This window comes from Salmo trutta, chromosome 35 (genome assembly GCF_901001165.1).
Source record: "Salmo trutta chromosome 35, fSalTru1.1, whole genome shotgun sequence".
NCBI lineage: Eukaryota > Metazoa > Chordata > Actinopteri > Salmoniformes > Salmonidae > Salmo > Salmo trutta.
In genome coordinates this window covers 18430204-18571606 of record NC_042991.1, presented here as the reverse complement: position 1 = coordinate 18571606, position 141403 = coordinate 18430204, and the positions used below count along the sequence as shown (strand labels likewise).

At 42.9% G+C, this 141403-nt stretch overlaps 10 protein-coding genes and 2 long non-coding RNA genes across 21 annotated transcripts in view; 6 read left to right on the top strand and 6 right to left on the bottom strand.

The window, feature by feature from the left end:
- adat2 (adenosine deaminase tRNA specific 2) overlaps positions 1 to 2339 on the bottom strand; it is a 6619-nt gene extending 4280 nt beyond the window's left edge. For all 4 annotated transcript variants that reach the window (XM_029733676.1, XM_029733677.1, XM_029733678.1 and 1 more), the window contains exons 1-3: positions 2106 to 2339; positions 1526 to 1630; positions 980 to 1130 (exon numbers count right to left, since the gene is read on the bottom strand). In XM_029733676.1, the coding sequence (XP_029589536.1) occupies positions 980 to 1130; positions 1526 to 1630; positions 2106 to 2204 (355 nt within the window). In that variant the 5' untranslated portion in view covers positions 2205 to 2339. The remainder of the gene's footprint in view (positions 1 to 979; positions 1131 to 1525; positions 1631 to 2105) is intronic.
- A 40-nt stretch (positions 2340 to 2379) lies between these two features.
- pex3 (peroxisomal biogenesis factor 3) lies at positions 2380 to 6803 on the top strand. The gene is made up of 12 exons (XM_029733672.1): positions 2380 to 2616; positions 2899 to 3030; positions 3207 to 3288; positions 3387 to 3430; positions 3545 to 3666; positions 3893 to 3959; positions 4092 to 4146; positions 4283 to 4433; positions 5326 to 5396; positions 5488 to 5619; positions 5777 to 5873; positions 5969 to 6803. Exons 1-12 carry the CDS (start codon positions 2544 to 2546, stop codon positions 6050 to 6052), a joined length of 1110 nt encoding a protein of 369 aa, XP_029589532.1. The 5' UTR covers positions 2380 to 2543; the 3' UTR covers positions 6053 to 6803.
- Positions 6804 to 17088: 10285 nt separating this feature from the next.
- Positions 17089 to 17844, top strand: LOC115174783 (uncharacterized). Its single transcript, XR_003871838.1, has 2 exons — positions 17089 to 17499; positions 17608 to 17844. It is a non-coding gene; the product is annotated as an uncharacterized LOC115174783 (long non-coding RNA).
- A 13625-nt stretch (positions 17845 to 31469) lies between these two features.
- On the top strand, positions 31470 to 35186 carry atf3 (activating transcription factor 3). Its single transcript, XM_029733670.1, has 4 exons — positions 31470 to 31589; positions 32166 to 32417; positions 32717 to 32824; positions 33251 to 35186. The coding sequence occupies exons 2-4, from the start codon at positions 32175 to 32177 to the stop codon at positions 33497 to 33499; spliced, it is 600 nt and encodes a 199-aa protein (XP_029589530.1). The 5' UTR covers positions 31470 to 31589; positions 32166 to 32174; the 3' UTR covers positions 33500 to 35186.
- Positions 35187 to 42406: 7220 nt separating this feature from the next.
- Positions 42407 to 47011, bottom strand: batf3 (basic leucine zipper transcription factor, ATF-like 3). Its single transcript, XM_029733669.1, has 3 exons — positions 46611 to 47011; positions 45661 to 45780; positions 42407 to 43593 (listed from the first exon to the last, which is right to left on the bottom strand). The coding sequence occupies exons 1-3, from the start codon at positions 46683 to 46685 to the stop codon at positions 43405 to 43407; spliced, it is 384 nt and encodes a 127-aa protein (XP_029589529.1). The 5' UTR covers positions 46686 to 47011; the 3' UTR covers positions 42407 to 43404.
- Positions 47012 to 48391: 1380 nt separating this feature from the next.
- nsl1 (NSL1 component of MIS12 kinetochore complex) lies at positions 48392 to 52311 on the bottom strand. The gene is made up of 6 exons (XM_029733663.1): positions 52113 to 52311; positions 50258 to 50330; positions 49575 to 49705; positions 49325 to 49379; positions 49118 to 49185; positions 48392 to 48990 (listed from the first exon to the last, which is right to left on the bottom strand). The coding sequence occupies exons 1-6, from the start codon at positions 52278 to 52280 to the stop codon at positions 48748 to 48750; spliced, it is 738 nt and encodes a 245-aa protein (XP_029589523.1). The 5' UTR covers positions 52281 to 52311; the 3' UTR covers positions 48392 to 48747.
- Positions 52312 to 52351: 40 nt separating this feature from the next.
- On the top strand, positions 52352 to 56056 carry tatdn3 (TatD DNase domain containing 3). Of its 5 annotated transcripts, none has more exons than XM_029733667.1 (10): positions 52352 to 52503; positions 52778 to 52810; positions 52939 to 53012; positions 53310 to 53394; positions 53588 to 53650; positions 54680 to 54789; positions 55021 to 55076; positions 55180 to 55292; positions 55660 to 55740; positions 55830 to 56056. In XM_029733667.1, the coding sequence occupies exons 1-10, from the start codon at positions 52438 to 52440 to the stop codon at positions 55965 to 55967; spliced, it is 819 nt and encodes a 272-aa protein (XP_029589527.1). In that variant the 5' UTR covers positions 52352 to 52437; the 3' UTR covers positions 55968 to 56056. The 5 variants fall into 5 exon arrangements, with proteins under 5 accessions (XP_029589527.1, XP_029589525.1, XP_029589528.1 ...); XM_029733665.1 differs by having other exon boundaries at positions 52912 to 53012; XM_029733668.1 differs by lacking the exon at positions 52352 to 52503 and having other exon boundaries at positions 52560 to 52810; positions 52912 to 53012; positions 55213 to 55292; positions 55830 to 56054.
- A 4-nt stretch (positions 56057 to 56060) lies between these two features.
- Positions 56061 to 56935, bottom strand: LOC115174780 (uncharacterized). The gene is made up of 2 exons (XR_003871837.1): positions 56611 to 56935; positions 56061 to 56173 (listed from the first exon to the last, which is right to left on the bottom strand). It is a non-coding gene; the product is annotated as an uncharacterized LOC115174780 (long non-coding RNA).
- A 6-nt stretch (positions 56936 to 56941) lies between these two features.
- flvcr1 (FLVCR choline and heme transporter 1) lies at positions 56942 to 81780 on the top strand. Its single transcript, XM_029733661.1, has 10 exons — positions 56942 to 58495; positions 58685 to 58829; positions 68089 to 68229; positions 68819 to 68886; positions 69912 to 70015; positions 70721 to 70831; positions 76073 to 76178; positions 78777 to 78888; positions 79073 to 79140; positions 79816 to 81780. Exons 1-10 carry the CDS (start codon positions 57824 to 57826, stop codon positions 79900 to 79902), a joined length of 1614 nt encoding a protein of 537 aa, XP_029589521.1. The 5' UTR covers positions 56942 to 57823; the 3' UTR covers positions 79903 to 81780.
- A 758-nt stretch (positions 81781 to 82538) lies between these two features.
- Positions 82539 to 114176, top strand: vash2 (vasohibin 2). The gene is made up of 7 exons (XM_029733662.1): positions 82539 to 83507; positions 89232 to 89320; positions 94561 to 94617; positions 95148 to 95222; positions 99917 to 100298; positions 103257 to 103375; positions 113737 to 114176. The coding sequence occupies exons 1-7, from the start codon at positions 83193 to 83195 to the stop codon at positions 113804 to 113806; spliced, it is 1107 nt and encodes a 368-aa protein (XP_029589522.1). The 5' UTR covers positions 82539 to 83192; the 3' UTR covers positions 113807 to 114176.
- Positions 114177 to 121825: 7649 nt separating this feature from the next.
- Positions 121826 to 128383, bottom strand: angel2 (angel homolog 2 (Drosophila)). 3 transcript variants are annotated; one of them, XM_029733658.1, is made up of 9 exons: positions 128189 to 128383; positions 126896 to 127383; positions 126508 to 126737; positions 126183 to 126252; positions 125368 to 125789; positions 124929 to 125037; positions 124743 to 124812; positions 124009 to 124166; positions 121826 to 123519 (listed from the first exon to the last, which is right to left on the bottom strand). In XM_029733658.1, exons 2-9 carry the CDS (start codon positions 127374 to 127376, stop codon positions 123371 to 123373), a joined length of 1689 nt encoding a protein of 562 aa, XP_029589518.1. In that variant the 5' UTR covers positions 127377 to 127383; positions 128189 to 128383; the 3' UTR covers positions 121826 to 123370. The 3 variants fall into 3 exon arrangements, with proteins under 3 accessions (XP_029589518.1, XP_029589517.1, XP_029589519.1); XM_029733657.1 differs by lacking the exon at positions 128189 to 128383 and adding an exon at positions 127625 to 127785; XM_029733659.1 differs by lacking the exon at positions 128189 to 128383 and adding an exon at positions 127625 to 127785 and having other exon boundaries at positions 123427 to 123839.
- A 1150-nt stretch (positions 128384 to 129533) lies between these two features.
- galnt14 (UDP-N-acetyl-alpha-D-galactosamine:polypeptide N-acetylgalactosaminyltransferase 14 (GalNAc-T14)) overlaps positions 129534 to 141403 on the bottom strand; it is a 115941-nt gene continuing 104071 nt past the window's right edge. The window contains exons 14-15 of the mRNA XM_029733656.1: positions 132454 to 132573; positions 129534 to 129998 (exon numbers count right to left, since the gene is read on the bottom strand). Of these exons, the coding sequence (XP_029589516.1) occupies positions 129840 to 129998; positions 132454 to 132573 (279 nt within the window). The 3' untranslated portion in view covers positions 129534 to 129839. The remainder of the gene's footprint in view (positions 129999 to 132453; positions 132574 to 141403) is intronic.

The window sequence follows — 141403 nt, the reverse complement described above, 5'->3', positions numbered from 1 at the left end:
GAGGCATCAGGCAAAACAAACTCGCTCTTAGAAACGTCCTACAGAGTAGGGTGTCCACCCCCTCTTCCAAGAGTGGGTGAAAACGCACTTTGGTGATGAAATTTCACTTCCTTATGTTATTGAATACATTTTACCAAGACATGATTGTAAATGTTCTGAATCGTTCAGTGGGGTCTTTCTCCAACATATCATTAACATGATATCTTAAAAGTAAGATTTCGTAAGCTAATTAACCTAATACATCCAATAATAAGCACCGAGCTCTGTTGACATAGCGGAGCAGGTTTCTCGTAACAATTTGAGGATTTTACATTTGTTGTCTTCAAAGTTGTTTCAGCGGGTCGCAAAAAGCTAAATTAGCTTGACACGAGCTGAATTAAATGTGAAAGACTGAAAATAAAAAGCTTGGTATATGCTCAGTGTTCCGTTGACATTTCACATACGCTTGTTTTTGTGAGAAATCTTCTGAAAAGAACAGGAATTTCGAATGAATATGAAAACCGTGTATAAAATATGAAAATACGACATGCCATGTCTCAAACTCAAACCATTTTACATCTATATTAATCTATGCCCTGCGGATTCGAGAAGAAAGATGACGATTTCAACAGGAAAGTCAGTCTGTCAGATAGCCAGTAACCTTCATTCTTGCACAGAATCCAGCCTAGCTGTTTTTTCAGATTTTTTACCACTTTTTTTCCTCTGGCCTCCATTGATTTAGTCACCCCCATCTTACAAGGGTCAAAACTACAATCATTTTTGAACGGATTATGATAAGAAACATGAGGTTTGGACCATTGGTTTTCTTGGAGGATTATCTACACAACATATTATTTTACCCATTGGTCAAAATATCAATTTTTGATTGGCCATCCTATACAGAGTCATTTGAGGTAAACCCTCACAACGAACCTACACAAAAGCTACAGTAAACTAGGTAAACCCAAGTGGAGACTGGTTGATGAGGTCATAAGGATACTGGTCAGGCGAAGAGCTCCTGCACACATGATGCATGGCTCCACAGTCACGTAAAGCACAGTCCTCTCACACACTGTCCTGGGGTCCAGGCCTCTATGACAACACCACTCCAGCACCTGGTCCAGAGCCACCATCTCAGCATGGCGAGTGGCCTGGAACACACAGAGACAGATACACATTAACAGGCATGGTGTTGGAAGGATAGGAGAAAGAGAACGATTCCAGTGGTTCTCAAACCTCTCCTCTGGGATCCCCAGCCCTTCCATGTGCTAGCTCTGGAATAGATCAAACACTTCTGATTCAGCTTGTCAACTAATCCTCAAGCCCATGACTAGGTGAACCAGGTGAACTAGTAAAGGGCTTCAACAAAATTGTGAAACGTCTGGGAATCCAATAGGAGAGGCTTGAGAACCACTAGATTAGGGTACCGGTATGGCTTTGGTAAATGCCTTTGTTTGGACACGTGCAAGGCAATAATCACAGCAAATAACCATTGAGGAGATGTGTTTGCCTATGATAGCTCAGCTGAAATGATTACGTTACTCACATTTTTTGTTTCATTCACTTCATTTCTCCCCTTTCCAAGAATCTCATTGTTGTAGACCATGAGACATCCAACAGGCACCTCACCATTCTCCAAAGCTTCTTTTGCCTGTAAAGAGGTGGAGATTATTATTAGTACACCAACCATTTAAAATAGTGTGTTGTAATTTACTGGTGGGATTGACCTGTCCTGCCTCGCCAAAATGCGCCGTTAGTGGTCGCTGTTCCGTTCCTTTTCTTTTGCGTCTTCATAGTGAAAACGCAAAAGAAAAGTAACAGATTTTTTGGGGCGTTCTCTAAAAGTTATTGAAAACCATAAAGAACTAAACACCGACCACCAACGGCGCATTGTAGCTATAGGTCCTGCACCTATGCTAGGGTTTCCCAAACTCGGCCCTCGGGACCCCAATGAGTGCACGTTTTGTTTTTTGCCCTAACACTACAAAGCTGATTCAAATAGTCAACTAATCATCAAGCTTTAATCAATTGAATTAGCGGTGTAGCGTTAGGGCAATAAACAGAACCTGCACCCCATGGGATCTCGAATACCTACTTTGGGAAACGCTGCCCTATGCCAAACCAACCATGTCAAAGGCATTAGCCATCCACATCTGTATGTCTTCGGCACATGGCTGAAAGTTCTCTCTAGAAACGACATCATTCCCCCCATGCTCTGTCCCCATGTTGAATGTACAGTCTGAGAAACTAGATCAATTAGATTACACCAACTAGCTACTCCAATTACAGAGAGCTCATGCGACAGAGTTATAAAATCCCCACGGTCTGCCTGGAACAAATAAGCGCGCGTTGAAGGGGAAGATAATATTAGACGGACCACGCAGGCATTTCTTTTTGCAGATGATCGCAGAAACACCGATCAATCGATGTTGCTTTGCTCAGCGTGCTGCTTCCCACCTCGGTGTTTGACATGTAGCTAGCCTTTAAATTCGTGTCATGTGCGACTGTGGAAAATAACACGGTTTGGGTGCTTTGTTTCTTCTGTTTTATAAATCGTCTCGAAAATGTTTTCGTCCACGTGGAATTTTCTGAAACGCCACAAAAGGAAATTTATTTTCGCTGGAGCTTTTGTCGGAGGTAACGTTAGCTAGCTACGCTATCAAGATAACGTTAAGCTAGTTAGCCAACTGCTAACGTTAACATTAGCTATAAAAGTTGGCAAGCAAGCCATAATGTTTACCTGTGTGGGTCTGGACTTTATCAGAAATATTTAATGTAAACTTTGAAGATTATGCATATATGAATCTAAGTTACGTAAATGGATAGAAAATGAATGTCCTGAAAGATAATCATGTTAGGTAAATCTAGTTAATAGCTAATCTCATTCTAGCTACCATGACCTTATTTCACCTGTTCCAGGTGTGTACTTTCTTGGTAAATATGCTCAAAAGAAAATCCGAGAGATACAGGAGCGAGAGGCATCAGAGTACATCGCTCAAGCCCGACGTCAGTTCCACTTCGAGAGTAACCAGAGAACGTGCAACATGACAGGTACAGTACTGCTGTCTACCTGATCGGCACATCATCTTCAGCCTACTAACAGTCCCAGAAATCTTCTGCAACACTCATTATGTCAAGTGATTACGTTACTGCTGTATTGATTCATATTCCTATTTGTGCAGTTTGACACCCTGTTAATGCTTTTTTTAAATTATTATTTTTGTTAGTGTTGTCAATGCTCCCTACATTAAGAGAAGCCATTTTACATCATCTAAACTCTGAGAGCCTCACTACACTGCTGAAGAGCAAGTAAGTCTCTCATGACCTCTGTCAGGGAATTGCTTAAGCTATAGTTAAGCAAAATGATTAGTTTAAGGTATTAATGACATCGGCTGTTTCTCTTCTAGACCAGCAAATAAACTTGACATATGGGAGGACCTGAAGATTATCAGTAAGTTATTATTCCTTAACAGCAATTACGTTGTGAATCAATAACTCAAGTGATTTGATCACTTGATATACAGGTATGTCATGGAATCACTCCTCTTTTTCCTATTTCCCCCAGGTTTCACCCGAAGTGTTGTGGCTGTGTACAGTACATGTATGTTGGTTGTTTTACTCCGTGTCCAGCTCAATATCATTGGTGGCTACCTATACTTGGACAACTCTGTCAGCAAGAGTGGAATGGTAAGCCTTTAAGCTTCAATCTCTTGTACCCTATGGGGTAGTTTTAATTCCCACACACACATTTAGCCCAGTACTGGACTAAAAAGCTAACTAAATGGAGAATCTCTATTTAAAATGTTTTTTTTTTGGTTCAGGAATTAGCTTCATCTGTGTCCATAAAACCACCCCTAAATGTTAGATGTGGGGGGGTCTATAAATGCAATTTTTGTGTTCTGTGCTCCACCAGATGCCCTTGGCCCCTCCAGACGTGCAACAACAGTACCTCTCCAGCATCCAGCACCTTCTTGGGGATGGTAAGAGACAATTACTCTTTTTTCTGAAATAGCTAGGCCTTTAGTATAACAAGCCCTCTGTTGATTAGCCCAAATGAGTTCCACAGGCTGTAAAGCATCCTTGCATTTTACGAATTCTCTCTGACTCCCAAGGGTTGAGTGAGATGATAACAGAGGTTAAGAAAGCTGTGCAGAACACATTGGGCGGGTGAGTCACAGTGCCAGCCACATGCACGCATTGCACAGCAGCACCTCAAACCACATTAGGAGGATTAAGTCATATGTGATGCTTTTGCCTGTCTGTCAGTGACCGTGTGTCTGTCTCCCCCACCGTGTCTCCCCAGGGTGTCCCTGAAGCAGAGTCTGTCCCTTCAGGAGCTGGAGCAGCACCTTAACCAGATCAGGGCCCAGGTGGAGGAGGGGGACGGGGGCTCCACACACAGACCTCTCTCCTGGTACATGATGCCTGACGAGGAGAACACTCTGGCTGCACAGGTGACAGCCCTCACCTGCCCCCTTTTTTTTTTGTACTGTTCCGACCAGCAGACCAGAACTAAACCAGCAAAAACAGTGTAGGGCACAAGATGCAACTGACATTTTGCGGGTGAGGCGAGAGGGGATGGGGGGCATCTTGTTATGACATGCCTTATCTGAATTAGGCCCACTGAATTATACCTATGGAAAAAGAGTGGCTTCTATGGAGGAACTTTGAATGTCTTTAAACTTCTGAGTTGGTTTAATGTTGGATCAGAGCAAATGTTAGCTAGTGTGGAACAAGCTAAAAACAAGTATTGCCTCTATTTTGTAGTTAATACATCCAATGTGAAGCTATAGTATCCTTAACTTGGAAAAAGTTAATCCATTATTTTAAACATGTCTCCCTAATGCCTGAATCATGCTTTTTATTGGTATGAATCTTGTCCTGGAGGCAGTACTAAGCGAGTTCCACTAGATGGGCCAGCTGTAGGCTACAGTAACCTATGCTTCAGAGGGGAGGGGTAGGTAGCCTACACGCACACCAACTGGCAAAGATTTCCAGCTGGCAGGCAGACACTGGAATATACGTTTCTGAGCTACAGAGGGAGGGCTTTGCATATGCAATTTCTTAAGATTTGTGTGGGACTGGAAAAAAATGGCTGGAATGTTATTAACCGGTTCCCATGCTTTTAAAATAACAGTTCGGTTCCGGAACAGTATAGATGACTTCCGGTTCTGTTCCTAAATCATTTTTTTGTTTCTGTTCCCTGAACCGGTTCCAACCCTTGCTGGATTGTCAACCCTGGTCAGATTAATGGTCATGAACTGATACACATACAACTTGATGGATTTTTTTGTTTAGTTTATTTGGGTTTAAACTGGGGTTTCCATTTATTTAATTGTTTGACAGGCCTGTGGTCTGACTGAGAATGATATCACTACGATAAAGCTGCTCAATGAGACCAGAGATATGCTTGAAAGGTAAGATGGAGGCCTAACACTCATTGACCCTTATTTAGAGAGGTTTATCTTGCGCGTGGGTGTGCTGAACTGTGTCCTCTCTGTCCTCCAGCCCGGACTTCGGCACTGTACTCAACACCTGCCTGAACAGGGGCTTCAACCGTTTCCTTGACAACATGGCAGAGTTTTTCCGGCCCCCACCCGGAGCACAAGGGGACTCCACCCCCATCACTACACCTGATAGGTCTGGGTTTTTTTGTGGATGAATTTAGTTGGCAGCAATTTATGGGAGGTCACTTGTCATCGTAAATCACTTTCTGAATTCCACAAATGAAAAAACAACCTTTTTGTATAAAATTGATCTACCTATCAATTAATGCCCCCTCCACAATCTCTTCCAGTCTCTCGCATGTAAGTCTCCCAGTTGCCAAAATCATCCCCATTGTGAATGGACAGATCCACTCGATCTGCAGTGAAATACCAAGTCACTTTGTACAGGTAAGAGCTCATTTGCCTTTGGGAAGGATTTCCATTTTTGAATCCCAGCAAGTTTTAAGTCTTGACTCTAAGGATGACACCTTTCCTCTTTGCAGGATCTCCTGATGATAGACCAAGTGAAGGAGTTTGCTGCCAATGTGTATGAGACATTCAGTACATCCCATGAACTGCAGAAATAAGGGAGTTGACATATTCCTGGTAGACCTGGCCCGCTCTTCCTGCTCTGTATCTTTGCATGACGCTGCCTGCTGTGGGCATCACGAATGGAGGAAGAAATGCTCTTATTCTCTGTACCAAGTCAGAATACTTGAGGACTGTTCCATTGTGGAATGTAATGCCATGAACTGCTGCCTACTCTAGCTGTAGACCTCAAGGTGAGATACCCACTGCATCTTGGGAAGTTGAGTTTTTGGCTCACGGTTTATAAAGTCAGCCAGCCAGACTCCTCTGAATCAAAGTAACTTTCCTGTGTCATGAAAAATAAATAAAATCCTGAAAGCCTTGTCCCACTTTACGTAGACGTTGTTTCGATACATTAACCATAACAAGTTGAACTACTGTCGCTTTGAGTTTGAACTATTTTCTCCTTTCTATTACTGTGGTTGAAGAGTCAACCCTTACCTTCCATTTTGACCTTTCATCTACAAATATCAACAGTGCTGTGTCATCTAGGCTGCAAGTTCTCATTACACCTCATTCTAATTCCTGTTTAACAATGTTCAGTATTGTTTAATACATAATTCTGCACTTTCTATGTTGTCTCTTTGTTTGAAATGTAATCTTTAAGGTTTATTTTCTTAAATCATGGGAATTTCAGAGGTGAGAATCAAGGCCTATGTATTATATATTTTGTAACAACATTCTTAATGACAACAGAAAATGTTGTAGTGTTGACATTGAAAATTATAAAGTAACACATGATTTAATATATTCAGTATTTGATTTGTGTTTCTTATTATATAGAAATGTAGGATGCTGTTTTACTGACTGCTGCTTCTGTATCATACTGTAGTGTTGATTAAGAAGTTCCTTTGCGCAGCAGCAGAGGGCAGCACAGAACTAAGGACTAACATTGACTCCCTCATGACCTCAATACAACCGCTGCCAATAAACGCAGGTTGGCATTTATTCGGATGACTCATGAAGGCTGCTCTGCAGGGTAGCACTAGCTGGCACAGCTAGAAATTAATCAAATCTGATTTTAACACTAACCTTGTGCCTAACAAATTAAAACCAAAAATCTTTTTTTTTTAAACTAAATATATATATTTTTTTATGATATATAGACAATTTTGACTTAGCAGCTGGCCCATCTAGTGGAATTCACTTAGTACTGCCTCCAGGACAAGATTCATATCAATAAATGTCAACCTGCTCAATAAAAACGTGGTATGGAACAAGTACAGCTCTATTAAATGTTATTAGGAAATACATTAGATTACATTCCTTGTTAATTTCACAGTATTTATTTTACAAATGGATCTGCCACCATAATTTAAGAAGTTAAACATAAAGAAAATGACCTATAACATGCATTTTGTGTAGTTGGCATGTTTTTGCAGCATCATTTATTATGAGTTCTAGAAAATACTGATGGCAAACAAAACCTCCTAAACCTTTGTTTTCAAAGATTACATCGTTCATATGATATGAGTGTGTGACTAAACATGACATCATCTAGTTATTGACCTTTGTGATAAACACATTGATTCACATTTCAATTTCATTTTAAGCTTCTCTCCTTTTCTATACTGGTTTATATTTTTTCACTTGACTACACATTTTATTATGTTATGGGGTAGAAAAGATATGATTAGATGTAAAGTGTTTGAATATAAAATAAATAAAATGACAATTTCAGGTGAAACATAAACAAATACATATATTTTTGTGACAACCAGCACTACAACCAGGAATACGACTTTCCCAAAGCGGATCCTTTGTCTGCACCTCCCAGGGAATTTGAACTGAGTGAGGCTTCGGATGCGCGCACACCACCCACCGCTTCCGAGTATATTACTCGCTAATGTCCAGTCCCTAGTTAACAAAGTCGACGAAATCAGGGAAAGTTGCTTTCCAAAGAGAGATTGTAACATACTCTGTTTCATGGAAACATGGCTAGCTGGGGACATGTCGGAGACCGTACAGCCAACGGGATTTTCAGTGCATCGCACCGACAGGAATAAACATCTCTCCTGTAAGAAGGGCAGTGGTATATGTTATACATACGAGAACTCAAGTCCTTTTGTTCACCTGACCTAGAATTTGTCACAATCAAATGCCGACCGTATTATCTCCCAAGAGAACTCTCCTGGGTTATCGTCACAGCCGTGTATATCCCCCTGCAAACGGATACCAAGACGGCCATCAAGGAACTCACTGGACTTTATGCAAACTGGAAACCATATATCCTGAGGCTACATTTATCGTAGCTGGGGATTTAACAAAGCTAATTTGTGAGCAAGGCTACCTAAATTCTATCAGCATATCGATTGCAGTACACGAGCGAGTAACACGCTCGACCATTGCTACTCTAACTTCCGCGATGCATACAAGGCCCTCCCCCGCCCTCCTTTTGGTAAATCTGACCATAACTCCATCTTGTTGCTCCCCTCCTATAGGCAGAAACTAAAACAGGAAGCGCCCGTGCTTAGGTCTATCCAATGCTGGTCTGACCAATCAGATCCCACGCTTCAGGATTGCTTCGATCACGTGGACTGGGATATGTTCCGGGTAGCCTCAGACAATAACATTGATGTATACGCTGACTCGGTGAGCGAGTTTAGAAGGAAGTGTATAGGAGATGTTGTACCCACTGTGACTATTAAAACCTTCCCTAACCTGAAACTGTGGATTGATGTCAGAATTTGCGCAAAACTGAAAGCACGTACCACCACATTTAATCATGGCAAGGCGACTGGAAACATGGCCGAATACAAACAGTGTAGTTATTCTCCGTAAAGCAATTAAACAAGCAGTGTCAGTATAGAGACAAAGTGGAATCGCAATTCAATGGCCCAAACACGAGACCTTTGTGGCAGGGTCTACAGACAATTACGGATTACTAAAAGAAAACCAGCCCTGTAGCGGACATGGACGTCTTGCTTCCAGACAAATTAAACAACTTATTTGCTCGCTTTGATGACAATACAGTGCCACTGACGCGGCTCGCTCCCAAAGACTGCAGGCTCTCCTTCTCCGTGGCCGGCGTGAGTAAAACATTTAAACGTGTTAACCCTCGCAAGGCTGCCGGCCCAGACGGCATCCCTAGCTGCGTCCTCAGAGCATGCGCAGACCAGCTGTCTGGTGTGTTTACGGACATATTCAATCAATCCTTATCCTAGTCTGCTGTCCCCATATGCTTCAAGATGGCCACCATTGTTCCTGTTCCCAAGAAAGCAAAGGTAACTGAACTAAATGACTACTGCCCCGTAGCACTCATTTCTGTCATCATGAAGTGCTTTGAGACACTAGTCAAGGATCATATGCCCTCCACCCTACCTGTCACCCTAGACCCACTCCAATTTGCTTACCGCCCCAATAGGTCCACAGACGATGCAATCGCCATCACACTGCACACTGCTCTATCCCATCTGGACAAGAGGAATACCTATGTAAGAATGCTGTTCATTGACTACAGCTCAGCATTCAACACCATAGTACCCTCCAAACTCATTATTAAGCTTGAGACCCTGGGTCTCGACCCCGCCCTGTGCAACTGGGTCCTGGGCTTTCTGACGGGCCGCCCCCTGGTGGTGAAGGTAGGAAACAACATCTCCCCTCCACTGATCCTCAACACTGGGGCCCCACAAGGGTGGGTTCTCAGCCCCCTCCTGTACTCCCTGTTCACCCACGACTGTGTGGCCATGCTCGCCTCCAGCTCATCCTCAAGTTTGCAGATGACACTACAGTGGTAGGCGTGATTACCAACAACAACGAGACAGCCTCCTGGTGTCAGGAAAATAACCTCTCACTCAATGTCAGCAAAACAAAAGAGATGATCGTGGACTTCAGGAAACAGCAAAGGGTGCCCGCCTATTCACATCGACGGGACAGCAGTGGAGAAGGTGGAAAGTTTTAAGTTCCTCGGTGTACATATCACCGACAAACTGAAATGGTCCACGCACACAGACACTGTGGTGAAGAAGGCACAACAGCACCTCTTCAACCTCAGCAGGCTGAAAATGTTTCGCTTGTCACCGAAAACCCTCACTAACTTTTACAGGTGCACAATTGAAAGCATCCTGTCAGGCTGTATCACCGCCTGGTACGGCAACTGCACCGCCCACAACCACAGGGCCCTCCAAAGGGTGGTGCGGTCTGCACAACGCATCACCGGGGGCAAACTACCTGCCCTCCAGGGCACCCACAACACCTGACGTCACAGAAAGGCAAAAAAGATCATCAAGGACAATAACCACCCAAGCCACTGCCTGTTCACCCCACTTCCATCCAGAATGTGAGGTCAGTACAGGTGCATCAAAGCTTGGACAGAGTGACTGAAAAACAGCTTCCATCTCAAGGCCATCAGATTGTTAAACAGCCACCACTAGCACAGAGAGGCGGCTGCCTACCTACAGACTTGATATCATTGGCCACTTTAATAAATGGAACACTAGTCAATTTAATAATGCCACTTTAAGAATGTTTACACATCTCACATTACTCATTTCACATGTAAACTCAGCAAAAAAAGAAACGTCCTCTCACTGTCAACTGCGTTTATTTTCAGCAAACTTAACATGTGTAAATATTTGTGTGAACATAAGATTCAATAACTGAGATATAAACTGAACAAGTTCCACAGACATGTGACTAACAGAAATGGAATAATGTGTCCCTGAATAAAGGCGGGGGCAAAATCAAATGTAACGGTCAGTATCTGTTGTGGCCACCAGCTGCATTAAGTACTGCAGTGCATCTCCTCCTCATGGACTGCACCAGATTTGTCAGTTCTTGCTGTGAGATGTTAACCCACTCTTCCACCAAGACACCTGCAAGTTCCCATACATTTCTAGGGGGAATGGCCCTAGCCCTCACCCTCCGATCCAACAGGTCCCAGACGTGCTCAATGGGATTGAGATCCGGGCTCTTCGCTGGCCATGGCAGAACACTGACATTCCTGTCTTGCAGGAAATCATGCACAGAACGAGCAGTATGGCTGGTGGCATTGTCATGCTAGAGGGTCATGTCAGGATGAGCCTGCAGGAAGGGTACCACATGAGGGAGGAGGATGTCTTCCCTGTAACGCACAGCGTTGAGATTGCCTGCAATGACAACAAGCTCAGTCCGATGATGCTGTGACACACTGCCCCAGACCATGACGGACCCTCCACCTCCAAATCGATCCCTCTCCAGAGTACAGGCCTCGGTGTAACGCTCATTCCTCCGACAATAAATGCGAATCCGACCATCACCCCTGATGAGACAAAACCGCGACTCGACCTGTAGGTGATGTTCAGATGTACCGATCCTGTGCAGGTGTTGTTACACGTGGTCTGCCACTGCGAGGACAATCAGCTGTCCGTCCTGTCTCCCTGTAGCGCTGTCTTAGGCGTCTCACAGTACGGACATTGCAATTTATTGCCCTGGCCACATCTGCAGTCCTCATGCATCCTTGCAGCATGTCTAAGGCACTTTCACGCAGATGAGCAGGGACCCTGGGCATCTTTTTTTGGTGTTTTTCAGAGTCCGTAGAAAGGCCTCTTTTGTGTCCTAAGTTTTCATAATTGTCAAATCAAATCGAAATCAAATTTATTTATATAGCCCTTCGTATATCAGCTGATATCTCAAAGTGCTGTACAGAAACCCAGCCTAAAACCCCAAACAGCAAGCAATGCAGGTGTAGAAGCACGGTGGCTAGGAAAAACTCCCTAGAAAGGCCAAAACCTAGGAAGAAACCTAGAGAGGAACCCCTCATAGCCAGTCCTCTTCTGGCTGTGCCGGGTGGAGATTGTTCAAATGTTCATAAATGACCAGCATGGTCAAATAATAATAATCATAGTAGTCAGTAACACAAGAGTAAGTGTCAGTTGGCTTTTTCATAGCCGATCTTTGAGAGTATCTCTGGGACAGGTAGCACGTCCGGTGAACAGGTCAGGGTTCCAGCAGGTCTGGGACAGGTAGAACGTCCGTTGAACAGATCAGGGTTCCATAGCCGCAGGCAGAACAGTTGGAACTGGAGCAGCAGCACGGCCAGGTGGACTGGGGACAGCAAGGAGTCATCATGCCAGGTAGTCCTGAGGCATGGTCCTAGGGCTCAGGTCCTCCGAAAGAGAGAAAGAAAGATAGAAAGAGAGAAAGAGAGAAAGAGAGAATTAGAGAGAGCATATTTAAATTCACACAGGACACCGGAAAAGACAAGAGAAATACTCCAGATGTGACAGACTGACACTAGCCCCCCGACACATAAACTACTGCAGCATAAATACTGGAGGCTGAGACAGGAGGGGTCAGGAGAAACTGTGGCCCCATCCGATGAAACAGGGCCAAACAGGTAGGATATTACCCCACCCACTTTGCCAAAATGTATTTCCTACCGTCTGTAAGCTGTTAGTATCTTAACAACCGTTCCACAGGTGCATGTTCATTAATTGTTTATGGTTCATTGAACAAGCATGGGAAACCCTTTACAATGAAGATCTGTGAAGTTATTTGTATTTTTACAAATTATCTTTGAAAGACAGGGTCCTGAAAAAGGGACATTCCTTTTTTTGCTGAGTGTATATACTGTATACTGTATCCTTAACCGCTGTCACTGCTAATCCATATATTTTATACTTATATATTCTTATCCCATTCCTTTACTAGATTGTGTGTATTAGGTTTTGTTGTGTAATTTGTTAGATATTAGGTTTTGTTGTGGAATTGTTAGATATTACCTGTTAGATACTGCTGCACTGTTGGATCTAGAAGCATAAGCATTTCGCTACACTCGCAATAACATCTGCTAACCATGTGTATGTGACCAATACAATTTGATTTGGTTTGAAAGCATTTTCATCACAAACCCAGTGTGTGTCAAGTGATTTAGAAGACCACTTCTAGACTGTGGTTTTACATTGTACTATTATATCCTTGACACAGCCAGTGGTTTATGAAACTCAGACATGAAAGAGAAGGAATTCCTAAAGAACAAAAGAGTGTAAGATTGTGACTGATCTGGTGGTGCTATTATGGCACTCCTCTAATGGCCCTTGTCAAGGTTCCCAGAGTTTCATAACAAAGCCTTCCAGTCAGGGAACTGGCGCAAGGCTAAATAAAGGACAGATTGTGTACTCACGTCCATGATGAATATGGGTTAAGTGATACTAAAAGTGATGGAAATCTTTTTTGTGTGACACGGGTTGAAACCGGTCCAGTCATGCTGACGAAAGCAGTTTTAGGCCCTAAAATAGAGGGACAGTGTAAACATACATAATGGATGCTTTGTTACATAAAGCAATTGTGATGAGTAACTGTGAGGGTGTTTTCCACAAAGCATTTTCACAAACAGCTTACCTCCAATCACATGACTTGTTGAGTGTGCACTCTGTTGTGTGCATCCAGCAAACAGGAAATTCCCCTATCACATGACTGTCGCCTGGAAGGCTGAGGGCATGAAGGTAAACGAAACCTTATTTGAAATCCTAAATCCTGGAACATTATGGGAGATACTTTTCAAATCAAATCAAATGTTATTGGTCACAAACACGTGTTATTGCGTGTGTAGCGAAATGCTTGTGCTTCTAATTCCGACAGTGCAGCAATATCTAATGTAATCTAACAATTCCACAACAACTACCTAATACACACAAATCTAAGGAAAGAAATGGAATGAGAATATGCACATGTCAATATATGGATGAGATTTGAAATAATACAACAACAAAAAAATCCCTAAGGACCAGAAGCAAGGCAGCCCTCTCTGTCGGCGCCATCTTTCGGTAAACATTTCAGGCATTTTCCCTGCCCTTTCCTCATCTGAGAGTGACTACAGTAGGCTGGTTTGTACACTCCTCTCTGTATTTATTTGGAAAGTGAAGCAAAAATGTGTACATTTGTCTCTATACTCCAGGATTTTTGATTTGAGATCAAATGTTTCATACTGTATGAGGTGACAGTAGTGTCACCTTATGTTTTACCATTTAGAAATGAAATCTTGTCCCCCATTTGAAAGTGATTTTTTTTCAAAAGTATTTGGACAAATTCACTTATAGTGTATTAAAGTAGTCAAACGTTTAGTATTTGGTAGCGGACTAAACTCCATGGTGGAGGAAGTTGATGATGAACTTCAACAACGGCGTGGAGCCGAGACCAGGCTTTGTGGAATCTAGCTCTGACTACATCGATTCGCCCAAGGTCAATACTTTAAAAAAATATATAATATGAAATGCCCACATTGTACCTCTGTAGTTGCGTGCCTTTCTTTGTTTGCTAAAATCCATATATTTTCAATAAATGTTAATCAAATAACACCACCAAATGTTTCTTGGTTGAGATTCAGTTGGCACATGCGCTGAGTTGCCATCTTACAGCAATGAGCAAACAGTCAGTGGTTGTATTTGATTAATGTTTATTGAAAAAATATGAATTTTATCAAACAAATAAAGGCACACAGATACAGAGGACAAACATAGGTACAAGGTAGGAGTTTCATCATTTAAATAATTTTAAGTGTAGGAGATAGAGTGGATTTAAAAAGTCTACACACACCTGTTAAAATGCCAGGTTTTTGTGATGTAAATAATGAGACAAAGATAAATCATGTCAGAACTTTTTCCACCTTTAATGTGACCTATAACGTGAACAATTCAATTGAAAAACAAACTGAAATCTTTGAGGGGAAAAAATAAAAAATAAAAAACTCACAATAACCTGGTTGCATAAGTGTGCACACCCTTAAAACTAATACTTTGTTGAAGCACCTTTTGATTTTATTACAGCATTCAGTATTTTTGGGTAGGAGTCTATTAGCATGGCACATCTTGATGTGGCAATATTTGCCCACTCTTCTTTGCAAAAGCGCTCCAAATCTGTCAGATTGCGAGGACATCTCCTGTGCACAGCCCTGTTCAGATCACCCCAGAGATGTTCAATTGGATTCAGGTCTGGGCTCTGGCTGGGCCATTCCAAAACGTTAATCTTCTTCTGATGAAGCCATACTTTCGTGGATTTGGATGTGTGCTTTGGGTCGTTGTCGTGCTGAAAGGTGAACTTCCTCTTCATCTTCATCTTTCTAACGGATGCCTGAAGGTTTTGTGCCAAAATTGCCTGGTATTTGGAACTGTTCATAATTCCCTCCACCCAGGCCCCGGTTCCAGCTGAAGAAAAACAGCCCCAAAGCATGATGCTGCCACCACCATGCTTCACTGTGGGTATGGTGTTTTTTGGGTGATGTGCAGTGTTGTTTTTGCGCCAAACATACCTTTTGGAATTATGGCCAAAAAGTTCAACCTTGGTTTCATCAGACCATAACACATTTTCCCACGTGCTTTTGGGGGACTTGATGTTTGTTTTTACAAACTTCAGCCGGGCTTGGATGTTTTTCATTGTAAGAAAAGACTTCCGTCTTGCCACCCTACCCCATAGCCCATTCATATGAAGAATACGGGAGATTGTTGTCACATGTAGCACACAGCCAGTACAGCCAGTACTTGCAGTTCCTTTAATGTTGCTGTAGGCCTCTTGGAAGCCTCCCTGACCAGTTTTCTCCTCGTCTTTTCATAAATTTTGGAGGAACGTCCAGTTCTTGGTAATGTCTCTGTGGTGCCATATTTTCTCCACTTGATGATGACTGTCTTCACTGTGTTCCATGGTATATGTAATGCTTTGGAAATTCTTTTGTACCCTTCTCCTGACTGATATCTTTCAACAATGAGATCCCTCTGATGCTTTGGAAGCTCTCTGCGGACCATGGCTTTTGCTCTGAGATGCAACTAAGAAAATGTTAGGAAAATCCTACTAGAACAGCTGAACTTTATTTGTGATTAATCAGAGTCACTTTAAATGATGGCAGGTGTGTAATGACTTCTATTTAACATGAGTTTGAATGTGATTGGTTAATTCTGAACACAGCCACATCCCCAGTTATAAGAGGGTGTGCACACTTATGCAACCAGGTTATTTATTGTAAGGTTTTTATTTTTCGTTTTTCCCCCTCAAAGATTTCAGTTTGTTTTTCAATTGAATTGTTCACATTATAGGTCACATTAACAGTAGAAAAAGTTCTGACATGATTTATCTTTGTCTCATTCTTTTACATCACAAAAACCTGGCATTTTAACAGGTGTGTGTAGACTTTTTATATCCACTGTAGATAGTGGCACAGCGGTCTAAGGCACTGCATCTCAGTGCAAGAGGCGTCACTACAGTTTCTGGTTTGAATCCAGGCTGTATAACATCCGGCCGTGATTGGGAATCCCATAGGGTGGCACACAATTGGCCCAGCGCTGTCCGGGTTTGGCCGGGGTAGGCCGTCATTGTAAATAAGAATTTGTTCTTAACTGACTTGCCTGGTTAAATAAAAAAATGTAATATAGAAATAAATAGATTCCACAAAGCCTGGTCTCGGCTCCACGCTGTTGGCGAAGTTCCTCATTAAACTTCCTCATTAAACTTCCTTCACCGTGGAGTTTAGTCCGCTAAGTATTTGGTCCCATATTCCTAGAACGCAATGACTACATCAAGCTTGTGACTCTACAAACTTGTTAGATGAATTTGCAGTTCGTTTTGGTTGTTTTTCGGCTTATGTTTTGACCAATAGGAACTGAATGGTGAATATTGTATTGTGTTATTTTGGAGTAAATTTTATTGTAAATAAGAATAAAATATGTTTCTGAATGCTACCATGATTAGGGATAATCATGAATGAATTGTGAATAATGATGAGTGATAAAGTTACAGAGGAACAATGATCATATCCATCATCATTTTTCACGATTCCTTCATGATTATTGATAATTATGGTAGCATCCACATTCATGTAGAAGTGTTCAGAAACATCTTCTATTTTTATTTACAATTAAATTGTCTCCAAAATGACACAATACATTATTCACCATTCAGTTCCTATTGGCAAAACATAATCCGAAACTCATCCAAAACAAACTGCAAATGCATCCAACAAGTTTGATGTAGTCATTTCGTGCTAGGAATATGGGACCAAATACAAAACTTTTGACTACTGTAATGAAATAAGTGAATTTGTCCAAATACTTCTTCAAATAGGGGGACTAGATACATAAAGTGCTTTCATTTCTAAACAGTAAAACAGATATGTATGAAAATAACCTAAAATTTAAGGTGACATTCTGTACTATCACCTCATATGAAACCAGTAGAGAGCCTCACTGTCCAAATAATTACAGAGGGAAGTGTATATCTAACAAAAAGAAACCATATTAGTTTAGTGAATTTATTGCAATTGTCACATCTGCTCCTGCTACACCCCCTAGTGGACATCCGTTGTCTCCTTGACATGCAGCCATTCCCCCAGTTCTCTCCCTCTTCTTCTCTCTCTGTGTGTGTGATTGTGTGGTTGGAGACAGGTGTGCTGGATTCAGAGCAGTTCCCCACCAGCTGCAACCTGTTCCATAATCAAGACCTCTACAAATACTCAGTCCTGCCACTTCCACTCTGCCAGATTGTAATCGCTGTTCAGTCAATCATGCTTCTAACTATTTGTTGTTATTTAAGATCCTGTATCCTGATGTGCCTATTTCCTTGCCTGATGTTGTTTCTCCTCTCACTGCAGTTTTGCCGCTCTGACTCTTGTTCCTGTCTCCTGTTCCACATCTCACCACCCTGCTACCCTGTTCTGGATTCAACTCATCATCACTCCCTTGGATTCCCCTCCAGACCTGTTTACCCTGTCCCAACCCAGCTCACTCCAACCGCAGCCTCCACATCTGGTTTCTTACAACTCATCCAAGCTTCCCTGGATCTGCACTTCATCTCTCCCTGTGTTACAATAAATATATTGGTTCATTCATCCCTGTTTCCTGGTCTGAGTCTGCTCTTGGGTTCCCCTGTGCTGCTCCGCTTAACAGCAATAGCATGTTATGACAGAGCATATTCTAGAAAGAGCGAGGTCATTATGTTCCTGTCTTCAGACTACTTTCAAGCCTATTTGGTTCTGCAAATTAATACATTCTGGTATTGGGTAGTAGATATATTGAAATGAAATATGTGTAGTACATTTGTGAAAATGTGAATGTTTTGTAACACAGTGTTTTATCATTAGTGGACTACTATTGAATATCTGTTCTACTTAACTTAATCCCTCAAGCTTAAATGTCTGCTTCTTCAGCAATTAAGGGTGAGTCATCACAACTGGCAGTGAATCACCAGAACCTTCCCTGTCAAAAGGCTTAGCTCACCTCTATTCCCCCTCACAGGTTATCAAACCCATAACAATAACAACCTTTACTATTGTTTCACAAGCCTCTCCTGAGACTGTGGTTTCAAGTGAAATAGACTATTTATTCTATCCCATATGCATACAGAAGTTGTTCCCAACTTCAACTGTAGGCTACCATAGTTTTATAAATAATTCTGAGAAGTATTTCAAATGAAATTGTATTGGATGCGTAAACATCATTTGGAGATGTTAACGCAGGTGCAGCGAAATGCTTATGTTTCTAGCTCCAACAGTGCAGTAATACCTAACAACACAAAACAATACACACAAATCCAAGAAATAAAAAGAAAGGAATTAAGAAATATCTGAATGAATATCAGAAGAAATATGGTGTGTATAGACATTATGGACAGTATATGAATAGAAAAGGTGTGTACAGCAGTAGTTATATAGGATAAGCCATGACTAGAATACAGTATATACATATGAAGTTGGTAAAACAGTATGTAAACATGATTAAAGTGATCAGTGTTCAATGATTATGTATGTGCATAGGGCAGCAGTCTTTAAGGCGCAGGGTAGAGTACCGGGTGGTAGACGGCTAGTAACAGTGACTAAGTTCAGGGCAGGGTACTGGGCAGAGGCCGGCTAGTAGTGAGTGGTGACTATTTAACAGTCTGATGCCTTTCAGTCTCTCAGTCCCAGCTTTGATGCACCTGTACTGTTTCCGCCTTCGAGATGGTTTCAGGGTGAACAGGCTGTGGCTCGGATGGCTCAGGTCCTTGATGATCTTGGCCTTCCTGTGACACTGGGTGCTGTAGATGTCCTGGAGGGCTGGCAGTGTGCCCCCGTGATGCATTGGGCTGACCGCACCAACCTTTGGAGAGCCCTGTGGTTGCGGACGGTGCAACTGCCATACCAGGCAGTGATACAGCCCGACAGGATGCTCTCAATGGTGCATCTGTAGAAGTTTGTGAGGGCCAAACTAATTTCTTCAGCCTCCTGTGGTTGAAGAGGTCCTGTTGCGCCTTCTACCCCACACTGTGTGGATGGTCCATTTCAGGTTGTCAATGATTTGCACGCCGAGCAACTTGAAGCTTTTCACCCTCTCCACTGTGGCTCCGTCAATGTGGATGGGGACGTGCTCTCTCTTCTGTCTCCTGAAGTCGATGATCAGGTCCTTCATTTTTTGGACGTTGAGGGAGAAGTTATATTCCTGGCACGACTCCGCCAGGGCCTTCACCTCCTCCCTGTAGGCTGTCTCATCGTTATTGGTAATCAAGCCTACCACTGTTGTGTCATCTGCAAACTTGATGATTGAGTTGGAGACGTGTGTGGCCATGCAGTCATGGGTGAACATGGAGTACAAGAGGGGGCTGAGGCTGCACCCTTGTGGGGCCCCCGTATTGAGGATCAGCGTAGGGGATGTGTTGTTGCCTACCTTCACCACCTGGGGTCGGCCCGTCAGGAAGTCCAGAACCCAATTTCACAGGGGGTTGTCCAGACCCAGGGCCCTGAGCTTAGTGGTGAGCTCGGACGGTGATGAAGGCTGAGCTGTAGTCGATGACCAGCATACTTACATTGGTATTCCTCTTCTCCAGATGGGATAGGGCAGTGTGCAGTGCGATGGCGAATGTGTCATCCGTGGATCTGTTGGAGCGGTATGCAAATTGTATGGGGTCTAGGGTATCGGGTAAGGTGGAGGTGATATGATCCTTATCCAGCCATGATGACAGAAATTAGTACTATGGGGCGATGTTCATTTACTTCAGTGACCTTCGCTTTCTTGGGTACAGGAACAATGGACAGCAGACTGGGATAGGAAGAGATAGGAGGGGAAGAGCAGAATAGAGGCGTGATCTGATTTGCCGAAGGGGAGAGCCTTGTAGCCCTCCCAGAAGGGGAGTAGCAATGGTCAAGAGTTCTCGATGAGCGTGTAGTGAAGGAGATGTGTTGATAAACTTCAGTAGCGTTTTCCTCCAATTTGCTTTATTAAATTCCCCAGCTACAATAAATGCGGCCTCAGGATATGCGGTTTCCAGTTTGCACACAGTCCACTGTAGTTCCTTGAAAGCCGTTGAGGTGTCGGCTTGAAGGGGGAATATACACGGCCATGATGATGACCGTGTAATGCGTCTGTGTGTAGCTGGTGTAGAAGAGTCAGGCGCAGGACAGCAGATATGAGTAAAGTCGCAAATCTTACTCAAATAATAATACAATACACGTCAATAATTCCAAGGCCACAAATACAGACCGCAATACAATAAACAATCACTCACAAACAAACATGGGGGAACAGAGGGTTAAATAATGAACAAGTAATTGGGGGATTGAAACCAGGTGTGTAAGACAAAGACAAAACAAATGGAAAATGAAAAGTGGATCGGCGATGGCTAGAAGGCTGGTGCCGGTCGCCCTAAGCGGGGGATGGAACTGATAGGCCCCAATCCGGCCGTCCGCAGGTAGCCAGCCAGCAGGTTGTCCAGCCGGATGGACAGGTCCACCAGCTGGTCCAATGTGTGTGTGGTGTCTCGGCAGGCCAACTCCCGACGGACGTCCTCGCGCAGACTGCACCAGTAGTGATCGATCAGGCCCCTGTCGTTCCATCCCGCGCTGGCGGCCAGGGTCCTGAAGTCCAAAGCGAAATCCTGCGTGCTCCTCGTCCCCTGCCTCAGGTGGAACAGATGTTCACCCGCCGCTCGACCCTCAGGCGGGTGGTTGAACACTGCCCGAAAGCGGCGGGTGAACTCTGCGTAATGGCCCACTCCAGGGCTTTGCCTGAGAGGCAGTAGACGAGGGCTGACACGCTCTCATGTCCCGAAGGAGCTGGGTGGATGGTCGCCAGCTAGAATTCCAGCTGGAGTAGGAACACCTGGCATCCGGCAGCCGTCCCATCATACTCCCTCGGGAGCGCGAGCCGAATCCCGCTGGGACCGGGTGAAGGAGGGTTGGACAGGGGGGTCTGCTGTAGTGGGGCTGGTGGCGGCGCTGGAAAACCTCCTCCTCTCTCCCAACGATCCATCGTCTGCAGCACGCGATCCATGGCGGTACCCAGACGTTGCAACATGGTCGCGTGCTGCTGGACGCACTCCTCTACTACCACAGGGAGAGCATCTGTTCCTGCTGACTCCATTCTCAGGTGAGTGATTCTGTAATGCGTCTGTGTGTAGCTGGTGAAGAAGAGTCAGGCGCAGGACAGCAGATATGAGTAAAGTCGCAAATTTTACTCAAATAATAATACAATACACGTCAATTATTCCAAGGCCACAAATACGGACCACAATACAATAAACAATCACTCACAAACAAACATGGGGGAACAAGTAATTGGGGGATTGAAACCAGGTGTGTAAGACAAAGACAAAATAAATGGAAAATGAAAAGTGGATCGGCGATGGCTAGAAGGCCGGTGACGTCAACCGCCGAACGCCGCCCGAACAAGTAGAGGGACCGACTTCGGCGGAAGTCGTGACAGACCGAAGATAATTCTCTCAAACAAATCTCTCTCTCAAACTAATCCAAAAGCAATTTCAAACGAATCTAAAAGCAATGTAATCAAAAAGGTGACATCATCCATTTAGCCAGCCATGTGCTAGGCTTGTTTACCAGCGTGTATCTTTGACAGGTGTACAGAGGGTTGGTTGTATTTGTGCTACTATGTGTTAACGTAGCAGCCTGTTCAGGGCAGAGACAGTCAATTTGCTCAGGCCCTGTGTGTGTGTGTGTGTGTGTGTGTGTGTGTGTGTGTGTGTGTGTGTGTGTGTGTGTGTGTGTGCATTATTGATTTCTTAAGCCAGTCCCTGGAGTAATCTCTGTCTTGAGTCCTGATTGGTCCCTGGCCAGTGTTCTCATTAACTATTCACAAAGCACTGCGATGATGCACACTCCAGTCACACCACGGATTTGGGAGATGATGTCACTTCACCTGAGCAATCCCATTGGCTAAAGACCCTCCACTGGCAGGCTCGAGCAGTGAGCACGGAGTATCAATTTTATCCCTGCTTCAAAACAATGAGGTTACAAAAAAATCACATGGCTTTCCTGGTATGACATCGCCCCTGCAAGTTGTAAAGAGTATGAGTTACTGTAACAATGAATTGGAAATGGTATAGATACTGTAAACAGTACACTTTATGCTTGCCAGTAAACAAGTGATACACTAAGTGTGTTCTTTAGTTTCCAGAACAAATAACACTGGTATAATCAGGTTACTTATACTGACAATAATGTCATTTTAGTGGTTTCATAAAGGATTGACCTGTAGGATAGTAGAGGCCACATAATGATGACAACACAAACATCTGACTCCACAACGGTATGTGAGAGCTTGTCTTACAACCACATTGTATATTTCTTGATGGGAATGAGTGAGACACTCTTGGCCATCCCAAAAGTTGCAATTTCATGTAGATCTGTGATCTTGGATAGTAAAGGGAATAAGACATGTAGAAACTGCTGAAAGTCATTCACATTTTGCTTCAGGAAGTCATGTATGGTGGCGCTGTGATCCGTTTTCCTTCCTCAAAAACAAAGGAAATATTTGACTTGCCTTAGGTCAAGTCTTGACAACCTGGATCAGTGTGATTGCTGAAACTTGCTCATGGTACAACACAGTTTGATTTCAAGTACTATGATGTCATACTTTACATCAGTGATTCCCAACCAGGGGTATTACGACCCCTGGAGGTACTTGGCCTATTCACAGGGAGTACTTGAGAAGACTCATGAGACCATAAGTCTAATGGTAAAATGCACATGAGGGTGTACTTCAGTGGTACAGTAACTGAAAAAGGTTAGTAACCACTACTGTACATCATTTCAAACATCGCTTCAGGATATCTAAGGGAAACAGGACTTGTGATGTTATACACATACAGTGTACAATACACACATACACACATTGACATGTGTATATCCAATATTCTAAGGTCATCAGGATATTCAATATAGCTCTAAGGTCATGTCATCAGATGTGAAATCTGGAATCATCATTTCACTTCTCAAAGCAATAACTTCAACAACTTGTTTTAGCTGCCATGTTCTCACCCCTGACTGTGCAACTTAACCACTGCTTTCAGGTAAACACCATACAGTACTGGGACTGTGTGTGATATATGTGTCGCCATGTTCATGTAACCAGTTTACACATGAGACTGAAATAATACAATGCAGGGAGCCTAGCTACAAAAGGAAATGAGGTCAGGCCCTGTGACGGGCTTGGGAATCCTGGCCGCGGCTTCCCCTCTGCTGCCTGTCCTGCCTGTCTGCATGCCTGGGATAAACGTCTACTGGGTGGGAGTGCATTGCTATGGCTGCAGCCGGGTAAACACAAACAAGGCTGGGATCTGGGCTGCGTTCAAGAGTGAGAGCTGTGGAGGAGGTAGTACTGATTTAACTGGGGATTGCTTTATAAATAACTATGACTTCTGCTGTCCATGCACAATGCCAATGTACAGTGTTAAGGAAGCTACAAACTTTTATTTAAAATCTGCCATGTCAGTCGACGTCCCTACGTAGTGAGCTCAAATGCAACATCACAGAGTTTCACTGAGCATATTTGCATATAGACACATTTTTGTCCTCCCCTTTGCCTTCCATTGCTGACAGGATCCTTATAGCCGCAATAGTGGTTGAGATAAATGACAGCACATGTTAGTTCCTGATTTGAGTGACCTTTGTAACACAGAGCGAAGTTACTGCTACCCATTGGTTAATACTTCAATAATTTTTTTCATCCATCCCAAACCACTAATTACTATAATTTACAGTGTTAAATAACACTAATATGTGAAGAAATGTTTCATTTTGTCATTATAATAAGGTTGGTAGCAACGTGAAAATCGTTGCAGCTCAAGTCGACTACATAACCCACGAGCTACACACAATAATACCAAAGTCAATACCAAAGTCAATATCAGCATGTGAAGTAGCTAGTTAGCTGTAAAATTGCCTAAACAAACTGCACTATCCATTTAGGAGTCTACAATCTCACCATGTTCAACCTGCCAATCACAAAGTTGAGTCTGACATTGGCAACGGCCGTGTAATAATGAATGTTATAGGGCCTATTCAGTGGTTGTTTTAATACTATTATGTAATAGATACGTTATTATTGTCATTTATATTAATGAGTAATATTATTAATTACTATTATAATATTACTCATTAATTGATCTTGATGTTGTTGATTGTTAGTCTATCTCTTCTGCAAATGCTAGCAAAACATGTTCCAAAAAAATAATGGCTAAACGCATCAGCGCATTCTGGCTAGTGGCTGCGGTTGATGGTGGAGGGATATAAATTAGACATCCCCGCAAAACGAAACCCTACGATTTGTGGTAAATGTATCTATTTCGACAATAATGCTGACCACCAAAACCTTAATATTAGGCTACATCATTTTTGGGATGGAGCGTTTCTCGATGCAGGTGGATTGCATACGGTTAGCAGTTTCACGCTATGATTAATGTATTGCGATTTACTGGAATGTAATGGTGATTCACTTAGTTCGAAAGTGCAAATGATATAGCCTGCCTCTGTCGCGTGATCTTTGTTGAGAGCTTGTTCCCTATCTTGATTCGTTTTTCACATTCCAGCTCGTTGCCTGATAATGGTAAAGGGAGGATGACTCGACCACTTCCCGGAAAGGATTACGTAGTCTTCTCCATGTGAGAATCAACACGTAGGGAGGTTTCTCAAGTAGGGAGAAACCATTAGCTGTTATGTAGGGCATATCACTACGGAATATCAACAATGATGTCTATGGTTGCTGTCAAGTGATGAAATACTAATTAAATTGATGTCAGTAGAAATAAATAGTGAAAGTATTTGCTCCTATAATGAAACAAAATAAAGGGCAGAACATGTAGAATATACTGTAGGTTAGCCCAAATAACCTACATATTGCTCCTTTTGCCTATTGAATAAATAAACAGCATAGAATATAGTATATCATAGAATAGAATAAATACAAATTGATCAATATCATGCCCAGCTATAATATAGAATGGATATTTTATCTTGAAAAACAACTTCCATCAACTGACGTATGTGAGAAAAAAATGGCCTAAACTTTCAAAAACTGTAATGTAAATTGTGGTTGGACAAAATAGCATATATATGATAGGTATAGTGCAATGTATATGGATAACAAACATCAACATTTAGTTGAAGTAAACCAGGACACAAGTGTTTGGTAAATGATTTTGCTTTGTCATGATGGATGAACATTCATAGTTGCACAACATGAGTTAATGTTTACCCTCCTTCCATCACCCGATAAAGAAATGTAGGGAATCAGAAACATCCCAGAGAGATGCCTGTGTGTTTCAATGTGTAATGAAACTTTGTGACCCACCAGTACTGTTTGTTTTTTCACACAGTCTTCAATGTAAGGGTCAGTCACAATTCAGAACAAGAAGAAGCAAAAGTGAAAGTGTGACAAAAGGACAAAACATCCTGCCTCTTCCAGAAACTTCTAAATTGATTATTATGAGGACATAATGTAAGCAAGTAAATGCCTATTCATATACCTTGAGGAACAAAGCCTTAATTCAACACTGTCTATTGTCATTTACAGTTGAGAGACAGTCATTCAATTATATAGCAAGTGGGGTCAGTATGTGACGGTGTCACAGCCCCTAAATCTTTTTGAAGGTCCGACCTGGACATTTGAAATACTTGTCTGCCTACGTATGGGAGGTGTAAATTCTGTGACGTGATTATATCTTGGGAGACCAGGCTGTCTATGCATTGGGTAGTGTTGTATGTTTGGAAAACTGCTTAGGGTCTTTGGCTTAGCGTAACTGTTTATACGCCCTGCACTTTCTGAGAGGTTATAAAACATATATCAAATGCGAGCAAATAACCATGACATCGAATGACACAAAGGTCCCAATGATCTCATCACCAGATAAAATAAGTCAAATCAAGTTTAGTATGGAGAAGTACCCATTTAAAGCGTGGCCTCAGCGTACCTTTTGGAGTTGGTTAAAACATACTGTACATGCTGCTTTTCTTTTCTCTTTCTACCCAACTGTGAGTCATTTAATAGAATGAGGGACTGTGTTCTTTAATACTTTTATATCCTGTGTGCCAGCCTTTTTATGTCTCTCAATCTCTCACGGACAGACTACATAAACAATTACACGAGACTTTAGTTCTGTGTTAACCGAGATTATGTCTCACATGAGGTCTCCTTTTTTGAGGGCACCTTTAGTGCTTTGAAAAAGTTGACTACTTTGGTATACACCCTTACATTTATGGTTTACGTAGGCTACACTTAACATTAAAAAACCCACATGAAGTAGATCTCCAGGTTTGGGGAAGCGGTCTAGTTGATTATTAACTTGTACAAGCCAGGTATGCACCTTGGAGTCACTGTTATATGACAGTCTGATGTCTATAAAGCTTCCGATATGGAAAGTCAACATGTGTTTCCAATACTATGGCATAGCTCCTTGGTAACTGTGTGTGTACAGAGAAAAATGAAACCCATGTAAACCAAGAGAAGGGGTGGCAATGACGTCGAATGGTGGAAGGGTTGGCGATAGGATAGGACGTTTCCAGAACTCAAAGGTAATAGCTGGGATCAGACAAGGGAGGGCACAGAGGGGAGACTGGCTGACCTGACTATTACCAGAAAGCTGCACTTCACATCAACTAGAGGAATGCAGTTCTCGCTTACTTCACACTCCCAACCACCATTCTCCCAGAGGCCAGCCCAGCTTGAACAAAGGCAAAACTATAGTGAAACGCTGTCAAGTGAGCCACTACGAGCTATGAATAATTATCAATATTTCAAAAGCTATTACATATTTCAAAACATAATTTTGAAAATGTCTTTATCCATCCAGTTCATGACATAAAAATAAAAATAAAACCAAAAATTCCCCCTCTATAAATGTGAAGTTTATGTCTTAGGCCAATATACTGGAAGTAAAATGTTTTACTAGCCTAAAAAAACTCAAACAGATCTGTACCGACAACTGAAATATTTTCTAACTGAGAAATGAAAGCAGTGATCCCTATAGAAGTTCACAGTCTCAGTAGCATGGTTTGAGTTTCTTATCAGTTTAACCTTGTTGTGGAATCAAACAAAGATACCACAGAGTAATGACGAATAATGTTCCTGTTATCGTGTCCTCCATATATCACTTTTATATCACTTTTTCCATAAGAGCAAAATGTACATTCCTTGAGACTATAGCTAAGTAATATGACAGTAGATTTTGTACAATGGGGTAGATGCCTCATACAACCCATCTTGATCTTGAGAGCTTACACATATAATCTTGCGAGATCAGGATGGTTTGTATGAGGCTGGTCGATGTAGCATTATAGATATAAACTGGCCCTGACCTGTCCACCTGGCCACCCATATCAATCAAGATTTGTTATTAACTTAACATGTGATTCATATCAAATATGAGCTCTACACTTATGATATTTCAATAATATAAGTAATTGTGGTAAAAGTAATAGATAATATGTAAATACAACACAAAACACAAAAAGATCAAATTATTTACAGTACCTTGGATTGTGAATCCTCATTTTATATATATAACTGTAGTTCAATGTACCTTCACTTTATTTCAGAAACAAAAGGCTAATTAATTGAAGCTCCCTGATAAACTAGACTTTATATTATGATTATTATTATTATTCCTATTGCTAGTATCCTAGACATACAGCAACAGTCAAAAGTTTGGACACACCTACTCATTCAAGGGTTTTTCTTTATTTTGACTATTTTCTACATTGTAGAATAATAGTGAAGACATACAAAACTATGAAATAACACATACGGAATCATATAGTAACCAAAAAGGTGTTAAAAAATCAAAATATATTTTAGATTCTTCAAAGTAGCCACCCATTACCTTGATGACAGCTTTGTACACTGTTGGCATTCTCTCAACCAGCTTCACCTGGAATGCTTTTCCAACAGTCTTGAAGGAGTTCCCACATATGCTGAGTTGGCTGCTTTTACTTCACTCTGCGGTCCAACTCATCCCAAAACATCTCAATTGGGTTGAGGTCGGGTGATTGTGGAGGTTGGGGGATTGTGGAGGCCAGGTCATCTGATGCAGCACTCCATCACTCTCCTTCTTGATCCAATAGCCCTTACACAGATTGGAGGTGTGTTGGGTCATTGTCCTGTTGAAAAAAAAATGATAGTCTCACTAGGCGCAAACCAGATAGGATTGCAGTTCGCTGCAGAATGCTGTGGTAGCCATGCTGGTTAAATGTGCCTTGAATTCTAAATTAATCAGCAACATTGTCACCAGCAAAGCACCCCCACACCATCACACCTCCATCACACCATGCTTCACGGTAGGAACCACATATGCAGAGATCATCCGTTCACCTACTCTGCATCTCACAAAGACAGGACGGTTGGAACCAAAAATCTCAAATTTGGTCTCATCAGACCAAAGGACAGATTTCCTTTCTAATGTCTATTGCTCGTGTTTCTTGGCCCAAGCAAGTCTTATTCTTATTGGTGTCCTTTAGTAGTGGTGTCTTTGCAGTAATTAGACCATGAAGGCCTGATTCACACAGTCTCCTCTGAACAGTTGATGTTGACGTATCTGTTACTTCAACTCTGTGAAGCATTTATTTGGGCAGCAATTTCTGAGGCTGGTAACTCTAATTAACTTATCCTCTGCAGCAGAGGTAACTCTGGGTCTTCCTTTCCTGTGGCGTTCCTCATGAGAGCCAGTTTCATCATAGCGCTAGATGGTTTTTGTGACTGCACTTGAAGACTCTTGAAATTTCCCAGGTTGACTGACCTTCATGTATTAAAGTAATGATGGACTGTCGTTTCTCTTTGCTTATTTGAGCTTTTCTTGCCATAATATGGACTTGGTCGTTTACCAAATACGGCTATCTTCTGTATACCACCCCTACCTTGTCACAACAAAACCAATTGGCTCAAATGCATTAAGAAGGAAAGAAATTCCACAAATTAACTTTTAACAAGGCACACCTGTTAATTGAAATGCATTCCAGGTGACTACCTCATGAAGCTTGTTGAGAGAATGCCAAGAGTGTGTAAAGCTGTCATCAAGGCAAAGGGTGGCTACTTTGAAGAATCTCAATATATAATACATTTTGATTTGTTTAACACTTTTTTTGGTGTCACATATTGCAAACAATGTATTTTTTTTATACCATCGAGTTAATAAAGCCGCATACAAACATGATCTCTTTTTTGTTTTCTTGAGTAAGGCAGCTCAAAAATGCAGGTGTCTCAGGCTAGCTTAGTGCTTTCTGTGGTGGTGGGGCAAGCCAGCAGAAAATACGGAGTGTTGCACCGTGATTGGCTCAATGTTTTGTCACTCATGGGGACACTATGTCACCGCTAAGTCTAAGGGTAGACTTTGAACAATCTAGCCCCTTGGGGGCTGCCATAGAGTTACATTAGAAGTGCCCATCCAAGAAGGCTCAAGGTCATTGGCCACAGATAAAATGACGTCAAATCACGTTATATCTACAGTAGCTTTGATTGGACTGATCATGTCAACATCATACTTTCTAAATCTTAGCTAGCATTCATCATCATGAATCAAGTCGACAATCTACTGGCAAATCCTTTTTAATCCTTGTCATGTGAAGAGAAATAATGAAGAGAAATTATAGATAAAACGTATCGGTGCTCATCGGCCATTGGACATAAACATTACACAACAAGTTGGAAATCGCAAATTCAACAATGAGTGGTTTGGAAGGAATCGGTGACAGTGGCTGTGTGGTCCCAAATCTGGGATTAAGGGACTCATTTCCAAGTTTAAAATGACTTGACTTCAATGAGCTCCACATGGGAAATACGTTTTGAAGAGTCATCCAACTCAGAATTGTAAGTCGGGAACTCGGGCCTCATTGTAGAGCTACGACCTGAAGATCAATGACGTCATCATGATTTCGACCTTGTTTTTTCAGAGTTCTCAGTTGTCTTGAAAGCACCATAAATCCAGAGAATGCCAGACTTTGATGACATAATTTGCCCACGAAGGACCGTCGGGCCACCTTCCTGTTCAAGTGAGCACAGCACAACAAGGTGAGTCCAAAAATGTATCGTCTGCTGCTGCATAAATTATGTAATATGCCAGGAAGATATGTATACTGTAGCTAAGAAAGTAATACTAAGTGTATTTTGTGTAGTAAGCTGTTAGTAGCCCATGTGCCTCACCCTAATAATTTGGTCTATTTACCCCTCTTCATTTTGTCTACTGTTCTGACTGGTAGACTATAACCTGTTTTAGAGAAATGTAACCATCACATTTTGTAAGCGCTTTCATTGTCTGCTTATATACCCTCTTTATTTATCCTACGGTTCTGACTTGGTGAACAAGGAGAACACTGTAATAACGGCCAATGTTCTGATTTCTGTTGCAGTACATTTCAAAAGTGCTAATCAAATAGTTATATTGACTACGTCCGTCCTAGTTCGCTCATTAATGTTTTAATCGAAATTACGGATTGCCTCTTATCCACTTGTCGTCCCCTTATGCCATAGTTTGTACATCTCAACTGTCATTAGAAACCACATATGTTTAAACAAATCAGCCATATCAGCTATGTTTTTTTGAAAGGCAGTAAATGAGGCTGAATGAACTGTTTCACTGCCAGACAAGGCTCTGCTGATAGCCAGGTGTAGCAGTGGTAAGATGTTGGGACTGCTGTTGGGACAGCTTTATGTAGGCCCTAACAGTTTGTGGGCACCGTTTGTCACCGTTATAGTGCAATTCATGTATTGTTGAGTGTTGTGTTGTGTTGTGGCTTTGCTGGCTTGCATCCCACTGCCCCCCCCCCCCCCCCTGTTTTCTGTAATGTAGAAAAATGTAAAAATAAAGAAAAACTCTGGAATGAGTAGGTGTGTACAAACTTTTGACTGGTACTGTACCTTTGCACTGAACGCTGGTTATGATATGACTGATATGATAAGAGGTAGATGGGCAAGCCCCTCTGCTACATTCAACATCCCTTTGCTTTTTTTGACACTAGACAATAAAATGTATAGACTATACAAAAAACGCTCCGGATCATTTAACTATTACGTCTTTATTTGCTGTGAAATGTTACAACAAATTCCTTGTGAGTAAAGGGGGCTGAGCTTGCCCTGTTATGGTGCGCTACACCGGGTTGCTGGGTTGCATCATTGCAAATAAGCGCTATAAATAGGATTACGTCACCACGACCCGCCCACCTATTAGTAAATGCCGAGCAAGAGGACTCACTATAAAAGAGGGTGATGCAACGAACGCTTCATCGACAACTGTAGCTTTCTTAACAGACAGAAGAGCCTCACAACCAGGAGCAGAATAAAGGCCTTTCAACTAACATAATTTCTTCACTGAAAACATAATCAGGTGGGTCAATTTTTTTTTTTTTTGTAAAAACTTTATACGGGTGTGATATAGGATAAGCGCTTTCAGGAAAACCGACTCTGTGCCACGACAGAGGTTTAGCATAGTGCCAGCCGGACTGACATCCATTCATAACGAAAACGGGCTTACATTTTGAAATCTTACTCGTATCTTTGTTTATGTGAATCAAAGTATAGTTTATTTCTCATTGTCTAATGTGTTGTATTGAAATGATCTGTGGCAACTGGTTGATATGTTGTAACACATCCACTGTCCCTAAATTAACACGCACTTCAAAGAGAAAGAATGTTAGGACTGCATAGCTTGTTACATTGTTTAAAAGGGCGATATATTGTTGTAATGTTGGTATGTCAGGCAAAAATGTAGCGTGCAACGGCTGTGTCTGGTGGAATAAGTGACATTCTAGTTATCATACCAAAATAGTCTAATGGTATACATTAACCATCAGACTGCTGCTCATATCTGACGTTTTTTATTCAGCCCAGTGAGTGTCCAAGTTTAATGTTTTGTTTCGCTCTTAGTCAGCTTAATGTGACACAGCATCACTTTTTGTTTCAGTTTTTCATAATGATGCTTCAGCATCCGGGATTCAGCCTGTCCGACATCAGCGCGTCAGCCTTGGTACCCTGCCTGTCCCCGCCCGGAACACTCACGCTCGAGGACTTCACCAACTTCACTCCCCTGGTAAAGGAGGAGTTGCGACACGCTATCCAGAACAAGCGGCTGTCCAACGGACTGAGCACCGATATGAGCGACTGTGTGAGCTCAAGTTCAGACAGAACGTCTGAAGCTCCAAGTGTCAAGAGGGAGGTAGGGATGTCAACATTAGTCGCCTACTGTGATATCTGCTCCCCCCATAATACCAATAGTAATTCATACATAACATAGGGGAAAGTTCATTTTTTGGTATATGCCTATGTTTTAAGTATTCTCTGAATTGGGTGAGAATAAATTTGTATCTATACAGATGAGATCACTGTGATTACAGGTTTACCAACACATTGTATAGCCTACCAGACATTATTAAATGATCAGCCATATCATTCATTTGTCAGGAAGGTTGCTACCATTATTCAAGGTTGTTCATTTTCCTGATGTGTCATTAACAGGAAATCCCAGAGGAAAGTGACAGGAGGAAAAGAAGACGAGAAAGAAACAAAGTAGCTGCTGCCAAATGTAGGAATAAGAAGAAGGAGAAAACTGACTGCCTTCAAAAGGTATGTTCAGTGTGTTTTTACAGGGATGTACTACAGTATTATGATGGGGAGAGATGATTCATATGAATCAGAGGCTGCCAGACTGTGCCAAGTGGTATTTTGTGATTTATTAAGTGGACATACAGTATTATATCATATATGTAATTATTCAAAATATTTTTCTAATTAATGTGCCATAAGGATGATTTCTATTTAACCTCCATTTATTTTGTATGACTCTTAATTGAAGATAAGAGGCTCCTATTTAATACATAAATAGATAAAGGTTCTACAGAAATGTCTGCCTCAAAACAGCAAACTAACACTCCAGTATTTACATACAAACTAAAATGCACTAAACCTAATTGAGTATTTAAAAAAAGGAACCAACAAGGGAGCTGTCAGTAACAGGATTGAACCAAACCACTATTCCCTTCTCCCCTCCAGGAGTCTGAGATACTAGAGTCAGTGAACTCTGAGCTGAAGGCCCAGATTGAGGAACTGAAAAGCCAGAAGCAGCAGCTGGTCTACATGCTGAACCTCCACCGACCCACCTGCATCGTACGGGCCCAGAACGGCCAGACCCCCGAGGATGAGAGGAACCTGTTCATCCAGCAGATCAAGGAGGGTACCCTGCAGATGGAACAGCTGGACCACCACCACAGCTCAGTGCCAACCACCTGTGGCCATCACTGATCCACACACTCCTGGGGGAAGTAGGGTACTACTCACTCACTCACTCAGTCAGACAGATGCTCACTGTCCTCTGGCAACTGTACTGTACCTGCGTCAAGTGAAGGCTCTGTCGGACCGGCATAGCAAAGGAGCTTTGCGCGTCCCACTCCTAAACTGGACTTGACAGCACAAGGACGGACACCCCGTGTGCTACCTAGGGTAGGCTTGTGGTGTTCCGGCAAGTCGGGCGAATGTCAAAGCACTAAAACATAGAAATACATCCAATGTGTTTATTGTTTCCTTAAGTCTTTTACATTGTTATTTGAGGCTGATGACTCATTCTCAGTTTTTTTGTACCAAAGTATTACGTCAATGTGGTAAAGGCACAGGATTTCACTGGTCAGTTGAGAGATGCTTGTTGAGGAAAAATCCAATTAAAGTGGAGAGATAGTAATGGCTGTGTACCGTGTGTGACATTAATAGCTGTGTTATTACTGTCATAAGAGAAGAAGTTAATCATTGTGTGAAGTGTTTTCTGTTGTGTTTATTGAATATATTCTGTAGTAGCTGTGTCTATAGCTCACTTTCTTCCCCCTTGACTTGCCTAACAAAAACCTCCAAAGCTGCTACTACTAACTCAGGATATACAGGTATAGTTCATATCATAGGAACCCTCATGTTATAGGACAGTAAAGGGAGTGCATGCAATGTGGATTCATTCAGACAGCATTTCAACTAACTTACTGACAATGGCACTGTTAGCCCTGGACTTCCCTAAATGAAAATCAGTCATTACATCGCTGTAAACTGGTGTATTCGGAATAGGCCCTGATTACATAATGATCTGTAGTATTTTCTCTTAAGTGTTGAAGATATGGTTGTGTGATTCGTATTAGAATGTCTTCACCTAGATAAAAGTGAGTAGTTACTGTATACCATATATGTAAACCAAATAACACCTATTGTCTTCTATGTATTATTGAAGCTTATAAAATAGACCCACTAGGTATCAGTAGCTAGATATCTAAGTGGAATTATTTATCACTCTGCTTGTCTGAGGTTTTCACTTTAAAGTCATGGAAGATTACATGAATTGCCTCAGTGTTCGTCTGCAATTACTAAGTCCTTAAGCCCACTGCCAAACCAACCCCCCCTCCCATCAGTCCACTGGTTGTGCTGTGACATCATCACAGGACAGTTGCGCAACCCATTGCTCAAACAACACATTTTTGCGATCAATAGTAGCTTTTGTCTGTATATTCTGTAATGTCTCAAAATTATCCATGTGTGGTTTATGGTAAGGGACTGTTTATTTTTGTTGGTTTGTGAGTAAACGGTTGAGATGAATACAGTGAAAGAGATTCAGGTGTCCATGTGTTTTGTTTTTATGTAGTTCAGTGTTTCGTGTTCAAACAGGCATGCTAGTCATGGATGGGGTCACTACTGAGATCATTAATTTGATGGATAACACGCCTGTTTTATATACTTCAATACCTTTCTTGCTTTTCTATTCCACCATCCATTTCTTTGTTTCACTTGAACATTGTTAACTAAAAAGTATTATTAAGTGTGTTTGAGTGGATATACAAGATCAAATTGTATCCAGTCAGATAAAACTACACGCTGAAACAAATTAAGTACTCATTTTAAGTACTCTGTTGATTTTACTTTTTGATACTTTATTAATAAAGGTATTTATATACTTCAATTGATTTGGTTTGGGATTGTTTCTGGGGAACGACTCACCACATTTTAAAACAATATTTTTAGCAAGGGATTCAATGGCATTGGAATATTGACACTGCATAGTTGTGATACAAAACAAATATTCATAAACCTGTTTAGCATCTCAGCACATTTGTGCAGTTGGTGTTCGTCTGAGAACAAGCCAGGACATGTCTGCCTCTTTGGAAAACTCATATCTAGGACAGGCAGGGGAGAGACTGGAAGAGTGTGTTTTCATCCTGTGCCAGGCCAGCTCAACATGAGTCAGTGGGTGTTATCTGACGAGATGGGCTGTGAAATACCATTTCACTCAGAACACCAGTACCCCCACCCCACTGTTGTCCACATTCCATAAAAAGTAACATCCCATTTTTCTGATGGTGGTTTTTGATAACTACACAACTGAGTTACTCAAGACTCCTAGCAGCCAGAATGCAACCAGAATCAACATGATTTTTGGGTTATTGCCTGACCAATATTAAAGGTCCAGTGCAGTCAAAACGAGATTCCCCTATATTTTATAGACACTGAGTGTACAAAACATTAGGAACACCTGCTCTTTCCATGACAATGTAGACTTGCCAGTTGAATCCAGGTGAAAGCTATGATCCCTTGTTCAATCCACTTCAATCAGTGTAGATGAAGGGGGGAGACAGGATAAAGGATTTTTAAGCCTTGAGACAATTGAGACATGAAGTGTGTACGTGTGCTATTCAGAGGGTGAATAGGCAAGAAAAAAGATGGAAGTGTCTTTGAACAGGGTATGGTAGTAGTTACCAAGAACTGGGGAACGCTTTCGACACCTAGAGTCCATGCATCGACGAATTGTGTCTGTTTTGAGGGAAAAAGGGGGTACAACTCAATATTAGGAAGGTGTTCCTAATGTTTTGTACACTCAGTGTATATGTCCACAGCATGAGGTTGGAATAATACTGTGAAATTGTGAAAAATATGAAAATGCCCTCTTAGTGTAAGATCTGTTTGAAAACTCTGCCTGAAATTTCAGTCTATTTTGGTGGGATGGAGTTTTGGCCTGCCTGGTGATGAATCAAATCAAATCAAATGTTATTTGTCACATGCGTCGAATACAGCAGGTGAAGACCTTACCGTGAAATGCTTACTTACAAGCCTTTAATCAACAATGCAGTTCAAGAAATAGAGTTAATAATATATTTACTAAAAAAAAAATATATATACATTTCAAACAATGTTTCAAACAATTAATAGACCAATAAGAAAGAGTTCCAAACCTCTGCCAATAACAGCTAGTTTTCAGTTTTCCCCTTCCCTCTCAGACCACCGGTTTTATATACTTAAATGGTTCTAGAGAATTTCATTTAAGTGCTTCTCTAGAACATGATTGGGAAATATGGATGTAGATGATTACTCTGACACATTAACCTGAACAGGTGTAACACACACAGAGAGAATAAACATTCCACCATCTAAACATTGGATCCCAATCAAACATTGAGAATTCTAAATTATTAACATTATTAAAGGCACTGGATCATTGTTTAACACCAGAGGTCAAATTTGGGTCAAAGTAAAGTTGTGAGGTGAAAAGTCTGCTGTAATGTTCTCAGATGGGTTGCACAGTACGGGATTTTTTCATTCTCTCTCTCAGAGGCTGAGGTATGTTATTATAGGCCTTCTGTATCTCATCATGATAACTGTTCCTTCAGCCTTGCAGCACTCAACTCAGTCTCATGCCACAGATAATAAAACATGATAAAACATTTCAAACAAGTGTCATTCGCAATGCTTCTCAGAGAGTTGCGCTACACAATTAAGTACAGGAATGATTCAACCCTCACAGAAATGTGTCACACCATGGTCATTCGTGCAATGATAGGGAGCACTATTTGACATCCTGAGATGTGTTTTCCAAGCTTCTGAAATGGGCATGGCATTTGAATACCTCCCCAAATACATTTTAAATGTCTTATGTAGTACAGTACAACCACTTATTACAAGCATCCAGACATGAACTGATAGATGCTGTAAATCAAATCTATATCATAAATCCGCCTGTCCAGATATCCATACTCCTCTGAGCTGTCAGTGACAGTTTGTTGGCAAACTGCCCTCTCTCTGTCGGGGTCAGATGAGGGTCCTATAGGCGGAGGTTGATACGGTGTCCTGAAGCTCTGAGTGACACAAGATAAGCCACCACGCTGTGCTCATACAGGAAATTTGATGCAATAAAGTCATATGAGAACTGCATGCAATCAACAGCAGTTTAAGGTCTGTTGTGAAATGGTGGTTTCAATGCTGCAGAGTTGTGTTATTGTGTTTTAATTAGCCCTATAGCTTAATTCCAACCACTGTTGATACTTTTGATAATGACATACTTGGTTTTATATGGATGGGGTAGAAATGAAGGGATAAATCCTAAATTGCATATAAGTACAATTTTCACTTACAGTATGCGTGACTAACTGAAAATTAGTTTTATTAGGATTTGCCCCGAAGCCAGGGTTTATAGGAAGGTTGAGGAGTTGTGTTGGCGTGTGTGTCAGTGGTGTGACTGATTCACATCTTTTGAAATTCATTAGAAATGTGGAATTCATTAGAACTTTGTCACATAAATGGTGGATATGTCATCAGGCACTCCATCCACCAGAGCTCTACAACTACCAATGGGGATTAGAAAACATTCCTTGACAACAACAAAAAACTTCTCATGTTGACTGGTACAGGGAATGATGTACAGGTAACTGCCCAAATAATGGAAACACTTGTGTAAATGAGGGATACAAAGTATATTGAAAGCAGTGCTTCCACAGAGGTGTGGTTCCTGAGTTAATTAAGCAAATAACATCCCATCATGCTTATGTACACAAATGCTGGGCAGGACATTATTTTGGCTACCATGGCTATGACCCCCATAGCATGACAATGCCCCCATTCACAGGGCACGAGTGGTCCCTGACTTGTTTGATGTGCATTAAAATTATGTATACCATATCCCAGGGCCATCTCAGTCACCAGATCTCAACCCAATTGAACACTTATGGGAGATTCTGGAGTGGTGCCTGAAACAGTGTTTTCAACAAAACACCAAATGATGGAATTTCTCGTGTAAGAATGGTGTCGCATCCCTCCAATAGAGTTACAGACACTTGTAGAATCTATGCCAAGATGCATTGAAGCTGTTCTGGCTCGTGGTGGCCCAACGCTCTATTAAGAAACTATATGTCAGTGTTTCCTTTATTTTTGCAGTTACCTGTATATGTACATAGTATATTATGCAGAAACATAAAACATGTTTCAGTTCCTCTAGAAATGCATGCCCATACAAGTAAGTATTCCGGGAAGCTTTGGGGCATGTACCTATACAATATGTTCACAGGAACAACAATGGATAGGAAATTCATCATACTGTAAAAGTACATCCAGCCACTGGAGAGCAGTAAAGAGTCTAGTTTTGACACACAATGTCAATCATTTTAACATCAGTCAGACTATATGCTCTAGCTTTATGCTGTTAACATTACTCTTTTTTCATCCTAGGTGTAGTGCATCCATACCTGCCAATGAACTAGAAGGAAGTGAAGGATGGGAAATGTCAGTTAGGCTATCCATTGAGTTATAAGTCAAGCAGCTACAGTGTCTAAAACTCTTGAAAATGAAGTAATGTTAATCTGAATGTGTAAATTACATGCCCACATGCTCTATATATGTAATGTAAACCATAACAATGTATTTATACTATGATCCTCCCATTCTATGGAATGCCCACCGCCCTTATATGTCATGTCTGCTAAAAAAAATGTTGGTCCTTCAATGATAGATGCAAACAGGTAAGGTTAACTTTGATTCTACACAAATAAAGACCAGCAAAATCTAACTTATCACATGGAATGTGCACAGGCTCCATAATGGGAAAAAAAAGGCATATGGTTCTCGAACACTTAAAGAGATTGTCAGCAGATTTGGTTTTCTTGCAAGTTTTTAAAAGGAGAAATGTAATATTTAAAGAGGAGCTGGGTTGGAGAGGCATATGCTGCCACATACTGTAGTAACAACAGAGATGTAGGCATCCTGATAAATAACAATACACCATTTCCCCTTATATCCCACCACATGGAACAAGAAGGCGGTTTTCTAATGTTGAAGTGTACCTTACATGGTGAAAAAAACACATTGATTTAATTGTATATCCCACCAGGGGCAAATCTGGTGCTTTTAGATAGAATTCAAGCTATAGTAGATCAAATCCAGACAGGAACTATTATTTTAGCAGGTGACCTAAATCATACATGCGATAAGATTGACAAAGCCAGTAATAAAAAAGGCACATTTAGGGAGCCTCTAAAGAGTAAGAGCATTTTTATCTCTACAAGTCATTTATAGGACACCTGGAGATTACTATTCCGAACAACAAAATACTATTCCTTTCTCAATGTAACAAAAGCTATTTAAGAATTGACTACATTTTTATTTCCACAAATGCACTGAACAATTTACTATGTTAAAAAATGATTTCTCTGGGATCATGCTTAATTACACCAATAGAAAATACACTTAGCAACAGAATTTGAAGAACAAACAGAGCGCATCTTCTGGAACCAAAATTCCCCTTAGGGGAATGATAATCACATACTCGGCAAAAGTTAAATCTGATTTAGAAAGAAAAATGAAAGAAAAATAAATCAATTCAGTCCTAGTTCCGTGTATCAATGTCACGGTTGTCGTAAGGTTGAGACCAAGACGCAGCGGGAAAATGTACACTCATCTTCTTTTATTTATGTGAAGAAGGAAAAAAACACCAAAAACGTATACAAAACGAACTTGACAGTCTTGTCAGGCGCACACACAGCTAAACAAAAACAATCTCCCACAAAATACTAAAACAAACACATACCTATTTATAGGACCCTCAATCAGAGGCAACGAGAAAACACCTGCCTCCAATTGAGAGTCCAACCCCCAATAAACTAAGCATAGAAATACAAATGACTAGACTGAACATAGAAATACATTAACATAGAACAGTGCCCATAACCCGGAATAATAAATCAAAGACCCAACAACTAACACAATCCAGCCCGAACCACATAAAACAAATACCCCCTGCCACGTCCTGACCAAACTACAATAACAAATAACCCCTTTTACTGGTCAGGACGTGACAATCAAACTGTTTTTTCAGTTATAATAAAACCAGTAAATCTGGAGAGTCCCCTGCTGATTATAGACCCATAAGTTTAATAAATTGTGACAATAAAATATTAGCAAAGCTTATAAGCAATAGAACGGCTAAAGTCTTACCAGACTTGATACATATCAATCAAACAGGGTTGATAAAAAAATATACGCAAACAAATACAATAATGTTTTTCAGTCTAATACAATACACAAAAAAAGATATACAGTGCATTCAGAAAACATTCAGACCCCTTGACTTTTTCCACATTTTGTTACGTTACAGCCTTATTCTAAAATGTACTAAATTGGGGGGGGGGGTTGCTCCTTAATCCACACACAATACCCCATAATGAGAAAGCAAAAACAGTTTTAGACATTTTTGCAAATGTATACATTACCAGTCAAAAGTTTGGACACACCTACTCATTCAAGGGTTTTTCTTGATGTTTTACTATTTTCTACATTGTAGAATAATAGCGAAGACATCAAAACTATGAAATAGCACATGTAATAAAAAGTGTTAAACAAATCAAAATATATTTTATATTTCAGATTCTTCAAAGTAGCCACCCTTTGCCTTGATGACAGCTTTGCATACTCTTGGCATACAAGCTTGACGTGGAATGCTTATCCTGATCACTTGTTGGCTGCTTTTACTTCACTTTGCAGTCCAACTCATCCCAAACCATCTCAATAAGCTTGAGGTCGGGTGATTGTGGAGGCCAGGTCATCTGATGCAGCACTCCATCACTCTCCTTCTTTGTCAAATAGCCCTTACACAGCATGGAGGTGTGTTGGGTCATTGTCCTGTTGAAAAACAAATGATAGTCCCACTAACTGCAAACCAGATGAGATGGCATATCGCTGGAGAATGCTGTGGTAGCCATGCTGGTTAAGTGTGCCTTGAATTTAAAAAAAAATCACAAACAGTGTCACAGCAAAGCACCCCCACACCATCACACCTCCTCCTCCATGCTTCACGGTGGGAACAACAAATGCGGAGATCATCCGTTCACCTACTCCGCATCTCACAAAGACATGGCGGTTGGAACCAAAATTCTCACATTTGGACTCATCAGACCAAAGGACAGATTTCCTCCGGTCTAATGTCCATTGCTCGTGTTTCTTGGCCCAAGTAACTCTCTTCTTATTATTGGTGTCCTTTAGTAGTGGTTTCGTTGCAGCAATTCGACCATGAAGGCCTGATTCACGCAGTTTCCTCTGAACAGTTGATGTTGAGATGTGTCTGTTACTTGAACTCTGTGAAGCATTTATTTGGGCTGCAATCTGAGGTGCAGTTCATTGACGATTTCTGAGGCTGGTAGCTCTAATTAACTTATCCTCTGCAGCAGATGTAACTATGGGTCTTCCTTTCCTGTGGCGGTCCTCATGAGAGCGCTTGATGGCTTTTGCGACTGCGCTTGAAATGTTCTTGAAATATTTCAGATTGACTGACCTTCATGTCTTAAAGTGATGATGGACTGTCATTTCTCTTTGCTTATTTGAGCTGTTCTTGCCATAATATGGATTTAGTGTTTTACCAAATAGGGATATCTTCTGTATACCACCCTTGTCACAACACAACTGATTGGCTCAAACGCATTAAGAAGGAAAACGATTTATCATTGATACCTGTTACAATTTATCATTGAAATATTGAAATAGCATGGGCGACTGAGAAAAACAAATTGGTACAATTGAAGGCCACGTGGCAATAATGCAGGCACTAGGGATAGGGGTGTGAGCATGCGGGTCTGGGCAGATGAGATGTAGTCATTGTTTGTGGGAGTCTGTACAGTAAGTTGTTGTTCGTATGTGTATGTTTGTATCTGGTGTGGGGAAAACATTATTTTTTTAAAGAAAAATAAAATATGAATGTGTATACTAATATAATAATGATATACCTCATTATGCCCTAAAATCTCCTGGACTGAACTGAAAGTAGTATCCTCTGTGCTGTGTGGTGGAAGTCCAAGTAGTCTGTGCTCATTTGAAAGTGAGAAGAGAAAGTTCGAAGAGAAAATAACTAAGAAGAAGTGCATACCAGTATGAAGAAGCGATCCACACAAAAGGCTTTATTATAATCACCACAATCCCCCTCAAATGCAGTATGCAGAAGTCTATAAATCCTTTGGTATGAAATAAACTGTCTGTGTGGCTGAAGAGTCTTTCACATTTCTCAGTGGTCAGCCTGCATTTAGTAGAAGAAGCCTTGCCAATTACTACTGTGAATGTATCCATCCATTCATAATAACATTTTAGAGAAGCCTGCAGTCATGTCATCAAGATAGACCATACATGTTGTAGATCATTGATGGTGACAAGAATTCCCAAAATGTTACCCCTTTTATTGAGTTAGTGAATGATAATGGCATGCTTCAAACGTATTTCATTTTTTTAAGTTATGAGAAGAAGACCTAATGAGGTTAGTATTTACCCACATTATAGGGAAGAGAGGGTACACTCTATAACAATGTTATAACATGAGCTAACAAACAATAATAATAATACTGTACATATGATAGTTGGATTAAGTGATTTGATTCTTTCATTTGATAAATTAAGCGTTGAATTGCATGAATCCATTGGTAATAGCCAGTGTATTAAATGTTTTAGATTAGGAACTAAGAAACCAGAAACCAAAAACATTTTAATGGTTTCTTTTTTCTGGTAAAGTATAAGTAAGTTCCCACATGGTCAAGCCCAGGTACTGGTAAACCAGTTTGGTTAACCAAAACACACGTGATAAGAGGTGTGGTAACCACATTTATCAGAAGCAAAGGGAAATGGTCTCATGGGAAAGGGATATGCAATTTATGTTCAATGTATTATACGAAACATTTAAACAGGAAAAGCAATTTGAACATCTGAAACAAAGCTCATTACCTAAGCCTATAATTATTAAATTACAACTTAATTCAAACTGTACAAAAACAATTGACGCCGAGAATAAAAAGGACAGATGAGGACATATAATCTGACCTGTTAACTCTGTTCACAAGTCTCCCAAGTTGGTTTGTCTCTGTGGTCCGTGCATGGTATGTTGGCTATCTGGGCAGACAGGAGGGGACATCCCTGGGTCCCAACGTCCCTGACCCCAGGTTGGCAACACAGTGCATGATGGGACAGAGAGGCTCATGGGCCTTGAGGGCCTCCATTAGACGCCTCTGCTCCTCAGACAGAAACTGCACATCCTTCTTCAGCTGTCTGTTCTTCTGCTCCAGACACTCATATGCCTGTATAGGACAAACTGGGCTCAGATACTTTATAGTCTTACTTTCAGAGTAGAGTAAAATATTAACCTACTTCAGGGATGGGCAACTGCCCACCCCCCATTTCTTACATATGGCAAAATATGTAGAATTGCAGGAAATTTGCTTTAAAACAGCTAATTTTCCTCTCCACTCCATGGCAAAATGAGTAGAATTGCATGAAATTACACTGAACAAAATATAAAGGTAACATGTAAAATGATGGTCCCATGTTTCATGAGCTGAAATATAAGATCCCAGATTTTTTGCATACGCACAAAAAGCGAATTTATCAAAAATTTTGTGCACACATTTTTTTTTTACATCCCTGTTAGTGAGCATTTCTCCTTTGCCAAGATAATCCATCCAACTAACAGCTGTAGCATATCAAGAAGCTGATAGGTGCACCTTGTGCTGGGGACAATAAAAGTCCACCCTAAAATGTGCAGTTTTGTCACACAACACAATGCAACAGGTGTCTCAAGTTTCGTGGGAATTGGCATGCTGACTGCAGCATTGTCCACCAGAGCTGTTGCCAGAGAACTGAATGTTAATTTCTCTACCATAAGCCGCCTCAATTGTCGTTTTAGAGAATTTGACAGTACATCCAACCGGCCTCACAACCGCAGACCACGTGTAACCACGCCAGCCCAGGACCTCCACTTCCGGCTTCTTCACCTGTGGGATCTTCTGAGACCAGCCACCTGGACAGCTGATGAAACTGTGGGTTTGTACAACTGAAGAATTTCTGCACAAACTGTTAGAAACCTTCTTACAGAAGCTCATCTGCATGCTCGTAATCCTCACCAGGGTCTTGACCTGAATGCAGTTCGACTTCGTAACTGACTTCAGTGGGCAAATACTCACCTTCGATGGCCACTGGCATGTTGGAGAAGTGTGCTCTTCACGGATGAATCCCGGTTTCAACTGTACCGGGCAGATGGCAGACAGCTGATGTTGTGAACAATATCCCATGGTGGCGGTGGGGTTATGTTATGGGCAGGCATAACTACGGATAATGTAGCTTATGGCAATTTGGGATGACAATTTGAATGCACGGAGATACCATGACAAGACCCATTGTCATTTGAAACTTGAAACTTGTCATTTGAAACTTGAAAAGATCCTGAGGCCCATTGTCGTGCTATTCATCCGCCGCCATCATCTCATGTTTCGGCATGATAATGCACAGCCCCATGTCGCAAGGATCTGTACACAATTCCTGGAAACTGTCCAAAGTTCTTCCATAGCCTGCATACTCACCAGACATGTCACCCATTGAGCATGTTTGGAATGCTCTGGATCAACGTGTACAACAGTCTGTTCCTGTTCCCGCCAATATTCAGCAACTTTGCACAGCCATTGAATAGGAGTGGGACAAAATTCCACAGGTCACAATCAACAGCCTATGCGAAGAAGATGTGTTGCATTGCATGAGGCAAATGGTGGTCACACCAGATACTGACTGGCTTTCTGATCCACGCCCCTACCTTTTTTTAAGTTATCTGTGACCAACAGATGTATTCCCAGTCATGTGAAATCCATAGATTAGGGCCTAATGAATTTACTGATTTCCTTATGTGAACTGTAACTCGGTAGAAATTGTTGCGTTTATATTTTTGTTCAGTATAGTTCTAAAATTGCTAAATCACCTCTCCGCCCCATGACAAAATGTATAGAATTGCAGCAATCTTGGTTGAAAACGGCAACATTTTCTCTACATCAAAATGTGTAGAATTGCACATAATAAACTCTAAACTTAAAAAATGTATCTCTACTGTCAAGGGGGGAGGGGCACTAAATTGATTTGCTTGTAATTCGGTGTGTGGGTGGGTACACAGACCCGCGAGCCACTGCGGCCCCTCATGATGAGTTCAGATTTTTTGTGGCCCCCACCCCCTTCAAAGTTGCCAAACCCCGATCTACTTGATCAAGAGAATGAGTGTGACATTGATAGCTGTGTCATTACCATCATATAACAGAAAATGTTAGACTATGCCAAAATAGGAGTTGTGTGATGATGAGGAGTCTGTTGTGCATGCACTGACCCACCTCATGCAGCTCATCCGCTCTTTGTGTCTGTTTTTTTCGGCTGTTCTTCGCTGCCACCCTGTTCTTTTCCCTTCTTTTTAGTCTCTTGTCTTCATCACCATCATCACCAGAGCTCTGCAGCTGAGGTACAGTTGGTCTGTATTATGTTTGTCACTATTAGAATATCACATACAAGCTGTTGCTCTTTAGCTTTGACTGATCTTTGTGTGGTCACTCAACACAATGTTGCTGGTGTAGATTATATTTTATCATACAAAATATTCAACAAAATAAAAATACGAGTTAAAATTAATGAGTGGTAACCAAATAGGCCTAATACCAGTTGTGGAATAAATACCAAATTGTCATACTTGAGTAAAAGTAAAGATACCTTAATAGAAAATGACTCAAGTAAAAGTGAAAGTCACCCAGTAAAATACTACTTGAGTAAAAGTATAAAAGTATTTGGTTTTAAATATACTTAGGTATCAAAAGTAAATGTAATTGATAAAATATACTACTAAGTAAAAGTATAAATAATTTCAAATTCCTTATATTAAGCAAACCAGATTGTATTGTTATTTATGGACAGCCAGGGGCACACTCCAACACTCTGGCATCATTTACAAATGTAGCACGTGTGTTTAGTGAGTCGGCCAGATTAGCAGCAGTAGGGATGACCAGGGATGTTTTCTTGATAAGTGAGTGAATTGGGACATTTTCCTGTCCTGCTAAGCATTCAAAATGTAACAAGTACTTCTGGGTGTCGGGAAAATGTATGGAATAAAAAGTACATCATTTTTCTTCAGGAATGTAGTGAAGTAAATGTTGTCAAAAATATAAATAGTAAAGTAAATATACCCATAAAAACTATTTAAGTAGTACTTTAAAGTATGGTTACTTAAGTACTTTACACCACTGCCTAATATATTATTAAAGTAACGTTTCTATTTACGCTATTTAACACTTACCTCACATCTTTCAAGTAATAACATGTTTTGATTCTTGCTGTGTAGAAAGCTGCCAGAAATATCGCTGTCAGACATCGCAGATGCGATAACAATTCATTGATAGATTACTTAAATACAAAACGTCAAAACAAGTCCTCCTCGAAAGTTTTATTTCAGATAGCAAGATCCAAGGTATGTACAAGTGAGACCGGGCGTAAGCGAGACAAACAGTTTCACTTGTTCAAACTGCACTTGCCGCTTCTTTTCAATATTTATTTTAAGTCACGTGCTAAAAGGCGTCAGATGCCCTCGAGTGTTCAATCATCAGCAAGGGAATAAAGTGCGCTCTAAAAAGCTGATTTGGGACAAGAGGAAAGTATCCTATAAGTTTACTGTACCTGTATGATACTACTTGCTGAATTGTTGCAAATACATGTAGGCTTGTTATATATAATATTTTCTTGTGTCATACATTTAATTTACATTTTAGACCAGATAGTCCATCAACAGACCATCATTACTTTAAAACCTGAAGGTCAGTCAATACTGAACATTTCAATAACTTTGAAAGTTTCTTCAAGTGCAGTTGCAAAACCCATCAAGCTCTATGATGAAATTGGCTCTCATGAGGACCGCCACAGGAAAGGAAGACCCAGAGTTACCTCTGCTGCAGAGGATAAGTTCATTAGAGTTAACTGCACCTCAGATTGCAGCCCAAATAAATGCTTCACAGAGTTCAAGTAATACATCTCAACATCAACTGTTCAGAGACTGCACAAATCAGGCCTTCATGGTTGAATTTCTGCAAAGAAACCACTACTAAAGTACACCAATAAGAAGAAGACTTGCTTGGGCCAAGAAACACGAGCAATGGACATTCGACTGGTGGAAATCTGTCCTTTGGTCTGATGAATCCAAATTCAAGATTTTTGGTTCCAACCGCCGTGTCTTTGAGACGCAGAGTAGGTGAACGGATGATCTCTGCATGTGTGGTTCCCACTGTGAAGCAAGGAGGTGGTGTGATGGTGCTTTGCTGGTGACACTGTGATTTATTTAGAATTCAAGGCACACTTAATTAGTTAGTGGGACTATCATTTGTTTTTCAACAGGACCATGACCCAACACACCCTAAGGCTGTGTAAGGGCTAAGATGACCTGGCCTCCAAAATCACCCGACCTCAACCCAATTGAGATGGTTTGAGATGAGTTGGACCGCAGAGTGAAGGAAAAGCAGCCAACAAGTGCTCAGCATATGTGGTAACTTCTTCAAGACTGTTGGAAAAGCATTCCAGGTGAAGCTGGTTGAGAGAATGCCAAGAGTGTACAAAGCTGTCATCAAGGCAAAGGGCGGCTACTTTTGAAGAATCTGAAATATAAAATATATTTTGATTTGTTTAACACTTTTGTGGTTACTACATGATTCCATGTGTTATTTCATAGTTTTGGTGTCTTCACTATTATTCTACAATGTATTTTTTACATTTACATTTTAGAATGAGTAGGTGTCCAAACTTTTGACAGGTACTGTATATTTCCACACTGAGGTTAGAATAGTACTGTGAAAATGATGCCCTTTTAGTGTGAGAGCTGTTTGTTTTGGTGGAATGGAGTTTTGGCCTGTCTGATGACATCACCGAGCAGTAAATTGGTTAATAGAACAATAAGATAGTTCCAAACCTCTCTGCCAATTACTCAGACCACTACCAGACAGTCCTAACATTTTAATTGAAAACAATCACACTAAGGTACTTCATTGTTACCCAGTAATTATTTGATATCGAGATAAAAAAAAAAAAAACAGCTGCATTGGACCTTTAAACCTGGCTGTTACAGCTTGTTTAAATAGCCTTTATTCACATAAGCCTACAACTTGTGCGTTCTCAACTGTGACAAATGCCAAACGGCAAAGGAAAAAAAAGAATACCCAAGCAAAAATATATATTTTTCCTTCTAAAGACATTTAAATATACAGTATAAAAACAATGTACACTACTACTGGGTGCATTTCCCATTATCCATCATGTGAGGGCAGTATTGTATCACAGACTGCTGCAAACATAGTCCTTATCACTGTGGGGAGTACTACAGTATTGCATTCTTCCAATCACAAATAAGAGTACATGTTCCATGATCATGAAGCATTTATGTGGCATGCATTTCACTCAGGTTTGTCATTGCTGTTACAAATGGCTGGCCTCTTTAGACCAGGAGCATAGTTGATTCTGAGCTCTGTTTGCTCCATGGCTCTCTTGATGGGTGGTCTGGTCCTACTAGCTGTCTTTTCCTCTCCCTTGGGCCTGCTGCCCAACACCTCCCCGAACACCTCCATGGACTCAGCTGTGGGACACATTTTCAGTACCTGTCCCAGGCCCTCGGCCCTCTGCTGCACTACCTGGAGAGACTGGACAGCAGAGAAACATCAGTCACTCAAGACCGTGGTCATATATTAAACATACACTTGTGTTACATAGAAAAGGGTGTAGTGAGTGGGAAATAATAGGAGAAAGCTACATAGACTGTCCTGTTACCTTCATTACTGCGCTGGCTTGCTTAAACATACGAGGTGCAGCATCCAATAAGGTGGTCATGATGGTTTCTGAACAGAGAAAGTTCACTGACTATCAATCAAAATCATGGGAACATAACATTTCATGTTCCAGTGTCATACAGACATTTCCAGTACACTATTCTGTAAGCGTTTGAGTTGATTAGATCTGATTGGGCTAAATGCTTGCCTTGTACTGGGTCCTTTCCCATTTCTTGTGGCTTCACTACTTCTTCATACATTCCCTAAAAATAGAGTATACTTTCATTTTGTGAACACATTGTACATGCTATATTTTCAAATGTATGACATTTCAAACTGCAGTATTAAGTATGAGAGTGACAATCATGGATATGCAAAAGAAATGCTTCCATTTTCAATGGGACCACTCAAATCAGACATAAAACATAAATTCAGACGTAATAAAACGTGAAACCAACCATGAGTTTACGCTCTGCCTTTAGTGACCGTACGACATAGGGGAGGATCTCTTTAGGACCTTTACGTCGTTTCCGAGACGTCTCCACAATGTTCTCATCCAGCAGGTCGTCAAGTGCACTGCATTCATCTTCTAAGAAGTGATATTATACGGTTGTAAAGCTATTTTAAAAAAGTATTTCTGAATGACATTTTTTTTAATAGCATTGATATGGGAATTAAACATCTACCTACTGTACCAATAATTGTCATTAGACTGAGCAACAAACTCGTCCAGTTCAATCTTTAGCTGATATCAACTCACCGATGACACCAAGTTCCTCCTCTCTCACTGAATAATCTTTACATTGATGTCCTATTGTGCCTTGAGCTGCTTAATAAGAATCAAAACGATCTGTGCTCACATTTACAGCAGGCTACATTTCTAATACTTTAATGTCACATGCAGCTAGCAAGAATAGATGGTTTCCAGAAACAGCCAAATTATGGAGTTACGGGTGCATTTAACAGATATTCTGGTTTACTACAAAACATGTTCACTATCTTCAAAACAACTGATCAAAGGGGATAATAACAAAGTCATTGCAGTGTGGTTGATAGTACACAGATAGGTCTTCTTTTCAGCTGAAAGGCAATAGATGTATTTATTTATTTTTAATAGGAGACAGTTAGGAGATATGCTCACCCTCTTCATCAGGAGCCTCCTCCCACGTCTGATTATTGATCAACACGTTTTCTTGAACAGCAGTCTCGAAGTTCTAAAAATCAAGAGATCAAGTTAAATTGAGACTCCGCCATATAACGTTGCCACGAGCAGCAGGATGAACTGCAGATATTGCAGAATAATGCAATGCATGTTTTTTTATTTAACATTTAACTAGGCAAGTCATTCACACCAATGATGTATATAAACCTGGTTGCTGATGCTATGTATTGACCATTGAGAGGCTTTGAAGTAACCAGTCGGCCATATTGGCAGTCCCCAGTAGTCCTCCATAGGAATTAATTTAATTCTACAGTATTTCAATTAAATGTTTCATGGACAAAAAAAATATTCATCTAAAAATATAAAAAATATTTTTTTACATTGGGCACAGTAACATTATAGTCATCTCAACAACAACAAAAAAATATTTAAAACTGGGTGGTTTGAGCCCTGAATTCTGATTGGCTGAAGGCCATGGTATATCAGACCTTATACCACAGGTATAACAAAACATTTAGTTTTACTGCCCTAATTACATTGGTAACCAGTTTATAACAGCAATAAGGCTCCTCAGGGGTTTGTGATATATGGCCAATATGCCACGGCTAATGGCTGTTCTTAGGCACGACGCAACGAGGGCCTTACTGCTTAAGTTAAAGTTAAGGAAAAGTTATTTTTCTTCATTTTTAAAAATGTTTAGCTCACATAATATCATTTAAAAGTATGCATTAAGGTGGTTGTAATATAATAAATGTGGCAAAAATGAATGTAGACATGAATAAACGCATATCTATAGATTCCAATTATTTTTTTTACAATGGTGGGGGAGTGCCAAGATGAAGTCACTTGGCTTAAACACAGCGCCCCCTATCAGTCATCTAGTATATAAACAGATTCACACAGCATGTACTGTATGCATGTGCACAAGTGTTCTTCCTCGCTCTCTAAAAGAGAATTTAGGTTTGATCTGAAAATGAGGTCGGAGGCAATTGCGGCGCCTCCAGGGGCACGCAGAGGCCAAATTCAGCTCTGTACTGCATCACCGTGCGCAGCCCAAATTTTGGAACAATGCCGAGGACTCCATACAGCTCCGCATTGACAGGATTGATTGATAGTAGGTGGGAGCGGGAGGTCCAGTATAAACACAAACTCACTTCCTTGACAACAGCTCTGCGCTGCTGCTCCATGAAGCGCAAGAAGTATGAATGCCCTGACTTCTGCAGAGGCCTTATCACCCTAAAAGACTCTGCATTGTCAACCCACATTCTGAAGTTGCCATACGGCATGTACTGCGATGCAGCCTCTGCAGACATCAGGGCTTTCATACTTATTGCGCTTCATGGAGCAGCAGCGCAGAGCTGTTGTCAAGGAAGTGAGTTTGTGTTTATATTGGACCTCCCGCCCCCCAATTACGTCAATGCCGAGCTATATGGAGCCCACTGCATTGTTGCAAAATTTGAGAGGCGCACGGTAATGCGGTAGGGAGCTTGAGTTGGCCTCTGCATGCTCCGCAATTGCGTCACCACCGCCATACAATGCCTTTTCCCCTTACATTTTCGGATCAAGCATAAATTTGCTTTAAATGCTGCACGGCCAATGCAGATGTCTGATTGACCATGTAGCGACTTTAAATGTTAGTTGTGGATATCGGTCTGATATTGCGGTTTCTTCATGTACCGCCGACTCAACATTTAACTTATCTAACTATAGTAACTTAGCTAACGAAAGTATCACATCGCAAGTTGTATTTTGATTTGTCTCCGCAAGCTAGTAGTTATATATCTTACATATCTAACGTTAGCCAGACAGAAACGTAAACAATCGATCGACTCACCGCCAGCAACTCTTCCTGTAACAGTTGCTTGGCTTCCTCGGATAGCTGAGGTTGGCCATTCAATACCTTCCTCAGTAGTTCTTTGTATTTCTTAATTTGTTCGACCACATTTTTTTTCGACGTAAACTTCACCCTATATTCTTCCTCTTTATTCAAGCAGATCTCCATCTTTTGCGCCAAATGTTTGAAATGATTCTGCAATGACCGGAACCGGAAATTAAATGTGTGGTTCTTGTAATAAAAGCGCGTAAGGAAACAAAACGGTGTAAAAAACCGTTCCACCTCACATAATTCACTTTGAACTTCAACCCTATTTTTTTGGTCTATGGCTACAATGGATGGTGGCTTTGTTGATTGCCATTGCCACATCACAGCCTATGAATTTGCCGAGGTATGTGTACACAAATGAGTGGGTATGTAGCAAAAGTTCTGTGGTATGTAGGCTAATGTAACAGAAGCGTTAGGTTAGTATTCAACTGTTATGCAAGCGTGGGTACTTATGTGTGCTGCCCACCAGAAGGCAGTCTCGCAACTAGGAAGCGTGAAAAATAGTCGCATCGAGTCCACAGCAATACTTGCAGACAGCTGACTATGCTATGACCAATACATTATTCAAGGATGAATGTTCGAAAGTGACAGTACAAAAGTGTGTGTGTATTCTGCAGGATTTAGAGGATGTGATCAAGAGGACCAGAGAGGTTAGTTATAGCCATTATATAATATATGTAAAATATTTAATAATATAAAGTTAATATGAATAAAATCTTGAATACTGTATTTATTAACAGTTGTATTGTAGTCTACATCAGATGTTGTGCCATTTCAGGCTGGAGTCAAAACACTTATTTCTGTCACTGAAGAGCTCAGTGAGTTTGAAAGAGTTATCCAGCTGTTTAAAAGGTCAGTATCATACACAACATATGTTATTTGCAGAACATAATAGCCCATATTTAGAAATGTCATAGTTTTATAATAGCACATTCTGTGCCTTGTGATATCCTGCTCCAAATGCATACATTATAACACAAAATAATAGTTCAACTCATTATCAAAATGTTCCATTGGCTTCCAGCAGCTTTTGACTGTGAGTTTTTTTTCTCTCCAAGAGACATTTATCTGTTCTTGTAGTACATTGAGACACTGTGAAACTGTTTTATGAATGTTGTCTTTGAGTTACTCTTACTGTTGCTCTTTCAGCTACCCAGATCTAGTTGCACCATGTTTTGGAATCCACCCAGTCCAAGGCTGTGGGTCCCATGACCAGCACAGCGTGAAGATTCAGGTACAAACATTCACACACAGTTAGCAGATCAACACACACTCAATTAATAGACATCAAACACATGTCAGACAGTCAGCCTTATGTTAGATATTATGGTTATAAACAAAATGTAACTCTATAACATCATGTTGATGGTGTCTCAGGATGAGAGGAACAAGCATGCTGACTTTCCTCAAAACATCTCGTATTACAGGACTTGGAGCCTGCCTTGCCCTTGTTCCAGAAGTACAGAGATGACATTGTTGCAGTTGGAGAGGTATGTACTGTACTGTAGGCCTACTCATAGAATTCTATGGAATAGCCAGTTATCACATCTATAGTCCTATGCAGCAGGTCTGTCTCGCCCTGCATCATGCTTAATCTTACGTAAACCCACGTGTCATATCCTGGTGTAAAAACTGTAAGATGATATGACTTCTGTAAAGCAAAAGGATTAGGCTTATTAAGCCTGAGTTCCGACTTGCTAAACTGAAAGTGCACGCTGCAACAATAACTTCTTAAATCACTAACAATTCACCCTGCCGGCTAATACCCCTAATGATCTATATCCTTCGCAAGAGCTTTGGAAGGAATGCATGTCTGGCAGAAATCATTCTTTCACAAAGTTAATTTGGTGGAGCCCAGAGAGGCAGGTATTAGGACAAAGTCAACCATGTCTCCCAGTCAGTAACAGCACAGAGTAAGCTAGTGGGGACAGGGCGCTCTAGCTGGACATTCCCAGCATGTGTTTTTGTTTGGGACTGACTGTTGGCCTGGACTGGGAAAGCTTTGACTAACCGCCCACTGTTCAACTGGTTTACATTAAGCTGCCCAGTGCCCATTTCAGATTTGTGCTGAGGGGCAATTCCATGGTAATGGAATTACGCTGAGACTCAGATTTTTTTTCACCAAACCGAAACCATTGATTTCAAATTTTCACAAACCATAAAACTCCATACACACAATGACTACTTTTAATCATTTCCACTGAACCTTTTAATAAAAAAAATATACAGAAATAACTGTGCACATACAATGTTTTGTAACAGAATCAAACTGAGGGAGATTTTACCGTAATTCTGTTACCAAACTTTGTATCTGCACAATTTTTCCAGTAATTTATTTATGTACTGTCTAAATTGTTCAAAGTAGTAATTGTGCATAGAGTTACATGGTTTGTTAAAGATTGAAATCAATGGTTTTTGTTTGGCATACATTCAGTCAATAGAATGAATCGATGCAATGATAATGTTTTTCTATTGCCCCTCATCCTTTAAACAGTCTCTTTTTCTTCTTTTGATTCCAGATTGGTCTTGACTTCACACCTTGGTATGCCCCCACTTCTCAGGAGAGAGAGGAACAGCTGACTGTTTTCACCAAGCAATTACAAATATCCAAGGATCTGGATTTGCCAGTGTGAGTTTATCGTGGATAGCCTTGGTCCATAGTACTGTGTGTGCTAGGAGACACATTACATTCATGTAATCAGACTGCGAGCAACTGCAACAAGCCATGTCCTTAGCAGGGACAAGAACAGGCTTTGCATGGAATGTCTCACTATAACTGGATATTAAGGAGTATTATTATTTGTCACTACTATATTTCTCCTGATAGTTTCTTGTTGTGTGCATTTCCTCTTTGACGCAGGAACATCCATTCCCGATCAGCTGCAAAGGTCACCATAGCTACTCTGAAAGAACAGGGTGGGTGTCTTAAAATCAGGATTACATAAGAGGACAGCCTCATTGCTGAAGTGACTAATTTTGCATTTTTAGGAGGCCTTAACTATTTTGGCTATCCTATCAGGTATCACTTGTGCTTTGCTGCACAACTTTGCAGGGAAACCATCAGTGGCCATGGAAGGAGTGCAGGCAGGGTACTTCTTCTCCTTCCCTCCAGCTGTCTGTAGGAATGACCAGGTGAGCGATACAGTTGTTCATTAACCTGGAGTCATTCAGTAATCTCTCAGTATATTTTCTGTAGGTATTGTGGAGTCACCAACAGTACTGTATGTCCTCATTGTTATAGGAATCCCTTATCTTTTCTATAGAAATACCTTGTCTTTTCTAACACCTTGATCTTTGAACAAGCTCGTCTCAAGTTCAAGTTTTAAAGACTGATTTAAAGATTAGTGTAAGGCTTCTTTTACTGGGCCAGAAATGCTCACTATGCATTTCGGCAAAACAGCTCTGAAACGGCCATATGGCGTGATAAAACCAGGCATGATTTTTGGTGGTTGCTGTTGAGTCCCCTCATAATGACTTTGTTATTACTGTGTTATAACAGAAAGCCAAGCTGATCAAACAGATTCCGTTAGAACACATCTGTCTGGAGACAGACTCTCCTGCCTTGGGACCAGAAAAACATGTGGGTCATCATTTGGAATGCATCATTGTGTAAAGCAGCAACCTGATAGTTTTGTATAATTGTTCTTATTCTATGTCTCCCCTCTGCAGGTAAGGAATGAACCCAAGAACATATCACTGGTCTGTGAGTACATTGCTCATGTCAAAGGAATCACACCTCAAATGGTAATTCATGCCACTACAGATAATGCCCTCAGATTGTTCCCAAAAATTAAGAGACTTGAGTGACACATTTTGTAATTAAATTAATGTTGTGTTATCTCATGCTGTGTCTCTGAAAATGAAATGGAATTGTGAAATAAAATGCTCAATCAACAGGTGTTTTTGCATTGTGATGGACACTTCTATATATAATTTAAGTGCCATTTATTTCAGAAATATTCCCCTTGGTGCTGAAGGGTTCCTCTGCTTCATTTATACCAGGTGGGCCTTGTCTGAAAAAAAAGAAAAGAAAATACAATATATGTATCCATAGCTTGTATTATTAACCATTAGGGGCGACATAGTTTCAATTTGAGGAACATTTTTAAAGACCTCAAGTTCATGGATGGGGCGGCAGGGTAGCCTAGTGGTTAGAGCATTGGACTAGTAACCGAAAGGTTGCAAGATCGAATCCCCGAGTTGACAAGATAACAATCTTCCGTTCTGACCCTGAACAGACCCACTGTTCCTAGGCCGTGATTGAAGATAAGAATTTGTTTTTAACTGACTTGCCTAGTTAAATAAAGGTTTTAAAAAACACGGACAGAAGAAAACATGTAATGAAATCCTGTTTCTATTTGGTCAGGTTCACATCAGCAGACACTAACATCGCTGTCTATGGACACACACACACTCAGCAGTCATTGGCTATGACGTTAGCAATGCTTACGGCTTTCTTCGAAGTGTTTTCGCTCCGGGTATTTGGTGACATGTCCTGCAGCTGTCCAAGCAGACCGTTGCCCCGGAGTCACTGCCTGGAGCGACTTGAAGTCGCAGGTGTTTTGCAAATGACAGTCAAAATGTCTCTTCTCTGCTCTTTCCCAAAACTTGCTGTCAATCTCTACTCGACACCACGTTTCTCGTAGCATGTTTAATTCGAACAGGGCACCCTCTTTATATTTTGACATGTTTGATAGGCTTTACAACATCACAATAGCAAGTAGCAGCCAAATGACTTGGGGCGTAATAAGCGCATTGTTGTGTTTAGCCGCGCCGCGGTTTCCATGGATCTGGAAACCTGAGAATTTCGCGCAACAATGCAAACTATGACAACGTGGAAGTGTGGTGATGTAGGCCTACGTGTGCCAGTGCCTCTTGAAACGTATTTAATCGTGGTAAATCTGAGGACGAATTGAAGACCCGCATTTTCAAAAACATAATGAATAAAAGTGTAAATTCACCTCCCATCTACAAATTGAAGGTCTACAATTAGCAGAGAAAATTGATTTGTTAGGCCTATGTCATTGAGGTGGATTATTTTTTATTACACATTTTATGCATAGATGGTCTCAATCGTTTGTTTTCCAGTGCGAGTATCCTACTGTACAGTATATGCTAGGCAGGTCTATTAGGTTAACCTAAGATTAGGATTAGGGAGAGATAATGAGGAGACCATGTGTCACTAATGAACACATACACCTTTGAACAACCTCAATTCTATTAAGGAAATTATCCAGTTTATTTGAAGGCATATAGAGGCCGGTGAGCACTTCTTCCATTCACATGTCCATGACTGGTTGGGGATAGTAACCGCCATAACCCTCCAAATCAGGTATTTTGATTGGTCGGAGTCATCATCCGAAGGCCTCTATATTTGAGTTGTCTGATGTAAATGCGCCCTGCCTTACAGTACTCTCCACTCCCATGCACTGAACAAAAGCGACACGGACATAACTAGGCTACAGCAGGACCATGCGAAAGAAGGCGCTTATGAGAGCGAATACAGATAGATAGACTACAATATTTTAAAATTACTTTTTCATAAAACGGTGTATAGTTGTTTTATCTACTAACTGAATGTTGGATCTGCCCTATTTTGCGTAAACGTGCTTCCTGTATTTAGGATATAGGGCTATAGAGATAGGCGACGTTGGCGCAGCATCATGGTGGCTGGCGAGTTGGTACAGGAGCATCTGCGACGTGACAACGCACCTGACGAAATAGACATCTCATGCAAGAGCTCGGTGCGTAACGGGGCAGTCCCAATAGGGGATCAGTACACCGATCTAACGAATGGATCGGCACATCTGACAGAACTGGACTCGAAGGCGTTGGAACAAGAGATCCCTCCAGATGAGAAGCAGGCTATGCTTCCTGGAGAGGAAAAATGTATCGAAACGAAACTCTATTGGAGAAGATTCGCCGTTTTAGCTGTGTTCAGCTTTTACTCCCTCGTCAACGCATTTCAATGGATCCAGTACAGCATCATCACCAACATTTTTACCCACTTCTACAATGTATCCAGCGACAAGATCGACTGGCTGTCAATTGTATACATGGTCGCGTATGTGCCTTTGATCTTCCCAGCAACATGGTTACTGGATAAAAAAGGACTGAAACTGACAGCCCTTATGGGCGCAGGTTTGAACTGCGTCGGTGCGTGGGTGAAATGCGCCAGCGTCCGGCCAGATCTGTTCAGTGTGACAATGACCGGACAGATAATATGTTCCATAGCCCAAGTCTTCATCCTCGGGCTGCCCTCTAAGATTGCATCAGTGTGGTTTGGCCCGAAGGAGGTGTCTACCGCATGTGCCACTGCCGTGCTGGGTAACCAGGTGCGTGTGTATTGAGTCATGATATGGGTGGCACCTATTGAATCCTTTAGCCTAATCATATTGTAAACTGTAGGCCTGCATGCTCATGATGTACATGTTTATGCTGCTGTATAAAAATAACCATAACTATTTATTTCTGTATTTTGATGGAATATGTGACATTGATGTATTTGTCTGATCCCTTTCTAGCTGGGCACTGCCATTGGCTTCCTGCTTCCACCTGTCTTGGTCCCCAACACTGTGGAAGACATAAAGCTGATGGGACACAACATCAGCGTTATGTTTTATTGGACGGCTGCAGTCTCCACTGCTCTCTTCATCTTGACTGTAATTGGTAAGTTGACACAATCCTCATCATGCCATCTGGAATGGTGTTGTGCAGAAATGCATCCGATTGATAGCACATAATTTAGTCCAGGGCTCTCCAACCCTGTTCCTGGAGAGCTACCATCCTGTGGGTTTTCATCCCAAACCTAATCTAGCACAACTGATTCTAATAATTAGTTGGTTGATAAGCTAGTTACAGCTGGGGTTGGAGCCAAAACCTACAGGAGGGTAGCTCTCCAGGAACAGGGTTGGAGAGCCCTGATTTAGTCACTGTAGTAACTAACTCCATAGGTCCAGACGACTGCATTTACAATGCCTTCAGAAAGTATTCATACCCCTTGACTTATTCCACGTTTTGTTGTGTTACAGCTTGAATTCAAAATGGATTTAATATTTTTTTTTGCTCACCCATCTACACACTATACCCCATAATGACAAAGTGAAAACATGTTTTTAAAATTTGTGCTAATTTATTCAAAATTAAATACAGAAGTATCGAATTTACATAAGTATTCACACCCCGGCCTACCGAGTGGCGCAGTGGTCTAAGGCACTGCATCGCAGTGCTAGCTGTGCCACTAGAGATTCTGGGTTCGAGTCCAGGCTCTGTCGCCGCCGGCCGCGACCGGGAGACCCATGGGGTAGCGCACAATTGGCCCAGCGTCGTCCGGGTTAGGGGAGGGTTTGGCCGGCAGGGATGTCCTTGTCCCATCGTGCACTAGCGACTCCTGTGGTGGGCCGGGCACAGTGCATGCTGACACGGTCGCCAGGTGTACAGTGTTTCCTCCGACACATTGGTGCGGCTGGCTTCTGGGTTAAGTGGGCATTGTGTCAAGAAGCAGAACGGCTTGGTTGGGTTGTGTTTTGGAGGATGCACGGCTCTCGACCTTCGCCTCTATGTACAGGAGTTGCAGCAATGAGAGCCTATCAGATTTCCTGTTATCAACTGTGGTGGTTCATTTCTTTACTATCAAATGAGGAGAGACAAACTTATCACACAAGTCAGAGTTATACTTAAACAAAATCTTTAATAGTGAGAGCTTTGCAATAGCAATGGCTGGTCGACGAATCACCATCTCTGATGATTCGTTGAAAAGCGACGAGACAAAAGTACAAAGGTCTTTTATAGCCAAGATCCATCCCCTAGTCGACATAACAAACCACAGATGTTTTGAACGGGTCACAAGGTGAGACTTTTTTAAATGAGAAAGGAGTATCCCGTAGCCAGATAGAATTCGTTATAAATTATCGTTCATCTTGGTCCTTAAGACGAGGTTCCAATCTCGCTCCTGGTACTTCATAGCACAAAAACACCAACTTATCCAATGGCATAAATCAATTGTCAACTCCAGATACTCCCATCTCAAGTAAAAACCCTTCTTGACCCCACTCCTGGACAAGCTCACTGAGGGTAGTGAGCCTCTAGGTCATACACTAACCCAGGTTAAGTGCAACATCAGAGATGACATACAATGGTTCCAGACACTACCACACACATCCCCCAATGCCAAAGGAGGGAGTGACTGGTGCACAGACATTGTGGAGACAAGTAATTGGTTCCCCATTAATCACGCCATCCCTTCACATGGTTTAAGAATAGGTAGACACATTCACATATGAAGACAATGTTTATGAAGACAATGTTCCCTCCTGTCCTCTTCCCTTTCTGATATACTGCATAGCACCAGGGACATGTGAAAGATAAGCCTGACCTCTCCCCTCTCTGGGCCCCAGGTGACTGAGCCCCAGCTGAGCGAAGAAGTGCAACTCCCAACACCAGAGTCCGAAGGGATACATTCTAATAACAAGTATATCACATAAGTATATTATGCAGATAAGACATCTTAATTATCTATGTTACACAACTAATTCTGATTCTTCCACTACACAACCTATTGCTCGATCTCCTGGACGACATTACTAGTCTTTTCCCTGCCTGTACTGTTGCCTTTTTGGACCCCCTGTGTATGACCTTCTGCCTGCCCCTGGACCCAGCCACCTGCCTCCTCCTGTGGTCCTTCACAATAAACACCTGCTGCGCCCTGCGCTTGATACCAGCTCTCTGTTTCCCATCATGTTCATTACAGAATACCTCACCAAAAACGACAGATGGATTCAGCGGAGCTGCAGCTACATCTAGCCCGACAGGAGGAACAAATCAAATGAACTCTGCGACCTCCTTCGCCAGTCCATTCCTGCTTCGCCGATATCAGGTGCCACAGCCTCCTCTCGTTCATCTCCCCCTCCATATCTATGCCTAATAAATACGACGGCTCCCCAGGGAAATGTCAAGGATTCCTCATGCAATGTAACCGCTACATAGACCATCACGCCGCTGACTTCACCTCTGACAAAGACAGGGTGGACTTCGTCATCTCCCTACTCACAGGCACAGCTCTGGATTGGGTCACAGCCCTGTGGGCCGCTCAAAGTTCTGATCTGTCCTCTGAATCACGTTTCCACGCCCTCTTCAAGGAGGTGTTCGACCATTCAGTTTCAGGTCGTCACACCGGGGACCTGTTATGTGAGCTGCAACAGGGCCGTCGCTTCACCACTGAGTATGCCTTGAGTTCCGCACCATGGCTGCCGTCAGTGGATGGAGTGAACCAGCTCTCCTTACAGTCTACCGGAGGGGTCTTAATCGGAAGTGACAGACCGAACTGGCCTGCAAGGAGATTTAACAGACCTAAACCAATACATCCATATGCATTGGCAACCTACTGGTGGACTGCAGACCTATACAGTTGCCCATGGCCTGTGAGTCTTCCACGCCCTTCTCTCGCCCACCACGGTCCAAAAGCCCCGAACCATGCAACTCGGCCGCGCCCCTCTCACGCCTGCCAAGAGACATCGGAGGTTACGTGAACCTGTGCCTCGATTGTGGAGAGAGTAACCCCCTACTCAATAGCTGTCTGATTCGCCCCCCACGAAGGGATGACCACAACCCCTCCACTTCTGCCCAGGTAAGCATCTCTACGTTTTTGAATATTACCAAAAGGCAGTTTGGTATCCTGGCTCTTCTTTCTGCTAATGGGGTCACTGTAACGGCTGTCGTCTGAAGAAGTGGACCAAGGCGCAGCAGGTTTGTGAATACTCATCTTTTTATTACCAAAACAAAAGGAGTAGAGCATCCACAGGAACAACACAAAAGGGTGACACCAGTGACAGTTCTGCAGGCTATAAAAGCAGTGCAAAAAACAACCACCCACAACCCCACAAGGCAAAGTAGGCACCTTATGTGTGACTCCCAATCAACCACAACCCTCTACAGCTGTGCTTGATTGGAAGTCACACGGCCAAAATCAATGAAACAATAACAAACACACACTCCCTTCTGCCACGTCCTGACCCAACTACCCCCTCTACTGGTCAGGACGTGACAGTACCCCCCCCTCAAGGTGCAGACGCCGGGATGCACCTAAAAAAAAGGAAAACAAGAAAATCCCCAACAAAATTTAACACCTAAACAATAAGGGAGGGAAGGGAGGGTGGCTGCCGTCACCGACGGCACTGTGCTACACCCTCCCTCCCCAACCCACCTATCCTGGAGGTGGTTCAGGTGCAGGACGTGGACCTCGCTCCACCTTCGGCGTCGCCCACTTTGTTGGCGCCGATAGCTGCGCCGGGCAGACGGGCCACTCGGGCTGACCCTGGCAGACGGACCACTCTGGCTGGGTCGGAAGACATGCGGGCCACTTGGCCTGGACCGGAAGGCATGCGGGCCACTCGGGCTGGGCCGGAAGGCATGCGGGCCACTCGGGCTGGGCCGGAAGGCAGGAGGGCCACTCGGGCTGGGCCGGAAGGCAGGAGGGCCACTCGGGCTGGGCCGGAAGGCAGGAGGGCCACTCGGGCTGGGCCGGAAGGCAGGAGGGCCACTCGGGCTGGGCCGGAAGGCAGGAGGGCCACTCGGGCTGGGCCGGAAGGCAGGAGGGCCACTCGGGCTGGGCCGGAGGGCAGGAGGGCCACTCGGGCTGGGCAGGAGGGCCACTCGGGCTGGGCCGGAGGGCAGGAGGGCCACTCGGGCTGGGCCGGAAGGCAGGAGGGCCACTCGGGCTGGGCCGGAAGGCAGGAGGGCCACTCGGGCTGGGCAGGAGGGCAGGAGGGCCACTCGGGCTGGGCCGGAAGGCAGGAGGGCCACTCGGGCTGGGCCGGAAGGCAGGAGGGCCACTCGGGCTGGGCCGGAGGGCAGGAGGGCCACTCGGGCTGGACCGGAGGGCAGGAGGGCCACTCGGGCTGGACCGGAGGGCAGGAGGGCCACTCGGGCTGGGCCGGAGGGCAGGAGGGCCACTCGGGCTGGACCGGAGGGCAGGAGGGCCACTCGGGCTGGACCGGAGGGCAGGAGGGCCACTCGGGCTGGACCGGAGGGCAGGAGGGCCACTCGGGCTGGACCGGAGGGCAGGAGGACCACTCGGGCTGGACCGGAGGGCAGGAGGACCACTCGGGCTGGACCGGACAGGCCGGGCACCCTGGCAGATCAGGGCAGGCGGGCACCTCTGGCAGAACAGGGCAGTCTGGCCACTCTGGCAGAACAGGGCAGTCTGGCAGAACAGGGCAGTCTGGCCACTCTGGCAGAACAGGGCAGTCTGGCAGAACAGGGCAGTCTGGCCACTCTGGCAGAACAGGGCAGTCTGGCCACTCTGGCAGAACAGGGCAGTCTGGCCACTCTGGCAGAACAGGGCAGTCTGGCCACTCTGGCAGTACAGGGCAGTCTGGCCACTCTGGCAGTACAGGGCAGTCTGGCCACTCCGGCAGTTCAGCGCAGTCTGGCCACTCCGGTAGTTCAGCGCAGTCTGGCCACTCCGGCAGTTCAGCGCAGTCTGACCACTCCGGCGACTGTTGACTGGCGGGCAGCTCCGACGACTGTTGACTGGCGGGCAGCTCCGACGACTGTTGACTGGCGGGCAGCTCCGACGACTGTTGACTGGCGGGCAGCTCCGACGACTGTTGACTGGCGGGCAGCTCTGACGACTGTTGACTGGCGGGCAGCTCTGACGACTGTTGACTGGCGGGCAGCTCTGGTGATGGTTGACTGGCGGGCAGCTCTGACTGTTGACTGGCGGGCAGCTCTGGTGACTGTTGACTGGCGAGGCTGGGCCGACGCACCAGACTCCTGATGCGTGGGGCTGGTACCGGGCGGACTGGGCTGTGCGTCCGTATCGGCGAGATGGTGCGTACCTCCACCTCATACGCACCTCCCTGTAGTCACGGGTAGCTGGCTTACGGCTCTTCCCTGGCCTGGCCAAACTACCCGTGTGCCCCCCCCAAAAAAAATCTTGGGGCTGCCTCTCGGGTTCCCTTAGCTCCCTTAACTTGTCCTCCCAGAATTGTCTCTCGTCTTGCCAGGTCCATTCCTCCTTTTTTCTCTCCTGTGGCTTCCTCCTCTTCTGCTGCTTGGTCCTGGTTTGGTGGGTGGTTCTGTAACGGCTGTCGTCTGAAGAAGTGGACCAAGGCGCAGCAGGTATGTGAATACTCATCTTTTTATTACCAAAACAAAAGGAGTAGAGCATCCACAGGAACAACACAAAAGGGTGACACCAGTGACAGTTCTGCAGGCTATAAAAGCAGTGCAAAAAACAACCACCCACAACCCCACAAGGCAAAGTAGGCACCTTATGTGTGACTCCCAATCAACCACAACCCTCTACAGCTGTGCTTGATTGGAAGTCACACGGCCAAAATCAATGAAACAATAACAAACACACACTCCCTTATGCCACGTCCTGACCCAACTACCCCCTCTACTGGTCAGGACGTGACAGTCACTCAGTTTGTGGAGGGACTAGTGGACTCGGGGGGAACAGGCAATTTCATTGACGAACAATTGGCACAACAGTTAAGAGTCAAACTAATCCGTGTTAATCCTCCCTTTAGGATTAATGCGCTGGACGGACAACCTCTCAGCACTGGTCTTGTGACTCGGATGACCGAAAGTATCACCCTTCCGATTGGCCTCCTTCACTCTGAGGTCATTCAGTTAATGGTGTTGTCTTCGCCTAAGGAACCCCTCATCCTTGGTCACCCCTGGCTAAGCCTTCACGACCCTGCCTTCTCCTGGTGGCAAGGGGAACTGCTGTCATGGTCTCCCGCCTGTTTTAAGAACTGCTTCAGTCTACCCTGTCGAGCCACCTCTATAGAAGGACCGGAGTCTGCCATTCCAACCCACATCCCACCTGTATATGCCCAGTTCCTGAGTGTCTTCAGCAAGAAAAAGGCGCCCATTCTGCCCCCTCATCGCCCGATCGACCTCCTTCCTGGGACTTCGCCCCCTAGGGTCTGATCTACCCCTTGTCCATCCCAGAGAAAGAGGCTATGGTAACCTTCCTAGGGTTCGTGTTGACACCAGGAGGGGTCAACATGGATGAAGGCAAAGTCACGGCCGTGCTTAACTGGCCCAAAACTACCACCGTAAAGAAACTACAACGTGTCCTAGGATTCTCCAACGACTACCGCCGGTTCATCCAAAACTGCAGCAGCACAGCCGCTCCTCTCTCAGCTCTCACCAGTCAAAAACCAGTACCCTCCAATGGACCGACACCACCCTTACTGCATTTGAGACCTTGAAACGCCTCTTCACCTCAGCACCCATCCTTAGGTAGCCAGATCCTACCCTTCCTTTTGTTCTGGAGGTTGATGCATCCGAGGTCGGCGTAGGAGCGGTGCTCTCTCAGCGGGTAGGGACACCTCCCAAATTACACCCATGTGGCTTCTTTTCCAAGAAACTGTCACCCACTGAGATGAACTATGATGTGGGGAACCAAGAGCTCCTAGCCATTAAGCTGGCTATTGAAGAGTGGCGCCACTGGTTAGAGGGAGCTCATCACCCATTCCTTGTCCTTACCGACCACCGTAAATTGGAGTACTTAAGAAGTGCTAAGAGGCTCAAACCCAGACACGCTCGCTGGGCACTCTTCTTCACCCGATTCAACTTCACCTTCTGCCCGGCAAGAAAAATGTGAAGGCTGATTCCTTATCCGTCTATTTGACTCCCCTTCCTCTAACCCAGCTCCCGCACCCATCCTGCTTCCGTCTTGTGTCGTGGGATGCATACAGTAGGAAAGCCAATCAGCCGTCCAAGAGGCCCTACGCCACGACCCAGCACCTCCCGACACCCCTGCAGGCAAGACTTACTTTCTGGCATCCGTCAGACCCCAACTAATGTAGTGGTGCCATACATCGCTGAGTTCTGGCCATCCCGGGATCACCCGGACCACGGAGCTACTAACACGCAAGTTCTGGTGTTCATCCCTAACAGCAGACTTCCGAGGTTACGTTCTTTCTTGTCCCGTCTGTGCATGGGCAAAGAGCCCTTGCCAAATACCTACCAGTAAGCTCGAGCCTTTACCTGCACCACACAGACCATGGTCCCACATTGCCATGGATTTCCTCATGAATCTTCCAGACTCTTCGGGCTTCACAACTATTTTAGTTGTAGTGGACCGGTTCTCCAAGATGTGCCAACTCATCCCCCTTCCACATCTACCTAATGCCATGGAAATGGCCGAGTGCATGTTCCACAGGTGTTTCGTCTGTATGGGATCCCGGAAGATATTGTGTCAGATCGGGGACCCCAGTTCATCTCTAGGGTGTGGCGAGCTTTCTGCAACCGACTAGGGGTCTCCATCAGCCTATCCTCCGGATACCATCCCCAAACCAACGGGCAGACGGAACGCCTGAATCAGGAAATGGGGAAGTACCTTCGCCAACACTGCACCCACCAACCACACGAGTGGAGTCGCTATCTTGCCTGGCCCGAATACGCACAGAACTCCCTGGTGCATTCCTCACTCCTTTTCAGTGTGTCATCGGATACCAACCCCCCATGTTCCCATGGGAGACGGAGCCCGTAACTGTGCCTGCCATCGATGAGTGGTTTCGACGGAGTGAGCAGGTTTGGGAGACCGCACATTGGCACCTCCGTCAAGCTTCCTTCTCCCAGAAACGGTTCATTGACCGGCATTGCCGACCTACTCCACTCTTCCACCCTGGGCAACGTGTGTGGCTCACTTTCCAGCTCACTTTCCAGCCCACCTTCCAGCTCACACTCTCAAACACATAGATCCCCTGAACGCAGCTCACTCTCCAGATCCCAATCACCTGAATTCTGATCAACTGTTCACACACCTGTATGTCATTATCACACACTATTTAGTTCAGTTCTTTGCACCCCATCATTGTGAGGTATTGTTTGTTTTGTGACACGCTTCTATTCGGAGCTCCGTTTGTCCCGTAATTTACTCCTCCCGTGTATAATAGCTTTTGCCTGCCTCACTAACGATGCCTTTTGCCTATTCCCTGCCTGTACTTTAGCCTATCGGATTTCCTGTTATCAACCTATTGCTCGATCTCCCGGACGACGTTACTAGCCTTTTCCCTGCCTGTACTGTTGCCTTTTTGGACCCCCTGTGTATGACCTGCCTGCCCCTGGACCCAGCCACCTGCCTCCTCCTGTGGTCCTTTTATGAATTTTGTAAAATGTTCTACATACAAAATTACACTTTCACATTATGGGGTATTGTGTGTAGATCAGTGACACAAAAATATAATTGTAATCAATTTAAATTCAGGCTGTAACACAACAAAATGTGGAAAAATTCAAGGGGTGTGAATACTTTCCGAAGGCAGTGTAGAATTTCTATAGGCTACGCATTCCATACAACCATGCAAATATACCACAGTAAATCCAACCCAGTATCACAGATTATTGTGAAATAGACACAAATTACTTATTGGACATTTTTGACAGGCACAATAAAATGTGTAATTTTTTGTGTGCAGCAGAACATTTTGTATACAGTGAATTTCAATCACAGATAAAGACAGTAGGTTACTTAAGACAGAAACGATAGGAAGGAGGTTGGTCATTGAGGATGGGTGGGCATATAATGCGAACGTCTAGCAACCCCTAGCCGAGCTATAATGTTAGCCGTCTAGCTAACGTTAGCCACCTAGCTAGCCTAGCTAAAGTTAGCCACAACAAATTGGAATTCGTTTAATGTACACGAATGCATTATGAAGAAAGAAATACACACAAAATGCATTGTGAAGAAAATTGTGTAATACACACAAAGTGTGCCTGTCACGAATTTCGAGTAAGTAATTTGTGTTTATTTCACATTAAGCTGTGATCGTGTTTTGCAAAATCAGGAATGAGTCATTGCAGTCATAAGCTACTGAGTGCATTTGAAGCAAGAAACAAACACTTGGCCATTATATTGTAAAGCTGTAAATACAGCGTGTTAGTGTTGACTATGTCTCTTCTCTCCTAGTCATGAAAGACAGACCCTCACTGCCTCCCAGCCAAGCTCAGGCTGTCCTGCCTGACTGTGCTCCTGAGGACTACTCCTACAGACAGTCCATCATAAACCTGTTCAAGAACAAACCTTTCATCCTACTGCTCATCAGTTATGGTGAGACACCAAACTTATCATAACCGTACCTTATTTTGCTCCTTATGTTGTTACTACACTTACTATAACCATGTTATTACCACTGTAACACAAAGCTACCTTAAAGTTATGGTGAGACACCTGACTAATTGCCAGGTCTGTGCTTTAGCAAACTCATCTGTTGGGTTTGTTGTCATGCCAAATGTGTTTTTACATGACAAATAAAGTTAGAGGAGTTGGCCGAAGCACATACAGATCTGGGGCCAGGCCAGTTATCCTGAGTGTGGACCAAAGTCTCTTGTTATTGCATTCTGTTCATTCACTGATTGTTTGCTGGGGATATTTGTTCTATTATGAGATCCATCTGTCTTTAACCCCATACAAGGCAGATGAGATCTGTCCTTTAACCCCATGCACCCAAGGCAGACTGACTGCCCAGTGCTCAGTCCAGTTATGTATGTTTCTTGGATTTGACCTCTAGAGAGTTTATTTTGTTGGTGTTCAGTTATTTTCATGGTTTTGTGTGTACTACATAGATTCTTGGAATTGATATCACTATGGCGGGATGAAACATTGAAATAAATCTATTTTGTTTCCCATTTTCTTTTAGGTATCATGACTGGTTCTTTCTACTCTGTGTCAACACTCCTCAATCAGATGATTATGGCTTGTTACGAGGTAAGTGGAGTACAAAAGATGTGTATTCCAATGACTGAAAATGAAGATTATTTGATAAGTTGATTTACTACATGCATAGCTAGATCAAACACAAGCTCTTGGACAGGACAGTAGTAAATACTTTAGGGAAAAGGCTTTCTCTGTAAACAGATGGAGTTAAATGAGAGCAGAAACCATGAAAGGGCACGAATCCATTGTCTCCCGCTTTGAAGTTCATTATCCGCTTTTTACGCATGCCTGCTACCCATGGAGGAGAGAGTCAATCAGGGTTGGCTAAAAGACTGAAAGACAAGCAACTTTCTGTGAACTCTAGTAGCAGCCTTCTCTCACTTTAACATGTCAGATGACATAAACATCACTTTCCCACCAGACTTTCCATAAATCCCTGAACTGTACCCCCTAAACGGATACACCATGTACAGTACCAGTCAAAAGGTTGGACAAACCTACTCATTCTAGGGTTTTTCTTTCTTTTTACTATTTTCTACATTGTAGAATAATATTGGAGACATAAAAACTATGAAATAACACATATGGAATCAAAAAAGGGTTAAACATATCTAAATATATTTTATATTTGAGATTCTTCAAAGTAGCCACCCTTTGCCTTGATGACATCTTTGCACACTCTTGGCATTCTCTCAACCAGTTTCATGAGGTAGTCACCTGGAATGCATTTCAATTAACAGGTGTGCCGTGTTAAAAGTACATTTGTGGAATTTCTTTCCTTCTTAATGCGTTTGAGCCAATCAGTTTTGTTGTGACAAGGTAGGGGTGGTAGTCCCACTAACACATATGTGTTATTTCATAGTTTTAATGTCCTCACTATTATTCTGCAAAGTAGAAAATAGTAAAAAATAAAGGTCATACATGCATCCAGACCATATTGTGTCTGGAGTCCTCATGAGCCTCAAGTTTTAACTAAATGCTCTTAGCCATGGGTCTTCATGTGAATATGATAGTGTGGCACATGTCCCTAGAAAAGCCTGCTTTACCCTACACTAACATTAACCTCATCACCCCAGAACCAGGAACTGAATGCAGGCAGGATTGGTCTCACCCTTGTGGTGGCTGGAATGGTGGGTTCCATCATCTGTGGACTGTGGCTGGATCACACCAAAACCTACAAGTAGGTACTGTCCTCAAGCACAACTACCAATGACATGAATCACTACATTATTTGTTGACACAGTCATGAAACTATGTTGCACATGATGCAATCTGGAGCTGCGGAAGGCAGTTACAGTGTATGTCTATTTAAATTGGTATAGTTATTTCTGGAAACTTTTTTGCAGACAGATTCTGCTGTTACTAGAAAGGGAAGTTCTGTAAATACACACATTTTGAAGTTTATGAGTTTTAACTCACCCTTTAGATATGCAGTCTACGGTACATTCCAAGAATTAAGTCCTGCCAGTTCAGACCCTAATAATGCAGGTTTGTAGTAAATTGCTCTTAATGCATTTAGGGACATTTCTCACATGGCAAAGCATGCTCATTTGCTCTGAAAGTCACCCTGTGCTCAACAGATTATCCTCTGGAGAAGCTGTGCTATGTGTTCTGATATGTTACTCATACTGGTGATGGGTTTTGTATGAAATCAATGGTTAGAATCAGTGACATTTACAGGAAGCTATAACGTAATTAATAATAAAGTAAACATATATAGGCTATGTAATTCCCTGAGACATAGAGAATGATGAAGGTGGGAGTGACATTGTACATTTTCCCTGCCCATGGTACCTCCCTATTGCCTCTTTAATTGTGAAACTCTCGGTATTGAATGTATCCACTTGTATTTACATAAATGTTCTGTCCTGTGATTGTTCTTCAGAATGACCACTTTGATTGTCTACATCCTGTCCTTCATTGGTATGCTGGTCTTCACCTTCACTCTGGACCTCAACAGTATCTACCTGGTGTTCTTCACTGCCGGCGTGCTGGGGTAAGGCTGGAGATAACCCCTCTCTTGGAACTAGATAAAAAAAGACTGTCTAGCATCATCATTGAGAGACGCTTCTCATTTGTGTAACTGACATCTTTGTAACCGGAAAGGATCCTGTAGCCACAAAGGAAATGGTTTCCTATCAGATTGTAAAGAATTTATTGAAATGATAATTAAGAAGTAAAATAGTTATGATAGCCCATGTTGCACATTGTGTCTACATGACAAGGTAGTGAACCATAGGGTGTCATTCAGGACATTTCAAATGCAAGCCTCTTATTTTACTTTCCATGCCATGGTCTAATGACCTTTTGGACATCAGCTTCTCGTTCTCTTGTATGCTCTGAAGGTAAACAGTCACTCATGCAATGTCTCTATTATTTATGTATTGTTCAGGGGCGGACTGGAACCAGAAATCTGCCCTGGCATTTCTAACACACCGGCCCATTTTATTCCTTGACGCCCCCATTATTAGCCAGATAATGATAATTTTCTGCAAAAAAAACTAAACTGGACAGGCCCACTGGGCTAAAAATGGACCAGCCCATCTGGCATTTTTCCGAAATACCATATGGCCAGTCCGGCCCTGGTTATGTTCAACAATTATCAACGTCAAGGGCATCAAGATAAAGCAGTGTGTTTTCCCTGTGGGCAGGCATGGTTCACTGATATGATATTGTTATTCAAATCAAATCAAATGTATTTATATAGCCCTTCTTACATCAGCTGATATCTCAAAGTGCTGTACAGAAACCCAGCCTAAACCCCAAACAGCAAGCAATGCAGGTGTAGAAGCACGTGGCTAGGAAAAACTCCCTAGAAAGGCCAAAACCTAGGAAGAAACCTAGAGAGGAACCAGGCTATGAGGGGTGGCCAGTCCTCTTCTGGCTGTGCCGTGTGGAGATTATAACAGAACATGGCCAAGATGTTCAAATGTTCATAAATGACCAGCATGGTCAAATAATAATAATCACATTAGTTGTCGAGGGTGCAACAAGTCAGCACCTCAAGAGTAAATGTCAGTTGGCTTTTCATAGCCGATCATTGAGAGTATCTCTACCGCTCCTGCTGTCTCTAGAGAGTTGAAAACAGCAGGTCTGGGACAGGTAGTACGTCCGGTGAACAGGTCAGGGTTCCATAGCCGAAGGCAGAACAGTTGAAACTGGAGCAGCAGCACGGCCAGGTGGACTGGGGACAGCAAGGAGTCATCATGCCAGGTAGTCCTGAGGCATGGTCCTAGGGCTCAGGTCCTCCGAGAGAGAGAAAGAGAAAAAGAGAGAATTAGAGAGAGCATACTTGAATTCACACAGGACACCGGATAAGACAGGAGAAATACTCCAGATATAACAGACTGACCCTAGACTGACCCTAGCCCTACATAAACTACTACAGCATAAATACTGGAGGCTGAGGCAGGAGGGGTCAGGAGACACTGTGGCCCCATCCGATGATACCCCCGGACAGGGCCAAACAGGCAGGATATAACCCCACCCACTTTTCCAAAACACAGCCCCCACACCACTGGAGGGATATCTTCAAGCACCAACTTACCATCCTGAGACAAGGCCGAGTATAGCCCACAAAGATCTCCGCCACGGCACAACCCAAGGGGGGGGGGGCACCAACCCAGACAGGAAGACCACGTCAGTGACTCAACCCACTCAAGTGACGCACCCCTCCTAGGGACGGGATGGAAGAACACCAATAAGCCAGTGACTCAGCCCCTGTAATAGGGTTAGAGACAGAGAATCCCAGTGGAGAGAGGGGAACCAGCCAGGCAGAGACAGCAAGGGCGGTTCGTTGCTCCAGAGCCTTTCCGTTCACCTTCACACTCCTGGGCCAGACTACACTCAATCATAGGACCTACTGAAGAGATGAGTCTTCAGTAAAGACTTAAAGGTTGAGACTGAGTCTGCGTCTCTCACATGGGTAGGCAGACCATTCCATAAAAATTGAGCTCTATAGGAGAAAGCCCTGCCTCCAGCTGTTTGCTTAGAAATTCTAGGGACAATTAGGAGGCCTGCGTCTTGTGACCATAGCGTACGTGTAGGTATGTACGGCAGGACCAAATCGGAAAGATAGGTAGGAGCAAGCCCATGTAATGCTTTGTAGGTTAGCAGTAAAACCTTGAAATCAGCCCTTGCCTTAACAGGAAGCCAGTGTAGGGAGGCTAGCACTGGAGTAATATGATACATTTTTTTGGTTCTTGTCAGGATTCTAGCAGCCGTATTTAGCACTAACTGAAGTTTATTTAGTGCTTTATCCGGGTAGCCGGAAAGTAGAGCATTGCAGTAGTCCAACCTAGAAGTAACAAAAGCATGGATTAATTTTTCTGCATCATTTTTGGACAGAAAGTTTCTGATTTTTGCAATGTTACGTAGATGGAAAAAAGCTGTCCTTGAAACAGTCTTGATATGTTCTTCAAGAGAGATCAGGGTCCAGAGTAACGCCGAGGTCCTTCACAGTTTTATTTGAGACGACTGTACAACCATCAAGATTAATTGTCAGATTCAACAGAAGATATCTTTGTTTCTTGGGACCTAGAACAAGCATCTCTGTTTTGTCAGAGTTTAAAAGTAGAAAGTTTGCAGCCATCCACTTCCTTATGTCTGAAACACAGGCTTCTAGCGAGGGTAATTTTGGAGCTTCCGCATAGCAGTGAAATTTAACATTATGTTTTCGAATGTCATCCCCAAGAGGTAATATATATAGTGAAAACAATAGTGGTCCTTAAACGGAACCTTGAGGAACACCAAAATGTACAGTTGATTTGAAAGAGGACAAACCATTCACAGAGACAAACTGATATCTTTCTGACAGATAAGATCTAAACCAGGCCAGAACTTGTCCGTGTAGACCAATTTGGGTTTCCAATCTCTCCAAAAGAATGTGGTGATCGATGGTATCAAAAGCAGCACTAAGATCTAGGAGCACGAGGACAGATGCAGAGCCTCGGTCTGACGCCATTAAAAGGTAATTTGCCACCTTCACAAGTGCAGTCTCAGTGCTATGATGGGGTCTAAAACCAGACTGAAGTGTTTCGTATACATTGTTTGTCTTCAGGAAGGCAGTGAGTTGCTGCGCAACAGCTTTTTCAAAAATGTTTGAGAGGAATGGAAGATTCGATATAGGCCGATAGTTTTTTAGATTTTCTGGGTCAAGATTTGGCTTTTTCAAGAGAGGCTTTATTACTGCCACTTTTAGTGAGTTTGGTACACATCCGGTGGATAGAGAGCCATTTATTATGTTCAACATAGGAGGGCCAAGCACAGGAAGCAGCTCTTTCAGTAGTTTAGTTGGAATAGTGTCCAGTATGCAGCTTGAAGATTTAGAGGCCATAATTATTTTCATCATTGTGTCAAGAGATATAGTACTAAAACACTTTAGTGTCTCCCTTGATCCTAGGTCCTGGCAGAGTTGTGCAGACTCAGGACAAAGGAACTTTGGAGGAATACGCAGATTTAAAGAGGAGTCCGTAATTTGCTTTCTAATGATCATGATCTTTTCCTCAAAGAAGTTCATGAATTTATTACTGCTGAAGTGAAAGCCATCCTCTCTTGGGGAATGCTGCTTTTTAGTTAGCTTTGCGAGAGTATCAAAAAGAAATTTCGGATTGTTCTTATTTTCCTCAATTAAGTTGGAAAAATAGGATGATCGAGCAGCAGTGAGGGCTCTTCGATACTGCACGGTACTGTCTTTCCAAGCTAGTCGGAAGACTTAGAGTTTGGTGTGGCGCCATTTCCGTTCCAATTTTCTGGAAGCTTGCTTCAGAGCTCATGTATTTTCTGTATACCAGGGAGCTAGTTTCTTATGACAAATGTTTTTCGTTTTTAGGGGTGCAACTGCATCTAGGGTATTGCGCAAAGTTAAATTGAGTTTCTCAGTTAGGTGGTTAACTGATTTTTGTCCTCTGATGTCCTTGGGTTTGCAGAGGGAGTATGGAAGGGCATCAAGGAATCTTTGGGTTGTCTGAGAATTTATAGCACGACTTTTGATGCTCCTTGGTTGGGGTCTGAGCAGGTTATTTGTTGCGATTGCAAACGTAATAAAATGGTGGTCTTATAGTCCAGGATTATGAGGAAAAACACTAAGATCCACAACATTTATTCCACGGGACAAAACTAGGTCCAGAGTATGACTGTGGCAGTGAGTAGGTCCAGAGACATGTTGGACAAAACCCACTGAGTCAATGATGGCTCCGAAAGCCTTTTGGAGTGGGCCTGTGGACTTTTCCATGTGAATATTGAAGTCACCAAAAATGTGAATATTATCTGCTATGACTACAATGTCCGATAGGAATTCAGGGAACTCAGTGAGGAACGCTGTATATGGCCAGTAGGCCTGTAAACAGTAGCTATAAAAGGTGATTGAGTAGGCTGCATAGATTTCATGACTAGAAGCTCAAAAGACGAAAACGTCGGTGGTTTTTCTTTTTGTAAATTGAAATTTGCTATCGTAAATGTTAGCAACACCTCCGCAACACGGGGGATATGGTCACTAGTGTAACCAGGAGGTGAGGCCTCATTTAACACAGTAAATTCATCAGACTTAAGCCATGTTTCAGTCAGGCCAATCACATCAAGATTATGATCAGTGATTAGTTCATTGACTATAACTGCCTTTGAAGTGAGGGATCTAACATTAAGTAGCTCTATTTTGAGATGTGAGGTATCACGATCTCTTTCAATAATGGCAGGAATGGAGGAGGTCTTTATTCTAGTGAGATTGCTAAGGCGAACACCGCCATGTTTAGTTTTGCCCAACCTAGGTCGAGGCACAGACACGGTCTCAATGGGGATAGCTGAGCTGACTACACTGACTGTGCTAGTGGCAGACTCCACTAAGCTGGCAGGCTGGCTAACAGCCTGCTGCCTGGCCTGCACCCTAATTTAATTGTGGAGCTAGGGGAGTTAGAGCCCTGTCTATGTTCGTAGATAAGATGAGATCACCCCTCCAGCTAGGATGGAGTCCGTCACTCCTCAACAGGCCAGGCTTGGTCCTGTTGTGGGTGAGTCCCAGAAAGAGGGCCAATTATCTACAAATTCTATCTTTTGGGAGGGGCAGAAAACAGTTTTCAACCAGCGATTGAGTTGTGAGACTCTGCTGTAGAGCTCATCACTCCCCCTAACTGGGAGGGGGCCAGAGACAATTACTCGATGCCGACACATCTTTCTAGCTGATTTACACGCTGAAGCTATGTTGCGCTTGGTGACCTCTGACTGTTTCATCCTAACATCGTAGGTTCTTCATGACTGGTTACCTGCCACTTGGCTTTGAATTTGGGGTTGAAATTACGTATCCTGAATCGGAAGGGACATCTTCTGGTCTTCTTAATGCATTTGCACAGGTAATCATCAGACACATGATCATCTAAACAATCATGAATATTTTTTTTATTGTTTGTGGAACCATGCTCGACTGCCTCCAGTGATATTTTCAAGCAAATACTTTTGGGTATTCCCGTGCACCACAGCATGTGTCCTCCCCTCAACAGTGTATTATGTAATATTTGCCTACCCACACAAAGTCTGCATAGTACATTTGCTTTCTATTCTAGCTCTTCATAAAATTATTTAGCTTCTTTGCCAAGTGGGCGTCTGAGAAGTTTTTTGTTTGGTGATCTGTTTTGTTAGTCACTATAAACTTGTATACACTTGTCACACTCGTCGTAAAGATGGGACCAAGGCGCAGCGGGAATGTGTAAGCTCATCTTCTTGTTTATTGAGAAGAAAACGAAACAAAACACTTAATCAAAACAACAACGACGAAAAAACAGTCCTGTGAGACATACAGCTACACATGGAACAACTACCCACAAAAACCCATGAAAAAACACCCCTACTAAATAGGACCTTCAATTAGAGGCAACGAGAAACAGCTGCCTCCAATTGAAGGTCAAACCAATAAACTAAGCATAGAAATAGATCAAATAGACACAGGCATAGAAATAGACTAACATAGAACATTGCCCAACAAACCCCGAAACACATTAAACAAACACCCCCTGCCACGTCCTGACCAAACTACAATAACAAATAACCTCTTTATTGGTCAGGACGTGACAGTACCCCCCCGCCCCAAAGGTGCAGACCCCGGATGCACCTCAAACAAAAAAACGCAAAAATAAACACAAAAATAAACCCCAAAACAAAAATAATCCCAAACTAAAGGGAGGGAAGGGAGGGTGGCCACCGTCACTGACGGTTCTTGTGCTACACCCCCCCTCCCCCATCCTCCTACTATGGAGGTGGCTCAGGCTCTGGCCTTAGTCCTCAACCTAACCTGTCCACCCCCGCTGAAGGCTCAGGGCTAAGGCGCGTCGCTGGAGACCTCGGGCTGATGCGTGTTGATGGAGACCTCGGGCTGATGCGCGTCGCTGGGGACCTCGGCTGATGCGCGTCGCTGGAGACCTCGGACTGGAGGGCGACTCTGGGAGCTCCGGACTGGAGGGCGACTCTGGGAGCACCGGACTGGAGGGCGACTCTGGCTGCGCCGGTTCCGGACTGTAGGGCGGCTCTGGCTACGCCAGTTCCGGACTGCAGGGCGGCTCTGGCTGCGCCGGTTCCGGACTGTAGGGCGGCTCTGGCTGCGCCGGTTCCGGACTGTAGGGCGGCTCTGGCTGCGCCGGTTCCGGACTGTGGGGCGGCTCTGCAGGCTCCGGACTGTGGGCCGTCTCTGCAGGTTCCAGACTGTGGGCCGTCTCTGCAGGTTCCAGACTGTAGGGCCGTCTCTGCCGGTTCCGGACTGTAGGGCCGTCTCTGCCGCTTCCGGACTGTAGGGCGACTGTGGCTGCGCCGGTTCCGGACTGTAGGGCGACTGTGGCTGCTCCGGTTCTGGACTGTAGGGCGACTCTGGCTGCGCCGGTTTCGGACTGTAGGGCGACTCTGGCTGTGCCGGTTCCGGACTGTGGGCCGACTCTGCAGGCTCCGGACTGTGGGCCGACTCTGCAGGCTCCGGACTGTGGGCCGTCTCTGTAGGCTCCGGACTGTGGGCCGTCTCTGTAGGCTCCGGACTGTGGGCCGTCTCTGCAGGCTCCGGACTGTGGGCCGTCTCTGCAGGCTCCGGACTGTGGGCCGTCTCTGCCGGCTCCGGACTGTGGGCCGTCTCTGCCGGCTCCGGACTGTGGGCCATCTTTGCAGGCTCCGGACTGTGGGCCGTCTCTGCAGGCTCCGGACTGTGGGCCGTCTTTGCAGGCTCCGGACTGTAGGACATCGCCGGAAGCACAGGACGGGGATCTGTCGCCGGAAGCTCTAGACGGGGCACTATTGCCGGAAGCTCTAGACGGGGAACTGTCGCCGGAAGCTCTGGACGGGGAACTGTCGTCGGAAGCTCTGGACGGGGAACTGTCGTCGGAAGCTCTAGACGGGGAACTGTCGTCGGAAGCTCTAGACATGGAACAACTACACACAAAACCCATGAAAAAATACCCCTACTAAATAGGACCTTCAATTAGAGGCAACGAGAAACAGCTGCCTCCAATTGAAGGTCAAACCAATTAACTAAGCATAGAAATAGATAAACTAGACACAGATATAGAAAAAGTCTAACATAGAACATTGCCCAACAAACCCCGAAACACATTAAACAAACACCCCCTGACCAAACTACAATAACAAATAACCTCTTTACTGGTCAGGAAGTGACAACACTCTTGGAAAAAAAGGTGCTATCTAGAACCAATAATGGTTCTTCGGCTGTCCACATAGAAAAACCCTTTTAAGAACCCCTTTTGGTTCCAGGTAGAACTCTTTTGGGTTTCATGTAGAACCTTTTCCACAGAAGGTTCTACATGTAACCCAAAATAGTTGTACTTTGGACCAAAAATGGTTCTCCTATGGGGACAGCTGAAGAAGCCTTTTGGAACTATTTTTTCTAAGAGTGTACCCTTGAGAGACTACAGGTGTATAGTGTGTTTCTCACCTCCTATGTCTCCTTCCTCGCTCAGATCTTTGGGATTATTTTCACGTTGATCCAGGGAAGACTAACAACAGACTACAACCCCCTGGCTGGGAACCTGTTCCTCTGTGTCTGGATCTTCCTGGGCATCTTTCTCACAGGTTGTTTGGCTCTCTGATCTGTTCTATGGAGTGTGGGTGTCTTCCATATGATCCACCTTCTGCTATGAAAACTGATACAGGCTGATAAAATACAATGCAATACTATGTAGGCTACACCACAACGTTGTATGTTTATATATTTTTTGATGAGGCTCTCTTAATTGCTTTCACTTCTTTATTTCAGCCTTAATAAAATCAGAACTGAAAAGAAACAATGTCAATATGGGCATGGACCACAGAAATCTTCAAGCAGTAAGTCACATTCTCTCCATTTACCTCAGAGAGAGATTTTCTATTTTCCTTTTCTTTCTCCTAAAAGGTCACCCTCCTCTTAATCACTTTTCCTTGAATGACGCAGATGTCAGGTCACTCGTCTGTTTGTTCTTTCACATTGACAGCCATTGTGAAAGCTGTCTCATATCTCATGAGATCCCCAACATCAAGGGCCGGGCAAACCTCAAAAGACAGAAAAGTCCTGCAGTGTCTCAGCCACTGACCACTTTGCTGGGCTCATCTAATGTGATTTTTTATCATGTCGAGAGCTGCGTGCTGGGCAAAGCAAATTAATCTTTTAATACATTTGTTTTCCATGGATTATTTGGAATAGTCTTCAGGCAGTCACTAGACAAAATATGTATAGTAGTAGTCATGTTGCATATTTATTGAAAAGATGTATAGTTTTATAGTTCCCAGGAGCATTGCTGACGTCAGTATAGGGCATCTGAAAACTTGTGCTGTAGGATGTTGTTATGGGATACTAGAATACCATTTGGCACTGTGATTATGTACCCCACTATGTTGGTTTAATATACAGTGATTGGCTTATAACATTGTTACAACTAGTTACTTGAGTGATGAGAAGACTTTGTCTCATGAAAGGAGAATAGAATACTTTAATTAAAGATATATTTCTCTCTGCTGTCTTAGGTCCCTACCGAGTGCCCTTCAGACAAGCCAACCAATGGCGTCAAGATGGAAACTTCAGTCAGCTTTTCCCATGAGACCTCACTTTAATCCAAAAAGGACAGGGGGGGTCAGGTCGCTCAACACTACTGAACATTTCAGAGGCCTACAACGCATTCAACAACATTTCCTGAGGTTACTTGAAATCTCATTTTCTTTGGATTGTATACTGTAATGTGTTATAATGTTTGTACTGTAGTGGTTTTAGCCAAGCCATGATTTGTTTTATACATAGGTAAACTCTAAGCACCTAAATACACCTTTTAACTTCCAATAGTCCTCTCCTTCTTTTGCTTGATGAACCACTTCTGTCTCTTATTTAAGGCCTTACACAAATCAAAAGGGAAATATAATGTAGGATCTCTGACCTGCCTTAGCCTGTGAGGAAGAACATTGTTGTCATTATGGTGATGTTATTATTGTGATGCTGCATTATTTTAATTGCATGACAATGCAGTTTAACAGTGTCAGTTTTGTTCTCTACGACATGTCAGCCATTCATACAAATATGGACCAAATATGACACACTAAGATGCACAATGCATATGACAAAGGTGCAACATGCACAATCTACATTTCAGTGTATTACTTACGTGCATGCTTTTGAAAGTGATAAAATGTTAAAATGTTGACAACTTTGTTGAATACATGGCACAGATAACCGTTCTGCCGAGATAGGTAGCTAATGGTATAGCAGCGCCACCCAGAGGAATTTTGTGGAAATACTAAGAAAGCTGTGTGGATGATGAAGCACAAACAGGAGTGATAATGACTGCAGCGTTACAATTAAAATAGCTCCAAACCTTCACAGTGGATTATATAGCTCAAACTGTGGCTATAAGGACTATGCACCGTTGGTAGCCTAGTGGTTAGAGCGTTGGGACGGTAACCTCCCGGTCGAATCCCCGAACTGTCAAGGTAAAAATCTGTCGTTCTGCTCCTGAGCAAGGCAGTTTATCCCCGGGTGCCGAAAACGTGGATTTTGATCAAGGCAGCCCCCCGCACCTCTTTGATTCATAGGGTTGGGTTAAAAGCAGAAGATACATTTCAGTTGAATACATTCAGTTGGACAACTGACTAGGTATTTCCCAGCACATCTCTAAACCGCTATATTTTGGCTCTTGTATTTCCTTTGTTTTAACGGGAATAAGTAATATCATCCCATCAATAATCATAAGATCCAGGCGTTTCTGTTATCTCAAAAAACAATTTAATGTTTTTAAATGGTTGCTTCCTGCAGGATATGTCCAAATTTGTGCTTATAATTATTAATATTTGCGTATCAAAGCTAATGTTATTATTTAGCTTCTTATGTCCGTAGAAAAAAACATTTATTTGGTTGACAGATGTATTCCTCTCTTTTCTAGCGTTTAATGTAGTTCTGAATAATGATGAAGTAACATTTCTATATGGACATTCATAACATTTCCTTGCTTTTTTCTAAATTTGATAGTTCACTTATACCAATGTAGTTATTTGTTTCAATTATTTATTCATCTTTATGTCAATGTATTGCATTTACCAAGACCATTGAATTGAATCATTTTTCCCAACTGAAAATGAGTACATCCGGACCTTGAACTTTACTTACAGTATGTTCAATACAACATATGGCTTTGACACACCACTGTCTAAAGTCTCGACAGCCTGATTTTTAATTTCGCAAAGTAATCCACAGTATAGTCAATGCCAACACTGTTACAATGCAGCTGCTATAGAATGTGTCTGCTGCACAATCCCTTCAAGGTGCCCCAGAGTGTACTGTAAAAATGTGGTTTTAGTTTTGCCTCTGTAGTTTGTCTTTGGGCTTTTGTCGGTGGTAAGGAGTCGCATGTATACTTGCTTATCTGCAGATAATGCACTGTGGCAATCAAAACATAAAACACAGAGTGTAAACAATACAATAAAATGTTATTTTCAGCTCAGCAACTATAGTCAGTGGATGTTGTAATTCTGTATATGTTTTATTAATTGTAGTCATGAGGTGTCACAGAATACTTTTAGCTAATGACCTAGATATTGTAACAACAGTGCCCTCATGTGGTGACCAATGCATTTTCATAAGCATATAGTGTATTCTAATAATGGTTTTGTGACAGTATCCCAAGTGATTGAAATGCTAGTATTTAGGTTTGCCCAATACTGGAAATCGTGAAGAGAAAGTTAGACCAATAAAAGTTGGAATATGCGTTTGGCGAACATTGTCCAGAAGAGGGCATATTTGGCAAACTAACCTGTTACTGGAGTGCTTATTCTCATATTTCTAAACGAGTAACCTTGATATGCCACTAGGGCAATTTGATAATAAATACATGAAATGTATTTGTCCTCTGCATTAATAATTTGGCCCTCGATAATCTTGGACAATATGTAAACATATACATTGCTTGCTAAAACAAGCCAATATAAATTTCGAAATAGCCACTGACCATTTCACGTCAGACACCACTTGTTAAATTGAATCGGGTGAAGTTGTTACATTGCTCACTGTTATAATAACAGTATAATTTTAAAAATATTGACCAAAACAATACCGGGCGTTGAGAAAAAAAATCCCATTTGTTGCAAATTTCACTTGTTGACGCCCTCATCCGCAATCACCACCAATCACAGCAAGGGACTCGTTCCTTATTTGTTATGGCTATTTAAATCCGCTTCTCTTTCTTGGTACAGCCAATGAAATCATTCAGAACACGGCTGGCTGCCGGGGTTACGATAGGCAGAATAACATAGTGAAATCATTCATCCCAAAATATGAACCATGTGATGGAGGATTAAATGACCAAAGAGGAGTTTTCATCATGAGGACGAAGCTTTCGAATAGACAGCCTACTCGATATTGGGGAAATATGTAGTAGACTACGAACAGAACGGAATGCATAGCAGAGGTCAGCTGTGGGAGTCAGTCGCCCCCGCAGTTTTCTGAGCAAAGGATGAAGTTACAGAGGAGGAAGCCAAACGGTGAATAGTCCACTACGGGCAACTAGCAAACTACATTGTTATGAATGGTCCACACACAATGCGGTATTTTAGTCGGCAATGCTTTGGGGTTTGATTTCTTGCTAGCCTATATCTTTCAGACTTTTTAATGGCTAAAGATTATGCATAGCTAAATATATGAAATGCATATTTTTTTCTGGTGCATTTCTACCTATAAAGCTTGACACGTGCCCCCCAAAATAATTTCGTTAATATGTGATTTCAGTATCCTTTATATGGATGTACAGGAGTGGATATTGGTACAGCAACATGTTTGTTATAGCAAACCTGGGTTATTGACAAAGGCTAAGCAAATCATCACGGGCTGCCATCTGCCAGGACCCCCACTTTTGAATTGAACAATGACTGGACCCAACGCCACTAGCACTAGTTCATCTGCCGCTAAAATGGGGAGGCACCGATCCAAAAGCACCAGTGGCAGTACGTACTGCATCTCGAGCCCGGGTGCTGAATCTGCCACCCTTAGCACCCCCAACAACGCTGGACGTTCATCGGGAGAGGAAGAGGAGAAAGATGGGGGGGTGCTATTTTACGTGAACAGAACTGGTTTTCCCATTGACGGTGTCACTTGGGAGAGGATGTGGACTCACGTGGCCAAAGTACACCCTGATGGACAAGACATTAGCAAGATAAGGAATGCTGCATACCTTCCTAAAGTAAGTATAGCCTTAAAGCCAGACAAATAAGCAGTTATATTGACATAAAATCCTGGGAAATGACCATGTTATAACCAACAGACATATGCTTCATATTGCAATTCAACAGACATAATTAGAAATTCGATCTATGCAAAGAATCCATCAACAACTGTTCACAGGACAATAGCAGGATGAGTTAAAGAGTTCCTCCTGAAAGTCTTCTCTTTCCTAATTATCCTGATGAGGAATGAAGAATGAATTTAAGGCATGCAGACTATTTCAGCCTGCCCCTGGCCTCCAATAGGACACTACATTGTCTCTGAGTAATTTCATCAGAGGCCAGATATAACTGGGACCGAAATGTCACCAAGCGGGGTCCAGTGTTGAGAACCTTTCTCTTGCTGTCATTGGTGGGAGTGGGACTGGGCTGAGAAAGGAGACTCTGGAGCATCACTAATTGGTACACTGGAAATTAGTACATGTGATGGCAAAGCCCAAGTTCATAGCACACTGTAGGCAATATAAATAGCAGAGCATATGACAATGCACACAGGAATCTTTGTATTTGCCCCAGACTGTGTCCTTTCTTGATGCTGCCTCTGTACTAGTTATTGGAATTATGAGCAGAGGCTGCTTTAGTGTTGTATAGTATCACCAAGGGACAGTGACACTTTCTTTTATGTTCAGGGTGTCTTATCAACTACCTTTTGGCAGTCCACAATAGCAGTCTTTAGCCGAGAAACCTGTAGGCCTGCTCAGTGCTGTGGGATGTCACTCATGTCATATCATACCGATGTCCATCACACTGCCTTAATTGGGGCGGCAGGTAGCCTAGTGGTTAGAATGTTGGGCCAGTAACTGAAAGGTTGCTGGATTGAATCTCCGAGCTGACAAGGTAAAAATCTGTTGTTCTGCCCCTGAACAAGGCAGTTAACCCACTGTCCCTCGGTAGGCTGTCATTGTAAATAGGAATGTGTTCTTAACTGATTTACCTGGTTAAATAAAATAAAATAAAACACTATCTGTAGACTACACCTAAGTGAATAGGAGATTGTAGTTGCATTGCTACGCCATACTACGCTGAACAAAAATATTAACGCAACAATTTCTAAGATTTTACTGAGTTACAATTCACATAAGGAATTTAGTCAATTCAAATAAACATATTAGGCCCTAATCTATGGATTTCACATGACTGGGAATACAGATATACATCTGTTGGTCACAGATACCTTAAAAAAAGGTTGGGGCGTGGATCAGAAAACCAGTCAGTATCTGGTGTGACCACCATTTGCTTCATGCAGCGCGACACATATCCTTCGCATAGAGTTGATCAAACTGTTGATTGTGGCCTGTGGAATGTTGTCCCTCTCCTCTTCAATGGCTGTGTGAAGTTACTGGATATTGGTGGGAACTGGAACATGCTGTCATACACGTCGATCCAGAGCGTCCCAAACATGCTCAATGGGTGGCATGTCTGGTGAGTATGCAGGCCATGGAAGAACTGGGACATTTTCAGTTTCCAGAAATTGTGTACAGATCCTTGCACCATGGGGCTGTGCATTATCATGCTGAAACACGAGGTACTGGCGGTAGATGAATGACACGACAATGGGCGTCTGGATCTTGTGCATTCAAATTGCCATCGATAAAATGCAATTGTGTTCGTTGGCTGTAGCTTATGCCTACCCATACCATAACCCCACCGCCCCCATGGGGCACTCTGTTCACAACGTTGACATCAGCAAACCATCTCACTCACACAACACCATTCATGTTGTCTGCCATCTGCCCGGAAAAAGTTGAAACCGTGATTCATCCGTGAAGAGCACACTTCTCCAGCGTGCCAGTGGCCACCAAAGGTGAGCATTTTCCCACTGAAGTCGGTTACGATGCCAAACTGCCAGTCAAGACCCTGGCGAGGACAATGAGCTGCCCTGAGACGGTTTCTGACCGTTTGTGCAGAAATTCTTCAGTTGTGCAAACCCACAGTTTCATCAGCTGTCCGGGTGGCTGGTCTCAGACCATCCCACAGGTGAAGAAGCCAGATGTGGAGGTCCTGGGCTGGCGTGGTTACACATGGTCTGCGGTTGTGAGGTTGGACGTACTGTCAAATGTATCTTCTATTTCATCTCATGAAACATGGGACCAACACGTTACATGTTGCGTTTATATTTTTGTTCAGTATATTAGTCTGTAACCCAAAACTGTTTTGAGAAACACAAATGGCCTGAAAAGTGTGAAAGGAGAGTGGAGTCATTAATATCCCAGAAGTAACAGTGACCACCAGTCTGTGATCTCCAGGTGCAGGTGTTGGGCTAGCTAACTCATTAAGGAGATTAGGCAGTTACAGCAAGGCAGCTCAGGGACAATCTCCAATCCAGGGCCAGCGTCTGGGTGACTGTGTGGAGGAATGAGCATTGCAGTGCTGTCTGTGGAGCTCACGCGTATTCATATAGAGCTATAGGCTACAGAGAGAAACCTGTGAAATCTCAAGCTGCATCTCCCTGCAGCACTGAATGCAAACTAACACACTCTGAGGAGTTGTGATCAAAGTGAGTCTCGTGATCCATTCATTGCATCCATTCATCTTGCGTTAAGAAAAGGGTTAGGATTTAAATGATTTTGTCATTCATTGTTTTGTAAATTTGGTTCCAGTGTCCCACCCAAATGGCACGTTGGTAAGACCTTAGCAGATTTTACTCTCCTGAAGTACTGTATTCCTCTGTTATTCTCTATTGATGTTGCCAGGAATGGTAACACCACTGCTTGAGCTTTGTGCCTGTCCTTTGCCCTGACTATTTGAAGGGGTTGGTTGTGAGCGAACTAATCCACCATCTGGGATTTGAGTCTAGGATAATCTTTATCGCCTAATTGTTTCCATAAAGCTTTGTACAGGAAACTAAACAGGCTTTCAGACCAAAGCCTTCCTTTCTGTTTCAAATGTACATTATACGCACCTCACCCTTACCAAAAAACGGGCTTCTGGAAAACAGTTGTGGCAAATCTTTGGCCAATTTGATGCAAATTTGCAGAAAGCTCTTATTTAGTTTTATAGCAAAACTTTGTGGCAACTTGTGAATTTCTGGCAAACGAATCTGGGAAACTTGTGGTGAACATTCTACTGTGTGCTGCAAATTTGTTGCAAAATTAGATCAGGTTTTTTGTTACTTTGTGTATTAACAACATTGAAATGAATTTTCTACAAACACCAAATCACATTGAATCACGACAGAATTTGGTTAGAACTGAACTGATCTCCAAATGGGGGGCTACTGTATGAAGAATCATTTTTATAAAATTTTTATTGAACCTTTATTTAACTAGGCAAGTCAGTTAAAGAACAAATTCTTATTTACAATGACGGCCTACCAAAAGGCAGAAGGCCTCCCGCTGGGACCGGGGCTGGGATTAAAAATAAATTAAATAAAAATATAGGGAAAAACACACATCATGACAAGAGAGACAACACAACATTACATAAAGAGATGCATTTGTTTTTGTTGCATTCCTAAGGGAGAAGGTTCAAGCTAATGTTTTCTGGTAACTGTAAATAAGTAGTTACACAGGCTCTGCTTACATGCACACCACATGAAAACCGCAAGCTATCATGCTCTAAAGATAGTCTCTGACCAATGCCCAACTGTCTTCTGGAGAGAGACAAATGACCAGGGTGTTTGGTGCTGCAGTCACATCTTGGCTGTCTCTCTCAAGTTTCACTGATGTGCCCTGGGGATGTAAAGTTAGATTAGATCCACCACACGGGGGCAGGTCACCCTTTTCACCCACAGAAGACCTCTCTAAAGCTGGGGAAAAGATTCAGAAGGGCTGAGGGACAGCTGGACGGAAAGGGAGAAAGTCCCTCTTTGCACTATCTTTTAATTCCTGCAAGTCCACCTGTGAGGAGCATACAGTACGGCTACAGACTGACCATGAATTGTCAGCCTCAACCTTGCTCAGTGAGTTCGCCAGGTGTTATTACTATCCAACTTACTGCAGTGCTGAGGCTGAAATTCAATCTACTTTCAAAGCTTGTGCCACTGCCACAAGCTCTCCATATCCCTCTGCGTAATTGTGCCCCTTTTATAAAAACCTCTTTCACACCTTATAATGAGGAATAAAGATGTGAATCACACACTCGTTCATTCAGCTCCAGTAGTTCTCTAGGCTCCGCAAGGCGCCCTCTTCTCCAGAGGGAAGGAGAGAAAGAGGAGAAGGATGACAGCTAATTACACAGGGTGATTTGGGACTGTGGGTTGCACTCAACTAAACACTCTAAACAGTAACACCGTGTCTAAATAACAAAATCAATGTTTTCATCAAATGTACATTGTTCTATTAATTATCAATGAAGTGTTATTACATTTCTATAAGTGGTGTGGTAGGCTACACTTTGAGAAAATGGCTGATCCCAAGACACTACGAGGTCCCTTCCTCAGTTAGCACTCATCCTCTCATCCCTCTCTATGCTGTGGAGAGAGAGAGAGATAAAGAGAGGGAAAGGAATCACCCCATATTCCTTCCCTGACCCAGCAGAATTCTGTTCTATTCCAGGCTCTCAGAAATTGAGATAGGGTTGGCGGGCGATTGTTTGAGGGATTATTGAGAAATAAGACCCAATGCCACTGACTGCTGAATATTCCATACATTTTTCTGCTTTTCATTTCACTTGCACAGCTTGAATGTGATGCTTTTAAAATTGGCCTGTGAGCGGCAGGTAGCCTAGTGGTTAAGTGCATTGGGCAAGTAACTGAAAGGTCGCTGGTTCACATCCCAAGCTGACTAGGTGGAAAATCTGTCAATGTGCTCTTGAGCAAGGCACTCAACCCTAATTGCTCCTGTAAGTCTCTCTGCATAAGGGTGTCTACTAAGAGAGTTTAGCCCTATCCTTTGGGTGTTAGAGTGCTGATGAAGGAAAAATCTTATTTTCATCTCACCTTGATTGGTTTGTGGTTTCTCTTTTCCTCTCCACCCCCCACAAAAAATATACACATTTGATATATCTCACTCTCTCTTTGCTTGTCAGCCCTTTGATCCAGTGGCTGTATTGACTCAGATACCACAGAAACCTGATTGATAGGATCAGTGTGTATGTGTGTGTGCCATTGAGTCATTAGAGAAATAGACCAAAAAATGACTACCTAGAAAGCCTAATACCCTGGAAAGGAAATGTATTGACTCCTGACTGAGGGCATGGTACTCTCTCATTAGTTTGATCTATCACCTCAGGCTTTGCAAATATAACGTAGTAGAGTTGTGTGACTGAGCCAGAGGACTAAACTGTTTGTCTTGAGCATGAGACCAGACTCTTTAGATAAGCTAATTGTAGCTCTGTTAAGAGAAACAACCCAGACGAAATTACATGGCTTTATGTCTATTGCGCCCCCTGGTCTCCTTCCTGTACACACACACACACACACACACACACACACACACACACACACACACACACACACACACACACACACACACACACACACACACACACACACACACACACACACACACACACATACATACAGTACATGTGTTTTTCTGGTTCTGACTGAGTCAATGAATGTACAATAAAAAGGAAGCCAAACATTTTATGAGCCAAATTCCAGGACATGTCAGAGGAAGCACAGTATTAATCATAGTCATTGCAGCTGTTTTACAGTTTCTCTAAGACCTTCAATATTGCCACATGTTTATGTATCCACCACCAAGATAAACTCTTAACGGTCTTTCTTTGTCAACCTACAGCACCCTGTGCCATCGGTCCCCAACTTCAAGCCCACCATGTCTGTCCCTGATTGGCTGCTGGCCATCCAGAACTACATGAAGACACTGCAGTATCCTTTCCCTGCCGAGCCCGCAACCTGCCACCAACCCTCCCTTCCACCCCTCTCTCATCCCCTGTTCACAAAACACACTGAGAAGAGCAGCCTGGCCTCAGAGTCATATGAAACATACTGTACGTAGTTCTGAGCACCTCCAAGACGTATGACACCTACTAATGGTCTAGTTACTTTAGACAGAAACAAAAGTAGGGAGGCTAGTCGGGGAAGATGGGTGGGTATAATCCGTGACCATCTAGCAAGCCAAAGGTTGGGGACAACTGTAGCATTTTAGCTAAGCCTTCCCCTAACCCTTATTCTAAACTTAACCCAATTCACCTAACCTGCTGCGTAAATTCACCTAACCTGCTGCGTAAATTCACCTAACCTTTGTCATTTTAGTTCTCATAACCTTTGTCGTTAGTTCGCCTAAGCACCAACATAAATTCTCTCTGTAATTCTCCTCTGTTGTTATGATGCAACAAGCAACCTGGTCTCAGACAAAGATGTATAATGCTATACGCCCTCCAGGATGTAAGTTAAACCATCCAATTTGTATGCTATTGTATGACCGGATAAGGTGTATGAAACTATACATTCTCTAATTTGTATGATATTGTATGACCGTAATACATTCATCATTTAACATTACGTAACATATCATACTAATTGGAGCGTCACAGATTTACATACAGAATAATACGAATTGTCCTGAGACCACGTTGAGAAGAGAGAAGCCACAGTACCTGTTAGCACACATTGTCCTATAGTTCATTACAGATTCATGCGCACCGCTGCTCTTTTCACACTGTTTTAATTCACTCTGGAGCCCTGGGGGGGGTTGTACTGTATGCATGCAGTGTGTTAGCTAGCTAACACTTTCAAGGTTTTCAGGTGGGCCTAATTTGTTGTGATTATAGCCAGGGGAGTGCAGTTGCACCAACTGCCATAACAACAGGTGCTCCCTGGGTCTGTAAACAATGTCACAGTACCTTTAATGCCCATAGTAAATATGATCCATGATGCACCACAAAAAAACATCTGCTGCCTCTCTTAAAATGTTTTTTAAAACCAACTTGTCAACTCAAATGTAACTGTCAACTCTGTTAACTAGAGTAGACACATTCAGGTGGAGCTTGGACATAGTCTTCAAATTCATTTCAGTTAAGCTTGACACACATCAGTGAGGAAATACATAAGGTCTTCAAGGTACGGTTACATTTCTCTCAAACATTGATAGCCTACATTACATGAACCTGATCTCAGAAACGTCCACCATTCCCCTCTCATCCACACTTATATAATCTTCCAGACCCCTATAAATGCCCCTTAGGGAGCAGTCGAAATGTGCACAATTGTTACCCGGAGGAAAATGGGGGAAGGTCATGCTTTTTCAATTTCAGTCCAAGGGAGGGTTATGTAATTTGTATTTGATTAAATGTCATATTGCTCAGGGTTTGAGAATGAGTTGCTTATTGTAGTATCTCGATGTGTACCCGATGATGCCCCTCATCCCTGATTCTCTGCTGGGCGCGCAATATCAAGTGCATCTAGTGTGGTCTCAATAAAATGATCCATAGCCTATACTATAGACCTAGGCTGTATGAAGAGCATGCTCGGAGAAGCACAAGGCAAAGTCATATTTGAAGAAAATATACTTCCTTCCTGAGTTTTGCGCTGCTGGAATTGTGTATATAAAACCAGGCTGCACTGCATTACACATTGCAATAGATAGAATATCCTAATCAGAAGCCCTGGCCTGCCCTGCTCTTGCTGAGGTAAACCCTTTTGTGCTGCCTAACCAGTGACTGTGCTGTGTACGGTGGCACTTTATGAGGCGAGTCAAAGGCGTCTTCAGATGATATATATATATATATATATATATACAGTTGAAGTCGGAAGTTTACATACACTTAGGTTGGAGTCATTAAACTCGTTTTTCAACCACTCCACAAATTTCTGGTTAACAAACTATAGTTTTGGCAAGTCGGTAAGGACATCTACTTTGTGCATGACACAAGTAATTTTTCCAACAATTGTTTACAGACAGATTATTTCACTTATAATTCACTGTATCACAATTCCTTTGGGTCATAAGTTTACATACACTAAGTTGACTGTGCCTTTAAACAGCTTGGAAAATTCCAGAAAATTATGTCATGGCTTTAGAAGCTTCTGATAGGCAAATTGACATCATCTGAGTTAATTGGAGCTGTTCCTGTGGATGTATTTCAAGGCCTACCTTCAAACTCAGTGCCTCTGCTTGACATCATGGGAAAATCAATAGAAATCAGCCAAGACCTCAGAAAAAAATTGTAGACCTCCACAAGTCTGGTTCATCCTTGGCAGCAATTTCCAAACGGCTGAAGGTATCACGTTCATCTGTACAAACAATAGTACGCAAGTATAAACACCATGGGACCACACAGCCGCCATACCACTCAGGAAGGAGACGCGTTCTGTCTCCGAGAGATGAACGTACTTTGGTGCGAAAAGTGCAAATCAATCCCAGAACAACAGCAAAGGACCTTGTGAAGAAGCTGGAGAAACAGGTACAAAAGTATCTATATCCACAGTAAAACAAGTCCTATATCGACCTAACCTGAAAGGCCGCTCAGCAAGGAAGAAGCCACTGCTCCAAAACCGCCATAAAAAAGCCAGACTATGGTTTGCAACTGCACATGGGGACAAAGATCATACTTTTTGGAGAAATGTCCTCTGGTTGGATGAAATAAAAATAGAACTGTTTGGCAATAATGACCATCATTATGTTTGGAGGAAAAAAGGGGAGGCTTGCAAGCCGAAGAACACCATCCCAACCATGAAGCACGGTGGTGGCAGCATCATGTTTTGGGGGTGCTTTGCTGCAGGAGGGACTGGTGCACTTCACAAAATAGATGGCATCATGAGGGAGGAAAATGATGTGGATAAATTGAAGCAACATCTCAAGACATCAGTCAGGAAGTTAAAGCTTGGTCGCAAATGGGTCTTCCAAATGGACAATGACCCCAAGCATACTTCCAAAGTTGTGTCAAAATAGCTTAAGGACAACAAGGTCAAGGTATTGGAGTGGCCATCACAAAGCCCTGACCTCAATCTTATAGAACATTTGTGGGCAGATCTGAAAAAGCATGTGCGAGCAAGGAGGCCTACAAACCTGACTCAGTTACACCAGCTCTGTCAGGAGGAATGGGCCAAAATTCACCCAACTTATTGTGGGAAGCTTGTGGAAGGCTACCCGAAACGTTTGGCCCAAGTTAAACAATTTAAAGGCAATGCTTCCAAATACTAATTGAGTGTATGTAAACTTCTGACCCACTGGGAATGTGATGAAAGAATTAAAAGCTGAAATAAATCATTCTCTCTACTATTATTCTGACATTTCACAACCTTAAAATAAGTGGTGATCCTAACTGACCTAAGACAGGGAATCTTTACTAGGATTAAATGTCAGAAATTGTGTGAAACTGAGTTTAAATGTATTTGGCTAAGGTGTATGTAAACTTCCGACTTCAACAGTATGTTTTTTTAAATGCAGTATCTGTGCGCGCGGACTAGGCCTCCTGATTTCCTGTTCAGTTTGAGAAGGAGAGCGCGAAGATGAGAAGGAGGACCAGAGGTAAGCTTGCTGCTGCTATAATTGATTTTAATAAGAACAATATGTTTAGTTCCTCATAATGAAGCTATTTAGCAGAGTTATTGAACTCACAATAAGCCATATTCAAGTAATTCATTTAAACAGTCTTCATTTTATTTTGACTTTAGGCTACTAACAACAAAAGGGCTTTGTGTTGGAGTTTGTGTCTTCCTATTCAATAAATAAGAGGTAGGGCTAAATGCATATGCCGACCCCTTGTTAGCTTAAGATTTAGTAAAACATTTAATGGACCTGATTTATATAAAGCAATCTATAACGATGCTTTAGTCCGCAATGCTAGAAACAAGCTGTAAAATGCCAGGGAAAGATGTGACATTGATTCATATGGGATATCTTTGGTTTGTCTCTATGACATCCAGAGGCTGCACTAATACCTTCCATAGCCGAGGAGACAAAAAATGTACTGCTTGGGAAGTAATGTGTGATTCTGTCACTATCAATTGACGTTTGACATTTCAACTGGCTATTAAACACCATTCTAAATCAGTCAGGAACAAGCCAGGTAGCCTAAATGAATTAATGAATTATTTAGGCTATATTATTATTATTTCAATGCTATAGCCTCCCATTTAAGAAATCAACAGGCTGGCAGGAGTGCTCAACATTTTAACAACACATCAACAACAGCACTTCAACAACATGCCTATACATTTTTCATTTAGGCTGTAGAAAATGAAATGTATATACATTACTTAGAATTAAATCATAATGAAATGAAAAATGCCTTATTAGTCTATACAGTCATTCTACAGTGCGTTTGAATTCACTTTTAGAAACCTGAGTTTGGCCAGTCTGGTTTGAGGATCATGCGGTGAGCTATGCATGCCTAGTTTGTTCATTTCACCCAGCAGATGCTCCTATATTCCCAAATCCCAAATCAATCACAGACAACACAAATCGATTTTGTAACAACAATATCATTGAATAAAATGGAATAAATTAGAAAATGATAGTTTCCCCAACTGAAAAAAGTGCATACAGACTTACAGGCTTAGCTGATGATATGCCTGTGTTAAACAACAAATTACTTTTTCTCTAGTTCATTGCTGATCAGATACTTCAGTTGTAACTGGTTCTGTTCCACTTCATTTTTACAGTTGATAGACAACTTTAGCACTGTTCCAGACTTAGAATCTCCTTTTTTTTTAAACAAAAGCCTGCTGCAGCATCCGCTCGTTCGTTATCGTGCTCTGCTGTGGTATTAAAAAAGATTCTGCTGTTCTCCAGTCAAGTTTTCTCAGACTGCAAATAAGATAAAATATTCATGCAGTGCTTTTACCCCTACCCTTGTCCACGGTGGTCTGCGAATCCACAACCTTCTGGCTACTTTGTAATGCTTACAAAACGAAGAACTGCATATCTAAGGCTCTGGCTGTCTAAGGAGTGAGGGTAAATGGTAGGCATGTTCTCTACTATCCACTTGATGTTTTAATATTATTTTGGGTTTAATGGAGGGTCACCTGTTTTTTTTAAATGCATTCAGGGAGGGTTGGGTAAAAATATAATTCACTGAAGGGAGGGCCATCCATTTTAATTTCAGAGGTTCTCCAGGTATCCCTCATTATAAATAACGTACATTCCCTTAACTGTCTGTTAGATACAATCACACAGGAACTCAGTTCTTTGAGATAAGGAAAACTAGACCATTGTGTGGGTAAGTGAGGCTGTGAGGCCATTTCTGTGTTTTTTTTCCATTGGCTTGTCTTTGTGTGTCTTTACTGTCTGCTGCCGTTACTTTACAGAGCCAGGAGAGAGGTCCCACTACTCTGGGAATCCACGTGTGTCTGTATTTATTTTATTTTTATTTAACCTTTATTTAACTAGGCAAGTCAGTTAAGAGCAAATTCTTACTTACAGTGACGGCCTACCCCCTTGTAGAAGAATATAGGCCAGTTCAGATGTTGTAAATAGCCGTCCTCTGTCTGTGTTCTTCACCCTGAGTACACATGCTAGGTGCATGTACTGCAAAAACAGCCAGAACATTTTATAGAAAATAAGTAAACGGGGTCATTGTATTTAGAAGATGGTGCTTTCATTTAATGTGCTTGGCTTGTACTTGACACAATTTGTTTGTTGTAATCCTGTTTGATGAGATTATACCATTGTCATTTTCTGTATAAAGCACCTAAGAGGAATTGGTATGAAACAATAATATTCACTACAATCGTCTCTGTTCCCTTTTAGGTTGATGGAGACCGCGAGAGAAATGATCAGGGAATCTCTTCCAATCAAATGCCTTGAAGCTGTCATCCTTGGAATGTATCCTTTCATCGTCTGTAGGCACAGTCAGAGATACACATTAACCAGTGGGAGTTGGAGCTGATCTGTTTCAGGTCAGGATGTGCCCGATGAAACTCTTGAAATCAATGTGATATGTAGTCTAATGTTCCCCCTTAGGCTCAATAAGGCTCACAGATTTCCCTGTTGCTAGGAAACAAGAGTCTAAAAGTTCAAAGCGTAACTTCCCTCCTCGCATATAGTCAGACAGGCAGAGCAAAGTTTCTGCAGTGTCTCACACATTGCCATTTAGAGCCGCTTGGCTGCTGGGCCTTTTCACAAACGGTTACTGTCAAGCTTAGGGGCACACAGGTTTATCCTCGGTCAAGGTTGCAGGCAGCCTGGACATTCACGCCGCAGGCTCGTCTCACTCATGAAGAAAGACCGGCTTTTCTCTAGGTTTATGTCATAGGCTTAAAGCTGTAATCCTTAATGGTGAAACTGCCACGTCCGTTTGCAAAGTTACTGCAAACAACGAACGCAGTTTTGTCCCTTGTACATCATAGCACCCGTGACAGAACAGCAGCGTATGTAATGCAATTTGTTTTGACACTCCACCAGCGCTCCTCACCTCTGCTTCGTCAACAAAACAAAAACAAAAACGGCCATGGGACGGACAGTGGCGCTGTTTCCCCCCACTGCGGATTCCATCTTTAAGTCCCAGTCTGTCATGTGGGACCAAACCTGTTAACCCTCATTGGCAAAGATGATTAGCTCAATGATGCTTTAACTTGCAACTGACAGTGTCTCATCTCCTAGATCGGAGCCAGCCAAGCTGTATGCCAAGATACAAAACCAGTTGATATGTTCAGATTGTCAATGACTCACTCCGTTCATGCATCATTAACAGGTAGATAAAGAGATCCTCAACTGTACAGCATGGCTCGTAGCTCTGTTCTGTTAATGGTTGAGGAAATGGAGTGTAGTATACTCATGTTATCTCATGATACAACCTCTGTTGATACAACCTGTACCACAGCCTTTTCTTTGTGTTGAGCTTAAACCACCAGTAGCATGCTGGATTATTAGGACCCACCAAGGCAGATTCCTCTACTCCCGACAAGAGGTTCTGAGTATCGCAGAGAGAAGAAACGGAGTTTCTGATTTAAAAACAAAATACGATCATCTAACTCTGTTTCATCAGGTCTTGGACATGTTTTCTTCAACCTTTTGATCAACCAGCACCATTAACCAGAGCCTGGATTTAGAAGACATGAAATCATGTGATTTAGTAAATGGAAAGGGGAGAAATGCCAAGTTCCCTTTAATTCAACTCTGGATGCTCTTATCATTGTCACATGTTTTATACCTATTCTTTAGGCCAGGGTTTCCCAAACTGGTTCCTGGGGCCCCGCCTGGGTGCACATTTTGGTTGTTGTCCTAACACTACACAGCTGATTCAAATAATCAACGCTTGATTATGTGTAGTACTAAAGCAACAACCAAAAAAACGTGCACCAAGGGGGGGCCCCAGGACCCAGTTTGGGAAACCCTGCTTTAAGCTGTAAGGAGGCTTGACGGAACATCAAAGAATTAGGGCAAGTGAGGGGATATAATTTTAATACTTTAAAAGTACTGTGAAAGTACTGGAGGGGTTAATGGCCGTCTTTTCCCAGCAGAATGTTTTGATGTTTGTTGCCAGTTGGAAAGTGAACGTTTTTGACAGTTGGTTTAAAAAAAACAAAAAACATTTTAATACGGACTGCAGATGGTTTTACTATCGTAAAGCGCTGACCCTCTTCTGGATCCCATAGTGGTGCATCATGGATCATATTTACTGTGGGCCATCTCCCACACAGAGCATCATGGCGACAGAGAAAGCGGTTGTCTTAATCTTCCAAACACTGACAGTGTTTGTCGTTTAACTGGAGATATGCTGTTCGGTTGGAGAAGGGCTCGATGGGCAGTTAACAGGCATGTAATTCATATTTGCAACGTCTCCCTGGAGTTCACCCAGCTCAGTGCTCAGGTGTCAAAGCAGCAGAGAGCTGCTAGAGCTAGTAAACACAGGCCTTATAAAGTCATACGTCTCTTAGCTTGGTTTCCATGGTAACAGTAATCCTCCCCAGGTGACGGAAAGAGTGCTTGCCTGGTGGCAGATAAGAGGACTGGAAGTATGCTACTATTGGGGTGGATCACATGCCTTGCATCATGGGTAATGGGATATTTTTGTAGTTAATAGCCCATTAATTATAGAGAAGCAGTGTGTGTGTGTGTGTGTGTGTGTGTGTGTGTGTGTGTGTGTGTGTGGACACCCAGCTGCCACAGGGAGGACTGAGAGTCTTTATTTTTTTTTCGGAGTGGCTGCGGTTCTGGATTTTCTGGGACCTGCAGAGATTTCTGCATTCCGAGTCCTTTCAGCTCCTGCTCAGTGCTCACTCATGCCGTGACTCCTCTGCCGCTTGTTCTAACAATTTTTGATATTTTTCTGTTGTAACAGTAATCAATGCAAACATAAGCACGACATAGTCTAGCAAGTTCATGTTATTTTTCCGGAGAGGAGTTAGCCTACATGCAGCTACAGTATTTAGGCAAGCTATATGTACACAGCATATCAACAAGCAAGACACAGACAGGCGGTAAATAGTTTTGAGAAAGAAGTTTCCAGGGGGGTGGCGCGGGGTTGAAAACTCCTCATTCGTAGCCTCTGGCTTCTTTTTTTCTTCTCTAACTGTCACCTCAATGAATAATCACACCAACGTTCTGCAACAGACGCCACGCTGCGCTCGCTACTCTGTGAAAAAACAAGGTGTCGGAACAATGTCTTCTTTCTGAGGGAGATTATTTCTGCTGCCTGGCTGTATTCTCCCAGTGCGGGTTGTTTCTCATGAGAAAACACACTGTGCTGATGTGTGACTCATCAACATGTTCATGTCAACCATAACCTCTACTCATGGTGCTTACTGTCCTGTGGGGATATTAAATAATACCTGCCACCCCACTCTCGAACCTCAAGAGTTATCTTCTTCAAATGGGATATGTCCATTTGATTTACTTGAGGCTTTCTCTGTGAATATTGCTATCCAAGAATCTTGCTTGTGAAACACGACTCATGAACGTACAGGAACGCTACAGAGACGCCTTTTAATTATGGATGTTGTGTTCATTGTCATTGCGGCAGGAAATAGAGAATCCCCAAAGCAGCCATCAAACTGGTGGTGAAGCTCTGTCGGCTGGCCTCTATGATTATTTAATGAGAGGACTGTGGCTGTGCTGTGGCTGGTGGGGTGTTGAGATGACGGACAGGCGCTCGAGCCATTGAGAGGGCTCGGTGTGTGAGAGCTTGAAACAGATGGTTGCTGGTAGCTGAGGAGAGACAGAGCCAAACCACAAAGCAGTCAGTGTGTCCTGAAATGTGCTCCATCTCTCAGATCCATTGTGTTCTCTCACCCAGAGTAGCAGCTTGTGATGTTACTGCACAACACTGCAGAGTGAGGGTGCAGCTTAAACAGCCTGCTTACTGAAAACATGAGGCATCAATAAAAAGGATGGTGATACGGATGAATAGATCATAGATGCATGATAGATGTATGGACAACAGTGGTATTAACATCAGAGTGCTGCTCAGACTAGAAGGTCTAGAATTCTTGGGTTAAGGGTTCACACTCCAGTATCCGTAATTGACCCAGTCAGTCGGGTTGAATTCACCTGTCGCTCGTTACTGGTCCTTAGGTCATTGACACGCACAGTGGAGTTTCCTGTTAGTGTGTGTGTCACTATATAGTGCCTCTACTGGTCCCAGATAACCCAGTTCCACCATCCTCCAAGTCCCCCTCCGCCTCCTTCTTCCCTGGGCAGGACAGATTAGTCCAGTCTGCCTCATCGTGTGTCATCCAGTCACGCTGCAATGGGTCCACAGGCCAGTTACATAAAAGTTGGAGTATATGTCCCAGGGAGAATGAGGCTAGCCTGGTGTGTTGTGTGAGAGTCCACGTTAGGACACCGCAGCAATTTATTCCTGGGACTTTTAGGAAAAGCAGTCTTTGAGCTTGATTTTGAGTCTGGTTGCTTTCAAATGATAGGTCCTCACTTTTATTGGAAATGGGCCTTAGTCTTTTTGTGATGGTATCCTGTCCTATGATGCGCTGATTTGGAATGAATTCATGTTAAGAATGTGAATGTCTTGTGAAAGACGTATTGTTTCTGCAGAGATGTTCTACAGTCTGTTTGCTGTACTGGGTCTGTTATAATGAAAATGCCTCCTCTCAGCTTTGAGCCCTCTCATTGACTCCCTCCATTAGCTGATTGATTTAGAGATAGTGTGGGTGTATTTGCGTTCAAAGCTAATGCCAGTTAGCTAATGAGTTTATGGAAATATAATGAATTTCTGAGAGAGGCTTAAAACTGGCCTGCATACGCCCTTCTCTCTCTCTCTGATGCTGCTTGTCAACAGCAGTAAACCTCAAGTAATCACGATTCAGGAGATAATTAGAAAGTATTAAATCTCTGAAAACTTTTAAGTTATTGTTGATGATGCTAATGATGCTAACGCCATTGACCATGGGGCTTAAGCTCTGTCCTTCTCGCTCCCTCTTTCGCATTTCTCTCTCCATCACGCTCTCTCCGTCTCTCTCTCTGTCTAAATAATAACCATTTAGTAGACTGTGTTAAAATCCATGAAACTGTATTTTTTTGCTAATGATGTCAGTTAACATCCTTGACCCAGGCTGCGTCAGCTACCTGACCAATGGGCTGACCTCGGTGGAGCGTTTTCCCATCAGCTTCAAGACCCAGTTCTCAGGGAACCACTTCCACCACGTGGTGCTGGGCGTCTACTGCAACGGACGCTATGGCACGCTGGGCATGAGCCGCCGCCAAGACCTCATGGACAAGGCCCTGACCTTCCGCACGCTCAGCGAACTGGTGTTGGAGTTCGAGGACTCGTACCGTCGCTACCAGCACACCCTGAAGAAGGTGAAGATCGGCCTGTACGTGCCCCACGACCCGCACGTCTTCCAGCCCATCGAGTGGAAGTACCTGGTGCTCAACGCCGCCCGTCTGGGGAGAGAGGACATGAGGAAGGAGCTGGAGAAGCATGGTCGAGACATGAGGATGAAGGTGACATGTTGTTGTCCTACTTCTCACGAGAGGTCACATATCAAACTTGATTACTTGACGCCTCACTGCCATCCCTTCATGCATTTCCTGGGTTTAGTATCTACAATACTGTAACTCCCAAGTCTTTGAAAAATACTATGACGTTTAGGGTACAATATACAGTTGAAGTCGAAAGTTTACTTACACTTTAGCCAAATACATTTAAACTCAGTTTTTCACAATTCCTGACATTTAACCCTATCTTAGGTCAGTTAGGATCACCACTTTATTTTAAGAATGTGAAATGTCAAAATAATAGTGGAGAATAATTTATTTCAGCTTTTATTTCCTTCATCACATTCCCAGTGGGTCAGAAGTTCAATACACTCAATTCGTATTTGGTAGCATTGCCTTTAAATTGTTTAACTTGGGTCAAACGTTTCAGGTAGCCTTCCACAAGCTTCCCACAATAAGTTGGGTGAATTATGGCCCATTCCTCCTGACAGAGCTGGTGTAACTGAGTCAGGTTTGTAGGCCTCCTTGCTCACACACGCTTTTTCAGTTCTGCCCACAAATTTTCTGTAAGATTGAGGTCAGAGCTTTGTGATGGCCACTCCAATACCTTGACTTTGTTGTTCTTAAGCCATTTTGCCCCAACTTTGGAAGTATGCTTGGGGTCATGTCCATTTGGAAGACCCATTTGCGACCAAATTCCTGACTGATGTCTTGAGATGTTGCTTCAATTTATCCACATCATTTCCTCCCTCATGATGCCATCTATTTTATGAAGTGCACGAGTCCCTCCTGCAGCAAAGCACCCCCACAACATGATACTGCCACCCCCGTGCTTCACTGTTAGGATGGTGTTCTTCGGCTTGCAAGCCTCCCACTTTTTCCTCCAAACATAACGATGGAACCGTAGTCTGGCTTTTTTATTGCGGTTTTGGAGCATTGGCTTCTTCCTTGCTGAGTGGCCTTTCAGGTTGTCGATATAGGACTCGTTTTACTGTGGATATAGATACTTTTGTACCTGTTTTTGCTGCCAAGGATGAACCAGACTTGTGGAGGTCTACCATTTTTTGTCTGAGGTCTTGGCTGATTTCTTTTGATTTTCCCATGATGTCAAGCAAAGAGGCTCTGAGTTTGAAGGTAGGCCTTGAAATACATTCACAGGTACACCTCCAATTGACTCAAATGATGTCAATTAGCCTATCAGAAGCTTCTAAAGCCATGACACCATTTTCTGGAATTTTCAAAGATGTTTAAAGGCACTGTCAACTTAGTGTATGTAAACTTCTGACCCATTGGAATTGTGATACAGTGAAATAATCTGTCTGTCAACGATTGTTGGAAAAGTTACTTGTGTCATGCACAAAGTAGATGTCCTAACTGACTTGCCAAAACTATAGTTTGTTAACAAGAAATTTGTGGAGTGGTTGAAAAACGAGTTTTAATGACTCCAACCTAAGTGTATGTAAACTTCCGACTTCAACTGTACATTTTGAAGTCTGTTGGGATGAAAAAGTTCACCACAATACATTAACTCTCTAGTCTACTGTCCCTGGGTCATCCCTGAGGGAACGTTCAACTCGTTAGTGTTGCTTTGGCTTGACATCCGTCTGGAACGGCGTCATGTCATAGAATTCCCCCCCAATTCCCGGTCTGAAAGCAGGGCGGCCGCCACAGAGAGGCGAAGGGTGTAATATGAACCTTCAGGGAAAATTAAGGCCAGAGTTCCCCTCAGTGGAGCAGAGAGCGAAAGAGAGAACGAGAGAGACAGAGATTAGGGAGAGAAAGAGAAATGGATAGGGAGCAAGTGTCTGGTTGGACTGTGTATCACAGACTCCCTTGCATCAGCTGTTGCGTGGTGGTGGTAGCTAGTGGTGTTGGGGGATGGTCGTGGGATGGTGCATCTGGAGCGCACTAAAACAGCACCAGTAAATGTGGGTCAGTTCCCAGCTGCCCAGCTGCCCAGTGCTGGAGACACAGCCTGGACCCCTGTGTTTGACCCTCGTTAGCTGTACATAGTTCATGTGAATACTGTAGAAATTGTACATTCTTACAGTGCATACCAAAAATGTGCCAGTGTATAAATAGATATCACTGTATTTCTGGAAGGTGAAAAACTCACAACCACCTTTTCACTTGCTCAAAAACCAGTTGGGAAATTTCTGTAGTGTGCTTTCTTTGCACAACTCAGACAGAGCTTGCATTTCATATAGGAGATCATTGGCTGTGCTTATAACTCTCCTCCACTACAGCACGTACTGTACATCCTTACATCTATCACCAACCTTATGACTAACATCCTGCCTATGCTTTCAGCTGCATGTGGTTTCTGGAGCACGGAATATGAGCTACTTCCTGTGTGTTCATTCCAGGAAATCATGATCCCTCTCCAGTCTCTCCTCCAAATGTCGGTCAAGAGTGAGCTCTCATTAGGTTTCTATCAGGACAAGGTGACCATGAAACTCAAATTCTGCTAATCGAATGGCGAACGTCAGTAGTATTTCAGTACAACTCCTGAGTGTCTCTCTCAGTGTGTGTGCTAGTGTGCGTGCCTGTGAGCCAGATGGGTGCGGCGTAATTGAGTTTGCAGAGGGAGTTGACTAGTGGGCTGATTTGGTTAATGGTACCATTGTGTTGCATGGGAGGCTGGCTTCATTACTGTCTGTTAGTCTCTTCTCCCTACATTGGCTCCCAGACGACTCCTTTACACTATTTGTCTCTGAGATCCAACTGTGTCATTAAAAGTTAACTTCTTTGACTGCTCTTTTTATTGAAGTGGAACTTTTCATTTCCCCAGCCCATGGCCTGTGGCAAATGGGCCCACTGAATGGTGAACATGTCTGCAACACCTCCTCTGTAGCTTGCAGCTGTAAACAAAACCATTTAAAAATCAGTGCCGTAAAGAAACTGCAGCTCAAACCGTCTCTTATCATTTAGATTCCATATCTGTTCTTTTTTGTTTTCTCTCAGATCCTGAAGTCGTCAAGTGCCCAGTCTCCCATCAAAGAACGGAGCAGAGGCAAGTCTCTCTCCCCCCGCCGCCGACAGAGCAGCCCCCAAAGACGGCACATCCACCGGAGAGACAAGTCGTAAGTATCCCTGGGAATCAATCTCGGGTTATTAGCATCACTGAGACAGAAGCTGGAAGGTGGAATGGCCTTTCTTAGGTAGTTTTACATTGACATCTCAACACTTCCTAACAATTAGGAAGAGTTTACATCAGGTTACTTTAAAATATAATTTGTTTCATGTTCAATGGTCACAAATTATAAGGTAAGATTTCATCTACATAAAACAGTTTTTCCTTAGAGATTTAATGAAAAGTTGGGCAGGTTTTAATTAAAAGTAATTGAATATAATGCAGATCAGATTGGATATGCATGAGTGAGATGTATAATTCATAGAAATCAACTGTTGATCATCCCAACTATAAAAGCTCTCAATGCCCCATCTTGATTACTTGACTAGATGCTATTATGTTAGAGAGAGATGAATTGTCTCTGTCTATGGAATGTTTTCCATCTTGTTTTTGTATTAACGAGGGCTGGCACACTTTCTGAAGTTGCTGAACTCTGAGGCGTTAACTGAGCCTTACATGTTTTCTGTAGACTATTGCAGTTCTCTTCTTCTATCAACCCTCTTTCCCTGTCTTGCTTCCTGGCTAAGGATCCCAGTTCATGTAGAGTTCAGTCTATCACACTCTTCTCAGCTCCAGTTAGAGGAAACTGTGAGGACTAAGAAGCAGGACTAGATCAGATACTGACATTAGCTAATCTGGGTGAACTTGGAGTACGGAGTTAACTTTTAAGCACACTGGCTTCAGTGTGTGCGTGTGAGTGTGTAGGCGAGGGAGTGAATGTGTGCAATGTGCATGCCTATGGTATGTAGCCTACGCGTGAGTGTACACTACTGCTGGATTGATGGTCCATTCTGACAGCACAGCAGCATAATCACAGGGAGAAGTACTTGTTTTCTGAAAGCCCCAGCCAGGCCAGCATAATGTCTCTTATAGAAGGAAAGTGTTCACTCCTATTATCACTCACCAGCACACTGGGAGGATTCAGGAAGACCCTGCCCTGACAAAGAGGCTGCTGGGATATGTGCACTGTTGAGTGGAGTTGGAAGATGTTGCCCCTCCTCACGAACCACTGATACAGAGCCAGATCTTGTCTCATCCTCTATTGGTTAAGGTTAGGAATGGGGCTAGTATAATCCTAGATCTGTGTTGGGCAACTGAAGGGCAACTTCTACCTCAATTCTGTGCAGAAGGCATCCTGGGATTTATGCATGGACTCTCAGGTCACCTCCCATAGTTCCTCTGGGCTATGCTTAAGTCTGCTGTTGACTGAGAATGTCACACAGAGATAGACAGAGTAACTGGACTGGAAGTGTTGTCAAGGGAGAGTTCCTCTGACAAGATGGAGGCTCAGAGAGAAACTCCGGAGAGTCATCTGTCTCCCACTCTCACTGATACTTTATTTAAAAGCAAACTAGATTTTATTTAGCACACACACACACGCAAGCAAACACACACACACACGCACGCACACACACACACACACACGCAGTGCCCTGTTGCTATCTGGCGAGATGAGTCCTCTTTTCCCATCCTCCTGGCCTGGTTTGGTCTCCTCTCAGCTGGCAGAGGGCAGGCAGAGGCTGTAATAGGATCTGGGGCTGGACTCAGTGCAGCAGCTGCAGCGTCGCTCAGGGAACACAGACACGGAGAGGATGATCCACATGCATGAGACAGATTCCTTCTGGTAATCCCCAGCCCATCTCCGACAGAGGAGATAGGCTTGATACTTAGTTTTTATCATAGTACCAATCAACCCAAAGCCTAATGATGTAACCTATGCCTCTGTTGGAAGGGACACAGTGAAATGGCCAGGGGATTTCTGTCATGCCTGCATTACAGGTGTGTGTGATGTGATTTGACATGATGGGAAACCTTTTATCCTTAGGCATCTGGTGTGTGTGTGCATGTTTTTGTGTGTGTGCACGTGCACGCTTGTTTGTGTGTGTGCGTGCGTGCTTACGTACATTTATGTGTGTATGCGTTTGTGAATGTGAGTACGTGCGGGTGTGTAATCACCACTTGAAGTGGCTTCTACACCGTAGTAATTGAGAAGAATGAAGTACATTGTCTATCCTGACAGACCAAAGGAGTGATAGGGGGCTCTTCTAAGAGAACAACAGTGACATTTAAAGAGGGGCTGCAGGCCAAGGTCTATGTGTTCAGCACCACCCCCCAATCTGACAGAGTTATTTTGGGCCTGTTCTTAGACACCCACTTCTCTGGCTGTCGCCTCCTGTGAGATGTTAATTATTGAGGAAGAGAGTCTTTTCCACCCCCTGATATGTCCTCGTGTCCCATGTCTCACCATGTCGCCCCCTAGGGAGCAGTGTCCCTCTGTCACCACATATTCAATTATTCACCTCAAATCCAGACGCAACCGACACAGTCTATCCATGTTATAGAAATGTTTATTCAGCCAGCGCCTCAGAAAATGTCATCAGCAGTCAGAGTTTGTGTACAAAGAGTGGAGAGTAACTCTAACAGATCTCTGGAAGCCTGCTAATGCCCTCCCTCCATCCACTGCCTGCTCATCGAGTGGTGCGGCTCGGAGATTTGTAGATATTGGGTTTGTTTAATGGGGCGAATGTGCGCTGCCAAATAACATTGATTTGTGACTGGATTTTTATTCCCACAGTGGTTTATGAACGTATTAAATGTAATTGGTTAAATGGTGAATGAAAGCTACACTGAGAGCGTGATGTATCCCTGAATAGCTTGGAAAATCTCCTCTGTTGTGGATGAATGGTTCAGTAGATGAACCCATAGATGTGTTAGCAGTGCCGTTAAAGACTGAGTCCGGAGGTAATGCACTCTATGCAGTTATCCAGAGCTCTGCTCAGCAGGTGGTTTCAGCCCAGAGCGATCCTTCTCATACACACAGAAATGTAAAGCTGAGATAGAAAGGCTGAAATGAACTTCACTTTATAGACAAAGACTTTGCAGGAGATGCAAGTTGAAGATAGTGATGAACTAGTCTCCATGGCGATGAAGCTATATGATGGGGTATGTATGAATATTGTATTCCTCCTTGGGATCTTCCTCTCAGGCAATGGAAAGCAGCAGTCAGACAGGGAGACAGAATGCTCCAGGACAGCGCTCTACTCTATCACTCAGTGCGGATGTCATCTGGCTTTATCAATTAGAGGTTTAGCCCACTCTCCAAGAAACCTTTGCTTTTGAAGGAAATACATTTTAGAGTCTCTAGACCCACCCGGTTTCTTAATATCAAATGCAAGGTTATTCTAGTGGACTACAATACTGCATGGAAGGGAACCACCTGTTTTCGGAGAAGTGAAATATTCAATGAGGTTGTTGAGACAAGGAAAGCTAAGAGTGGTCAGACCAAGGGCCTTGTCATTGTCATTACTGTTCGTATCTCCTACTATCTTACAGTAGATTGGCTGGCTGTTGTCGGTGCTGTATGGGCTGTGGTGGGCTGGGTGTTGTCTATTCTGGGGTGGGCTAGGTGTTGTCTATTCAATTCAAATCATATTGTATTAGTCACATGTGCCGGATACAACAGGTGTAGACCTTGCAGTGAAATGCTTACTTACGAGCCCCTAACCAACAATGCAGTTAAAAAAAAAAAATATGAATAAGAAATAAAGGTTACAAGTAATTAAAGAGCAGCAGTAAAATAGCGAGACTATATACAGGGGGTACTGGTACAGAGTCAATGTGCAGGGACACCGGTTAGTTGCGGTAATATGTACATGTAGGTAGAGTTGACTATGCACAGTTGATAACAACAGAGAGTTGCAACGGTATAAAAAAGGGGGGGGGGGCAATGCAAATAGTCTGCATGTCCATTTGATTAGGTGTTCAGGAGTCTTATGGCTTGGGGGTAGAAGCTGTTTAGAAGCCTCTGGACCTAGACTTGGCGTTCCGGTTCCGCTTGCCATGTGGTATCAGAGAGAACAGTCTATGACTAGGGTGGCTGGAGTCTTTGACAATTTTTAGGGCCTTCCTCTGACACCGCCTGATATAGAGGCAGAGAGCTTGGCCCCAGTGATGTACAGTACTGGGCTGTTCGCATTACCCTCTGTAGTGACTTGTGGTGGTAGGCCGAGCAGTTGCCATACCAGGCAGTGATGCAACCAGTCCGGATGCTCTCGATGGTGCAGCTGTAGAACCTTTTGAGGATCTGAGAACCCATGCCAAATCTTTTCAGTCTCCTGGGGGGGAATAGGTTTTGTCATGCCCTCTTCATGACTGTCTTGGTGTGCTTGGACCATGTTAGTTTGTTGGTGATGTGGACACCAAGGAACTTGAAGCTCTCAACCTGCTCCACTGCAGCCCCGTCAATGGGCGTGCTCGGTCCTTCTTTTCCTGTAGTCCACAATCATCTCCTTTGTCTTGATCACATTGAGGGAGATGTTGTCGATGGTGCAGCTCCAGGCACCACTCGGCCAGGACTCTGACCTCCTCTCTATAGGCTGTCTCGTCGTTGTCGGTGATCAGGCCTACCACTGTTGTGTCATCGGCAAACTTAATTATGGTGTTGGAGTCATGCCTGGCCGTGCAGTCATGATTGAACAGGGAGTACAGGAGGGGACTGAGCACGCGCCCCTGAGGGGCCCCTGTGTTGAGGATCAGCATGGCGGATGTCTTTACCTACCCTTACCACCTGGGGGCGGCCCGTCTGGAAGTCCAGGATTCAGTTGCAGAGGGAGGTGTTTAGTCCCAGGGTCCTTAGCTTATTGATGAGCTTTGAGGGCACTATGGTGTTGAACGCTGAGCTGTAGTCAATGAATAGCATTCTCAAATAGGTGTTAATTTTGTCAAGGTGGGAAAGGGCAGTGTGGAGTGCAATAGAGATTGCATAATCTGTGGATCTGTTGTGGCGGTATGCAAATTGGAGTGGGTCTAGGGTTTCTGGGATAATGTTGTTGATGTGAGCCATGACCAGCCTTTCAAAGCACTTCATGGCTACAGACGTGAGTGCTACGGGTCGGTAGTCATTTAGGCAGGTTACCTTAGTGTTCTTGGGTACAGGGACTATGGTGGTCTGCTTGAAACATGTTGGTATTACAGACTTGGACAGGGAGAGGTTGAAAAATGTCAGTGAAGACACTTGCCAGTTGGTCAGCGCATGCTCGCAGTACCCATCCTGGTAATCCATCTGGCCCTGCGGCCTTGTGAATGTTGACCTGTTTAAAGGTCTTACTCACATCGGCTGCGGAGAGTGTGATCACACAGTCTTCCGGAACAGCTGGTGCTCTCATGCGTGTTTCAGTGTTATTTGCCTCGAAGCGAGCATATAAGTCATTTTGCTCGTCTGGTAGGCTTGTGTCACTGGGCAGCTCTCGGCTGTGCTTCCCTTTGTAGTCTGTAATAGTTTGCAAGCCCTGCCACATCCGACGAGCGTCAGAGCCGGTGAAGTATGAAGCATAGCGGGATTTCTTATAAGCTTCTGGGTTAGCCCCGCTCCTTGAAAGCAGCAGCTCTAGCCTTTAGCTCAGTGCGGATGTTGCCTGTAATCCATGGCTTCTGGTTGGGGTATGTACGTACGGTCACTGTGGGGACGACGTCATCAATGCACTTATTGATAAAGCCACTGACTGATGTGGTGTACTCCTCAATGCCATCGGAGGAATCCCGGAACATATTCCAGTCTGTGCTAGCAAAACAGTCCTGTAGTGTAGCATCTGCTTCATCTGACCACTTTTTTATTGATTGAGTCACTGGTGCTTCCTGCTTTAGTTTTGCTTGTAAGCAGGAATCAGGTGGATAGAATTATGTTCAGATTTGCCAATTGGAGGGAGAGCTTTGTATGCGTCTCTGTGTGTGGAGTAAAGGTGGTCCAGAGTTGTTGTTTTTTTCACTCTGGTTGCACATTTAACATGCTGATAGAAATTAGGTAAGACAGATTTAAGTTTCTCTGCATTAAAGTCCCCGGCTACTAGGATCGCTGTCTCTGGGTGAGCGTTTTCCTGTTTGCTTATGAAGGAATACAGCTCATTGAGTGCGGTCTTCGTGCCAGCATCAGTCTGTGGTGGTATGTAGACAGCTACAAAAAATACAGATGAAAACTCTAGGTAGATAGTGTAGTCTACAGCTTATCATGAGAGACTCTACCTCAGGCGAGCCAAACCTCGAGACTTCCTTAGATATCGTGCACCAGCTGTTATTTACAAAAATACATAGTCCACTGTCCCTTGTCTTACCAGACGCCGCTGTTCTATCCTGCCGGTACAGCGTATAACCAGCCAGCTGTATGTTGATAATGTAGTCGTTCAGCCACGACTCCGTGAAGCATAAGATATTACAGTTTTGAATGTCCCGTTGGTAGTTTAATCTTCTGCGTTTGCTAGCAGAATGAAAGGAAGTGGGGCTTTATTCGATCGCATACGAACTCTCGGAAGGCAGCCCACCCTCTGGAACCTTTTTCTCCGCCTTCTCTTCAAGCAAATGACAGGGATCTGGGCTTGTTCCCGGGAAAGCAGTATATCATTCACGTTGGGCTCGTCGGACTCGTTAAAGGAAAAAAGGATTCTGCCAGTCCATATTGAGTAATCGCAGTTCTAATGTCCAGAAGCTATTTTCAGTCATAAGAGACGGTAGCATTAACATTATGTACAAGATAAGTAAAAAAAAAAGTTACAAACAATGCAAAGAAACAAATAAAAAACAGAATTAGTTAGGAATACTTAAAATATCAGACTTGTTATCCGGTCCGGCGCCATCTTTATTCTGTAGTGGGCTGGGCTTGCTGTTGTCTATTCTGTAGGGGGCTGGGTGTTGTCTATTCTGTAGGGGGCTGGGTGTTGTCTATTCTGTAGGGGGCTGGGTGTTGTCTATTCTGTGGGGGGATGTGTGTTGTCTATTCTGTAGTGGGATGGGTGTTGTCTATTCTGTAGGGGGCTGGGTGTTGTCTATTCTGCAGTGGGATGGGTCTTGTCTATTCTGCAGTGGGATGGGTCTTGTCTATTCTGTGGTGGGATGGGTCTTGTCTATTCTGTAGTGAGCTGGGTGTCGTCTGTTCTGTAGTGAGCTGGGTGTCGTCTGTTCTGTAGTGAGCTGGGTGTCGTCTGTTCTGTAGTTGGCTGGGTGTCTATTCTGTAGTGGGCTGGGTGTCTATTCTGTAGTTGGCTGGGTGTCTATTCTGTAGTGGGATGGGTCTTGTCTATTCTGCAGTGGGCTAGGTGTCTATTCTGCAATGGGCTAGGTGTCTATTCTGCAGTGGGATGGGTCTTGTCTATTTTGTAGTTGGCTGTGTGTCGTCTATTCTGCAGTGGGATGGGTGTCGCCTGTTCTGCGGTGAGATGGGTGTCGCCTGTTCTGCGGTGGGATGGGTGTCGCCTGTTCTGCGGTGAGATGGGTGTCGCCTGTTCTGCGGTGGGATGGGTGTCGCCTGTTCTGCGGTGGGATGGGTGTCGCCTGTTCTGCGGTGGGATGGGTGTCGCCTGTTCTGCGGTGGGATGGGTGTCGCCTGTTCTGCGGTGGGATGGGTGTCGCCTGTTCTGCGGTGGGATGGGTGTTGTCTATTCTGTAGTGGGCTGGGTGTTGTCTATTCTGTAGTGGGCTGGGTGTTGTCTATTCTGTAGTGGGCTGGGTGTCTTCTGTAGTGGGATGGGTGTTGTCTATTCTGTAGTGGGCTGGGTGTCTATTCTGTAGTGGGATGTGTGTTGTCTATTCTGTAGTGGGCTGGGTGTCTATTCTGTAGTGGGATGGGTGTTGTCTATTCTGCAGTGGGCTGGGTGTCTATTCTGTAGTGGGATGTGTGTTGTCTATTCTGTAGTGGGCTGGGTGTCTATTCTGTAGTGGGATGGGTGTTGTCTATTCTGTAGTTGGCTGGGTGTTGTCTGTTCTGTAGTTGGCTGGGTGTTGTCTATTCTGTCGTGGGCTGGGTGTTGTCTATTCTGTAGTGGGCTGTGGTGAGCTGGGTGTTGTCTATTCTGTAGTTGGCTGGGTGGCTATTCTGTAGTGGGCTGGGCTGGCTGCTGGGTGTTGACTGCTGTGTCTGTCCTTGTGCTGCTCTGAGATTATCCTCTTCAGTCCAGCCCCCTCTCCTCTTCTCTCTTCTCTTCTCTCATCTCCTCTCCTCTCTTCTTCTCTCTTCTCTTCTCTCATCTCCTCTCCTCTCTCCTTCTCTCTTCTCTTCTCCTCTTCTCTCATCTCCTCTTCTCTTCTCTCCTCTCCTCTATTATTCTTTAACACAGCTCTTTGTTCTATGGTTTGTAATCAGCTGTGAAACCCATGCATAGGCTGTGATCCGTACAGGGGCTCAATCAACACAGTTGTAATTGTTTTGATCAGCACTGAAACAGAAAGCCTACCAATAGATAATTTGTGCCCTCCCAGAGGACTTAGTGAAGTCTACAGGCTTTAGTCTGAATAGTTAAGCAGAGTGGTGTTTCTCTGTGTTGAGGAATGATGTTAATTCCGTGGCCTGTGGTGAAGGATGGGCTGTTAACCAGGGCTGCTTGGAAGCCACTGTGTGAGAATGGTGTACTCAGAGAAAGTTGACGCCTGTCTGGCTGACTGATCGACTGACTGGGTGCGCTGGGTGTTGAAAGCCTGGGCTCTGTGCTCCCCCTCTCCCTGGAAGACAGAATGCTATTGATCGGAGCAGCAGGGGAGGGAGTAGGTGTGCTGTCCAGGGTACTGAGGCAGTAGTCTTAGATACACACATACCAGCATATGCACACGCTTACACCGCCTGCATTGTTGGACTGGTTTGATGTTGAGATGAGTTCTTGCTCTCACTCTCTCTGGCAGAGGGAGCTGGGGGGGATGGGAATCAATGGGAAAGGATGGTGAGCAGGAAATGCACTCTGAGGGAGGGAATGGAGTGAGAGAAGCACAGGCAGGAGAAGTGCTTTCAGGGCTTTAAGTCAAGCAGAATATTGAACACCGAAGACATTCGAGGAGAAATAAGAAACCTTTGTTACTTTGGAGAGAGCTTATTTATGAAGGTCTAACCCATAAGCCTCTTTTTAGAAATACCTCTTCTCTTTGATCTCTGGACTGAAATGTATTTTTGTCAGAGGGAAGGTGGTGTGTGTGTGTGGTTATTTAGGGCCTGAGAATTCAGGTGTGTGTGTAAGCATGATAGCAGTGACAGGGGAAGTGCTATGCTGTGTGTTGGAGCAGTGTGGGGCTGAGCTGACGGGACACCACCACCACAAAGCAGGATTAAAAAGAGATGACTGGCTGACTGAGACTATCCCGCTGCTTCACACTTCAAACCCTTCTCTTCTTTCTCTCTCCCTCTCTACTCCCTTTCTATCTGCCCCCTGCCTCTCTTTATTCCACTCCCTCTTCCTCTATTGGCCTCTGATAAACTCAACGTGTTTGTTTTACAAAACACTTTTTCTGTATCACTCACCTTCACGTCTGTGAGCTAAGCAATAGGTGTCAGATGGTTCTGACAGCCTGGTTCTGACAGCCTGGTTCTGACAGCCTGCCACCCTCAGGTCGGCGTAAGGTGTGTGCGTGTATGGGCATGTGGGTCAGAAAGTCCTGCGTCTTTGCTCTCCTCAGCACAAGGACAAGGCCACTATGCTGACGAGAACCTATGGGGAGCCAGTCTACATGACCACAATGAAACAGTACTCCACCCAGACTGTGACACTAAAGGATGCCCCAGACTTTACATGAGCAAATGGTTTAGTCAAATGTACCCCATTTATCTTTAATCAATCAAATGTATTTTATAAAGGCCTTTTTACATCCGCAGTTGTCACAAAGTGCTTTACAAATACCCGGCCTAAAACCACAAAGAGCAAGCAATGCAGATGTAGAAGCACGGTGGCCAGGAAAAACTCTTACCTCTGCTCTGTGTGGGGAGGATCACATTAGGAAGTAATTGAGTGTGTCTGAGGTGTCCAATACTGTAATCACTTCAATAGGAAGTTATTGAGTGGGTCTGAGGTGTCCAATACTGTAATCACTTCAATAGGAAGTTATTGAGTGTGTCCAGTGGTGGAAAAATTACCCAATTGTCATAGTTGTGTAAAAGTAAAGATACCTTAATAGAAAATGACTCAAGTAAAAATGAAATTCACCCAGTAAAATACTACTTGAGTAAAGGTCTAAAAGTATTTGGTTTTAAATATACTTAAGTATCAAAAGTAAATGTAATTGCTAAAATATACTTAGTAAGTATCAAAAGTAAAAGTTTAAATCACTTCACATTCCTTATATTAAACAAACTAGATGGAATAATTATTATTATTAATTTTTTTTAAGGATACTGTAATCATTTCAATAGGAAGTTATTGAGTGTGTGATCTGCCCATACAGTTCATCAGCTGAAGTGACTGGGTCTTACTTTGATTGGCTTCTTGTCTTTTACTGCTAAATGATGACACTACATTTGTCTTGTCTCTCTCTCTCTCTCTCTCTCTCTCTCTCTCTTTCTTTCAGACCTGCAGCTCTGGATCGAAAGCCTGCAGAACTCAGCACTTTGACCGACGGCTACCAGATCCGCATCTGAGACTCCTTGGAACTGGACTACATTCTCCTGGTCTCCACTCTGACCCCCCCCCAGTCTGCCTCACACACCCTCAAATATATTTACCAGACATTGTGTATATCATAATTGTAAAGTATTTCTAGGGTTTTGCCAGCCTCTTCTGTAGGGTGAAGATGATGACATTATGCTCAGTGCTACACTGGAGGTTGACATCCAGTACGAACAAATATATTGAATATATCAAAGGTATATATTTCCTGTCCTTCATGACCAGACGAACAAAAGCCTGAACAAGAGGTGTGTTTCATTATACACCTCCACACATGCATTAGCCACATTATACATTTGCATACATATCTATTATGTTTTTAATAAAGGACTGATGCCTAAATTGCATGGAGACATCATATCAAGACCTCTCGTGCGTTTAGAGAAGTACGCATGTGGAGTTCTCTACATCGTTTTTTTTAAATCTGTTTTTGTATAGCCTGTGCTTTTGTGAAGGAGAGCAACAGCCACATTTCATTTACTTTCACAATGTGAAGATTCATTTTTAAAAACTGAGAATCTGTGGGTTAAAAAAATTGCCGACATCATGTAAAAAGGATCAAATAGTGTGACTGATCATAATTTTTTTTCTATATATAATGAATCTATAGACTGAACGGTTGTTGTAATGCCTAAGCCTGTAGAGGATGTTAAGTAGTTAAGGCTAAGTTCAACGTTAGAACCATCGCTTAAGATGCTTTTGGGAAACCTGACCCAGAGCAATTCATCTTTTAAGGAAGTCAAAGCTTGTTACAATGATGCTTTGGCGCTTAGCCAGAACATGACCTTTTTAATCCCAAGAGAATTTGACCGTGACGTTGAGTTGATTCAAATGTCAACTCTGTTACACCTCAGTATGCAGACGTATACGAAAACATGTATGATAATGTTATGTAGCTCCTAACCTGAGGCCTTTCTGAATCCTATCACATAATCTTGAAGTTAAGAATGCAAATACTGAACACCACAAGACAGGCACATCAGTCAAATCAGGGCTTCTATCTCAACTGCCATGATGCGGTGTTAAGATTGTTTAGATTTTTTTGTTGTTGTTGTAATAATCAAAAGTCATCAGATATCCAGGAGGGTGCCAACTGAACAATATCACATTTTATAGCTTTTGGTTAAACAAGCTATGCACATCAAACAGAAATGATAGATCATTGTATGTCTTCCTCAATCTAAATAGTTTTGAGATTGCAGCAGAATTGAAATCCAGTCTCATTTTCTTGAATCCTGAACGAACTGAGAACATATCAGTTCTTATGTTTCTAATGACATTTTTTTTATTCTAATGATCAAATTGTGAATGGTGCTGCTAGTCTGACAGTATACCATCAAGGCCAACACTATTGGTACCAGCCGTCTGAAAGACTATAAGCACAAAATAACCAGCTTAAATATACATGGCCAAAAGTATGTGTATTAGTGAATTCGGCTGTTTCAGTCACATCTGTTGCTGACAGGTGTATAAAATCGAGCACACGGCCATGCAATCTCCATAGACAAACATTGGCAGTAGAATGGCCAATACTGAAGAGCTCAGTGACTTTCAATGTGGCACCGTCATAGGATGCCACCTTTCCAACAAGACAGTTTGTCAAATTTCTACCATGCTAGTGCTGCCCCGGTCAACTGTAAGTGCTGTTGTTGTGAAGTGGAAATGTGCTGAAGGCGCATAGCGTGTGAAAATCATCTGTCCTCGGTTGCAACACTCACTACCGAGTTCCAAACTGACTCCGGAAGAGGCATACAGTATACAGTCGTGGCCAAACGTTTTGAGAATGACACAAATATTAATTTCCACAAAGATTGCTACTTCAGTGTCTTTAGATATTTTTGTCAGATGTTACTATGGAATACTGAAGTATAATTACAAGCATTTCATAAGTGTCAAAGGCTTTTATTGACAATTACATGAAGTTGATGCAAAGAGTCAATATTTGTAGTGTTGACCCTTCTTTTTCAAGACCTCTGCAATCTGCCCTGGCATGCTGTCAATTAACTTCTGGGCCACATCCTGACTGATGGCAGCCCATTCTTGCATAATCAATGCTTGGAGTTTGTCAGAATTAGTTTTTTTTTGTTTGTCCACCCACCTCATGAGGATTGACCACAAGTTCTCAATGGTATTAAGGTCTGGGGAGTTTCCTGGCCATGGACCCAAAATATCGATGTTTTGTTCCACTTTTGCCTTATGGCAAGGTGCTACATCATGCTGGAAAAGGCATTGTTCGTCACCAAACTGTTCCTGGATGGTTGGGAGAAGTTGCTCTCGGAGGATGTGTTGGTACCATTCTTTATTCATGGCTGTGTTCTTAGGCAAAATTGTGAGTGAGCCCACTCCCTTGGCGGAAAAGCAACGCCACACATGAATGGTCTCAGGATGCTTTACTGTTGGCATGAGACAGGACTGATGGCAGCGCTCACCTTGTCTTCTCCGGACAAGCTTTTTTCCGGATGCCCGGAAAAAGGGGATTCATCAGAGAAAATGACTTTACCCCAGTAGACAGCAGTCCAATCCCTGTACCTTTTGCAGAATATCAGTCTGTCCCTGATGTTTTTCCTGGAGAGAAGTGGCTTCTTTGCTGCCCTTCTTGACAGCAGGCCATCCTCCAAAATTATTTGCCTCACTGTGCGTGCAGATGCACTCACAGCTGCCTGCTGCCATTCCTGAGCAAGCTCTGTGCTGGTGGTGCCCTGATCCCGCAGCTGAATCAACTTTAGGAGACGGTCCTGGCGCTTGCTGGACTTTCTTGGGCGCCCTGAAGTCTTCTTCACAACAATTTAACCGCTCTCCTTGAAGTTCTTGATGATCTGATAAATGGTTGATTTAAGTGCAATCTTACTGGCAGCAATATCCTTGCCTGTGAAGCCCTTTTTGTGCAAAGCCATGATGACGGCACATGTTTCCTTGTAGGTAACCATGCTTGACAGAGGAAGAACAATGATTCCAAGCACCACCCTCCTTTTGAAGCTTCCAGTCTGTTATTCGAACTCAATCAGCATGACAGAGTGATCTCCAGCCTTGTCCTCGTCAACACTCACACCTGTGTTACGGAGAGAATCACTGACATGATGTCAGCTGGTCCTTTTGTGGCAGGGCTGAAATGCAGTGGAAATGTTTTTGGGGGATTCAGTTCATTTGCATGGCAAAGAGGGACTTTGCAATTAATTGCAATTCATCTGATCACTCTTCATAACACTCTGGAGTATATGCAAATTGCCATCATACAAACTGAGGCAGCAGACATTGTGAAAATTAATATTTGTGTCATTCTCAAAACTTTTGGCCACGACTGTACAATGACATTCTAGACGATTCTGTGCTTCCAACTTTGTGGCAACAGTTTGGGGAAGCCCCTTTCCTGTTTCAGCATGACAATGCCCAAAGCGAGGTCTATACAGAAATGGTTTGTCGGTGTGGAAGAATTTGACTGGCCTACACAGAGCCCTGACCTCAACCCCATCGAACACCTTGTGGATGAACTGGAACGCAGACTTCGAGCCAGGCCTAATCGCCCAACATCAGTGCCGACCTCACTAATGTTCTTGTGGCTGAATGGAAGCAAGTCCCCGCAGCCTTCCCAGAAGAGTGGAGGCTGTTATAGCAACAAAGGGGGACCAACTTCATATTAATCGCCGTGATTTTGGAATGAGATGTTTGACGAGCAGGTGTCCACATACTTTTGGCCATGTAGTGTATGACTTTGGTTTTACAATTCTCTATAGAAGCACCATGTGCTTCACTTTTACACAATACAATCGTTTGTCTAATCTATACAGGCTAGGTTTAACATTCTTTCTGTTAAACACAATTCACATTGCGGAAGTTCAGCTTTACAGCGTGATTGAAATTTAAAGGCAATGTCCGCTTTAGTGGAGACTGCATTTACCGTACCCACTGCATATCTAACGCTTCAGCTTTCCAGATTGAATCGAACCCTTACTGGGAGGAAAGACTGCTTTCACTGCTGCAAATCTGGGAACTGATAGATAATATTCTAAGTGATGTAGTTTAAATAGATTTGTGCTCTTAACTGTTTAGTGTTCTATTGGTGATTCTTCGCTGTTTCTTGAACAAATCTGTTACTGAGTGCAGTGTTTAATCGTGCTGGTTGTTGTTTTTATGACGTGCTGAAAACACTTTGTTGTGATGATGATGATGATGATGATATTCTTTGGACGAGGTGTGATTTTAAAGAAGCACATCACATTGTAGCAGTATCATTTTTCAAAGGTCTTGCTATGTTTGTGCTGTTGACCACTGAATAGGCTTGAAAAATTAAGTACCATCCAATGGGATAACGGTTAAAGAAAAACAGTGCCACTCCTCATGACGACTAGATTTTTTCATCCATTTTGTATTTACCAAATGGTGTGTTTTTAAAAAAAAGAAAGAATCAAGTTATCTGAATAACTGCAAATATGAGTAACCTAAACCAGCTACCACCACTATAATATACCCCCACCTACTGCATTTAGTGGTTCATAACTTGAAAGGCATTGATGTGTTGTTGGGACTAGGCGTTACTGAATATTTAGCTGTTTTCAAAGCATGATGTGGACTGTGGAACTCAACCTTTGCGTCACTGTAATTCAGCTTTTTAGATGAGGCTGCTTTTCCTGTATTAACGTGCATTTCATGAGGAGTGCTGTCTTGGCCTCTTCTCGTAAATGGGAATGTACGTAACTAGAACTCTGGGTGTTGAGTGTTCTCTTTTATACTAATGCCACTGGTGCTACCAGTTGGCTGGTATTATTCTCATATCTTTCTGGAAAGGGCTGATCTATTTGTCCCATTGGCTGAAAAGGAAAAGTATTGATGGTAGATCAATAGCAGAACAAATGGTAGCATTTCTTACAGAACCACTATTCTATAGAATCCGTCCCTGGTTTTCTCCATGTATGTGATTTTTGTATTTTGACCGCTGGTGGAAGATAACGTCCTCCCAACTCCTACTGTTACACTGATCCGTTGACAACGGTTTTTATCAACTCTACCATGTGTTGTAATAAAAAATGATTTATGTTTTTATTCTGTCTTTGCTGTAATTTCTTACTAAACAGGTAGAAAAGATAATAGGTCATGAAATAATGTGAAATACATTTCTTCATGGGGCACAGGCATAATGGATGTACACATATGGTATTCAATCAAATCATTCCAGATTTGAGTATATCACACAACTAGACCAGGTAGATTTGACCCCATCGGAGTAAATATAAATTACAAAATGTCATAACATTCCCCAGTAGGCTATGGTCTTACTAGTTCTTTGGGATAGTGCTGTACTGATATCGCTCTGTATATAGTCCGGAACAGGATTCCATGTCTCTATGAATCTGTTTTACAGCAGCTGTGACATGCAACGACACAGAGAGCAGATTTATACTGAACAAAAATATAAACACAACATGCAACAATTTCAAACATATTACTGGGTTACAGTTCATATGAGGAAATCAGTCAATTGAAATAAATTCATTAGGCCCTAATCTATGGATTTCACATGACTGGGAATACAAATATGCAACTGTTGGTCAAAGATATCTTACAAAAAATGGGCCTCAATGGGCCTCTGGATCTCCTCACGGTATTTCCATGCATTCAAATTGCCATCAATAAAATGCAATTGTGTTTGTTGTATGTAGCGTATTCCTGCCCATACAATAACCCCACCGCCACCATGGGTCACTGTTCACATGATGCCATACATGTGGTCTGCGGTTGTGAGGACGGTTGGACGTACTGCCAAATTCTCTAAAACGGCATTGGAGGCAGTTTATGGTAGAGAAATTAATATTCAATTATCTGGCAATAGCTCTGGTAGACATTCCTGCAGTCAGCATGCCAATTGCAGGCTCCCTCATAACTTGAGACATCTGTGGCATTGTGTTGTGTGACAAAACTTTTAGTGGCCTTTTAATTGTCTTCAGCACAAGGTGCACCTGTGTAATGATCATGCTGTTTAATCAGCTTCTTGATATGCCACACCTGTCAGGTGGATGGATTATGTTGGCGAAGGAGAAATGCTCACTAACAGGGATGTAAACTCATTTGTGCACAAAGTAAGCTTTTTGTGCGAATGGAACATTTCTGGGATCTTTTATTTCAGCTCATGAAACATGGGAGCAACACTTTACATGTTGCGTTTATATTTTTGTTCAGTGTATAAAATCAACCCCTCATTTCTCATCTCTCAAGCAGCTCAGGGAATGCCTCCCTCTAAACTCAGAAAATAAACCGTGGTAGAGTTCAATACGTTCTCACCTTGTTTACTATCCCTCATTCCAGCTGATCTAAATTACACAATAGGCAATAACTAACAGGAAATTAGGATTAGGACAAGAGCTAAGGAAAGGAAGCATCTTCAAAGTATTGGGATTCATCCCATGTCTAGGAGGAAGAGTCATCCCCAATGAGGCTGGATCTCACCAACCATCAAATGATAAGCCTTTAAACGCTCTCATCCCAGAAATCCCACAAAGCAGCAGCAGCAGCAGAGACTTTGCAGATGTCAGCAGAACATCACTTAACTTTAAGACCAGAGACTTGAGTCCCAATGGCTTTCATTCACACAATCAGCCAGACATGTCAGCCAGGAGTAGGTGGTGAGGAACCAAATGAAATTAAGTCTTTTGGCACACAAAAAAAAGACAAAAGTCAAGAACAGCATCATTTTAGAGATTCAAATTTAAAATGAGTCAAAGAAGATGCAATAAATCAAGTCCAGAGAATGTATTTGAATGGGACGTGTGTATGAAGGGGCTCATCTTTTTTACAACCGTTGGCATGTCACTGGCAAGGCATCGTAGGCTAATTCAATTTGGCTTCAGACTATCATATTTTATCTAGAATGTGAGCAATGTCAAAAAAGAAGCAGGGCCAATTAGTGAAACAAGACTAACCACTTGATATTCACTGCATCTAATTCAATGGTCTTCACAGCAGGGGGTTGTGTGCTTGAGAATGGCAGTTTATAGCACTAATGTTGCCATTATATAAGGCAACCAAAATAATACAGACATCAGAGAGCTGCTTCTATGCCTATAAGGAATTCCAAATTCAATGTCCTTAAACTGACTTAGTTTTGGTCTAAAGAAAAAGATTGATGTGCAATATTGGGAACAGACTTGAGGATTCTGCAGTGTGGTCTTAGAGATATTAAAAACACGAATACATGCTGAGAGAAGTTGTCTGTCAGGGACTGACTCCAATGGTTCCTCATCTAAAGGCAGAGATGGCTGTTCTTATGAGCTGTTCACACTCCCAAGATTCTGCACCCTGGGTTCACCTTCATTCCTCTCCAGGGGCCTCATTTATCAACGGTGTGTGCGCACAAAAAAGTGTGCCTATCTCTAAGCAAATCTCAAACCATGTGTGTACACAACTTCTAGAAGGTAGATCAACTGTATTGCAAGCAAATAGGCTTATTGTTCGTTTGAGGGAAATGGGAGGTGTTTGAGCCACACCTCTACAGAAATGTGATCAAATTTGCCATTGTGCTTTCTATTAAGAACTATTAAGGCCCAATTACATCTCCAAATCATACAGCAAATTAGGGCGTTTTTCTTAGCATAAAAGATGAATGGTGTGCGTTGTCCGGGCGAGGTTGTATCGTTCACGACTGCACAAATAAAATAGGGCTGTGATTTATCAAAGACATGCGTAAATGTTGCAAATCCCTGAATCTCCATGTACCCCAGAATTGAGAATGAAATTGACACACGGTTGATAAATGAGGCCCCAAGTGAGATATATTTAATCTGATCATCTCGCCGTGCTTTTACACCTGCATCGCTTGCCGTTTGGGGTTTTAGGCTGGGTTTCTGTACAGCACTTTGTGACATCGGGTGATGTAAAAAGGGCTTCATAAATACATTTGATTGATTGATTCTCTGTCCACCAGTGTGCCTTAATCTCTGAGAGGTACTGTTCATACAATCCCTGGAACTCATTCAATGTAATGTGACATTATTACAGAGAGCTGAACAGGTACAGTGTGTCTTTAATTGCAGGTCTATTATTGCATTACATGCGGTACAATAGCTGTGACGGACATAGCCATAATTTTCAATATTAACATTATTTGATTTGAATCTCCTTTAGCCCAAGGGCTAGTCTTCCAAGAGTCCTTAAGAAATGTAAAAAATGTGAAAAACAAAAGCAAAGTAAAAGCACAAAGATCCACATTCCTATTACGAGTTACACCCCCCCAGCCCGTGTGCATATATGAATTGAAATACAACATAGCATACAGTATTACAATAACCTTAGACCGACTCGTTGTTCAAGATATTTTATGAATTAATCTCTTAAAACAACTATTTGGCAAGTTTTTTTTTTTACTTTCTGCCAAAGAGTTCCAGGACTTCACTGCTCTGAAACTAAAAGCAATTTTGCCCTGCTCTAATTTGGGTTTTGGTGGTCTTGGTTCTGCTCCATGTGTTTACGTCTTTGACCATATCCATTTATATAGTGATTGGTCTACCAGAGTGGTGAATTTCATGAAAAAGGCTCTTACATTACTCCAGACATTCAGAGCAGTAGTTCATTTGACAATGGATGATTTTTTTTATTTAACCAGGCAAGTCAGTTAAGAACAAATTCTTATTTACAATGACGGCCTACCCCGGGCCAAACCCTAACAACACTGGGCCATTTGTGCGCCGCCCTATGGTACTCCCAATCACGGCCAGTTGTGATACAGGAATCGAACCAGGGTCTGTAGTGACGCCTCTAGCACTGAGATGCAGTGCCTTAGACTGCTGCTCCACTCGGGAGCCCGATGATAGCTTGTGAGATTTATTTGAGAATTTGCTCTGGCATATATTTTGCAATCCTTCTGAGATTACAGGTGCCGATGATTTTGTTGCAGAGCTGTGAAATGTGTGATGACAAAGAGACTGTTGTCTAACAGTACACTTAACAGCCTAGTCTATAAAACCTCTTCTATGGGGGTCCCGCCAACTGCAAGGAGGGTAGTTTCTCCCTTCTCTTCGTATATATTAATACTTCCTTGGTAAGTACTTTGCATTCATTGGTGCTAATTATCAAACCCAATAGTACTGTATGTGTATGACATAATTAAGATATCTTTTTTTTATATATTTCAGTATTTTTCCTTATCAGCAGCACTGTTTGAAATGAATTTATCAACATTTATAAAAAATTCTTTAAATCTAAAAATGTCTATTTTCATATCTTCAACCAATGTAAAAATAACACTAAAAAGTTAAAATGTGTAAACATCTTGATGCAGTTGCTTAGATCTACACACTAGAGTCAGGCCACTGCAAAGCTCCAAATTCATCAATAATGTCTTTGAAATGAAAGTTCAACATCTACCAGTGTCAGTACCTTTCTAACATGTCCTGGGGATATGAGATCATGAGAGACAAAAGCCATAGTGAGCTTGTGTACAATTGGTGTTTGGCTGCTGGTGAGCGGTATGGATGGATTTATGGGTCTCTCCAGGTCTTTGACCCCCAGTTCTGTCCAAGGCGCTAACCCCTGAACCCTAACATCCAGTCTCAGGGGCAGAGGCGGAAGCAGGCCAGTATGGGCAGGTGGTCGGAGGAGTTGTGCTCATTGGGCAGCCCGTTGACGGCCTCCAGGTCTGTCTGTCCCACCAGGGCCAGTCTGGCCAGCAGCTGCAGCCCTTGTCTTGGCAATCGACCCTCTGGGAGGAAGACAACAGACATAGATAAAGGGATACTTAGCATGATAGCAGATACCCAAAGACTTCCAGTCATTGTGCTAACACTAGTTAGTTTTGTAAGCTAATGCTAACTAACTTCCTTCATACTGGAGACATAAAAATGGTATCCACTAGTTCATCTGACTATGGGGAAGTAGATAAAGGGCCTCTTTGCCAAAATCCCCAAGTATCCCTTTAAGGCCCTGAGTTTTTCCAGATGCGATCTTGATCAGGGAAAATGTAGCCATAGTTCCATAATGCAGCCTGGAAGTCTCACTCCACAGCCCACTGCACTGCAGCATCTACAGAAGTCACATTGCAGGACCAATCTTATTATAAACAATATTGATTATCAGATGCCACCCTGCTCCAAGATCCGTGTAACAATCAATCAACAAATCCTATGTGTTGTATATAGTGTGTGATGTCATGTGGTATACTGTGTGTGTGTGTGTGTGTGTGTGTGTGTACCTGGCTGAGTGGAAATGTCCCCGGTTCCTGCAGAGTAGAAGATGTAGTCCACAGTGATGGCTGTCCGGGAGTGACAGGTGGTGATCTCAGGCCTGCTGTCCTCTGTCAGGTAGTGGGAGTAAGCTGACGTCAGCCTCAGACCGTGCTCTATACTGGGTCTGGACATGGGGAGGGGGAGAGACACTGTCACACAGGGCACTGGCTTCACTTCAACTGCTAATTAAGACAGACAGTTGCTGCTTGAAGTTCAGACTACACTGGACAAACAACAAATCATCCAGAGATAGACTTGTCACTTCTCCCTATGAGCAGTTCCACTTGCTTCAAATTAACATTGTAGGGGAATGATGTAGCTAACTGCTGTCTCCTCCATTCTCCAAGGCATGCAAATGAAAGCGAGAGATGGGGGGAGAGAGAGAGAGAGAGAGAGAAGGGGGGAGAGACGGGGAGACAGGTGGAAAAATCAGCCTCGGCTGTCAGATGTGCAGACGCCAGTCAAAACAGATTACAGTGCTGTTGAGCAGCAGAGACTCAACTGTTTGAAAAGCATTTCAATTGAATTCTGTTAGTCAGAGGAACTCCTCCTGGTGTAGCACCTCTGACAGGATCAGATCTCTTACAGTGACGTGACAGAATGAAGAACTAACTGACTATAAAACAGCAGAGACTGGAGAGATCAAACTGTCTCAACTAAATTATTATTTAACCCTGAAATCCAACCGGAGCTAACTGACCTGTTCATAGCTGCCATAGGCTGTGCTGCAAAGTCCTGCACAGACAGGTTGGTGATTCCCCTGTCAACATCTGGGAGGAAAGAAGAATATTAACGTCATATACAGATCAGAAGAGAGAAAGGTGCATTTCCTCAGTGTTGAGGCTCTTCACTGAGCCAGTGTGGTGGATGGACTGTGATAGGTCACCTGTAGGGGCAGTCGCATACTGGCACTGCTGGGTGACACCCAGGCTAAGGGGCCAAATGGGCACGGTCAGGATCCGCTGGCCTCTGGGATTCTCCTCCTGCCCTGACACCTGCACACACACTGTTGTTTCAAGATGGGTTCACACCGTTTTGTCTAGCGCAGTAAATCAACTTGCTGTACACTAATGCGGTTATTTGGTGGTAAGCATAAAAATCGCACCGAACGGGCATTCAACCCAGGTTGAAAATGAATGAGAAATACTAGAGCATGATGACTTACAGAGAAGAGCCCAAGGAACATTTCATAGCAGCTCACATTTCATAGCAGCTCTCTCTGAACATTATGTTCCCTCTGCAGTAATCAGTTTCAGCCACAGAGCTTATTATCTCACTGAAGAAAGTGACAGAAAGAGGCTGGGTGTGTAGATGATGGCCCTCACCTTGCCTATGGGAATACCGTCATACTCCAGCCTGCTCTCCCTAACAAAGCTGTACAGGGGAGACCAGGGCACAGAGTTAAAGTCCCCACAGAGGACGATGGGACAGGAGCTGCCGTCAGGGAGGCGGGACACTGTACTGATCTCTGCCAGCAGCATGGCCAACTGGGCCAGCTTAATGTCCCCGCGCCGGGGGTTGTACAGGAGGTGTGTATTGGCCACACAAACGCAGTCCTCCGGCCTGGAGGATCCCGTGGGGCGCAGTAACAGCACCAGGCCCACGTTATCCCGGTCTAGCAGGGGGATGCCCCGGCGGAAGTACTCCACTGGGTGACTGGACAGCAGGGAGAAGCGGTCCTTCTTATAGACCACGGCACAGCCGTCAGGCTTCCTGCCTGTCCTCCTCTTGTACTCACACTGGTAACCTGGGGAAAGAAATGGGAAATAAATCATTACATCAAAGAAAATAGGACACACTACTCAAACTGTGATTGAAGTCTTCTACATTTTCTATATTTTTTTATTATTGAAAGAGGAAATATGTTTTGGAATACCTGAAGCGCTCGTGCTACTTCATTTTCTTCAGGAAAACCAAGTGGTTTGAGAAAATATTAATTACCTATGCCTGTGGCTCCCTCTAGTGGTCATATTATATGTAACCTCCAAAGGCAATATCACTTGCAGTTTCCTTTGTATTATTTTGACAGGCTTTCCAATTTCAATAGGCAGAGCTACAGCTCAAAAGAATAGGCTTAGTAAACAAAACAATAAGGGCAACACCGAGCACAAAACAGCAAGGGACTAACAGGGGGCATTACCTAATGCTTCTAGAGAGGGTTTGATCTGTTTTTCATAGTGGTCCTCTTGAACCTCCTGCAGACACATTATCTATAGAGACAAAGTTTGACTTCATTCCACAGTACACATCTAACATTAAAACAATCAGTGTCATCACTACTTTGACTTGCTCTAAGGGATAGGGACTTAAACTAGTCAAAACAGGGCCACTATGTTGTGTTCTCTGTTCCTTGTGATGATAATCAATGTTGGTAAATCTGAATCGATCACAAGCTAATAGATCATGTAAATGGTGGGAGATACTTTCTTGTACCATCAGTAATGATTCATAAGCCATTCACTTACATCTGCGTTGTGCTCTTTGAGCTCTTTCAGGATGTTGGAGAGCCTGTGATTCCAGTTGAGGATGGAGGAGCTACAGTGTTTGTACAGGTAGTTATTGTCATGTAGTAGGTCCTGGGAGAGGATGTTATACGACATCACAGAGAACTCAAAGGGTGGTTCTTGCCTCCCACCACCAGACTGTGGTCTGGACTTATAGCAGTGTGAAAAGTCCTCCCATTGTCTCTTTAGCTCTGGAAAGGCACAATCAAAACAATAATGGTTAGAAAGTTAATGACACTGCTTGACAGGGCCCATATTGGACTAAACCTAATCCACCTCAGGTTCATTCCAGATCAAAGAATAACGGTGTTTTCAAGAAAAGCGGCAGTTTTTGAAACCAAAGTATTACCCAATGCCTGTCTTGGTGGACTTGTCCCAGGAGGTGGTGGTGGTGGTTTCCCGTCTTTGAACCAGTAGTTGGGGCTGGTTGTGGCACTGCGAGCCTGTCTTGGTGCATACTCTCGTTTGGGGGAGCCCTTGGACCTATCCCCTGGAGCCCTCTCCTCTGAACTCCTCCTCCGCTTGTATGGAGGCTCCTTGTCTGAGCGCTCCATCAGTCCAAGGTGGAAGTGTCGATGAGGAAAACCGTGAAAAGGGAACCCTGGTGGGAGGTGTTGTTTGGACTGTAGTCTTGTCCAGTTGGTGTTGTGGGTATCTTGAGGTTGGAAGGCCCCTGAGAGGTGCCTGGTGGGGTGGGAGAGTTGAGGTGAAGGGGGCACACCCGGCCGACATGGATAACTGGGGAATTGTACGTTCCTCCAGCCGCCCAATGGGGCCTGAGTTGGGGGCAACCAGTGAGAGCCAAACGCGGTCAGGTGTCGAGAAAACATGGGTTGACTGCGGGAGAGAAATGATATGCACTCAGATCAAGCAAGCAGCAAACCATAGCTGGGGGGATGCGTTTTCTTTATAAAAGCATATCCTGTCATTCAATAGCACAACGATTTGCATAGGCGAACGAACTACCTGTGTTGGTGATTATGACCACCAACCATATTAGCTGGCTAAGCTAGGTAGCTAGTTAGCATAATCACAATAGCTAGCTGTTTAGTTGTCTGAAATGAGCGTTACAACTTACTTTCGGTCAACGTTTGGATAGACATGATTTAGGTTTTGATGTCGAGACATGAATATTATCTGCAAACATCACAGTGTATTCTGCAACACAGCGAACAAGTGTTTCTGCCAAAAACAAACCGGAATCTAGTCCTTCAGCGAATTTCAGTAGGCCATTTTCGAGTCCTCAAATTATGACGTATGTAAACATGACGCAATAACAAAGCGCTCCGTTCATTGTCATGGGATATGTAGTGTTTTCCATCATGAATCTCCAATCCAACGTAATAAAATGTACTGGAAGAAACTACATCTACCATTATGTTCCAATACGATGCAGACAAAAATGTCATAACGGAGGACATCGAAAACTCTATAAATGTCACTTTCAAATTGTAAAGAATTCAGTAGACTATACGATTGTATTATTGGACAGATTTCAGAGCAAATAATCGTAATTGATTAGCAAAATGCGCTCGACAAAGACTAGTTTATTTAAAAAATGTCTTACCCAAATAACAGGGCACTAGTTAGCTATTGCTAACATTACACCGGCCGGTATATCTGATAGCGTGACATAACATACCTGCGAATGATCGTTTACCCGTAGAAGTTAGCCAGGCATTTTCCTTTGAGTGAGAGGCTATTAGGCTATTTATTCTGAAATCCTTCCCTTTAAGCCGTGTTGCGGTCAACACCTCTTGACGTTCGTCTGTCTTTGTAAATCCATTGATATGCGGAACATTGTGGTCTATTCCTCAATGGGCTGATGTGTCGCTGCACCGCACTGGAAGATGCTGGTAATGCCGACCGAGCTGCCAGTGCTGTGCTGGTACCAGTAGCATCATACAATATTTAAGTAGTTGAATAATTGAAGAACATTTATACTAATTATACTGAAACTGTAATTCATCAGGGAAGGGGCCATTCCACCTTCTCCATTATAAAATGTTAGTAATAACCTTACATAGTTTACATGTATCACTGACGAACACAAAAATAATAACAAAAGTGTTCTGTATTTCTTTTATTTCCAGATTTGACATCGCAACAGTGGCTATTACAGTATGTGTGTCTGTGTGTGTGTGTTTTCAGGATCATAGACATTTTGTGTAAAGATCATCTCCATTTCAATGAAAAAGAATTGCGAATCATTAAATGTTTTTCACAAATCCTTAATTAGGATATAAAAATATTGTCATTTGACATGTGCATTCAATTTGCTGTCACAAATTCCACCATAGCGGCAAACCATCCCATATTAGATCACCATTGAAATGCCATTACGAAGACAGGATTTCTACATTTGAAGCAGAAGTTAGAAAAATAGTTGTGAGTGACAGACCACATGTGTTTCAATGACAACAGCAATGAAAAAGTGTGTCCCCTGTATTTCCATCTACAGTATATTAGCCCAGAATACACGACTTCAGCCCTGCTGAGCAGTGGTGTAAAGTACTTAAGTAAAAATACTTTAAAGTACTACTTTTTGGGGTATCTGTACTTTATTTTATTATTTATATTTTTGACAACTTTTACTTTGACTTCACTACATTCCTAAAGAAAATAATGTCCTTTTTTACTCCATACATTTTCCCTCACAGCCAAAAGTACTTGTTACATTTCGAATGCTTAGCAGGACAGGAAAATTGTCAAGAGAACATCCCTCCTGCCTCTGATCTGACGAACTCACTAAACACAAATGCTTCATTTGTAAATGATGTCTAAGTGTTCGAGTGTGACCCTGGCTATCCTTAAATATATATATATTTTTTAAACAGTGCCATCTGGTTTGCTTAATATAAGGAATGTGCAATTATTTATACTTTTACTTTTGATACTTAAGCATATTTTAGCAATTACATTTACTTTTGATACTTACGCACATTTAAAACCTAATACTTTTAGACTTTTACTCAAGTAGTATTTTACTGGGTGACTTTCACTTTTATTTGAGTCATTTTCTATTAATGTATCTTTACTTTTACTCAAGTATGACAATTTAGTACTTTTTCCACCACTGCTGCTGAGTGTCGTGTTGAACAATTGAATGTGCTGACGTCAGTCCAAGTCCATGCCATCTTATAAAGACTAATCTCAATGACCGAAAATACCCTTCACGCTGGTGTCCATCTCTATCTCTTTCTAAAAGCTCTTGGCTATAGTAAGCACTGCAGTAGGTCGTGAGTGCCCGTAGGGTAGTCCTCCTCTACAGGAAGGCTTGTGTTGTGGGTGGATCATGAGAAGGGCATCTCCCATCTCTGGGTGTAGGCTGTCAGTTCACAGGGGCTGATCACCAGCATCTTGCTGCTCTCGATGCCTTCCAGGGCCATTTCACTGTCCAGGCAGAAGTGGGAGACCAGGTGCTCCAGGTGGGTGCCTGACTTCTGCCATCGCTGGAACACAACAGGTCATACAAAGATCAATAACTATACTGTACACAGAGACAGGCATTCTAATGTAATGAAACTGTTATTGTCCATTAATTGTTTCTGAACTCCATTGGTTCAAATAAATACTGTAAAGAAAAGGAGTTTGGGCAACTATTGTCCAATATTAACCCCGTAATGTCGACTTCTTATTTAGCTAATGATCTTTATTGCATGTCATGTGCAGGGCACTGTTACAGTATGGGATGCCATTATCTATCGTTGCTACTTCCCACTATTCACCACTAGATGTCCCTCTTTACTTAATTTCTGCCGTCACAATAATCGTTCAGAGCAGGGAATTAGGCTACTCTTTACTCAGAATTGCTGATACCGTTGAACTAATTAGCATATAAACAAAACTACAGGATATTAACAAACATGCAAGGAATTTGTCATTGTCTCACGGATCCATCACTGGTTAGATAGCTGACAGGCAAAGTCTGTTGCCAAGACTAGTGGGGCATATCAGGATCATGTATCCCTCCTCAGTGGTAGAAAACAATACATTGAATATGTGACACAGAGATACAGCTGTCTTTGTTCCACTGTATTTAGACTCAGTGAACAGAAACAAGCGCTGTTCCATTGTACCCCTGATCAAAGCAGCAAAGACTCAAATTGCCATGACACATTTTTTCCTTTTTTTATGAAGCAAAGGGAGACTACACTTTTTAATTAAAAAAGAAAATAATTCAAACTAAATCAATTAGTATTCAGTGCCTGTGGTGCCTTGAAGTCATTGTTCTTGTTACTGGCTGTTGAAGCACAATTGATAGTAAAGCACATTCGTGGGATGCTGAGAGCCTCTCTGCTGTAGCCTGCAGTGGCCTGAGGGAACACATGAGCACGGTTGTAATTATCTATCTTCATTGCACAGTTTCCGTCTTGTGTGCCAGGGGTGGAACATGCTGCTCTGGGAGCCTTCTTAGCAGGAGGAAGTAGTTTATACCTGAGCAACTTCTGATAGCGGCTGGGGCTACTGTTAACAGAGCACTGTTAATATACTGAACAAAAATAGAAACAACATGTAAAGTGTTGGTCCCATGTTTCATGAGCTGAAATAAAAGATCCCAGAAATTTTCCATATGCACAAAAAGCTTATTTCTGTCCAATTTTGTGCACAAATTTGTTTATATGCCTGTTAGTGAGCATTTCTCCTTTGCCAAGATTATCCGTCCACCTGACAGGTGTGGAATATCAAGAAGCTGATTTAACAGCATGACCATTACACAGGTTCACTTTATGCTGGGGACAACAAAAGTACACTCTAACATTTGCGGTTTTGTCACACAACACAATGCAACAGATGTCTCAAGTTTTGTGGGAATTGGCATACTGACTGCAGGAATGTCCAACTGAATGTTAATTTCTCTACCATAAGCCACCTCCAACGTCGTTTTAGAGAATTTGGCAGTACGTCCTACCGGCCTCACAACTGCAGACCACGTGTAACCATGCCATCCCAGGACCTCCACATCCGGCTTATTCACCTGCAGGATCAAAGGTCTGAGGAGTATTTCTGTCTGTAATAAAGCCCATTTGTGGAGAAAAACTCATTCTAATTGGCTGGGCCTGGCTTCCCAGTCAGTAAGCCTAGCTCCCAAGTGTGTGGGTCTGTGTTCTCCCAGTCCCACCCATGGCTGCACCCCTGCCCAGTCATGTGAAATCCATAGATTAGGGCCTAATGAATTTATTTCAATTGACTGATTTCCTTATATGAACTGAAATTGTTGCATGATACGTTTATATTTTTGTTCGGTATAAAATCTACCTGCAGATATAGAGCTCTAGAATGTAGCACTGCCTTATCTATCTATGCAACACTCACTTGACTCTGACAGAGCTGTGTATAATGTTTTAAGCATTCTATGTATCATCTAATTCCCTCTCACGATCCCAGACACTAATCATTATCGCCACATATTCATGATTCATCTGTCCCTGCAGTCTCGACCCAAACAACAATGTTAACACACTTTACAGTCATGCATGCTGCTCAAAACACCCTCCAACTCATAAACAGTATCTGCAGACATTCTGCACAAACCAACTCCTCTGTTTCTTGTTTTGTTTTCCTTATTGTTTACCATGAATGTCATAATGCATGTATGACCTTTCAGACAGCCTCAAACCATGTAAACAGCATCGCTAGCGTACTGTTAGATAAGCCGAAATAGACTGAGGACCTTGCCTCTGTCTTAGGGTGCAGCAGCAGCCTGGTGATACAGCCAGAACTCAGAGCTCTAAGGTACACTCTGCTGGGGCCTCTACACTGTGTGAAAGCCTAAGTGAAAGTTGATTTATGGCTTTCAGAAGTGTCTTTGCTCGTTTACGGCAGGGGGCTGCGGTGGCAGTGGCGGGCCAGCATGATGTGGCATGCTGGGTGTTCAGGAGAGGACGGCACCCTCTGGGCTCTTACTTGTTTCCCGTCGCTGATGTTGCAGGGCATGAGCAGGACCTGGGAGGCAGGGAAGGTAGTGGAGAGAGAGAGGCAGTGCTGCTGCTGGCGGATCTGCTGCCCGTGGGTGTAAATCCACTCCTGAGGAGAGACATACACTGTTATTACAAACAAATACCACAACAACAACACACTATTAATTCAGTCTAATACACTCTCACTACACAAAAAGCACAATGTACTGTACACTGAGTGTACAAAACAGAAACCAGGTGAAGGCTATGATCCCTTATTGATGTCACTTGTTAAATTCACTTCAATCAGTGTAAATCAGGAATGGGCAGCTAGCATGCGGCCCTTGGCCCCAATAAAAAAAGTTTTGGTCTCAACTTACAGTTGAGAGTTAGAATAATAGAATACACAAGGTGCAATTTTGAAATTTGGTCGTGCATCAGCAATCACTCAATTAACCCATGTCAGCTTAATTTTTTTTAGATTGGTAAATTAGTCTAGCGGCTAATTTACTACATTGGTAAATAGTCTAGTGGCCCTGGGCCACTGAGGCCCCTCATGATGACTTCTGTTTTTTTGTGGGCCCTACCCCCTTCAAAGTTGCCCATCCTTGGAGTAGATGAAGGTGAGGAGACAGATTAAAGAAGGATTTTTAAGCCTTGAGACAATTGAGACATGGATTGTGTAGGTGTGCCATTCAGAGGGTGAATGGGCAAGACAAAAGATAGAAGTGCCTTTGAACAGGGTATGGTAGTAGGTACCAGGTGCACCGGTTTGTGTCAACAACCGGTTTGTGTGCATCAAGAATGGTCCACCACCCAATGGACATCCAGCCAACTTGACACAACTGTGGGAAGCATTGGAGTCAACATGGGCCAGCATCCCTGTGGAATGCTTTCGGCACCTTGTAGAGTTCATCCCCCGACGAATTGAGGCTATTCTGAGGGCAAAAGGGTACGCAAATCAATATTAGGAAGGTGTTCCTAATGTTTTGTACACTACACACATATGCATGTAGACACATTTACACACAATCATGAGATACTGATAATACAAAATGACATATTGTTTTCACTATGAAAACACCCACAGATGACAGACTGGGTATGTATGTGTGTAGGCTACATCCAATCATGAGGCAACCCAATCCCTCTACCCAGTCCAGCACACACCACTACCCACGCCTCCAGTCCATCTGTCTCTGGGAGTGGGTTCACTGTACAGGAACATTCCATACATCATGAAATAATAAGAGTCTGTCTCTGTAGGTCCAGCCCGGGGAAATGTTACTGAAATGGCATGCTGGAGATTGACACACACATGCACGCACACACACACACACACACACGCACATGTGCGCGCCAACAGTTCACACACAGTCAAGTCTCAACAATGGCCAAAACCCAAATGAAAAACAATAAATACTTTATGTCCCATGTCCCAGACCGAGACATTCTAATTTCATTGACCACTTAAACTCGTAAACGATGTAGAAGCAATGCTGCTAAGCCTGTCTGTGTATGGTGGTGCATGCACATCCAGCCACTTTCCATGGTCTAGCTAGCTTGCAGAGGATTTGATATTGATCCAAGGATCAAATTATTCACACATATTAAGTCATGAATCCTAGTGTTTTATGGTAGAATGTCAGACAGAAAGCCTATTTTTAAATGCAGTTGTTAAAGTCCCTGGTACCAGCTGCCAGGTGACATCTCTGTACCCATATGTCCTATACAGGCCAGATGCAATCCACAACAAACTGTAGTTTCATTTGATTTTATAGTTGTAGATAGGTCTTCTTCCCCTGAGCCCAAAAAGAAACAATAAAGCATCTGTGTCCTTGTCTGGTGGAAAGCTTGTATTCTTGTAACAGTTGTCACGTTCTTGGATTCAACTTTTGTACACTTCCTTGAAAAGATGTTGTACATGGTTAGTCTGTGTAAGTTGTCTAAATACGGCCGTTCCTCGCCAAGCTATATCATTTACCACTTATGTATGCTTGCTTTGACTGATTTCCCAACAGCAAGAGCAAATTGAGAGCTACTGATTTCACTCAAGGGACTCATGTACATTGAATTACATGTCGAAACGGTAGATCCTGTCAACGGTTTTGTTTGGCATTAAAGAAACTTGAGTTGTTAGCAAGCGACATCTGAGGGCCAACGCCAAGACATGAAGAGGATGGCTATGGACAGTGCATTCGTAAGGTATTCAGACCCCTTGACTTTTTCAAGATTTTGTTACGTTACAGCCTTATTCTAAAATGGATGAAATAAAAAAAATTGCTATGAGACTTAAAATTGAGGTCAGATGCATCCTGTTTTCACTGGAGTCCACCAATGGTAAATTTAGTTGATTGGACATGATTTGGAAAGGCACACACCTGTCTACAGTACCAGTCAAAAGTTTGGAAACATCTATTCATTCCAAGGTTTTTCTTTATTTTTACTATGAGAAACAAGATTCTCTGGTCTGATGAAACCAAGATTGAACTCTTTGGCCTGAATGCCAAGCGTCACATCTGCAGGAAACCTGGCACCATCCCTATGGTGAAGCATGTTGGTGGCAGCATCATGCTGTGGGGATGTTTTTCAGCGGCAGGGACTGGGAGACTAGATAGGATTGAGGGAAAGATGAACGGAGCAAAGTACAGAGAGATCCTTGATGAAAACCTGCTCCAGAGCGCTCAGGACTGGAGTGAAGGTTCACCTTCCAACAGGACAACGACCCTAAGCTCACAGCCAAGACAAAGCATGAGTGGCTTCGGGACAAATCTCTGAATGTCCTTGAGTGGCCCAGCCAGAGCCCGGACATGAACCCGATTGAACATCTCTGGAGAGACCTGAAACTAGCTGTGCACTGACACTCCCCATCCAACCTGACAGAGCTTGAAAGGATCAGCAGAGAAGAATGGGAGAAACTCCCCAAAAACAGGTGTGCCAAGCTTGTAGCGCCATACCCAAGACTCGAGGCTGAAATCACTGCCAAAGGTGCTGAGTAAAGGGTCTGAATACTTACCATAATTTCCTGACTATTAAGCGCACCCACTGAATAAAAAAATATATATATTATTTTGAACATAAATAAGCCGCACATGTCTATAAGCCGCAGGTGCCTACCGGTACATTGAAACAAATGAACTTTACACAGGCTTTAACGAAACACGGCTTGTAACAAAAATAAATAGGCTTTAACGAAACACGGCTTGTAACAAAAATAAATAGGCTTTAACGAAACACAGCTTGTAACAAAAAATAAAAAATTAGCAGTAAGCTTTAGTTGTCTTTTTGCACTGAGTCAATTCCTCACGCTGCTGTTTCCAACGTCTTATCATCAACTCATTAAGACCAAGCTCCCGTGCAGCAGCTCTATTTCCTTTTCCAACAGCCAGATCAATCGCCTTCAACTTGAAAGCTGCATCATATGCATTTCTCTGTGTCTTTGCCATGATGAGGGTGACAAAATGACTACCGTAATCAGAATGATGGGAAGTTTGAGAGCGCTCGATTTAATCTAAAAAGTAAACAAAAAAGTTGTTTGACCTTATCCCGTTCGGCAATTTCATTGGTCTAATGAAAGCTTCATGCCGGCCAAAAACTGAGCACGTCACAGAATGTTTTTTGGAAGAAAAAAAATTGAAAGCGGGAAAAATCCATATATTAGCCACGTCATTGTTTAAGCCGCGAGGTTCAAAGCGTGAGAAAAAAGTTGCGACTTATAATCCGGAATTTACGTTATGTAAATGTGATATTTACGTTTTTTAATACATTTTCAAAAATGGCGAAAAACGTGTTTTTGCTTTGTCCTTATGGAGTATTGCGTGTAGATTGATGAGGGGAAAAAATACGATTGAATCCATTTTAGAATAAGGCTTTAACAAAATGTGGAAAAAGTCAAGGGGTCTGAATACTTTCCGAATGCACTGTATTTGGAGTCAATTAGGAAGACATGTAGTGAGTGACCACTGAGCAGCAGCAGTAATGACAACCTTCCCAACTGGTGATTCCTATACTAGATGTTTATCAAGGGCACACAGCAGGAAGTGTAGGTGTGTATGACAACACAAGAGCGGTCCCATGGTGATCGCTACATGGGCATGCTATGAAGAACAAAGTGGCTATAGTCATAATTGATGAGCAACATGACCTATTTGCTTTCGACCACAGTGCTGTCCAGGTGCCATTGATATTGTACAAATCTCTGATCACTAGAGATATTAACCAATGGAGTGTTTGAAAAGTAATGCCATTTTCTGATGTGGCGATCTTAGTGGTGGAGGTGTCAGAGATGAGGGAGCCCAGAGGATTGAATGGGTCCAGAGTGAGGGTTCATAATGAATGCTAAGAAATAAAGACATTAACCTCAATAAACATATTCAGGTTACACATTCTCAAATACCATAAATATATACACATTACAATTACTATTGGAGAATCCTGCATTAAGCAGAAATAAACTAGGGTACACATTTTTCTACCATTTGGGATTTAGCAACCATTGCGCATGCGTTAAGCCTGTCGCATGCTTCCTATATGAAACAGTTTGCTCATATTGAATGATGACGTTTTTGTTCGTTTTGGTCTAGGCCACTTTGTCAGTGATTGGTCAACAGTACTACTCCTAGTAAGAGTGGGATCTATGGAGGGATTCTTCAATTAAGTGTTTTTGTCATTCAACGAGAGACAAATAGTTTTCTTGCACATTTTTTCACTTGAGAACTACGGTACCAAACATCTTAGTTAGATGGAAAGTTGCATGACTAAGACATCCTCACAAAAATGTGTAAATTAATGACAGATTTCTTAATTTATCTTAGATTACTTCAGACTATTTTGAGGACGTGTACTGGCTATATTGTTGCTACAGGGTCTCAAGTGGGACAAACAGTAATATTGCCGCTTTTTTTCTAGTTTTTCAAGTGAATTTCTTTTAAGGTAGTATGCAAGGCACAGACATTCACTTCGCGTAGCCGAGTTCTGCTAGGAGCAAACCGAACCTAGTATGCTGGTGCCTTTACCCAAACCATAGGATAATTGGCGCTCTCGAACGCAGAAGGAAAAAGGAGCACTGCTGAAGGAACAAACATTTCACCTAATCAATAACGAGGAATCAAAGGTAAGTTCTTACCATTACTTAATATAGAAATAGCAATCTTACTACCAAGACATGTGCACTTTGTAGTGGTAACATTTATACACCAAAAACATGATTCATTTAGAGTGAAATTTTCTATCATCCATTTCTTTCTCTTTACGGGTAATTATAAATGTACCGGAGGACATCCCAGGCAAACATCAAGCTGTAACACTGACTTGAAGAGAGAGGAGCAGCCAAGGTAGGCCTAGAAAGTGGGTCAAATGAGTTAGTGCTACGTTCAGCCCGTCAAATGTGTGGACCACGTTTCCAAGGGTTTTCATTCCCCAAGGGCAGGCAGAAATAAAAAAGGTCACACAAAAACAAAGTCCCATCCAGTCTCCCAGCCACAAACCTTAACAATTGGCCTATATGGATAGGGCCAAATTGAAATGTTTCTTACAGAAGATACAGTACCAGTCAAACGTTTGGACACACCTACTCATTCAAGGGTTTTCCTTTATTTTGAATATTTTCTACATTGTAGAATCATAGTGAAGACATCAAAACTATGAAATAACACATATGGAATCATGTAGTAACCAAAAAATAGTTAAACAAGTAAAAATATATTTTAGATTTTAGATTAGCCACCCTTTGCCTTGATGATGAAGTAGCTACCCTTTGCCTTGATGATAGCTTTGCACACTCTTGGCATTCTCTCAACCAATTTCAATGCACTTTTATGACTCAGAAACTTCAACTACAAGGTACTTTTTTCAGCTCTCCTATCTGTGCCGTTGAGGAACTAGAGCAAGCACACTTGTAGCTGTTTCGTTTGGAACACAACCCTGTATCCTCGCCATCACACAATTACTGTTGTTTTCGGAATCCAAAAATGGGCCATTATAACTCGTAATCTGGGTCAGGTGGGCATGATTTGAAGGCTTGTTATATTGCCAAGATGACTAGCTAAGTTAAAAAATAAGATCTTACAGTGTTAAGCTTTCACAAGGCAATTCAGAAAACATGAAAATGTTGGTGCGCATAGAAAGGAGTTATGAGTGGATTCAGGCATGTGTGCTGCTTTTCTTCACAATAAACAAAGATACGCTCATTCTGTTCAGAACAACCCATGACGACATGTCATCTTGTAACTGTACATCAAACCTAGTGATCATAAACGTTGACACAGTATATGACAGGAATTTTATGATTTGGAGATGTGTGAGATTTGGAGAAGTGCACATTTGATTGTATTTATTATAGTCCTGAACATCTCATCTTTCAAAATACATCCAGTCATCATCAATTTTCAGCATTTCTCTCACTCAGACAATAAAACATTTGCAAAAGTTGCCCAATTAGTGGGAGGGATGGGGGCAACTTCTTGTCGCACGCGGTGCTCAAGTTCAGAATGGCTGTCAGTCAAAACCCATACAGCACTGTGAAGCGTAGACCCAGAACTCTGACGTCATTCATAGCATGTTACTGTACAGCCACTATGTTCCAATTTAGGCGCTTGTTAGAGCCCAAGTCTGCCATTTTCAGCTTATATACAGGTACAAGTGTAAAGGGCTACCAAGCTCTGCAATAGCCTACACTGACAAGTGTACAATATCACAGCTAGCATTTCATGATTTTTAAGGCTTTTTTTTGTACATAGGTCTACATCAGCATGAAATGTTGATATGCTATTTTATACTCCATTTCTTATGAAATACACTGTTCTACCCTGAGAATACAGCTCATATTGTTTATGACATGTTTATCATAAGAGCTGGTCCACATGGATCATCAGTCATTATCTTTCCCTGCAGCAGTCACATCATTAGATTACAGCACTGCTCCAATAAGAATCACATCACCTGGAAACACATCACAGAGGATAGGGCCTAGCGTGCGAGTTGTTGCACATACATTATTTGTGGCAATGTGCACACAAGTGTGTTTGCGAGCTCGTGCCTATGTCTATCAGTAACAGCAGCCTCGCCAAAGGCCTGTGTGGGGGTACTGTGTTTCGCTGTGGAGGTGACACCAGTAGGCCAGTACAGCCCAGTAGGTCTGTCTCTTGGCAGAACAGAGTGGAGGTCTGTAATAACAAGGCCCAGCTGGGGTGTGTGTGTTAAACGGCAGGTGGGTGGAGATGAGGGCTGCTAGCAGATGAACAGGTCAGAAGGCAGAGGGTATGCACATATCACTGCTTAATAGGATAAACTGCACTGTGTAAATGTGCTCTGTATTAAATCTAATTACCCTGCGGTAATGGCACAGCTTTTTACGATGTCCGTTGTGGCACGCCAATGTTCATTTAATATTAATCTAGCATGGCTCGAAGTCTAGGGGAAGAAGCTGTGTGCAACTTCTGGAGACAGACACACAGTTGCTTTTAGACGCTTTATACTAGAGCACAGACAGACTGGTTGGATAAAGGCTGAGTGAAAACATCATTCTAGTCCTTCATATTGGCAGCTGTGTTTTTGTCTGAATCTCCTTCCACTTCCCTGTTTTAATCAGAACACCTGAGAACCACCAGTCTGGATCATAAGGAACAGCTGTGGCCATACTAAATGTACTTTGAGTGAAGCCTAGCTATCAATTCTAGGGAAATAAATGTTTTTGTAATGTTACCCATAATGTTCACCTAATGTTTGAGTGTCCACTTTTCTGTTATTTAGTGGAACATTCTATCTATTTTAGCAAAAACCTTCTGAGAACCTTTTAAAGCATGTTTTTGTGTTAAAGTTAGGAGAACCCATAATGTCAAACAGAACTTATTTACAACGTTCTTATTTACAATGTTCTCAGAATATACAACACTGAAGTTCTAGACGCGTTTTATGGGACGTTGCAAGAACATTCATGTGTCCAGTTTTCTGAGGGTTCTGAGAATATTACATCAATGTATCACCAAACATACACAGAACATGGTTGCCATGTTCTCATAATATATATACAATATTAATGTTTTAGAGCTCTGATCTTCCTGCTATTCCACCATGTCCGTGTCAGGGATCAGTTAATCGGACTATTCTCTCATCGTTGATTTGATTGACTTATTTCATGAATTTAAGGGCTTTCTGTGTATTCGTCTAATTGTGGGGCATATTAACCTGTTTCACCTTATAATCCTGAATCACTATGATCAATAAAACATTTTGAGTGTACTTTTAGCACATTTACATCAAAATGCATTCATCCTATTACTTACACCTATCAAGTTGTTTCAGCTTTACTCAAAGACCTAGGGAGAAGGGGTTAGGGTTTCTTCTAGACAGGGCCTAACTATACTGTCCCTACGGATATCCATTATTGGGACAGTGATTAGGGTGTTGTGCTTATTGGGCCAGTATAGCTAGGCCCTGCCCAGAAAAAACCTTAACCCCTCCTCCCTAGGCACTTGTGTAGATCTGAAACAAATTGATAGGTGAAAGCAATTGGGTGAATTCACTTTGAAGTTAATCTCAGCTCTGTTAAAAGTACACTCAAGAAAAACTTCTATTGATCATAGGGATTCAGGAGTACAATTAACAGGTTAATATGCCCCACCATCACCAGCTATACAGAAAACCCTTATATTGTTTAAATACGTAAATCAAATCAATGGTGAAAGAACAGTCAATTTAACTGATAACTGAAACAGACATGGTGACGTAGCAGGAAGATCTGAATGCCATGAACCAAGAGGTTGTGAGTTCAAATCCCAGGTAAGGACATGTTGAATAATAATGGATGCATAAATTAACATGCACAATGTAATCATGTACAGTATGTCACAGTGTGTCAAATATGTAAGTTGAAAACACGATGTTAAAACCACTGTGTGAGTATCTCAAGATGGCGCCAGAGAACAAGGCTGATGTTTGACGTATTCCTAATTAATTGT

What these genes read in the sequence shown, in the direction of transcription:
- pex3 (XM_029733672.1), top strand. Translation starts at nt 2,544, where the DNA reads ATGTTTTCGTCCACGTGGAATTTTCTGAAACGCCACAAAAGGAAATTT. An exon ending in GAGAACGTGCAACATGACAG is followed by an intron (nt 3,031 to 3,206) that starts GTACAGTACTGC and finishes TATTTTTGTTAG; the next exon opens with TGTTGTCAATGCTCCCTACA. An exon ending in GTGCAGAACACATTGGGCGG is followed by an intron (nt 4,147 to 4,282) that starts GTGAGTCACAGT and finishes GTGTCTCCCCAG; the next exon opens with GGTGTCCCTGAAGCAGAGTC.
- vash2 (XM_029733662.1), top strand. Translation starts at nt 83,193, where the DNA reads ATGACTGGACCCAACGCCACTAGCACTAGTTCATCTGCCGCTAAAATG. An exon ending in ATGCTGCATACCTTCCTAAA is followed by an intron (nt 83,508 to 89,231) that starts GTAAGTATAGCC and finishes GTCAACCTACAG; the next exon opens with CACCCTGTGCCATCGGTCCC. An exon ending in AAAACTAGACCATTGTGTGG is followed by an intron (nt 94,618 to 95,147) that starts GTAAGTGAGGCT and finishes GTTCCCTTTTAG; the next exon opens with GTTGATGGAGACCGCGAGAG.
- angel2 (XM_029733657.1), bottom strand. Translation starts at nt 127,674, where the DNA reads ATGTCTCGACATCAAAACCTAAATCATGTCTATCCAAACGTTGACCGA. An exon ending in GTATGCGACTGCCCCTACAG is followed by an intron (nt 124,813 to 124,928) that starts GTGACCTATCAC and finishes CTTTCCTCCCAG; the next exon opens with ATGTTGACAGGGGAATCACC. An exon ending in GGACATTTCCACTCAGCCAG is followed by an intron (nt 123,520 to 124,008) that starts GTACACACACAC and finishes TCTTCCTCCCAG; the next exon opens with AGGGTCGATTGCCAAGACAA.
- atf3 (XM_029733670.1), top strand. Translation starts at nt 32,175, where the DNA reads ATGATGCTTCAGCATCCGGGATTCAGCCTGTCCGACATCAGCGCGTCA. An exon ending in CTCCAAGTGTCAAGAGGGAG is followed by an intron (nt 32,418 to 32,716) that starts GTAGGGATGTCA and finishes TGTCATTAACAG; the next exon opens with GAAATCCCAGAGGAAAGTGA. An exon ending in AAACTGACTGCCTTCAAAAG is followed by an intron (nt 32,825 to 33,250) that starts GTATGTTCAGTG and finishes TCTCCCCTCCAG; the next exon opens with GAGTCTGAGATACTAGAGTC.
- flvcr1 (XM_029733661.1), top strand. Translation starts at nt 57,824, where the DNA reads ATGGTGGCTGGCGAGTTGGTACAGGAGCATCTGCGACGTGACAACGCA. An exon ending in CTTCATCTTGACTGTAATTG is followed by an intron (nt 58,830 to 68,088) that starts GTAAGTTGACAC and finishes CTTCTCTCCTAG; the next exon opens with TCATGAAAGACAGACCCTCA. An exon ending in TGATTATGGCTTGTTACGAG is followed by an intron (nt 68,887 to 69,911) that starts GTAAGTGGAGTA and finishes TCATCACCCCAG; the next exon opens with AACCAGGAACTGAATGCAGG.
- batf3 (XM_029733669.1), bottom strand. Translation starts at nt 46,685, where the DNA reads ATGTCTGACAGCGATATTTCTGGCAGCTTTCTACACAGCAAGAATCAA. An exon ending in TATTACTTGAAAGATGTGAG is followed by an intron (nt 45,781 to 46,610) that starts GTAAGTGTTAAA and finishes ACTGTACCTCAG; the next exon opens with CTGCAGAGCTCTGGTGATGA. An exon ending in GAGCGGATGAGCTGCATGAG is followed by an intron (nt 43,594 to 45,660) that starts GTGGGTCAGTGC and finishes TGTCCTATACAG; the next exon opens with GCATATGAGTGTCTGGAGCA.
- nsl1 (XM_029733663.1), bottom strand. Translation starts at nt 52,280, where the DNA reads ATGGAGATCTGCTTGAATAAAGAGGAAGAATATAGGGTGAAGTTTACG. An exon ending in AGGCAGAGCGTAAACTCATG is followed by an intron (nt 49,380 to 49,574) that starts GTTGGTTTCACG and finishes CTCTATTTTTAG; the next exon opens with GGAATGTATGAAGAAGTAGT. An exon ending in GGGAAAGGACCCAGTACAAG is followed by an intron (nt 49,186 to 49,324) that starts GCAAGCATTTAG and finishes TTCTCTGTTCAG; the next exon opens with AAACCATCATGACCACCTTA.
- tatdn3 (XM_029733664.1), top strand. Translation starts at nt 52,709, where the DNA reads ATGACCAATACATTATTCAAGGATGAATGTTCGAAAGTGACAGTACAA. An exon ending in TGATCAAGAGGACCAGAGAG is followed by an intron (nt 52,811 to 52,911) that starts GTTAGTTATAGC and finishes GTTGTATTGTAG; the next exon opens with TCTACATCAGATGTTGTGCC. An exon ending in GTTATCCAGCTGTTTAAAAG is followed by an intron (nt 53,013 to 53,309) that starts GTCAGTATCATA and finishes TTGCTCTTTCAG; the next exon opens with CTACCCAGATCTAGTTGCAC.